Source organism: Odontesthes bonariensis, chromosome 18 (genome assembly GCF_027942865.1).
Source record: "Odontesthes bonariensis isolate fOdoBon6 chromosome 18, fOdoBon6.hap1, whole genome shotgun sequence".
In the NCBI taxonomy this organism is placed as follows: Eukaryota; Metazoa; Chordata; class Actinopteri; order Atheriniformes; family Atherinopsidae; genus Odontesthes; species Odontesthes bonariensis.
In genome coordinates this window covers 12,287,934-12,432,112 of record NC_134523.1, presented here as the reverse complement: position 1 = coordinate 12,432,112, position 144,179 = coordinate 12,287,934, and the positions used below count along the sequence as shown (strand labels likewise).

Below are 144,179 nucleotides of genomic sequence, written 5' to 3'. Positions count from 1 at the left end.
CTGCAATATCTGTCACATGTAGGTATGGTTTGGTTAAAATGAAATCGGCTCAGTTTTTCCTGTTAATGCAGCTAATTCGAGCTGGTGAAAGATCTGTCATCGTCAGCAAAAACGCCCCTGGTGCTCCCTAAGGGATAGAACACTGCTTTTCACTGCTTATTTTTTTTTAATGATTTTGAAACCCAATTGTACATACTTGGTGATTGTTTGTAGTCCTGTTTGACTTTGGGGTTTCTAACACATTGTTCGCCACATGAACTCAGAAGACGTATTTTATTCTGCTTTACCATCCATCCATCCATCCATCATCGCGGGGGCAGCAGTTTAAGCAGAGACACCCAGACGTACCTGTCCCCGGCCACTTCCTCCAGCTCTTCTGGGGGGACCCCGAGGCGTTCCCAGGCCAGCCGAGAAACATAAGCCCCTTTCACACTGACGAATAACCCGCATTTAATCCGCGAATTTAGCGTGTCCGCTGTTGCGTTCACACTGCCGACCCGGGCTGCCGCGTCAACTCGTCTCGCCTTTCGGCCCGCGTCGGACCCTAGTCTTTTTGCCGAGCCGAGTTTGGTGTGAACGCAATCGACGCGGGTTGGACGTGGGCGTGGCGTGACGTGAGGAGTTTAAAAGACAGAATGGACAGCTGATTCAGAACAACAGCGACAGGTGAGGACAAGTTTTACTCTGTTTTAGCCTACATCAAGTTCGAGACATTTTTTAATATGGCCAACTGGGGAGACAAGGAGGTCCGCGAGCTCCTCAGCCTCCGAGCAGAGGACGTTATTTACCGCCACATTTCGGGGACTATAGTGCTCTTGTATTCTCCGCATATGTTCTTCGGCGGCATCCCACGTTGTAACCATCCACACACCGTAAAATAACATCTCCATGAACTGCATATACAATTGCAAAAACGAGTCCTCAAGGTGTATTTAACCCTACCTCCGACGCATGGCTTGTGCCTACGTCATTGTACACGGCCAGCATTTTATGTGTTTCGTGTGACGCTCTGCCACTAGGCAACGCCCCCTGAACTCGGCTTCAGGCGACACGGGTCACCTAACACGCCAAGCGTTCACATTGCTCGACGCAGGTCGAAGGTGTAATTTGGACCCGCTAAGGTAGCGGGTCGCAGTGTGAAAGGGGCTATAGTCTCTCCAACGTGTCCTGGGTCTTCCCCGGGGCCTCCTCCCAGTGGGACGGGCCCGGAACACCTCACCAGGGAGGCGTCCAGGAGGCCGGTGCAGAGCCCGCATCACTGCAGATGCCGCACCAATCCGCCTGTCAATCTCCTGCTCCATTCGTCCCTCACTCGTGAACAAAACCCAGAGATACTTGAACTCCTCCACTTGGGGAAGGATCTCATTCCCGACTCGAAGCGGGTATTCCACCCTTTTCCGGCCGAGGACCATGGTCTCAGATTTGGAGATTATTCTGCTTTACTTGAAGTTTAAACCTATTACATGAACAATTCCATAATGCATTCCAGAAGATGATTAGGCCTTGGTGGCTTGCTCCCCACTGATTTGTTGCAGTCTTTACTTAATCCACACAGCAAATATCCCTCAAAATACTCCTGGCTTGGTCTCAACAAACTAAAAATCCTTAATAATTAAGGATTTTTAGTTTGTTGCAAACTTAAACCGAAAAATACATACTAAAAATAGAAAGTAAGCCGATGGTAAGGAGGTGTCAAAACATGAACTAGTCAAATCCAGTCACATCATGATGAAATTAGCCACAAATCAACTAACACAGATTGGACACCAGTTTGCATGAATGTCTGTTGGACCTTTGCCGTTCCCAGGGCATCAAATCCTTCTAAGGATTCTGATATAGGCACGGAGTGTCTCTTTGACTCTCCTACACCAATAGTCATTCTGTAGATGCAAACAGCAGATGCTCGATCATCTTTATGGAGTGTTTACAGAACTTGGAATCAAGACACCTGAGTTCAGGACCAGTTAGGGACTTCGATGTTTTCTGTTTCCTTTCCACTAGCCGTTTTAGGATTAGGTTTAGTCATCAAAACATATGGTTAGGTTTAAACAACACAGAATGTTTACATACTTCATTGGAAACAGCTTCCAGTGATTCTGCATTTCTTTTTCATTCAGCACCATGTCCTGGTTATAGTGAACTAACAAATGAAATGGACACGTTAGTCCATGATAACTCAAATTTATGAGCAAGAATTTGCTTTAATAATTTCTGAGAACCACACAATGGGATTCCTGTGGTGCTCTAATAGTTTATTTGCAAAGCTATGATCCAATTCATTCTCTGCCCATAGCTATTGTGTTGTGTAAGCAGCGGTTGAATATGAAAAGAAGCTCTGAATGAGTGTTTTCTGCTATTTATTTATTATAGTTTAACGTTAACTATTGCTAAAAAGACTGGGGAAAGACAGAAGGAGAAGGCGAATACCACCTCCTTTTTTGCCCAGTTGCAGAAAAATGCTCTTATTAATCTTGTTTGCTGTTGTTACAAAGAAAGGCAGAGTAGCATTGATGAAAAGGAATGGATTATAACATATTTCACACATGTTGAACAGTCACCAAAAAAGAAAACTTCTTAAGAGTACACGCACAATACTTCTAACATATCAGTCTGATCTGCAGTCACAGTAACACAGACTGTGGGAACATATTCACAGGCACATCCATCAATACACTATTATTTGTATAAACTTTATTCACAAACACATGGTTGCACTTGTATTTCAGGGTATCACAAAAAAGTGATAAACGACTCATTGTACTGCATAAAATGTGAATTGTTCACACTTATATAGCACTTTACTTTACTCTTTTACTGTGTTCCTTATTCACCCTTATAAGAATTTTTTATTTTTCTCACAGTCACACAGCAATTAGCATGTAGGGGTAGTGGAATGGTTCAGTTTCTTGCACAAGGACACTTTGACTCTTTGGCAGAGCTGAGGATTGAACCAATGATTTTTGGAACAGATGATGACATCTTTACCATCTGAGCCACGGCTGTCCCCAAGTATTGGACTGTGAATGCCAGGTATTCACATCCTCTATGGAAAAAGCTTTAGAACTCGCTTCTTCAATATGTGGAATCCTCTCACAGAGTATATAAGGTCATTGTCCAGGCAGTATTTCCCCGTGGACTTCGGAATCAAAATGGCTCTCCTGTGTCGCATCATCAATAAACACCCAGGGTCATGCATGTCTAAGTCTCAACATGTTGATGTTGTTGCTTTGGAGTTTGAACTCTTCTAAGGCTTCGCCATATGTTTGTCTCCAAATATTGTGGTACAAGTTGATCTTAGTTTCATCTGTTCAGTGGCTTTTGTTCCAGATGTTGCTTGACTTTGTAAGATCCTCTTTACAAAGTCTAATGTGTCTTTCCTATTCTTGAAATTTGGTTGTGGTGAACCCTTTGGCTTCTGTGAAGTATTCTCTTTATAGAAAACTTAGGTAATGATGTGTCTATCTCCTGGATGGTGTTCCTCACTTGGTTAAATCTTATGACAAAAGATTTTCTTCATCATGGAAAGGTCCCTGGGATCCCCCATGAAAGTTGTCTTATGTGTACTTTCAGATTATTCTAATCTTCCTTATCTCACCAGTTTCTTCTTCTCAGAATAGACAAAATTGTCGATTTGACCACTCCGAATCTTAAGGGTATCTCGCCAATGGATTTGGCTTGTTTTTGCGGTCTAAGTACAACTATGGCCTATTTCCCTTGCATTGAGAACTGTTCTCTCCACATATTGTGGGTTCACAGCAACAGCTTCCGAATTCGAAAAGCATGCTTTCAATCAGCTCCACTCCTTTTACCTTCTCAACAGATGAAAATGTAGGTTTTTTACTCACTTATCCAATACTTCTAGACTATTACCTAACTAACACGGTGTGAAATAATGAAATATGACTCTCATAAGAAACACAACTGAACTTTTAAGAGTTGCACAAAGTCTGTATGATTGTGACAATGTTACGGCACGAAACTGTTGGGTTTATTAGAAAAACAACAAGCAAAGTCAGGCAATAGATATGCAGTTTTGATGTTTTCCTTGATCTTTCACTGTCACCTCATGTCTTGGAGAGGCTTAGCACAGTCTGTCATAGTGCTTGTTAAACATATGTTTCAACAGATTGGGAGATGAGTTCAAGCAAAGCTATAAGGCTGCAGAATAGTCTCACGCCCTTTATGTGTACGCCAGCTTTTCTGTGAGGGCGCTGTGTGTACAACATTCTGCTGCTGTGTATCTGCAGATAAGCACCCATAAGCAGCGAGTGCTTAAAAGCCCCCCCCCACCCCTTTTTTTTTCTTTTTACAGAGGTCTTTACAATAATGCAGGGGGGTGATGATTTAACACTTTTCTTCCTTACTTTTGTGTCTGATTTCTATTTTTTCAAGTACTTATTTGTGCAAGAGTGTGTGCATGTGTGGCTCCAAACACTTTGCCAAATATAATTACGACTTCCCAGCGCTACTTCCCACTGACTGGGCTGGCTCTCCCAGCAGGAGTAGATTGGGAGAAAATAAGGGCTTATTCACTGGACTATAAAAAGAGCTGTAAACAATCCCACATTGTAGCTACTGGGAGGGAACACAGAGCTGGCAGCTTGAAGGAGACGCTCGGCTGCACTGGCTGCCTGACTGTCTGGTTCGCTCCAAGGCCGGCTACTTAACTGACTATCTGGTTAGTTGGCTTGTTGTGGAGCTAGGTTACAGTTTGGCCATCCATTGCTCTCTGCATTCTTCAGGCTGTCTGTTGAGGTGACACTGTTTGTCTCTAATCCGGTCATCATAACTATATACCTTAAAGTCTGCCGTAACGGCAGCTTTTTCAGTATACCAGTTTCCTGACAAACTGAAAATATACATAGTTTCAAATTTCTGCTTTTATCTTTAACTTTAGTTGCTCTGGGATTAGTTAGTTTAGCTACACCACAGTGACGCTGCTCCTTTTTTTGGCTAATTTAGGCCAGTTACACGCATGCAATTGTTTCTTAAAGCTATACAGAGTTCTTACTGAGTCTTAATGAATAGAAGCATTGATTTAAATGGCACTGTTACTGTGTGCTCTCATGAAATCTTATATTACATCGAGTGGGACGACAACTTAATGTATTTACGCTCGGAGAACTGAAGTTTTTTTTCATCTTATTCAGAGTAACCTTGATCAACAATACAAGAAGCAAGTTTGTCCATTGAATTTACTGAGCAAGTTTGTAACCACGGAAACTTAATTGATACATGGAAAGTCAGAAAGGGAAGATGTGAACACCCACTCAAAACACTGTGGGTGCAATATCTGAGGGGAATTTTCAGGTTATACTCACTACCAATCTTGCAAAGCTCAATTAATTAGATCATTAAGATTTGTTGTAGAAACCAGCATCTAACCTAGCTATAAATAAAGTAAATACTATAGTAAGAACAATGCAAATTCTTCACCTTTTGAAGAGGAGAACTAAGCAGTGGTTCAGCTTGAATAGCTGGTCGATAGTGGAGAAGTGGTTCTTGAAGTTAACTATCTTAAGGAAAGGCAAATGAGAATGTTCTGCTTTTGAGCACGACAGGTGCGACTGAATGTGAGCGAGCTACAATGGCACTGAGATACACATAGAACAACTAAAAGAAAAGGAAATAAAATTTCCCAGCAAGCAATAATAAAACAAAAGATACAGAATTATACAAAACTATACGATATTTCACAAAAGCCACAAAAAGAAGTGGACGTTATCAACATGATGTCATCTGCTGCTTTGAGAACTTCTGTTTTGAGATCAGCATTTGATCATCTTCCTCTGGGTGTTTTTGGATAGTGATACCTGAAACCTGAGTGAACGAAAACATCTATCTTCGTGGCCTTATATCTTTCTAACCATAAAACTACCATAAAATGACAACATATACACTGATCATAATGACACAATAACTTCCAGCGGTTATTACCATCCCGCTCAAAACCCCTTTAGAGATTTCCCTTGCTTGCTTTTCTTTTATATATATTTTGAAAAGGGGCTGATTATCCACAATCTTTTTCTGGCTACTGATGTCATTTTGGCACAAAAGGGGTCCAGAAATATAACCAGAACAGCATGTAAAGCATTATCACTTGCTCATCAACAATCAGAGTTGAGCTGAATTAATAAGCCTGTTAGGTTGTAACCATGTCCGGAACATAATTACGCAAAAAGCATTTTCCTGGTGATGGCATATGATTCCCCCTATTGGGATTCTTCTTGGACGTGTCCCATTTTTTGGCATATTAATTTTAGCAGCCATGAGAGTCTAGGCAGAGAGAGGTTTTACAATGTTACAGACACAGTTGTGCCACAATATAAATGATGTTCAAGTAAAAACGCTACCTACCTACCTTCCTGAACAGGGTCACTCTATAATTGAGCCACAGAAGTACTGTGTAGAGAAGAGAGCATCTGCTGGAAGGAGAATTGTCTCAGCAGAATCTCATCAGCCAGGCCTTTAGAACAGACCAGCTTGACCGAGCTGCTCGTCAGTAAAATGCATAAGACAGGCTGCCTGGAGTTTGCCTGACAGTATTTAAATGCCAACCCAACAGAGATGGACTTGTGGCATGACAACTTAATTATGGAGCTTCTGTAAGCAGGGGTATGGAAACCGCCTATAGCAGACAGTTTTCACCACTGACATTCTGGCTCATCGGTGAGTTTATCAAGAAATACTGCATCACCTGGGCGAAATATTTGTTCTGAAAAATATTTATTTACAGAAACGCTTTTATACTGTTTCCACGGAATCTGAGTTTGGGAAGAGTTTGCCGCATCAGCCCCATTTGGGAACCACAGAACAAGTCACGTTATAGTTGGGGACATATTCTAAACTCCTATTTTAACTGAGCGGTCGTTTTTACTTTCCAGATTCTTAGGTTGTTTCTCCTCTTGGAATTTAGCACAGACCCAATCATGAGTGCAACCATCAGCTTATTCAGATGATACTGAACAGACAAAGCACAGACCTGAGCCCTTTTTAGATGATATATATGTAACGTTAACATAAATTATCAGTATTTTCATAATAATGTTAATGAATATTTGTCATTCATATGCGCATATACAGTGTATTACATGAGGAGTAATATGAACATGTTTTTATTGTTAGAACAAATTATATTAGCATGTCAAATGCAGTACGGTTGTTAAAAACATATCGGCACTGGATGGGGTCAACTAAAAATATAATATATAAATATAATATAAGGAGAGCAGTTTGGGGAAAACTTTGATCTTTTTTACTTTCGCCTGGGGAAACTGCCTTCACCATCGTCTGACCACTGAATCTGTGAGAAGACAGGCTCCAGCTTCAGCATGACCCATGTTTTCTCTTTTAGGGGTGGACCCTGATCCAAATGATTGTAAGGGAACTATGGAGCTGGAAAGTTTGCTGTAGGATTCCTCTGAAAAGCAGATTATCCACGAAATGAACCAACGTGTGTGTCTGTCTGTTACTGTGACTGCTCACAGGTCAGACATGTGCCATGTGTTGCATAAACGTAATTAGATTTGATCTGGTAAGATGCCGTTGCAAATTGTTTCAGAAAAAAACAACGTGGTGTTCATTCAGATATGAAGCCGACACGTGTCATTGCCCAACTCAAGAGGCAGTCCGTTGGATGAATGGTACGAATGCAAAGCTTGTAGAGACTCACCCTGGAAGATTCAAAGCTGTAAGTTATGCACAGCAGTGAATTAAAGCTCTGAATACTCAGATGAATGATTCATTTCAGTTTCCAATATTTAATTGGTTGACATAAAAAAAGCATGTTTCATTTATTTGATTTAATAAGAAAATAAACATTGTTTATACAAAACGTTTAAATGTGAGCCTATTAGTGTTAATGCCGACGTTATCTAATGAACATCACTGTCTCCACCTCATAAATTTATCATATTTGGGTTATTATGATCATTTTAATTTTATATTAACCGACTCAACTGTTTTAAGCTTAATCTTTTTTTTTTTTAAATCTCATTGGTCTGTTCTTTTGTTTGTTTCTTTTTATTTTCTTGTCCTTAGAGTTTCTGATCTTTTCTATGGTTTAAGTATTTCTTAATTCTTTGATTTCCTCTGTTTTGTGTATCCTGTTATTTGGGTTTCTATGGTTGAATTATCTCTTGGTTCCTTGGTTGCTCTCTGTTCTTAGTTAGTATTTTGTTGAAACTTGTACCTTGTATTGTGTTTTAGAATTTGGTTCTGGTCATTGCCTCTGGTTATCCTCAGTTCCCCTGTTTTGTGCTCAGTTCCACTTACACACCCGTCTTCACTCAATCAGCCACAGCTGAAATTACTTTCTCATTTGTTCCCCTCAGTATATTTCCCCCTTGGTTAATCTCACTCCTTGTCAGTTCCTTGCCGTTACAATTGTCTTGGTAATTCTCTGTAGTGCTGTTTTCTTTGCTTACCAATTTTTGCCATTCTTTTTGTCTGTAAATGAGCTCAAATACCGGTCTAATGTTCTGCAATTGGGTCCCCGTCTCTCCACCACCACTGAACCCTAACAGTCACGAAAAAAGCATATATGGGAAACAAAATGTAGATTTTCTGACAATTTGTTGACCGCTAAGCAGTGCTGATTGTTCAAATAGAAATTTCTATACTGAACCTTAAAAGTCACAGTAGTGTTAGTGTGGTTGTTTTGTCTGATAGGTGCAGACATGCATGTACAAGGCACCTAAGCAATGATAAGCAGCTCGTTCAAGCAACTTGTCCATTTATGCCAAGTCCTCTCAGCTTTGGGGACATTATTCTTGGATACACACCTCTGTATGTGAGTGGGGGATATCATTTACCGTTGTACAATTCTGAGGAGCCACTTGTGCGTGAAAGGCAGATGTGTTTGTGCTGTAAACAAGAGAGGGGAGATGGAGAGTGGCGCAGAGCCATGCCAAGAATTCTTCAGCAGCTGCCAAGGGGCTGCAATGTAAAACATCACATAGAAATATACCCATGAACAATGCTCTGCATGAAAGCACAGCAATGGATGTTTATGTACTTTTTTCTTTTACCAAGGTTTTCCAATGGCACATGAATGCTAAATACACAGAAAATGTTTTTTCCTTTGATTGGCACACATGAAACCAGTATCTGAATAAGTTTATCTCCCTCCCTGGTTCCCAAACTGTTTTTTGATTAGTTTAAGTATACTGTAATTATGCTGGATAAATCCTGCTTTTATTTAACTTTCCCAAGGGACTTTACGCCAATCCTATCCTTTAAAATGCCCGAGTTTCTTCTCCACACAAAATCAATGTCCACCATAAATCAATCGAGTGCATCACCCTGACATTCGCTGTGTTCTTCTTCCTTTTTAGGTGCTTTCAGTGATGCTTTGTTTATCACAATATTTGAACAGAGTAGCTGTAGTTATTGCCCTCCACATTTGCACATATAGCTAATCACATCTCCCCTCAAGCTGTATGCATCCTTCGTGACTTATTTTATGCTAGTGTTTCCCACATTTATTTTTTTTCCTTTGGATCGCCTGTGATGCACATCGCTCCATCTGCAACGAGGGAACACATTGGCTACACCAGAAGCACAGACAAGCTCAGTTGCAGTGACATGAAATATTGCAGTATTTTCCCAATCTGTAAAAGGTTCTCTTTAGAAAGAATCAAACCAGCTGAACTTCAGCGTAAGTGCAGAGATTTTGGGAGACACAGTTCTGCTTACCGTCATGCAGTACAACACTCATTTCCATCTGGAATTCCAAGAATCTGTTTAGCCAGGATCTTGTATTGATGGTGGGAGGGAAGACTCTCAGTGGGTTTAAGGTCTGGACTCTGTGGTGGCCGCTGATATTCCATGCTCCCAGAACCACTTTCACAATTTGAGGCCAATGAATCATGGCGTTGTCAACTCGGAATACAACAATGCCATCGGGGAAGAAAAAGATCTGCTGATAGAAAAATCCTGGTCATTCAGTGTATTCAGGAAGTCAGCATACCACTTTTATTTTGGCCAGGCAGAGTATTTGTGAATGATCCCTCGGTTGTTTTCCTGGATAAAAAAAAATAAAAATCACAGACCCAGGTGATATTTTAGTAAAGCTTGGATCCATTTTCATAAGAGATAACGGTTTAAGTCCCAGATTGAATGTTTATTCATCCGAAGGGTAGCTCTATAGGGAGAGCTCATTTTGATCAAAATAAATTACTGAAAAAGCAGGCACTGACCATTTAGAAATATATTTTACTGTTTGACCATGAGCAATAGAGTCCTGGATGGCATTAGAAGATAAGAATAGGACCACATTCCCCCTCTTTGCTGATGGGATTGAGATGCCCTGGAGTAACCCAGATGAGGAGGAAATGGGGAGTAGGAAGGCTGCATTAATAATGGTCTAAAAGGCAGATTGACCGAATTACAATGATAATCTAAGAAGCTGGGCTAAGGGCTCACTGGCTTGAAGACATCAGACAAGAAAAAGTTATTGGATGAGAGCAGTGGTGTAGAAATAAAGAATGGAATTGTTTTGACGCTGTGGGAAGTCGTTAGTTATGTAGAGACATCCAGGACAAGCCCAAATTCCCTGAAAAAAAATATAAATCTTCCTTTTTGAACATGCGCTGGAGTTAAATTTAGAAATATATGTTCTGTTGTTTTAATCCTCTTCATAAACCAACAGTTTGTGATACCTAGAATTGATCCAATTTATCATACACGATCAGTTTACTATCAGTGACCAACACGGAAGACGTACTAAAGCATTGGGAGACAAGATGGGTCTCTTCAGACTAACCTTCTCTGAAATTACACGTAGTATCTGGCAGAGACATTTAGGTTGCAGGAGGCAGATTTCTCTTTTGCTTTATTCATTAATTTTTTTTAATGATTATTTGAAATGCCTATAGATTTCGATTAATAAGAGCCGGTGGTGTAGAATGTCACAGTGCAGCTCTGACAGGTAGCTGTTGTCATTGTGGAGTTTGGTTAAAAAATTTGACCCCACAAGGATTCTCAAACGGCCAGTTAATTAATCATAGGGTGGAATTTACTTTGTCTGGTGCTCTTTAATCCATGTCGGATATAAATCTTTCTAATTGAATACCTTGCCGGTCTTTTCTAAAGGCCTGTATTCTATAATAGAGATGGATAACTTGGCTCAGTAGGTGCAAACTTAATTGATAGTATCATAATAATGTTCCAGTGTATTCTTGGTGAAACGCTGACTCTAATAATGTTTATGTGTTTGTGTGTGTGTGTGCTTGTGTGGTGCTGCATGATTATGAATAAGGGTGAGAGGTCTGCATTTGTGTGCAAGGGAATGTACAAAGGGCTGGCAAAGAGGGAAGTGTGGTGTGAATGGTGATGGTGTGTTTGTGTTCTTAACCCACACAAGTGTAGGAGTGAGCACAGCGCGTGCGTGTCGTGTTAATGAGGAGACTTGCTTGCATGTGTTTGTGTGTGCGTCTCTATATGTGTATACGTGTTTGTACACACATCTCATCTGCATGGCGCCATGCCCCATCGCTTCCATTGGGGTGTGTGAGAACAAAGACTTTCCATTTCCAGCGCTGCTGTGCCTGCAGGGAAAAGCCTGATCATAATTAGCTGAATGATGAGTCTCCGCCATGCACCACACAGCAGGCCTGTGGCTGCCTCTCTGCAGCACCTCTCTCTTCCTTTCTCACTCCTCTCTCCATTTTCTCTCCACTTCTTCTTCTTCTTCTTCTTCTTCTTCTTCCTTTTCTATTTCTAGCATTTTCTTTCAATTCATTACCTTCCACATGCCTTGCATATTGCTCATCATTTATCTCCTCCCCTCCTCTCTCATTCCGTCTAACTCCCTCGCTTCCTCTTTGCCTTTATCATTCTTTGACTCACTCCATTTATTTTTCTCTCTGCTCCTCTCATACTATGGCTTTTTTTTTTAAATCTTCTGTTTCCTCTGAAGCTGTGAAAAACACAGGACAAGGTTTACCTCGAACTGTCTTGTGCAAGATCAGACTCAGACATGTACAACAGCACAGACTCAAATTTGACAAATCTGTTGCCCGCAATTTCTGGATAATCATTTGACAACCAGTGATGGTATCTTTCAGGAGTGTTATGTTCGGATTTAATGTTGCAATTATTAACTGTCGCGATATAGTGAATTATGTGGACCACAGGGTGCAAAACTCATGAACACTGGCCAAAGAACATTTTAAAAATACATTAGAAAACACAAAAACAATTTCAAAACGCAGCAACGAAACAGAAGATTCACAAAAAAAAAATAACATTTTGGAAAATAAAACTTGAATTGCTTTTTAAAAAGATCTTTTCTTGTAATGTTTTTATTTCGTGTTAAAAGGTGTTTTCTATTTTGTCTAATACTGTGGTTTAATGTTAACTTGTTTTTTTATGTCTTATTCTTTGCCTTTTTTTGTGCTGTACCATTGATTGCCATGTATCTACAGCCAAGTTTCAGGACTAAATTATAATGGTTTACAGCTTCTGTTTATTCTGTACATTATTCAACTATATGTTGTAATATTATACTGGGTATGTCCTGGAAAACACTTGGTTTCCTCAGTGACCTCATTAAAACTGGGAATTAACCCATCATGTTTTAATTCCCTTAAAATCAAGCCTCTTCATAAAAATGCAACGTGGTGCATTAAAACTTCTTTCAGATTTACCAGCCATCAGGGGAATGACTTAAGCATCAGGTGTGTCTTGTCCTTCCTTCATGACCTCTGAAAAGATTGTGTTGTTTGCAGTTGTATTTTGTATGGAATTTTGTGCATCTAGTTAGCAACTGCGTGTTAGAGTTGTTTGATATTTTGATACTCTGCTCGATCATTATTGGGACATGTTCTAAACTCCTATTTTGAGAGACAGTTGAGGTCCATTCAATAGCATGTGTGATCCTGATGACACATTTGCTAGATAGTCAGCCTTATGTGAAGATAATTCAATGAAGATGTGTATGTTTGTTTTTTTATATCCTATGATGGGGACCAAATTGTGGTCCTCACATTGATGGGAGTAATTTTTCAGGGTTAAAACTTGACTGTAGTGTTACAGTTAGAATTGTGCGTGTGTGTGTGTGTTTTGGGGACCAAAACATGGACCCCCACATGTTTAAAGGGATTTTAAGGGTCTTGCCTGTATAATTAAGGTTCGAATTAAAGTTAGTGGTTAGGTTTAGGGTACGGGGCCAGGGAATCAATAGATGATACCAATGGCAAAACACCATTTAGATGGGAAAACAAGTTTGTGTGTGCACATGCTTGTCTTTTGGGCATGCAAGCGTCATGTCACACAGGCTGGAACCTGATGGACCAACAGGACAAGACAATGTGGAGTGGCTTCTGGGCAGTTTGGCTATTGACTGCACATCTCCACACAGACACACTCCTACTCTCTACACGTCTACTCTCAGCCACTCTTCCCCAGCTCCCTCTCTCATAGCACAACAGTCCGGGCAGATGGCAGCCCCTCGGCCCACCTTGCCAGGAAAAGCATGTGAATTAAAGGTTATACCCAGCAGGTCTGAAGAGCTGCCAACATCATCGTGGAGCAGCAGAGGGGGGCCCCAGCCCACCTGCCTCCCAGGCTCTAGGACATCTGGCCGGGGTTTTGTGGAATGATGAGCGTGCTGCCGCCAACCGCTGCTGCTTCCATCACAGCCGCACCATGCTGGAAGGAGACGCCAGCGTCTGCTCAGTTTTTCAACTCACAAATGAACAAATGAGCAGGTGTCTGTCTGTCTGCTGTTCTCAGTGTGTTTGGATGAATGTCTGTATGTGTTTTTTCTTTTTCTTTTTGGGAAATAAGGAGATAGGTGCTTAAGATGGTATCTATCTGATTGGATGTGGCAGTTAGTGTGGGGAGATTATGTTGTGGACAAAAACTCAGGTACTGCTACTACTACTGAGGTACCAGTTCAGTTCTTCTTTATCTTTTGCTTTACTTTCCATTTCCTTTTTTTCTTCAGCAAAACCCTCACCAATATCTTCTTGACAAGTTCTTTTAAAAAGTTTAGTTCCTGATTGATGTACTTTTAAACTTCCTGGCCTATCAAAATCAGTGCAACTCAAATCTTGGCTGAGTTTCCTGGGGCCAGAAAGTTGTTGCCAGGTCAGTCTGACTGTAGACTGAAACAGACATGTCACCAGTGAAGGCTTAACAATACAGCCTGTCTCAAATCTGCCCCTAATTCCTTCCCAATATGTTTCCCCTTGTTTGCTTTAGCTTGGAGCGGAGTGAAACGTTAGGACCTCAAGTAGCTTCACAGATGTTGCCGCATATTTCTAGACCTGCCAGCAGTCAGAAGCTTTATCACAGAGCAAGACACATTACATCCACCCCAGGGAGTGACTGACAGCAATGATTAAAGGTGGTTTGATTGGAATATGCTTTGGATTGTGAGGTTTAAAAAATATCGACTATTGGATAACACTCAGGGCTAGCACTAATATTTGGCTTCAGATCCTTAACAATGACAGCCTGTGTATGTTTCTTGTGGTCATCTAGAACCTTTATGAATCCGCCTGCTGTCTGTTTGCAGGAGTCCTCTGAGCAATGGCCGATTCCTGCCTTCTCCAAAGGTTTTCAGTTGAATTTAGGTCACGGCCAATTGCTGGTCAGTTTAGAAGTCCAGTTCTTTCCTTTTCAACTTTTCAACCATTCTTTTAAGCTGCTGGCCGTGGGATTTTTGTTGGGTCTTGTTGTGTGACCTAAGACCTTCACCTGAAACCTCTTCTTTCACACGGTAATACTTTAGCTCTAAAATATCTTGGTAATCTTCTGGTTTTATCATTTCTTTCACACAGCAAATGCTTGTATTACCAGTGCTAAAATCTAAACAAAATGATGCACTGCATCTTTGCGCACCTATTAAAGTGTTTGTGCACATGTCTTAGTAATAGTTTTGCCTATTGTGCCTTTTACTCAGTTGTGGTGTCACCGTTCGCCTTCACCCATAGAAGCCTACCTGGTTCAGTGTCCAGGATATTTAAACACAACTCCAGATTGCCCATAGACATTTCTTTTGATGTTTTTCTTTCCACAGTCCACACCAATCTTTGCAGACTTGTGTCCTTGAGCTTCAAAGCACCAAAACCCTGATAGCATTTTAACAGTTTAATAATGGTGAAACATCTTGGCATCTTAAAGGGGTGAGACAGAGATTTCAAAATTGTGGTTATTATCTTTTCATATTTCAAAGTGTAATGTTTTGATATCAGCCGGTTTGTTTATGTTATCTGAAAACACACACACGCACACACACACACACTCATGAGTCTGCTTTTATTTTGTTTGAGAAAGTAATTTACCTTCATCTAAAGGGCGCAAATAGTTGTGGGTGTATTTTGTGTTATATTCTTTCATTTTTATCGACTTGTATTTTGCTTTCCTTACTTTGACCAAAATTCTTATCTTGAATTATAAGTTTGTATAAAGCATGTTATTTGCTGAAATTTCCTGTTCTGGTAACAACAAAAGACACCAGCAATCAGACCTTTTTTGGTGTTAAAAACAAAGACAAATGAAAGAATTATTACGAAAGTTTATTCTGAATAATAACCAAACTTAGAAACTGCCTGTTTCCTGCTTATAGGTCCTTTGAGGTAAACTATTACTTCTGACATTTTCGGTGTACTCACCTTCAATTTCACCCACAACTGAGAATGTTTAGTATGGTCACACTGTTAGCACATTTATAACCTGTGTGATCCTCTCACAGCTCTCTTGTTAGTTCACATTTGAAAATCATCGCACTCAACCCTTTAGAGGAACCAGGTTGTGTCACCTGTCCCAGAAACTTGGATATCCAACAGAAAATTTTCAGACTGCGATATCCTGACAGACATGTTGTGGTGTTGTGTGGTCCCTAGAAACGGCACATGTAACTCTGTGTGCAACCTCTCTGCTCCAGAGGTCAAAACCATCAGTAGTGTCAGAGGAAAACCAGGCACCCGCTGAAGGTGTTAATGACTGCTAGGCCACAAACCCATGTTGGATGTGTGCTCTGGCTCTTGAGGCCAACTCTCAGCAGAGAGGAACTCTTCTGAGGTTTTAGCATGTGTTTTTGTTGCCATTAATGCGTTAATGTGCCTATCTGATTTAATAGACCCAACATTTCCGTGCCCATGTTCCTTCACTCTCTCTTCTTCTCTCTAAAACTCCATTCCAACACACACATGCACACAACTCTGAGCAGCTCCTGATGTCTGGATCCTCTAAGCCCAGCGCTGGATTCCCTGTCTCCCTGCTGCCAGCTGCCAGCTCCTGACCCCCTGATACATCCTCCTCCACATGGCCCTCACAGCTGGCACTGAGCCGACACAATGTAGGCCGCTCTCTCGCCTTTGCAAACACAGACGAGCGCGCGTGCATGGGCAGACACAAATGTGTACTCGCACACACGCAGAAACGCACTCACAAGTAGAAAGAAAAAAATGTAAACAATAATTCTCATTACGGAACACACAGAGATTGGCTTTCTCTCCCACCCACAAATAGATGAATTCACATCTTAAAGCACTTAGTGCCTCTATGTCCCTTCTTTATTTGGCAGCAAAGATGCACAGGGCAGAGAGCTGCATCCTCGACACAACGCCATTGTTCCACCAACTCTGTTAAAGTACTCAACTCCTGTGTGTGCTCCCGTGTCTTGTTTTCAGATCTGTCTGCACTGTTATATGTTGCAGGACTTTGCACGATAGAATGACAAATAGTTGGACCCGAGGTTGATGGGAAAAGCATGAGAGAGTGATTTGAGGGAGATGATTGATTTTAAAGAGAAGCTGGGTTATGGAAAGTGTTTTGGGGGTATTATGTTGTCAGTAGCTTCTTGAGGTTTGTTCATCACTCTTGCAGATAATGACAGTGAAACGGAGCACCAAAAAGGGGAAAATTTAACTCATAAAATGCATGTAGCTGTTTTCGTTATTTACTCAACATAAAACAGCAGTTGCTTAGCACTTTAAATTCATTCCAAGAAGCCCTTATATCCTAACTTGGGCCAAAAAACTTGAACAACAGCAGCCGAACTGTAACACTTTTCTGCTTGGAGGAAGCACTGAATCACTTCATATATTATCTTCTGTCATACATTCCCTCAGGCCAGCTATGATACTGCCCCTGCTGTATGATACAATCTAGCCTAAGGACATTTCAGCCTGCTGGTCATGACCTCAAGTCCTGTCATTTCAGGGCAGAACTGCTACTCTTAGTACATCAAAGCTGATTTTGAAAATATGCTTATGATGTGAAACTTAAGTTTTGAATAGTTACATTTTCCAAATATTTCCCCTGTTATTCATCGATAGTCACTTTTGTTCACCAGTGTGGTCCGGTCTGTTTGTGCTTCTGTTATGGGGCTTTAAAAAAAAGGAGGAGTGTTTGGTTCTGGACAAGGGCAACCTCGGGGTGGGTTATCAGGCGTCAAACTTGTTGCATGCCTGGTGGGCGTCAATGTGGTGCCAGCGGACCACTTGATGAAAACCAGACAGTTATGATACTGAAAAGTAAAGCATGAGAGGGATGAAGGGGTGGAGAGAAAATATATACAATGCAGTGCATCAGAGATAGGAGTGTTGGCATGGATTAGAACAATGGCTCTATGAAAAGAAATATTAGAAGAATTGTGAGAAGCATTTGGAGATTTGAAGCAACAGTAGCAAAATGATGGGGCACTGATTTGAGAACAGGACACAGTATATCTTTCGTCTTACTAAGTTTGATGTCAGAGATTAAAAAAAAGGATAGTATTCCATGGTTAATTATCGTGCTTTAGAGACATCATTACATTTTTACACACAAATTTAACGGCAATAGCTGTCAAACATTGTTTTTTTTATCTCTTTCTTGTTTGAACTCCAAATGAAGAAAAACAGCTTGAGCTTTCAAAGCATTGCATGCAAATTCAGTATAATGGTTTCCCTGTTTTCCTCATCACAATCGAGTATCAGCTACAACAGAGAGACATGCAGCTATGCTTAATTGTCCAATTTGTTGCTGCAATATGCTATTTGTGGAAACAGTCTTAACGAATGGCTGTGTGTGCACGTTGATATAGTTGATTTAAATTGCATATTAACTTAAAAAAGGTGTGATTAAACTTCAGATGCACGGCTTTGTAAACTTCTGTATGTAGATTTCGTACAATGTAATGGTCAATACAGCAAAGCAGTCATTTCTTATATATACATTAATGCGCCAGAGCTCTGAGAAATTTTAGGGGAAATTAATGTAAATATGACCAAAAGGTGCATCACTCTGGCTGAGTCTGAAACAAAGGTGTGCTTCAGTCTTGTGAGCAAGGGAAAGCAGCTGCTGTGTGACAGAGTGCAGGTGTATTTAGACGGCTGCTGGCTATCAGGCTGAGAGGTGGTTCAGACACACAGCACCCACAGTTAGGCAGGGACGACAAAGTGCTGTTGATAAGGAATGGAGACACAGGATCATGCGAGGAGGGGTTGGATTCAAGCCTGCTTGGCTGTGTAAATGCTTACACACATACGCAAGAACACGAACATACTGACTACATATGTATATGCATATATATATATAGATAGATATATACATATATACCAGTGCACATATATATAACAGTACAATGCAAAATGGGATCCTTTGGATAAAAAATTAATCTCAAATTGCTGCATCTACAATTTCAAGTGTGAAAATTTGACTCTTTGGCTCAATTATAAAGTATATCCTTGACGGGGAATTGGCCAGCAGCCTTACAGACAACGTGTAATTAAATAAATATCTAATGTCTTGTGCCTTGTTGTAATATAACCGTCGCAACATGTTTAAAAAAAAGTAGCACATAATGCCAACGGGTTCTGATGCTATTGGATAAACGGAAAACATGTGCATGTCTGAAGTCAGCCGAAGAAAACTCGTAATTAACGCGCTGTGAGTTTACTGTATATTTAACTGTATATATATATATATAACTAAGTGAAGAGAATGAGCTTTTTTTTTAAAATAATTTTTCATCAGTTATAAATTGGCCACATCTGCACTGAGTGAAATAAACCACGTGTGACATCTTTAACATTAATACTCCTGGATTCATAATATTGGCTACATAAAAATAACAGTGTGATGTCATCCTGACCCATAAACAAAGCCCCTTTTCCTATGCTTGCTTAAATATTCTATGTTGAACGGCCCCTCATTCAACCACGGGTGCATCATGATGCAATCGAGTCTGTCTTGAGCTGTGGTGAGCATTCAGCCAGAGCTGCGCCTCTAGATTTTTCTCCACAAAAGAAACCAGATTCTTTGGGGAAAGAAAAGGCCTCCCACACAGAGAGATAAGAATAGAGTCAACAGTGCTCTGACTTTCCTGAGATCGCCCTATGAGCTGCTGAAGGACTGCAAGTTGGGTTTCGATTTCAGTTTCGGTTTAATTGGTTTCGGTGTGGATAGCTGGTCCTGTACAGCAAAATGAACGGGTTTTCACTTGAAACAATTTTGCCATTTGAATCAAACAATTTTGATGAGAATTTAAAATGATTAATGTATTGGCTAAATGTTTATGCTTTATGATAAGACGTCATTATCCCCTTTTGTTGAACCTTTTTTGCATTTTATCTTGTTGATGAGTTTATGCTAAGTTATTCAAATTGTGCGTGTGCTGTTTGTGTGGTTTTGAAGTTACATGGTGATCTATCTGCTCATTTATTCCTACCTTTGAAAGCGTTTCAGTAAAGACAGGCCACTCAGATCTCACCTTGATTAAAAACATATGTTTAACCATGTTAAAGAATATTTTTCTTGTTGGCAACCCAAGTAAATTAATGTGTAGGTGAATGAAACAAAAACTAAAAGTCAATATGCTCTAGAGAAACATCGTGTAAAAGTTTTACACTTTCACGCCTCAAAAAACACAGTTTGCATGTGACATCACAATAGGGAGAGTAGCCAGGGTAAAGGTTGATTATAACTACAAGAAATATGACTCTAACAGTGGTTTTGATTGGGATCAAAGATAGATTTTGCTATCTACACATGACGTAAAAGAGGACCTGTAGGGGACCTTTTGCATTATTGAGCTGAATTTCTGACAAATCAATGACCTTTGCTCCTGTGCGAACGGAATTCTGCTTAAAATATTTTTGTCACACGTCCTGTCTCCTCTGCTGCACCGATCCCACCCGAGCACAAAAGTTCTCATTTTTTTCCCTCCTGCTATGGAAACTTCGAACTTGATGTCCTGACAGGCTCAAGTTTATGCAACCTGCACAACTTTTTAACTCACAACAGCTCTGACTCACTGCCACCCACCACTGCACACTGTGCTGTGCTCTGACACATAATGACAAAAAAAGTTCTAAAAGTTCTTTTGAGAGTGCTCAAAATGTAGACTTTTCTAATCTGGATTTCTGTCTTCATGTCCTCTAACACATACTTCGCTAACGTGTGCGCATCGGTGGGATCAGTCAATGTCTGTTACAACAGTCTGATCAGGCCGACCAAAGGTTACAGTTTGACTTGAAAGATGCTGTCGAGATCAAGTAAACTATTTATGACACTATTATGTGTATATGTTGTATGTCCTCCTATTGGGCCTAGAGCCTGTAATAAAGTTTATATATATATTATAATGCTATTTTGGCAGTACTTACCAAAACAATCCACACAAGACAATTTAATGCGATGCTAACAAAATATTGCAGATAATAATTTCAAGTTTCATACAGTACTCAGAGTTTTTGTGTTAAGTTTATGACAGATTTACGACAGGACACATTGTCTCTGTTAAATTGTCATGTTGTCATAACAAATACATCTCATCACATGCATCACTTTGTGCTGAAAATGACAAAACAAACAGAGTGGCACTGCATGTCAGCAGCCATAAACACGCTGTCGCCAATGACTGTTACGAATCAAATGAAACCTCCAAGTTGCTCATTGTATCAACAGCATTCGAGCAAAAAAATGACTTCCATAAGACTCTTACACCTGCGAACAGTGATGGATCTGTTTGTGTTTGAGATCTCCTGGGTTGCATCTGACTTATTCGAGGACAAGCTGTTAGAGTACAGCTTGGTTACCTGAAGAAAAACGGTTACGGCAGAACCACATTTCACTGTGTGAAATACAACCTCCAGGAGCCTGACAGGCAAAATTTGTGAGTGTAAAAGATCCCTTGAGCATTTTAACTCTTCTTGGCACACAGGAAGTTCACCTCTCATTCTAATAGAGTGCAGATTGATGTTTTTAAAAGTACTAGGCTATATAAATATGGGAACAATAAATTTCCAAAAATGTTTTTTTTTTTAATCCAAAAAGGGGAGCCAACGAGGAAGTATTTGAGAAGCACAAAGTTTAGCCATCATTTTTCAAAGATGGGACAGTCTATGAATAAAGACTTGACAGAGTCTTCTGTCAGATCGCTAATGAAGGAATTCTTTAGAGTCGGAGTGAAACAGAGAGAAACCCGCATCACAGAAAATATGTTTTTAACCACCCAGCAAAACATGAATGATTAAGACAATCACGAAATAAATAAAATCAGGTTTCCAAATCAAATGAAGAGGAAGACTCTGATTTCCTGACCTGCTCAAATGAACCACACTTACGGAATAAACAGGGTGGAGTTGATTTTAATCACTAACACACGCCGCTGATATTGAAAGCGGTTAGTAGTGTTTAATATTCTAACCAACATTCTCATGGCATATTGTATTTCCTGGAGTGACTTCTTCCAAAATATCGATACGGTGAGAACACTCCAGCGGTGGAGGGAGACACTGTATCCAGCTGTTTCTGAAGTGTATCGACCGGTCTGTTAATCCCAGCTGTCTCCAGAGAAAGTCTGCAAAACTACCAGGTGAAAAAATAAAATGAGGTGTTATAGGTGATCCTCAAATCTCTGCACAAAATCAATCCACCATAGTTACTTTTCTAACTTGGGTGCTCACAGCACTCTTGTACAGTGCAAGCTCTTCCCGAAATCAATCCACAGTGAGGATTTAAGGCTTTAACCCTAAATACTACTCCCCTGCATCATGAAGACCAGATTTTAGACCTTCCCTAAAAGTCCAGAACAAAAAAAATCCTTGAAAAAAACGTTTATAATCCAACTCTACAATTCAGTACAACATAGTTTTCCATCTTTTGGTATGTTTTAAGCTGTTATCGCCTAACGCATATGGCATGCTGCCGCGTAATTCTGTATTTTGCTGTGCTCTGAGTTTAAACAACATAACGTGTTCAAACTCTTCTGTGACATTTTATGGAGTATGTCTACCAGAACTAAATGAGTATCTCTGTGTGTGGAGTAGAACAAAAAAAGAGACAGAGAAAGGCAAAGAAAAACTGGTTTGGGGGCGGGGAGTAAGAAGAAATATTGTCAAGATAATAGTATGGACAATGAGAATCAATGGGTAAATCCTCTGTGCGCTAGCTTCTTCAAAAAAGACAAACAGATTTATGATAGACATCAATTAAACATCTTTAAACACTAACGTTGCTCAGTGGGGAAAAAAAGACAGAGGGCAGAGATTTATTTCTTCTTGTAAAATTGTTTATCATCCTTGGGCTAACTGAACAAAGATGCTGACTCTGTGAAACAAAAAAAAATCGTGTGTGTACACTAAAGCTTTTTATGTTTGAAGCTTGGATAAAGAAAAAGCTTGTTGCGCCACAGAAAGAAATGTTGCTGAGTTTGTTTTAGTTGAACGAAAAAACGCTTAGGAGTGAAATCACAAAAACACAAAGTAGATACAGAATATAATGGTGGCTTTTCAGCTTTGGACTAAGTTACCAACAATAATAAACTAAGCCTAGGCGGCAACTTACGCTCACCGACAGGCAGGCAAATCCTGCGAATTATACATTACCAGATCAGCATGATAGGAGGATGAAAGCTGCAAAGGAGAGAATCCACTGGGCCACCAGCTGTTAATCCCAGTTGTCTCCAGTGAAAGTTTGTAAAACTACCATCTGGAAAATCCAGTCTTGGTGGTACTCTGTGGTGCTCTTCATCAGCAACACAGAATCAATCTACCAAATGTAACTCCAGTAATAGGAGTAATGCCAATTTCATTGATATGAAATGCCGTCCCATAAGAGAGTTTGTCATGGATCTGGGAATCATCTGGGATCATGGATATGGTCCACTGGGAAAAACTGCAGGACTCCAGAAATTTTTTTTAAAGCCCTCAGGTCTATGCACGACCTAATTTAAACCTGGCTCTTCACAACATTAACTGATCTCTACCTCTAATAGTTAGCTCGACTGTTCTCAAAAATGCAGCTAAGTGGCATGGCTAGCTAGTCAGCCCTGGGCTAACACACATTATGGTGTTGGGGCCGGGTGGACTCAGTCCTGCAGACTGCACCCTTTTATTTCTACAAACGCACAACATACTGTACACACCGACAGACTCAAAGAATAGCTGGCACCTCAAGAGAAGCTGTGCCATAAGTCATCCTCGGATCCATGAGAGATACCACACACACTTCTTTAAAAGGCGTGCACGCCTCTGTGTGATGACAATCTGATGTCAGTATAAAACTTTGAAGTCATCATTATTTTACAAATTAGTTGCAAACATGCTTCTGAATCCCATTTATTATAATTTTCACCAGAGAAAAACAGCAGACTTTAAATCCTGCCCTGGTTCAAGCAAAACAGATCAGAAGGTCCCCTGCTTCACAAGAAAAATAACCATTTCTGAAGTAGTTGTGGATAAAAGTCAACATTCTAATTACTTTATGGATTCAGAAAAAGAATGAAAAATTGAATAAAGTAGGATTTGATTAAATGTATGTACAGTCATCTGCAATAAATGCACTTTCAGACAGGGTCTAAATGGCAACAGCAGCCATGTTCTTACACCATTTCTTTAAAGTCATATTTTGTGTCTCGTGCAGCCTGATGCAACAGATGGCTTGCAAATGTGTTTCTTACATGAATTGTTCAAACTGTGTACAGCCATGCATTAAACGGATGTCTGATGTAAAACAAATGCATAACATAACCTTCCATCCTTTTACTACTTACCCTGGCTATACATGGGTAGCATTCCTCACGTATCAGGGCCCATGTGAGCTGTGAATCAGCCCAGCCCGCCTGCACTCCATCATGTCTTTGTCACAAGTGCAGTCGGCAGCTCCCAGCTCCTAATTTGCAGCCTGGAGTTGGTGAGCGGTGGTCTGGTTAGTGTTAAACCACTGAGTGATAAGATCCAGGTCCTCTCCTCTTTATGTCCTTGTTTTTCCATGTGAGCCAACGCTCTTTTCTTTGAGACGCAGACATGACTGTTGGCAGACACACGCAGACATCCTTGCACATGGGTGCACTTATTGATACATTCAGGCGCTGGGAAAAAGAAACTACTTTTACTGACAAACACACAGATTATGTCCAACACCCCCACCTCTTCCTTTGAGTGAAAAACAGATGTACAACTTGTGTGGAACTTGACACCCGATGTAACCCTCCATGACAGTTTGGGAACTTGACAAATGATGTGTGCATTGTGGTAAAGAATATGTCTCATGTGGTTCAAAGGTTAGACTGATTTTCAGCCAGTGAGTATTAGAGTAACTACAAGTTATTAAAAGTTGGAGTGCAGAAGTGAAAAATTTGTTAAGTGTTGATCACACTTGATCCCACTTTTAATGATTGAAAGTGCTGCAAATAACTGTGTTCTCATGTCAGTCATGTTTTCATCACTCTCTTTTTTTTAGTTATTCTTTATTACGTATTGTTACGTATGTATGTTGGCATTTTTCAATTTGGCTTTGGTTGCACATCACTGTTGCATAACTAAATGAAAAAAATAAAAAATCAAACAGACTTTTATTTAATCAGAGCAGTAAAAGCTGCATCTTAAAGTCTCCGAACAATTTGAAGAACTGCACATCCCCCAAAAGACTGTTGTAACCCTTTTGGCCTTTGATGATTGATGCCATGTTCTCATACAATGGTTTTAAATTGAACCAACTAATTGATTTACTTGTTCAAAAGGGGGAAAAGTTCAGGCTCCAAACAATCAGGTGCATATTCTCTAATCAGTTCCCAAAGGAAGGAAAGTACATCTGAGCAAAATAACACTGAGACGTAGAGAATGTTGCCTGCGGCAATCATCCCGCTTGCATAGACTGCATAATGTTATAGATCTGTTTTTGCTGGCTGTGACTGACAGCTGACCAGTGCTGTCAACAGCCTTGCAGGAGCTCACCACTCCTACAACTTTCACAGACCTATATCAATGACCTTCAGTTTAAAACGCCAGACCAAAATATCGACTGGAAACTTCTTTTTATCAGGTGTCAGTCTCAAAGTACTTCCCCTCAGAGAGCGTAATGCAGAAAGCATAACAGGTCAGACCGTTCACTGCTCCCATGAATCATTCTTTGCAAAAAGGACAATCTTTCAACCCTCATGTTGTTTCACTACAGGGCCGATGAAGCAGTGAAGAGGAAAACCTTATTTAGCTTGGCCGAGCCTCTCTCACCTCAGACATTCATGAACACCACATGCCAAAGTCTTTCATTTATACTAAATCAATGCACAACTGTTATTTTTGTCATATTCTGTAGTAGCTGTAACATAGAAGACCAAAAATATTCCAACCCCCTCTTGTAAATTTTTGCAGGATAAAGAGACTGCAGCAGAGAAACCATTCATTGTTAACAGGGAGTACCTGTCTTATCGCTGAATGAGAAATCCAGGTTCCCAGTGGAGTCTGTTTCTTCACTCTACAATGGGAGTCAAGTCAGAAGAATGAGGGTCATCAGTGTGTGTCTGGAAAATATAGAGCTCAGTACGTCTGCTTCAGTATGTTTCCAAATAATTCCATTACTGTCCACCTGCTTGTCTCTTAGCCTGCACACTTGCGTGTCACTCTTGTCCTTTGTCAATGTCCATGTCTGCCTTTTGTTCCTTTTATAAGTCTTATCCTTCCCTCTCTCTTTCACTGCTCTTTACCCTCTTCTTCTGCCTCCCTTCAACTCACTGCTCTCCCTCAGCTGAACATGTCTGTTCCCATCAATAAGTTTTCAGAGATCCCCTTTGAGGCCACAGCTTAAGTGTCTTTCACGTTGCAAAGCTTGTTGTGAAATCACATGAATGGCTTCACATTTGCTCCGAAATAACAGCAGCAACAGAAGTGCAGATTGTCGAAATATCAACCATTCAAACAGGGTTCACACAGCCAAGGCTGCCAGAGAATTTGTCTTAGTAATGAGATGGAGAGATGCCCTGCACATATCACAGCTTGGGCTTTGATTTATGCCGCTGAATGAGGTGATGCCGTAATTTGTGCACGAGGGGAAAACACACACAGCCATTTAGTGATGGGATCCAGCTCTGTTCAGTGGCACTCCCCCAGCCCATCTGGCTTCATTTACAATCCAGTTGGAGTCACACAAGAACATTATACTTGGCTGTCTTCATTTTTATTGGTCAGCTTTGATTTATGACCATCAAAGTCCAAAATAATTGGCTGACACTGGATGTCTTTTATAAGTCGTGTTCAGGGGGCAAAGCTGTGGCAGCAAAAACGCTGGAAAATGAGGGAAAACAGAAAGAATGCATGACGTGATGCCTTGAGAGGGAAAAGCAGAGTCTCCGCAGCCGAGCTTCTACTTGTGTATTTTTATAACAGGCGCCTCCTTGCCTAGCTATGTATGGTCGTGCCAAGCACTTGTGTACACAGCGTTAGCCAAGTCATGTAACTTGTAGATGAAAAACATCTTTGCTCGGTTTGGTTTAGTGACAAGAAAAAATACTGTTCTTTAACAATGCAAAAGAAAAGGAAAAATCCTGAGCCTCTTTATATTACTCATGTTATTGAAATAATTCCAAATTAAGTCTAAATAAAAATCTGAGCGTCGAACTTCTGTTATTATTTTGTTTTTGTGGGTTTTTTCGGTGAAAAAAACTACTTGGTTAGATTAAGTAACAAAACTGCCGCAGCTAGGTAATATAGGAATCAAAAACTTGGATCAGGTTCAGCAATAAAATTTGGCTAAGGGTGGCAACAACTATTGGGTCACATTTAACACTGGGTCACACTACAAGCCCATTTTCACCACACAGACAAATATTGAAGGTAACAGTCAAATGGCACAACTCTGAAGCAAATCAACAGTTTGATCAGTGACCGTTAGTTTCTATGTGTAAATACAAAAGTGATTTGTGACGGTTGCAAAGACATCCAACGGAATATCTAGCATGTTTGATATTTTAAAGGAGTTTGTCAGGGCAGTAGTGTTGCCTGGCATAACAATTCTGGGACAACTTGCCAAATGATGTGTGTACTGTGGCAATGAACGTGGCTGATATGGGTAATGACTATGGGTTAAAGAATAATGGTCAGTCTAGATTGCAGCAGTTTTTCCAGAGCCCGTCAGCTTGGAGCAACAGCAAATGAGAGCACAAGAGATGGGTACAGCCCGGAAAAGGAACATAACAAACAAATTTATGGAGAGCAAGGTGAGGAAACACCAGTTTGCTCTGAAAAACAAGCAGAATTTGACTAAATTATGTCAATTTTTTATCAAAATTATGTTCCTGCTATGCAGTGCCCTGAATAGCTTTAGAAAGGGAAGCCGTAGAGAAAAAGTCTTTCTCTTCAACAGCCAGGTAAATAAAGCTAGAACTGTGTGTGTGTGTCTGTGTGCGGCTCTTTGTTGTTGCAATGAGACAATGCAAAGTCAAGACTGCCTGGGCAGACGTTTTATCTAAAGAGGCTGCTGAAATGAAAAAGAAAGCTTTCTTTAAAAAAAAAAGTCAAAACAGAGACACATTTGTTTGAAGCCTCTTTAAACCGCGACTCGTGCCTTGAGGCAATATTCCTCCACAGTCACCAGTGCTGTGTCAGTCAACATGATAAGTTCGAAATAGCTTCTGTCATGTGACTGAAGTGACTTTCGTCCATAACACGCTGTGGGTGTTGAAGAAACTCTATATCTTATTTTTGGAAGTTCAGAATTTTTCCTTCCATAATAACTTCAATTGGATTCCTACTTGCCTCACGCTGTTCAATGTGACAATGTCATCCCTGAGCCTGAAAGTAAAGCTGGACCCTACTGCTACCCACACAGTGTCACACAATCAAACCCAACTTTAAACCCACAAGAACTTACATCAACAAATATTGAGTCATTTCACAAACTGACTTTTTGGATTTATTTTGTCTTTATTAAAAAGATTTCTCAGGCTAACATTGCAACATGAATTAGTCATGAATCACTGATGGTTCCTTACATCTTTGCATGCCTCTACAGCTGAGGTTAGGATGATTTTCAGTGGACACGCTCAACTCCTAATGTCACTTTTAAGACCTAGTTTTTATTTCTGCCATTTGATTCCGCTGAAAGAAGGTGATATATTCCAGTGATATAATGCAAAGTCAAGACAAACTGGGTGAGGGTTTAATCTACAATTCCTTTTTGTGTCTCACTAAGGAATGTGAAGCATGCATGACATGACAAAAAGGAGAAGTAATTGGGCCAGCCACACCACACAGATACAGAGGACTGTTTTTTCACTGCCGCCTCCTTTTTTTTTTTTTTTTAGCTTTTGGAAGACTGCCTAAAAATGTGCCGGTCGCAGATGTTTGGACAGAAGGTGTTTGCATGCTGTTCATGTATACGCTGCCATACGGGACACAGTATGACCACCACAATAACCAGTAACTAACACTCTCCATGTGCACAATGCCTCGCCAACTTCTACCTTCTGTTTTTGGAGTATAAGCGTACCCCCATGGATTGAGATGTACCTTGAAGCTCCTGAGTTGCCCCCAAAACACTGTTAATTATGCAATGACAGCACATGAGTTTGTGCTGGTGATTACTTTGAGAAGTAAAACAAACCATGTTTATTTTAGACCGTATCCGTGCTAGCAGCTATAAGTGTCAGGGCTAGCTTATATCACTGTGGAGCAGGGCTTGTAAAAAACTCCCTCGCATGCAAACTTATTCATCATGACATCGTAGGTTTGCTCTGCTATACTCTGCTGTAGAAAGCCACCCGGGCCATCTGTCATTACCCGTGAAGGTGAACAGACTGTGTACCTGAACCAGTTCCAAGTTTTTCATGCTGCCACTCCCAATACATATTGCAGGGGTACAGTATCACTGTCACAGCTTTCTGCTACATATTCATCAGTTTCAGCAGGTTGTCGGAATACTTTGGTCAGCATCGCTGTCTTCCCCTTAAATGACCCCAAAGACAATCCTGTGACATATGGGAATTGAAACACCCAGTTTGCTTTATTTGAAAATTGAAAAAACACGTGGTAAATGGTAAAACTATCTAACGAAGGAGCATCGTGTAAGGTAGAAGCTCTGCTTGCATAACTCTGCTCGCACGTGTCCAGTTTACAGAAGCATTTGTCGTGCATTTGAATCATCTCGGTTGCCATATGTGAAGAGAACACGACAGTTCATTCATGCTGCTCACTCGGAACCAGCTCCATGTGCTATTAATTTTTTATCTTAAGGCCACAGTCTCCTACTTGAAATCTGGTATTATTAAACCGAGACAAAAAGAGAGCTGGTTGAGTCACAAAAGTGGCACAAAGCCCATTCAATGCATACAATTCAATATGATTCATTCTGCTAAAAGTTTTTTGCTGATCTTCCTACCTATAATTTGCTCTGACTGCACTATTTCAAACAGCTAAAACACCGGGGATTTGCCAAGCCTAAAAATCTTACTCTGGACTTGCTGTAATATTAATTCCTTGCTCAGGGTGTACATTTACAGGGTAATACAACTTGACATAATTTAGGTAGATGACCTTCAATCCTTAACTTATGTCATCGATATAAGGTTTCAATGTAACCCATGGACTCCAGCTAACTAACTGCCAGCCCCAGCTTTACATAAACTGCTCAATTGAAGGATTTAGACCTTCTCTTCTAACTCTCAGATAGTAACTTAAAATGAGTAGCTTTGAATGACGTCACTTCATTACCAGCTGGACTGGCTTGCCCAAAAGTTTGAGAAGATGGAGATTTTGTGATTTTTTTTTTCCCTAAAGCTGAAAAGTGCAGGTGGTTTAAAAAAAAAGCAAAAATAAAACAAAACAAACCTGTCTGGATTCAAACAGTTCACCATAACTACTATTTCCAAGTGCAGGTGCCAGTTTATTACATCAGGAAGTCGGGTAGTGTAAAAATGCACAAAGTTAATGTCAAATCGCAGTTTTTCTAGACCCACTAACACTTACGACTCATTTTGTATCTTTTCAGGTTTTCTCCCCCATTTCTAAACATAGCCAGGCGTCAATAATGTCAGTGTCTTTGAACTCTTTTGCTTGATTTTTCCCTGTTGTGATGAGATCACATTAACAATGCTATATTTGATCTTAGAAAATTACTTTCATTCATTAATTTCATTCACAATTCAAAACTAGCAAAGCCAAAACTGAAAGTGAAAGCTAATTTGGAGCCCCTCAAGTAGCTGTAAGACCTTTTTCTCTTAAGAACATAAGAGTAACGTTGAGTCCAGCCTTGTACTTTTTCTTTATGCGAGGCTTTTTTTTTTTTTTTAAATATTTTTTGGGGCTTTTTTATGCCTTTAATGTTAGGACAGTTGGAGAGAGACAGGAAGCAGGGGGCAGAGAGATGGGGAAGACATGCAGCAAAGGGCCGTCCGGTGCGGGAGTCGAACCGGGGCCAGCTGCAGCGAGGACTAAGCCTCTGTACATGGGGCGGCTGCTTAACCCACTACGCCACCAACCGCCCCATATGTGAGGCTTTTTAACCAAGGAATGAAGTTTATTCAGTGGAGAAAAATCTCGAAATTTTCCCCCTCCAGAGACCGCACACCTATGGCTAAACTAGCTGCTACAACATAAAATAGAGCGCCAAACCTTAACACATAGCTAGGGGAATTAACTGTGCTCTCTAATGCAGTGTAATTTGGTGATAATATGTAATAACACATAATAATGTGTAATAAAGTGATTAAACCACTATGACTTCAAATCACAAAAGGCTGTTTGCTTCAGTGTTAAGGTTGAGATGATCTGAGCAATCATAAACTTGATTTAAACCTTTTTTAATGACTGAGTGCGGATCTTGTTGCTTGTGACTCAGTACATCCTGAGCTCGAAAATATTAGGCTACACAAAAAAATAGATCCAACTGCTGTAAATGAAATGAGACTCTACCGTTTTTAACTTCATTAAAGTGACTGGGATTATATCAACACCTGACATTTACCAGCATATTCCATCTCCAAAAGGCTTGCTTGCAGCTGTGCTATCCCTCATACACGTGTGAATCAAACAAATAAAGAGCAGGACCACTATTGTAATGAATAAAAAGATGATGTATAATGTCAATTTAGGTCTTTTCAAAGGCCATAGACTTCGGACAACAGAATTGCTGTACATTAATAGATTCTGTAAAATGTCCTGATGCTGACTTCTCTGTCTGGTTTGTTTCTGCTGTGATTTCTATCTTACTGCAGCAACCTAATTGTGACTGGCACTATTGGTTGAGGAAGCCAAACCTCTCAAAAGATTTCAACTAGAGTCACGTCAAAGCCAATTAACAGTAAGTTCAGGGCTCTAACAATCTAGCAGTGGAGGAAAAGGGATACTGTAATTTTCACGCCATTGTTAGTGTTCCTAAATTATGTAAAGCTATGTATAGTAATGTTAAAAATTATTTTATAATGGTATGAGGTGTACATGATTTTAGCAACCATAGACCATGGTTTGGACAAACTTTTCTGAACAATACATTTGCCATTTCATTTTCTGCCTTTCAGTTTGAGCAGAAGAAAAACAAGCGTTAGAATGGGCCACATTGCTTGTTTGTTTACCCCCACATATCTCTCATTGACATGCAAATGTTCCTCTCTACCCCCCACTCCTCAGAAAAAGAGAATGCCAGTTATTAAAATTCAGGTAATGTATTCCTGTTTCTGAATTCTATTTGAGAAACGTTATTAATTTCATATATCAAGTTTGGAGCGGCCATCTGTTCGCTGCGCACCGCTGCACCTCCCTCCATCTGCCCCTGAGTTCCCCATGCGCCATTCTGCTGCCACCAGCTCTGAGTTTTTATGCTCTCTGGCTTTTTGATTTGTCACTCATCGCCACCTTGGCCCATGTGACCACCTGAGCACACCATCTCCAGGAAGGCAGGAGCCTAGAGGGGCCATTTGGGTGGATCAGTGATGGTGACATCTCAGGTTACTCAAGACACTGCCGAGGCTTAGTAAGTGACTTTGCCCAGCTGTAGCCATGTTTTCACCTCCTGATGATGTGGAACCTGCTATACCATCTTATCTTCCTCTTATGTCTATACATATGTATAATAGGGATGCAAATGTGTAGATTTATATATATATATGTGTGTTTATTTGTAATTCTTTCATTCTGTCCTCTCCTCTTCTTCCTTTCTTTGTTTAACTCTTTTTTTCCCCTCACTGTTCTCTCCTGCAGCTACAACAACCCCCCCCCCACATAAGTGGAGGAAGCAGATTGTGCAGTCGGCACAGTGCGACGTGTCCCTGCCACAGTTAATTTAGCATCTGTGCCTTCATGAATATGAATACATTTACACGTCCAGGATATAATTAGGTGGTGGAGTGTGGAGAGGGTTCATGACACTCCAGGTGGGAGATAAAGAGAGAGACACAGAGAGAAAGAGAGAAGCAGATAAGAGATGGAAGCGGAGGAGAGGAGTTGGTTGGACTAAAACAATCTCCCAGGCACTGTGACCTCTGTCACCCAGCAAAGCACTCACATCAATCACACAAAAATGGCTGGAACTGTATGACTGAAGGGGTTAACATGCCCGGCACTGAGAATCAGAGGTAGAGGCAGGCTGCAGGGCCACTTAAGCTCAGAACAAAATGTGCAGTTGTAATGCGGGTAGATAACTGCCTGCAGTCTGTGTCATCACAAATGTATATTTATGAATATGTTAGGAGGGCTCTTATTACAGATTGTAATTTAGGTGTTTTCGGAAGAGGCTTTTTACAGTGTGTGTATCCAGGAAATGTTCAGAACAAACTTAATTTGATACTCATGTTAATAATTTCCGTATTTATCTTTTAGAGACGGCAGTGCCTCAGTCTTTCAGACTGCAACAGCAGCTATGAAATCTGAAGCCTTAGTTTGGATCAGAGGCTAGAGGCAAATTCTCCTGTTGCAACATGGCAAAACATCTAAGCGAGGGTTAGGTGGTGCCATCAACTGCATGCTGATGGAATTAAACGGTTGTTTTCTGAGGCCGTCATGGTAAAAACGAAAAAAAAGAAAAAAGAAAAAAACGTGCTGAAGCTGAAATTGTAACTTTTGATTTCGCAGTGCAGTGATCAAAGGTAGACGCAACCTTTGGGTAGTTACCAAAAAAAGGCGTTTGCTGACAAACACATTTGCAGGGTCCAGATGAGGGCTCACCCCCGGGGAAAAGAGTAGAGGTTTAGACATCAAGGAAGAGCTTGGAGGAAGAGCTACCACATCACAAAACCGCCATTACGCTTGACGCATCAGTCATTGCGCACAGAATTTTTTTACTGTTGCGTGAGGCATTCATAAACAAGATCTTGTTTCTGAGGAAAATACAACCTACCCTTCTGGAATAGCAATGGAAGAGTTCATGTGTTATTCTTCCACCATATTGCACAAGTTCATTATCTTCTCATCCAGTAGTTGCAGCAGTCTCCCTTCATGAATTCTGCACTCTTAGTCACCTCTAAAACGCCAACACAAGAATAAAACATTGCAAATGCCCCACAAAATACAAAGTTTGTGATTTATCAATCAGCAAACAATAGGCATTCGAAGGCTGGAATAGTAATGGTGGATTGCGTTTGTGAGCCCTCTGGAAACCGCTGTGTGAGATTATTTTTCATTCATTTGGATATAGTGGCTCCATTCTCCTTTGAGAACAACATGTCACCAATGTCTGTTTTTTCTTCTTTCTTTTATCAGATGAACTTTCATTCTAACCCACTGTTTTGTTAGGTTTAGCCACCAAAACCACTTGGTTAGGGTTAGAATATAATATTCTTTTAAAACCATGCATGCTGCTTGCAAGGCATCACCATGTGATTGGATGGAGGAGACATTCCACTATTTCGCCTCCTAAACATTGAGATGACGGGTTACTCTGACTGAGAAGGAATTGAGATGATACGCATCTGCGAACTTTAATTAAAAGGTGCTATTGTACCCTGGTGCCTGAGCAGAGTAGAAAAGAAGCTGCTGACAGACTCCAGCACATCCAGTTGACAGGTGTACCAACTGATTGCAAAAGGTTACAAATATTTGGGGGTGTACAACCTCACTGCCGTGGTACTAAGACATGATGACATCACTGTCAAGGACGCTAACAGCGAGCATGCACTAAGCTTAAGGAGAGTTGATCAAGGCATCTGACTTTAATGTTTCTTGCATCCTTCCTCGAAAAATGACTCCAGTAACTTCCACATTAGAGGAGACCCCAGTGCAAACACTGATCCCCTTGTAAGGATTTATATGTGCCGCAGGGATGGAGTCCTTTCTAACTCTGTCCAGCATAAAAAACAAAACACAACATGCATTGTTGAATGCATGATGTATGTAAATGTGAATGTGTGTTTATGCTGTGATTGTATACTGTTCTAATCTATTTATGTTTACTCATGTGTGGCATGTGTGTATTTTTACACAAGTTGATAATACGGATTGCTTTCTTTTTATGTGCTGCTTTATTTGTCTCTGTGAAACATGGTGAGGGAGCTCAGCTTGGCATGCAAGTCCATAAGTCATTCACACTGTGTAATGGTTTATTTGCCAAAGCGCTGTGCTATTTAGGCACCAGGGAGGCACAGTCTCCAAAATGTTTAATGTTGTGTAGTTTAGCCATATGCCACTGTTTTACAGCAAGCATAGCCTGTGTCATTACACCCCGGTGCATTGGGCGCTTTCCATGATGAGATCCATAACGAGAAATTGCTGCAAATTAAAAGCCAAACATCTTTTGGGATGTTTGTTTAACACAGGTGTTACCTTTATGTAAATATGATGGTGAGATGCTGTATATACAACTACGTTGTCGGAGGAGATGGAGATCTGTGTGGAAAGTAATGGATTTTTTTTTCTCCTTGCTGTGCTTTTGAGGAGTCGGTAAAGATGGGATAGCAACTTGGGGCTTAAAGGGATAGTTCGCCTCTTTTGACATGAAGCTGTATGACATCCCATATTAGCAACATCATTTATGAACATTGACTTACCCCCTGCTGCGTCCTGTGAGCCAAGTTCCAGCCTCGTTTTGGAGTTGACGAAGGTAGTCCGGCTAGTTGGCTGGGGACACAAAAATAAAGCGTCTTGCTTCTCAAAACAATATGCGTTCAAAAGAGTAATACATTTGCATCACAAAATCGTTGTCCAGGAAAAAGTCAGACCTCACATCGCTTGGCGCTATTTTTGCCTCCCTTGATATCAATGCGTCCAGCCACCTAGCGATAGCCGCACCTGTTACGGTGTTTACTGCTCGGAAGCAGGGGACTGCTCGGTCTGCTCTTTGGTCAGCACAGTTTACATTGGATGCATTGATATCAAGGGAGGCAAAAATAGCGCCAAGCGATGTGAGGTCTGACTTTTTCCTGGACAACGATTTTGTGATGCAAATGTATTACTCTTTTGAACGCATATTGTTTTGAGAAGCAAGACGCTTTATTTTTGTGTCCCCAGTCAACTAGCCGGACTACCTTCGTCAACTCCAAAACGAGGCTGGAATTCGGCTCACAGGACGCAGCAGGGGGTAAGTCAATGTTCATAAATGATGTTGCTAATATGGGATGTCATACAGCTTCATGTCAAAAGAGGCGAACTATCGCTTTAAAGGTGGGGTTTGAGATCTTGGAAAAATGGTTCCTGCAAGCTATATTTTTGAAAATACACAACCTTGCCTCTCCCTTCAGCCCACCTCTCGAAACCACGCCTTCAAAACACATGAACGAGTCACGAGTCTGTGAACGCGCAGGGGGGAGGGGTGAGGGGGGCTGACAGTTGATTGGCATGTCAGAATCCAATAGAAGTAATTCTCATCATTACTTCTATTGGTCAGACATTTCCTCTTGCTACACCCTCTACAATGGACTAAAATATTTCGTTTTTTTCCCAAACATTCTATTTTAGTGGGTGCAATGGGGTCGTGAGGAGGTTTTCAGACAATATGATAAAAAATGCTCCAGAAAACATCTCATACCCCACCTTTAAGAAGTCAAGTTTTGCATTCACTCGTCTCTGCTCCAACCCGACAGACATGACAAAATCACTCTTTGTAACCAGCTTTCACAGTGAGCGATTCGATGGAGGGAATGTTTCAAGATGATACTTCAATCTCCTCATTCATAAATCACTGCACCCCTCCATTATCAGAGATGTCCTTCAAAATGCAAAACAGCATTGTATTAAAGGTTAAAAGTTTGTTACAGAATCTGGAAACTGTGCCACTGTTTTCTTCACCAAATACTCACCACATGACCAAGCAAGGTAATTGATTTTGGATGCAGTCATGCAGGGGTAGTCCCAGCCACGGCAGATAAGAAAGAATTTCAAATCAAAATTATGCCTGCACTATGCATACAAATCAGATCAGGCCTAATAAAATAAAGGTATTAGCAGCAAGGAAGGGAGAGAAGTAATTAAAGCAACTCACCAGGCACCATTCTTGCTTGGAGGTTTCAGTACAAGGGGGTTGGTTATTGAACTTGTAGCTTTTTAACGAGAGGTCATCTGACTTTGATTTTATGCCCGCTTCTCAAAAAGGGCACTAAAGTTCACTGAAGTGAATCACATATTTTGTAATATTTAAGCTTTCTGTTGTTTCAGTGTATAGAACTCTTAGAATGTTACATGCAATACAGACTTGAGGTCTTCTCGGGTCAAAACTGTATCATTACCTTCAATGCAATAAGGAAAAACTTGGACCGAAAAGGAGAGATTAAAGCCAGTGTAAATGTTATCGACTCAGCTGGGTCACTCAGTGTGGAATAAAAGGTTGGGGACATCAGGGTTCAGACACAAAAATGTCATTAAATAGTCTTTAACATGTATGAGCTTTACGTGATGTAACGCTGGCATCGTTATAGGGGGATAATTACAGCAATTCAGATGCTTCTACACTGTCAAAAAAACTGCAACAATACGCAGAATAAAATTTATAACAATACCAACTATATCATTTTCCCCTCAGAGCTGCAACACCACGAATAATCAAATGTGGACAGCATCGTTGCATGTTTGTCAGCCAATCAACAACCTAATATTAAATCAACCTTATCTTTACAGGTGTTAAGTCAAATCACCTCGATGAGCTCTTGCTGCTTACTTTTTCAACATTACAGAAAATCCAAAGAGCTTTTGAGCCGATCAGTCTCTTTTTTTGGACAATGTGCATGTTTTCACATTGAATTATATGGTTTTATATATTGGGAATAAGTCTTTGTCAAAAAAAATCTCATTTGTCAACATGCATTGTCATCGTGGTGACTCACTGAAGTAGGAGACAACTACAGAACACCAAGAGGTGAAAAATAGAATAAATTACAGAATGGGTCATACAAGGGCTGGCAGTCAGTAGAGCAGACAAAATTGACAATTGATGGGCACAAATATATAAGCCATACCCAATACCAAAATTAGAAATAGATGAATAAATAAAGAAAGAAATACAAGGAGCATTACAAAACTTGGTAAGGTATCAGCAAAACCAAAAGCCAAGAAGGAGCAATGATTGGATACAGAAAAAATGGAACCTCCAGGTACATCTGGATTGCTGATAATGAACATATTAGGGCTATAGTGCAGCAAAAGGGACAAAATTAAGTTTTCTGGGAAGGTATGAGGCTAGCAGAGGCAGTACTGTACTGTACTAAGGATATGCGCTTGACCATTTCTAAAAGCAGCAGGGGCAGCGTGGTCGGATTATACCGCAGCTATTATAAGGGTTGACCCCTTCAGGAGAAATCACAAACATTTCTATCATCAAATTGTTTTGAAAAATGGCTTCAAAACTCTTTAATTTGAAGCACTGTTCTTAAATTTCACCAACCTTGCTCACTCACTGCTTCAAAACCCATCCCCCCAGCAAAGGACATTCTGTCTCATATAAACAGTTGATTGAATATATTGCATTTGTAGGAGTCATTCACTTTTGCATGAGCTCTATACATTCTCTGCAGAAAAGGATTATCCCTTTCTTATTCTCTCTCTGCACTCCTAAAGGCTTTACTATGACTGTGTCCCTGGATGCTTCTGCACTTGCCAACTTGATCTGGACCTCTCTGAGGCACTTTCATTCTCTTTTTTCTTGAGCTGCCTCTCTTTTCTCCTTCTTTCTACTTTTTGCCTTTTTTGGTCTCTGTTTTTATATTTCCCAAACCAACCGTGCAGTTCTTCTGGCATGCTGTCCCTCGGGGATAAGCAGTATTTTCTATAGAGGGACACTCACACACAGACAAAGAAAACATCCTCACCTAACCTCATTGCTTCCACACATATCAATGCATACAAAGCCTCCAAACCTCTACCCTGAACCTTCTCACAGAAAAAAACAACAGGAAAAAAGGAGTCCAGCACAGTGACATCCTCATCGTGAGTGTGTGTGTCTTTGTGAGAGAGACACGCATGTCCTTCACCCTCATCGAGTCATATACCCCTACTCTAATTTCAAATAATTAAATTCTGCTGCCTATCTTCACCTCTTCACATTTCCCCCTGAGACCACATTTGAAGCTCTGTTTAGAAAAATAATAAAAATTGCCAAATGGTTAACAAAAAAGACATGGTCAGTGTGACAAAAAACAGGAAGTCAAAACAGCTGATGTCATAATAGAAGGGCTTTTACTCCAGATTTGCTATTTTGATGACTGCGTATATTCAATGGTATGATAGCTGTAATAAGGCCTGAATTTGTAAAAAAAAAAAAAAACTTGAATAGATAGTAGCCTACTAAGTTGCCATCAGAAAAGGGAAGACACTGGATACTCACTATCATGATGGCACAAACTGGAAATACTTTTGTGTTTCTCTTTGGGACTTGTTAATCAAATTTTCCCACTGTTCACAGTGATCTGTAAATAGTATTGCCGCAACTAATTATCTGTAAAGTAGAATAACCTGTTTTACGACAATCTAAACCCAGCTCATGTTCTCTATTAGTGGGAGTTCAATCCAACTCTTGGTGAATTCTGCTTCACAATGATAGGAAGAGCCGAGATCGAAGGATGCCATTTGTTTTGTTTTCTATGACTACAGCTGCTCGATATTTAACCATATGCCGCAAGACTGTACATTTGCACTGTGTAAGTTTTTAAACGTTTAAATAGTTTTGTACAGATATATATGTTCACATTTTTCGCCAAATCTTGGAAGATGCCAAATGAAAATCCCTAGTTTTTGTATGTACAGTTGATTCACTCGGATGACCTCCAAAAGTTGTTCCTTTGTTCTGGAAGAGAGTGATGTGCCAAGTCCCCAGCTTGTGTGCCCTGCAAGTGAGCGGGAGTCTGGCAGCGATGCCAGTCCAGAGATGGGTAGGAGTTCTGCAAGCCATCTGGGAAACCTCCAGGAGGATCCTGGGAGACCATGGCTGTCGTAAGTGGGGCTTGAGACGGAAAGTGCACTATTCTCGAAAAAAAAAATTAATGGTTTAAGTGAGTGCAGGCACATCAAATACCAGGACTCAAAGTTTACAAAACCCAACACATTATAATATTTCAATAGGATTTGCATTATATAACGCTGAGAATTCAAACTGACAGTAACAGCAAAGGTTCATCCAGTTTAAAAACATATCACTGAACAAACTTGCATTCCAGATGTTCATTGACTTCCCAAAGCCATCTGATTGTGTTTGCTTCATAGCTCGTCCTTACCAAACCTTCCCTCAATAGGTTTATTACAGGAGAATGATTCAAACGATGAAAGAGAATTTTTAAGTTACCCAACTAAATACTTTTCTCTGAATGGTCAATTCAAGCTGTATGTAACACTATATTGCTTTGAAGTCTTTGAAATTTTAATGACGACCCTCATTCTTGTGTGGATCAGCGTGTGCAGACTGCACATCAATGTTTCCCACTCATAGTGAAAAGCCTCTGTGTTTAAGCCAAAAGTTTGGTTGGCCAATAATGTCTCCAAGGACACTAGCGAGTGGTGAATGTAGTGATTAATTTCTCCGTGAAGATGCAAACATTCTTTTAAAAGTCATGTTATAAGGAAACCTGTTGGATGTGTTTATTTTGCCCAAACATTTACAGATGATTTGCTTTCTTTCGCATCCATATTCAAAGGGACATAAAAAAAAAACACAAAAAAGACACTTCTGACAACACATGCACTGTCCTGGTGTGTAAAAAAAAAAAAAAGGTTTGAGGTCTGTTTGTGTGTTAAATCTTAAGAATACTCTTTCATCTCCTCCTTTCCCTCAAAGGGTATATTGATCACACAACATAGTATTCAATGTTATAACCAGTGTGATGGCAAGCCACACAGGGTAAGAGCCACACCCTACCACAATTTGGTTTCTTTAATTTACTTTGTAATTATTACTTTGAATATTCTTTAATTCTATAATGTGTTGTAGTTTGTTACTTTATTGCCTTGCAGGGTTTGTATGGAGTGCACACATATTGATACTGCAAGGTAAATTCAGGTTTATGTGGTATTAATACTTCCTTTCTTTGTTTGAGTTACCTGGGTTTGGTGTTTGGGTTCCCCTTCCTGATGGGCAAAAGGCGTGGCTACAGGCTGAGATGCATGAAGTACTGCTGAGGGCCTGATTGGACTGAACCAATGCTTCATGTCAAGTGGGGGAAACTGAAGGGGGTGTTTAGATGTATCTCAGTGTGGTTGTGTTAGTATTTATGTGGCAGCCTTTTTGTTTTCCCCTATTGTGTGTGTGAATGGTTTAGTTAGACAGTATTTAAGGGCCCCATGTGTCATTTCATTAGGTCAGTTTTTGTCTGTCTGTCTGAGTCCTGTCAGTGATGTTTTTTGACTTAGTATCTTGATTTGACCTCTTTTATTGGCATGCCGGTTCAGTTGTTTATTTTGTTAATCTTTTTTCATGTTTTGGGTAAATAAAAACCCACTTTTTGAAGTCAACACCTGTGTCCTCCCCTCTGTACTGCTTGGTATCCTGCACAACCAGACCCTACCCCATACTACCCCCTCCTCTTTGCTTAATGTAGTCAATAATCGTAATGGTGTGATCAGTGCAGCTCCCCAGTGAAATGGCTGTGCAGCTGTGACTGCTTCGTGGGACTGGTGAGTGGTTGAGGAGGGGATGGGCAAAAAACATGAGATACTGAGAAGGCATTGAAACTAGATGATGGATGGATGGATAAATGGGTGATGGATGGTCATGAAGTGAGACGTGAACATATAAACAAACATGGAAGCTTACCATTTCATTTAGAAAGCTGAAAAGTAACAGAAAGATCTCTGGTTAACAGCATAATATGTGGGGGGGTTGATGGAATTATGGGAGAGCAGAAGCAATAAGGATAGAGAGGTTGTGGAAAGGGGGGATGAAGGATTCCTAAAGCATAGCGGTATTCAGGTGCCCCAGAGGACCAGGATTAATTGCATGTGCCTCTCCGTTGTGTGGCGTTTTGTGCCGAATGGCTCCTCATAAAGCACACCCCACACATCTGGCACAAGCGTCGGGCATGGAGATCCAATTTTTTTTTTTCACTTTCTCCCCAGAGGAATGGTGTTTCCCATGTTACTGTGTATTTAGGCTACTGCCAGTGTTAGTGTAAAATTGGTGATGTTTTCAAATAAGGTAATGCAATGTTATAATGACATTTTTGGTAAGGATGTTCTCTTGTTAAGCAGATGGATGTCTGTCAATTAGGGCACTTTCGACAGACCACCCAATTCTATGTTACCCTCATGTAGACAGTATGCAATTACCTTGTTAGTCACTGATAGGATGACTGTCATATTGAATACAATTGAATAAAATTAAGCTTATGGGTTTAGCCATATCCCTAGGTCACTGAAATGATACAGTACTGTGTGTATTTGCTTCTTTACTACTGCTTTGCTTTGCAAAATTTCCCATATTATGTCTCTCAGCGAAGACTTTTCCAATCTTGAAGATGTAATGAGGCCACGAGGAAAAGAATAAATAAAAGGCGGTGACAAATCCTGGAAACCTGAATGCCCCCCTGGTCTGTAGTGTATGTGGGCAAACATTCAGACGTTTTCATGTTCACACTCTGTGAGCAGAGGGAAAACTCACAACGTCTTTGTTCTCATGGATTTGCTGAGATGTTTAAAATGAATCTTGAAAAGTATATTTCTGGCCTAAGATGCCACATTTTTAAAGGCTTTCTTTCTATAGACCTTGAGAATATGGTAAGGGTTAAATGGTAATAAGTCACGTTACAACTCAGGAAAATAGATAATTGGAGGCTCGTTGGTAAGTGCTCATGCTTGGACATCAATATACTAAAGCTGACTCCTTTGCAACTAACACAACCTGCTGATTATAAACTGAATTTGAATAAATGTTCAGCATCTGATATCTACGCTGACGATGAATAAGGATGGGTAATAAATTGAACTCATAGAGCAATGATTGTACCTGTATTCAGAGTACTAAAAGAGGAAATATACACAGAGGCAAGCTTGTATGGAGACACTGAGGGCATCAGAGGACACTGGGGAGACATCATCCCAAACAGAAAGATGGGAGTCTGCCAGTGAGGTTACACCAACCAATGAGAAAGTAGATACTGCCAGTAAAAAGGGTGATTTGTGGCTTTCTCATCCACTTTTGAGGACCATTTTACATTTGAACCAGACATGCAAGTGTCTCCATTCATACCACAGTTTAAATACATGTCAGTCTGCAATGTAGGAGAATTCCATGAATTAGAAAGGAAAATGGTAACTTTATAACTTTATGGCATGGAGAGGAACTCTTGTGCTGGGAGAAAAACATGAAAAAGCAAAACCCTAACCCTTTTCCTCCAAAAATGAATGAAAAATGTGTGGATCAGGCAAACCACGTCACGCTGTCTTGTCAAAATGGGCTACGGACATGTCCTTACAGAGCTGGATTTAATTTAGATCTCATGGACTAAATAGTGCACACACATCTGTGATCTATGAACTATGGCCCTAGGACAAGAAAAAAGCTTAATACTGTGCCTAAATGCCTGCCAGGGTGACATATGACCTCCTGCGTTCTCTGCTTTGCAAACTTACTCCTGTAGACAGTGTTAATCTCCACAAACTGAAACGCTGGCAAACCATCTGCATTTGTTTCCAAGACAATTCTCCAGGGATGTAAACAGCAACTGATACAAATATGAACCCAATCTTCCCCTAACATTAAAGATTTAATCACATTAATACACTGGATTGATTTAAATGTACCATAAACTGGTTGATGGTCCAATTCTCCAGTTAAAAGTTGGTTGACTGTAGCTCCTGCACAGTTTCAAACTGAAATTGGGTCCAAAGCATTACTTATTTCAGAGGTGCGGAGGGTGAGTGGAATTACTTGAACAATGTTTCATCTAGCCAACATATTGGATACCCAAATCAGATCTAGCGATGAAAGAGGCATATATGCCCACAACCGTTGTGTGCAAGGTAAAAAGAAATCAGAAATGTCTGATGAATGATGACACTGCTCTATCTAATCTAAAGTCTGGAAATCACTGGATTTTTAAAGGACGGGCATTGATAAGGGGAGCAAACAAAAAGTGTTCAAACAAAATTCTAAAAGGCAGTGCATACTGTGTACATTTCCATGTTATCTGACCTGTTAGTTTCCTGCATTTGCTGTAAATTGGATAAATCCCTTGAATGTAGCATATTTTTTATATGAATTATAGCTGCACATGACCCCAACTTTTAAAATCAATTTTTTTGGGTATATTGCCATGTTATTATTATTTTCTTGAGCGTGTACTTGTTTCCATTTTGGCTACAAGCTAAACCAAATGCAACTTACGGACTTGAATTCTTGTGAAACTGGCAAAATGGCAACTTGTGTAGCAGAGATTTGAGTCGGATGCTACATGAGAGGTGCTGACATGTGTGTGATTGGTGGTGAGAGGTGAGCAAAGGACTGTGTGTATGTGAATTTATCATTGTTTGTGTGTTTGTGCGTGTGTGGATAGTTCCTGAGGTTTGACAGTGTTAAAACAATTTAAAAGATTGTGGCAGGTTATGTGTGTGTAGCTGAACACCGAATGTGTGTGCCCTCACAGCCATGTGTGCGTAACCTATACGGAGGTTGGAGGCGATCAGTCTCTGGTGAATTCCTGTCAGCGCCGTAGAGCGGCAGTGTTTGACGGATCGGCCTCCCCCACACTCAGGACATTGCGTTCCTATACAGATGGCGCAATTAACAGGAGGCGAGCCAGGGAGGGAAATTTATCTTTGATCAGCACCTTGGTGCCAGATTGTCTTCTATGTTAATATGATGATAGCATCATCATACGCACGCGTGTACACACACTCTCGAGCACAGGCAGCAAAAGATGGATGTACAGAAAAAAGATGCTAGACATCAGTCAGCCCTGAGGATATAGGGTTATGTGTGCTGTCACACACACACACACACACACACAACACACTCACACATACTCGCACATGGTCTTCTTCTAATCTTTTGTTCACAGCATGGCGCTGCACTCCCCCACTGTGAGGAGAGCTGGGAAGATCTTCGAAGGTGGCGTATACAGAATGCGTTCACACATTTTGAAGTGAGTGCAATATTTGAGAGAATGTTACTAATTATAATGAATAACTGGGAAATTGACCACTACATAGCGCTGAGAAAACGTGTATATTAATGTGAAATGAATAAAGCTGCAATCAAGACAGAAGTTTGAAGAAAATTTGATTTCATACATTCTGATTCTACAAAGGCATTCTGATTTGAGAAGAATCAATCAAGAATGAGGTCTGCCATGTACATACCCTCACCCCAGCGAGATATTAGGAGTAATGGTGTGTAGGTGCAATGGCATGTGCTGTAACATCTGGGCGTTGAGCAGAGATAAAGGGAAAATGAGAGAGATGGAGGGGTATAGGGCTGTGGAGGTATAGAAGTACAGCTGATTGTGGACCTGCAAAGCCAGCCAAGGACAGAAAAAGGTGGGCTCAGGCTGGAGGTCAAATATGCAGAAAATGGTAAGAATATAACATATTTTTAATCTTGTGAGGAAAATGGTAAGATAAAGAAAGGAGATTAAAGGAAGACATACACTAGAAAATAAGCAGTAGAATAGTCAGATGGACGGCATGAGAACTAAAGACAGGAGAAAGGTCATGCAACAAACATAAAGAAGAAAAGAGGACGTAAGTCACTCTAAACAGAAGGAGAGCATATTGGTATCTCTAAAACATATCAGAACCAGGAGACAGGTTCACAGAGAAGTAGGTAGATATGCACACAGACCACATCACAAAAGAGACATACAGACATGCCGGAGAACAAAGGCTGTGTTGCTCTGCCTCGCTCCACTGCTCCCCAGTCCATCTGCTGCTTCTGCACACAGCCTCCAATCTGTTTCACACTCACTTTCAGCTCTCACCTCGCTCCATCCTTTCCTCCTTCCCTCTCTTTCACCTCACCTTTTTCTTTATGGTACCGACTTGTACCTTTTCTCTACTGTTCTGCTTTCATCTGTTGTCTATTTTAGTGTAACAATTCAAACAGGTACGACTTGGAGAAGACAATGACCATTACAAGTAATCCGTGGAGTGCATCTGTTGTTTTACAAAATCATTATCATTATTCAAAACTACTAGATCAGGCTGTATGTCTTTCAATACATCTTTGTAGAATTCGGTATCATGACTGGTATAATTTGAGATTCCTACATGATTGCTTTAAGGCAAAACTAAGTTAAGAGTTCCCTTCTAAACACAAATCTCAGCTATGATTAGTATAATGTTGAAACGCTGGCTTTCCAATAGGAGGGAGAAAACAAAACAATTTAAAGGAGCCACGAACACATCTCCTTTTCCTCCCTCATTTCTGGATCATAATCATTTTCCACCTTCTACTGCTTCTGCTAGGTTGCCAAGTAAAGGAGCACTTAGCATCAAGATGGAACCACCTGAGTGTCCGCTGTCTCAAATCAAAAAGCAACAATCCCGTATGGGAAAAGAAAAGCCCCATGCAGGACTTGAACTCACCGAGTCACCCCATATAGTCTCCTGAGTGAAAGTCCAACATCTGAACTTTGGGACCAACAAGCCCTCCACTTCTCACTGTGGGTCTCCTTGCGCTACTTCATGATAATAAAGACCTAATGAACCTGCTATAAGGTGAAGAAGAGCACCAACAGGTCATATTTATGGGAGTGAAAACAGCCATTTAACGGGCTGAGAGACCGGTGGGATTAAAAGGTCTGTCGATCCTGTGTATCCGTAATTGTTTTTGAACATGTACACGGGTGAATTAGTACTGAGATGCTTATGCATTCATTTGACCTCTTGCATCATTTACTTCCTGGTAACTCTCTAAACAGGGTCGCCCCAGCTCATAACACAGCGAATAATAAGGGGAGATTTGTTTTCATGAGCTAAGCTCCGGGAATGTTTGGACCTCCCATTAAGACTCAACAGGAGCTTGGCACAGAATCTGCACAGGTGCAGACTGAGGGAGAGATAGAGTGAATGAAAGGAGGAGGGAGAATTGGATCCTGCAAACAACACTGAACATCTGTGTCAGTGGCTGTTGCACAAATTTTTGCCAATAAAACAGAGAGCAAGGGAAAGGACAGAGTCAAACAGGGAGACGGGGAAAAGGAGTAAAGCGGGGATTCAACATCTGTCAGTGTCTGTTATGCTTTCTACTAAATTGAGCGAGAACCCAAGAAAAAAAGACGCATGAGCTTAAAATAGCAGAGAAAAATTTGGTGGCTGGCCAAACCTGGATTCCAGCTGTTTCAGAAGGAGGGCAGGCAGGGAGGAAAGAGTGGTAAGCAGATGGATGGTAGGTGGGTTGATGAGGAAAGTTGAGTTTAAAGTAATCTCGCTGGAGGTATTTACGGCACAACCGTGTAGAAGCACCCACTTCTTGCATTTTTTTCTTTTATACATAAGCTGTATGTCTGGCACCTCTGGATGTAAATGTTTTAAATTCTGTCCCATTACATTTTTGCAAAGCTGGTCCCAAACTCTACTAGATGGGTTGCATCAGTCGTAGCACAGACAGTCATTTCTCTGGTACAGACGGTGACTTCATCTACATCCTGGAGTTAACTTGATTTGTTTAACAATCAGTAGTATTTAACCGCTGTTCTTGGTTGAAAAAGAATCTGTTTCATGAGTACTGGGAGAATAACCAGTTAGTCATAGGTGGGATCAAAAATTTTGAAAGTTGCTGTGAAAGAAATATTTCAGTGTGCTGCTCAAAATTTTTTGACACTCTCTTTTGTGTGGCATTAGACATCCAGCTCCAAAGCAATCAATGTTGGCGCTGCTCTTTTTCTCGACCTTTATACATTTATTATACTGTATGTGAACATTATACAGTATTCTTTAAGGTCTTTTACTGTTGTGTTTTGTTTTTTTTGGGGGGGGGTTGCCCTCCTTCATTCTGCTGTTATACTACTTCCCTACTACTACCACTACTTTTAACTGATTTAGAGTAATGCAGTACACAATGAAATATTGTGTATTTCTTTATTACCATGGCGACACAGATTATGATGTTACCAGAAACCCAGTGAGTCCGAAAGTGACACTTGATGGGTATCCTTTGCATTCATAACCGACGCTTCTGACCAAGTGTTGGTATGATTTGGGAGAGAATGGCCAAAGAAAGGAATGACTTGATTCGGTTTTTGCATAGTGAAAAACAACCCAGTGCATCACAGGCTGATGCCAAAGGGAGTTCCTTGTTGATTTTTTAACACCTTTACAAACCTGGTTCCTTTATACCTCTGCGTTCTCACTGGCCTTGTGATGGCAATGCAAGAGTCTTTGGGAGCAGCATGGGTTCAATTGTTCTAATTTCCCTCAATGACTTCACCTGAGAAGGTATGCGTCCCTTCGTGTGAATCTTTTTTTTTTTTAACCACTTTCTAGTTTTGCTTGATAGATTCTGGAAGAGGCAGTTAAAGGGATGAAAAGTTGCTCAGGCTGAAATCAACAGGCCTTTGAAATTGGCCAAATTCACAAGAATATGGGCCGAACAGGTGGAAAGTAGTGCACTCTTACTGTGATTGCATGTGTCAGAATCAAAGATCATAGAGGCAATTTATCCGAGACGCTTTATTTTATCGTCAAAAGGCTAAAATGAAGCAGTTTACATGCCGAGTAGACTTAAAGGAAAAAAGAACAGAGTAGCCACTGCAAAGAAGACACCTATAGAAACAAACATAATAACGTAATTAAGCATCCCCAGCGACAGTATCTATAGGTTTTTATATTCACTGTAGCACACAGCACTATTTATACAACAACAAATAGAAAAAAAATCTCCGTTTCAACATTTTGTTCCAGAACTTCATGTTGCTGCATACCAGACTTATTTTCAGCAAAAGTCAAAATGTTGTCATTTGGTGTCAACATTTCTCTTCTTCCAGTACCATTCATGGACAATACCAGCAAAAATTGGACTGCCGCAATGCTGTGGATTGCACCCAATGCATAGAAAGTAGATATCACTGTGTCCTATTTAAACATGCCTTGGAATCTATCAACACTGAAAATGATGATTAATCTTTTGAAGGGGGGGATATCTATTTGTGTGTCTTTTTTAGAAAAATATAGAAATCATTTTGCTCGCACCCAGTCTGTAGCAGACCAGCCTTTGTGCTTTCACTCCTATCGAAGAGCAATGAATCAAGGAGGTCGAGGGAAACATTATTTAAAAGATTTGTTTTGTATGGAATGAAATTGTGTTTTTAATACCTTTTACAGTAGGAAAGCATGTTTACAAATCAAGTGTTACTTAGGTGTGGTGGTGCTGAGTGCCAGTGATTTCCTCATCGTGCAATGCTTGGATGGATATTTGTGTTACTGTGTCGTTTAAATGCACTCACGCATTATAGAGTGAGTCAGTGTGATTACATACACTGTTATGGGTGGGCTGTGGTTAGAGTTTGACCTGAACATTTAACTGGACCATCATCCTTGTGGCAGTGTACATGGGGAGGAGGGGTATCAGGAGTTACTGAACAAAGTCAAATCATACTGTGGCTTCTAACCTTCTGTGGGAGATCATTGTATATGCAAGTAGCGCCTAACTAACTATAAACCCAGGATTTAATTAGAGCTGAGTCACAATCTGGAAATGCTTTAAATGACCACAAGATGACATGTAGTCTTAGGCTGATTTTCAATAACATTTTTGATGCCTTCAGCCATCTGGCAAAAGAAACTGCATTGTTCGGTTCTATAGACATAAACTTAGAACAGGAATATAGTTGCACTGTAATCTCATGTTCATATAAGCAACTTGCTCAGTCATGGGGGTACTTTTTTACATGATTGCCTGTGTTTTACACCTGTTACTGGAGAATTCCACTAAGGGCACAATAGACCATCCATTTGGAGCATGTGTGAGTGCCTTGTGTGTACACATGCAGGAGTGATTCAAATCAAGAGTCATACGCAGGGGCACAAATTGTAAATGCCCCCTCCACACACCTCACCAGTTTCATGCATGGGTAATGTTCTAAAGTCAACAATATCAGGAAACACAGCTCTCTTTATATGGAGAGAATGGGGTAAGTTTATTGTATTAAATGTTGAAGAATCTAATGTTATTTTTAATGCATCTACTCCCTCATACTGCATACTTCTATCCAATGTGTCTGAACCCTTTCACAAACAGTGGTCTCAGTGCGTGCACTTTTCCAACATCTCCTAACTTCTTTTCAGACTATTAACCTGTCTGCTTTGTGCAGATTCTCTATAATTTGGCCGTCAGTTTCTAAAATTCTACTGCTGGCACATGGAAAGAAAGGGGCCCCAGCATTCATTCTGGACACCAAAAGAAAAAAGCACAAAGGCTAATGTGAGCGTGACATCCTGGGCACTGCCAGTTTGACACTGGACATATTGAGTGGATAATTGTAGATGTGATAAGAGGGGTGGGTGAGATGGAAGGGTTGCTGTTTGCTCAACAGTATGAATGTTGTTATCATAAGCCAATAAAATGGATGGTAGTTGTGTTATTTTAATGAGTACAGACTTAATGTATTGCACACATTCTAAAGTTTTCTTATCGAAGCAAAGATATAGAAAGTCAATGATAGAATGCCTTGAGAAACATTGACTTGTTATGAGTAGGACTGGTAGTTTGCACAAAAAAACCAAAACAGCCATAAATGCATTCATGCTGAAGTTACATCTGTAATCATTATCTTTTATCATTGAAAAAAGACACATTTTTATCATACAGCATAAACATGTGTGCATTACTACATAGATTAGTTAAATTTACAACATGGTGACTTTATACTAGCCCTCCCATTCAACAAATTTTCTTTAGAAAAAAACTTTAAAACATCTGTATTTTTTTTCTGATTCAGTTCTTTCTAATCTTCTGTCATTTTTCAGCGGTTTGGCTTAGATAGGTAAGAGAATAGTAATGGAATGACTTATGGACTGAAAACAGTCCCTTTTTTTTCCCATTCCTAATGTGAATCAGTTGTCCTGCTGTGGATTGATCTCCACATGAGAACAAATCTTTGGGGCAAATCCAAACTGTGTGATGTTTAGCCTGCTATCTAGTGCCTTATACCAGTTGCTGTTTTGATGTCCCTGAATATAAAACACACATTGGGCATGTTTTCTTTCACTGCTTTGGGGCATCATAAAGTGTACATAACTGGTTAGGTTACGCATAATGTTAAACAGCAGTGACCACTATCTGGAAACAAAGCCAGGGTCTTTAGACTTTTTTTTTTTTCATTATTATTGTTTTTTCATGAAGATTTATTGGGATCATCTGTTCATGTCAGCTGGCATTAATCATGTCTCATCTCCTGAAGTTGAAGCAGCTGATTATATATGTGATCTGATCTTAGGAGGTTCGTCTCAGTTTAAGTCTAAATAATGCCAGTCAATCGGGTTCAGTGTCACATATGTAAAACTATTGTTTTGGCTGAGGCTTCAGATGGCTCCTTACACAGAATCATTTTGTTAAGGACAAGCACATACAAAACATATTGTTAACTGAAAGATGAGCAAAAAAATATAAAAATGTTTTGTTTTTTTTAAACTCTACTTTCAATGAAGAAGTTATCTCAAGCTCTAGTTCAGAGGTCACCAACTGGCGGACCGCAAAGCCGTCCCATACGGACCCGGACCTAACCGGCCAAAAACAGAAGGTTATGATAAAACCTGACGGAGCGCTTCCATTTTAACCGACGCAGCTTTTGTAGTCTTTACGGTAGCAGTTTAGCTGGTGTCGAAACGCACAGACCAATCCTACGTGATACTACTCAGCCAATCAAGTCTGTGCATTACAGGCGGTAAACATTGCGAACCTACAGTGCAGACAGAAAAGAGTTTGAGTCAAGTTACACATGAAAAGACGATAGATAGCATACAGTTAGAGAAAACAAAGGGAGATATACAGACGACTGACTTGAAGAAAGTTGAGAAACAGGAGTGAGACGGACAAAGGGAGAGAAACAGGAGTGATACGGAGAAAGGGAGAGGAACGGACGACGGAGCCGGAGAAAGGTAGAAAATTAAGTAACAAATGGCGCTCTCCAAAAAAAGAAAAGTGGACAGCGAAAATAGAGCATTTAATCCGGAATGGACAGACTCGTTTCTGTTCATACTTCCCACTGGGAGCATTAAAACAGTGTGTCTCATATGTTCAGAGACTGTGGCACTTATAAAAAGTGCCAATGTGAAACGCCATTATGAGACAAAACATAAAGGTTTTGAACAAACATACCCACTCAAATCTGAAGTGAGATCACAGAAAATAAGTGGTCTCAGAGCCCAATATGACCAGTCCAGAAAGCGTTCTGTGAAGACCTGTTAGGTGTCACTCCCCTTCAGACCAGTACAAGAGGAGAAGACATCTACCTGGCCATAAAGGAGATGTTAACAAAGAGAGGAATAGAGCCAAAACAAGTGGTTTCAATAACCACAGATGGAGCCCCTGCTATGATCGAGAACATTATACTTATCCGCAGTCATACATACATGTTCAGTTCTATGTTACGTGACAATAAATATTGTCAAAAAGTTTTTGAATTGTACTGAATTCATTTGATTTAACCGTCAGGTATTGATTACATGCAGATGTTGATACAAATTCTTGGCTACTTAAATATATATCACACTAAACTTAAATATATATCACACTAAACTTAAATATATATCACACTAAACTTAAATATATATCACACTAAATAGTTAGACATTATGATCTTCCGGACCTTTGCTTCAAGAAATTTTCTCTAACTGGACCTCTTTAAATTTTAGTTGAATACCCCTGCTCTAGTTAATCAATGCAATAGCAGCACCTATGCTAAGCTTTATCGCTAGTTCACTGTAGTCGCATATAAAGAACTTACTTAATGGCCACCAGTGTCAATTATAACAAGGGTTTTCTAGAACTTACATTTGAACCTTTATGGATTGACAGGAGCAGATATGTCTCTCGTTAGCTTGTGAGTGGGTAAACAAATCCTGAGCTGATGTTGATGCCACAGTTGTTATTCATCTCTAAACAACAAACTAACAAACTTCTCTCCAAAGAGCAAACTGCATTTGTGCCTAGTTTTAAAAGTGATTTAAACTGAAATTGCCCTTTTGCACTGTGCACATTTCAGATTTCTATTTCTGTTTCATTTGTATATCGTTCACTGAACAAGATGCACAATATAATATTGTTTTGAGAAATTGGGAGGGACAGATCAAAGTTGCACAATATACACAGTTTGCATGTGAAAAAGAAAAACCTCTTCCATCAGAAACCTTATATTTTTGAGGTCAATGTGCTACCCACAGATGTGTGCAGGATTTTGTCATGTTTATTCACTGTGTTTATGTGTCTCCAAGTTTATACCAAAAAAAAATAAAACTATGTACAAATCTATATTCATTTTGAAAAAGGACTAACATTTCACTCTTTCCTTTCAGGCTAATAGGAACCACATAGTCCCTGGTGTCCACTCTCCAAAAACAAAACAGTAATGGTTGAACGTTGTGGGGGAGCTCTTTATCATTTATTTTTTGTTTCAACAGGGGAAACTGGAGCTCAGTAACCACTGTGTAGCTATGAGTCATAAAGCCTGTTTATTTAGAAACCAGAACTTGCTGCTCGACAGGCCGTCACATCTGGTGGCAATTGTGTCATTCAACCCTGTGTTCCAAATGCTGAATTTAAGTCATATGTGAGAGAGTGTGTTGTACTGTATGACTGTGTGTGTTCATGTGTATGGGTCTATGTACGTAAGGTATGTAACATGCCTTACAACATGGCTTTATTTGTGATACAAAGCATGTCGGTTCAGTCACATTTTTGGCTTATTAAATGCAGAAGACTTCAAATCCTTTAATATTGACATTGATTTCACTGAGAATGTCAGCTTGTGTTCTCTTCTGGGTCAAGCATGTTTCCGTTAAGTTTTATTACTAAACTGACTGATGACCGGATTTCAGAAGAATGGCAAATGTTATATGGTTGCTTCTTTTCTTTTGGGCTCTGACTCAACAGCTGCTTCCAACCTTCACTTAAACTGTTTTTGTCCCTTTAGAGGGAAAACATCTTGTTTCATTTTAGCCCTTCTGTTGTTAAAGGACTTGAAACACACGCTCTCTCATCTCACCACCACTCGTTCTTCCTGCCTCCCCCCCGACTCCCCTTTTCCTCACTTCAGGTCCTGTCAAACCTCTCACTGAGGGACAAATGGAAGGTGTGCAGCCCCATGGTGTGGTGTGGGCTTCTGCATGGAAGTGTGTTTCTGTGCATGCATACACCCTTGAGTGCATTCAAGTTTATTCAGTCATGCGTGTGCATGTACGTCTATGTGTCTCAGTATGTGCTCTGTTTAAACCCACGGTGTCCAAAGCCTTACAATGCTCCCTGTGTATAATTGTGATAATAGTGACCTATTACTTTCTGCCCATTGCATTTGACAGTTATGAATTGGAGACTGCCATGCAGACATGCTGATTAATGACAACCACAATTGGTACCTTTTAATTGCAAAGGATGAGAAGCCAGGCACTGTAGCGAGAAAGAGAGTCGGAGTGATGGACATCACAAACACTTTTGCACACATCTGTGATTACAGGGTTGGTGTGTGTTTCTGTCTCATCTCTCTCTTGGTACATACAGGCCATTTATAGAATGGAGTCCCTTTAATCAGCCAGTGGTACAGCTTGATGGTGCCAGCTGTTTGCCAATGATGCTAATGTCTCTGTGTGTGAATGTGCCTGTGTGCTTTCTAATGTATGTGAACCTGTGAGGGGGGTTGGGTCTGACGGGTGGTGGCATTAGTAATGTATGTGATTTAGCACACATCTGGTCATATGCACTCCACACGGGAGGGAAGGGTTATATTAGCACACAGCGCACACACTGGAGCAGATCTACACACTGCTAATTAACCTGGTGCTTCTCACAGCTGCTGGCCTCTGCTTTGCTCCTGCCAAGATGGACGTGGGTGGCTCCTCAACCTAAATCAATCTGAACTAATTGCTGGTCTGCGCTCCCCTGTGTCTTTACCTTGCTGCCTGTCAGCATCCTATCTACCTGTCTGATTTGACAAGATACTCCCACATGTTTGAGCCACTGCGATCGCTTTGGCAACCTAAAGGTCTCCGTGTTTGATTTTGCCATCATGTCAAGACATGGCACTGCAGAACTGGCCCCAAGCCGATCTAGGATTTCTTCCAGTCGTGCAGTATTTGAGTGAGGTAATGTACGGTTAAATTCATGCCTTGTTCCACTGTGACTATTTAACTTGCACTAGTAACTTTCTGTCACTTTACTACTGTGCAGAAATTTCTAACAGGAGTTCATGGTGAGGTTAAAGCCCCTTGAAATAGCACACTGATGCAGTAAAGCTATTTATTTTATTTTATTCAGGGTTAATGTCTGAAGAGAAACGAGGATTAGGACTTATATTCAAAGGAGTCTCCACTCAGTTTTTTTTTCCTTTGTTACAACTCCTCTGCTAAGCTAACTTATTCTTGTTACACTTGCCTGTGATCAATTACTCTCAATTCACCACTTACAAGCCAACTAGGAATGTTCTTGTCATCAATAAGCATGTTGCCAGGATCACTGGGCTGAGAAAAGGACCAAGAATGGAATAGATTTATATTTACTCAAGCCACTCATAGCCACCAGAACCTTAAAAGGGAATATGAGGAGAAAGTAACTGTTCTTTCTCATTTCCTCAAAAGCAGACATCTGTCTTGTTTTGGCATTTCTCCCCATGCCGACACGGGTCAAGAGTTTATGTTGTGGAAGCACGAGGGTAACAAGGATTCTTTCAAACTCAATGGTATTGTATGCATTTGACTAAAAAAGTAAATATTACAAAGAAATAACAAGAAAATGTTGCCATTGTAGGCCTGAAAGAGATGCCTGATCAAATCAGCCATCAGTAAACACATGTGTTTAATTTGTTAATGCAGTTGCACCTGAACTGTTTGATAGCTGCTCACATAATAGCTGAGGATTGTGGTGAAGATTTTTGGCGTAGAGGATGGTAGTTATTGGAATGTGTATAAAGAAGGATGGCCTCCATGGCTCCCTCCCGAAGCCCTTCTCTCTGATGTACTTTAAAGAGCTGGAGGAGGGTCACAGAGGGAATACTGAGGTGAAAAAAAAGCACAAAAGAAGGGTGGGGGTGTTGCGGGTGCTTTCACTTGAGCAGTTGAGTGAAGCTGCAAATCCATCTACTATGATTTATGAGGCTTGCGGCAATAAAAGACGCATCTGATTAATTTTTTATTAAGTGCATGATTTGTAACCACACGGTCATGCAGTTAAGGGGGAAAGTGTCAGTGTGTACATGAAAGAAGACTCATCCCATTACTCCAAAATTAATGATACTGAGCTATTTTAATAGCCAAATCTGTGCGGGTATTTTGTGTGTCTAGGACAGTAAGACAAAAATTTAAAACAAAAAACTAGAAGCTTTCTGGGAGATTTTCTTTTTTCTTTACTTTCTGTCCTTTTAAAAAATTTACCCAGCCATCTCACGATAAAGTGTGAAAAAATCCAGATATTTCGTACAACAGTTTCTGTGATGGAGATTGTTGATTGAATATGAAATCCATTAGAGAAATGAATACACTGAGGATGGATAGAAATTTGCATGTATTATCAGCACGCCTATGTGTATGCGTGAGTGTGTTCTCTCGGGTGGAAAGCATTACCATGCTGCACTTTTTCTGCCTCATAGACTCACAGCTGCTTTCTCCCATTTGCGGAGATTTGTCAAAACTGATACACAATCCTATCCATTTTGATTTTAACTCCTGGCCCAGGAAGCTTTGCAAATAAAAAAGTGGTTGAGATTACAGATGCGTACACAGGAACACATACACGCACACATGGAAGCTGTAAGAAGCACTCTTAAATGTACGAGCTCCCGCAGGAATCTGGGAATTTGGGTCTTTAGGACATATTGTGTGTGCTTGTAAACATTGCATTGCATTGAAAAAAGGACAGGGTGTTGATGAATATTATGGTGAGAAAACACACACTCACTATTCATATAAACAGTAATTTTACAATTAGCAGCCTGATGATGGAGCCAACCAGCTTGGAGTCAGGTAATGCTCTGTCTAACCACCTTCAGTCCTCCGAAGTCAAGGGGACGGGGAGCAGCAGGCTCGGGGGAGGTCATGGATGGCTATATACAGACTCTGTAGGATGGCTGGAAGGCAGAGAAAGACTGGCAGGCTTTGATGCAGACTCTGAACTGGTCCCTTGTTATCTAATAGATGGTGGCAAGAGAGAAATATAGGAGGACAAGGGGGTGAAAGAGAGGGAGGAGGGAAGAGGAGAGAAGGCCAGGGGAGTTTTTAAAGCTAATGTGCTGGTATTGAGATCAAAGAAAAGTGGAAAGAAGGAAGGGAAAGGAAAAGACAGAGAAACCTTTTGCTCACCAGACAAATTTTCTCTTGACTTTAACTCTACTAAGCAATGATACTTTAAAAAAAACTGCTTTGTGATAAATCAAGTAAGCTGACTAGTAATTCAAAAGGGTTTTCAAGATATAGATTTTGTGCTAAAAAAAACGATTTTGCAGGCAATCAAATATCCCTCAAAACATTTAATGTGGCTGTGACTTCAAACTGTGTGTGTGGGTGTGTGTTCTCCCTTAACCGGGAGCCGACATCTGTTTTGGGTGAATAAGCTGAATATGTCTTGGGTGAACTTTATGACTAACTGTCTGGCTCAAAGCACACGAGTGCTTGACTCTGTGACCGGTCCATCGGACCAGCTGAAAATATTCCATCCTAACTCAACTGTGTGTGTGGTATGTATTTGTTACATTGTACTGGCAAATGTCTGTCAACATTATTCGTGAGTGACTTGCTTTATTTACAGCAAACTACAGCATGAATAAAACTGTATTTTTTACTTCCTTTTAACAGGAATATATGTAAAGTTCTTAATACCTTTGTCCAATACGACTGTACAAAACACTACATGTGAAATGATGGAAAAGAGGGGTTGAAGTGTAGAAACTGCTAATAAAAAGAATACTTGTCCATTGGAGTAGAACTTCCTTCTCTCTTGTTTCCTCTCCTGTGCATCCATATTCAGTGGGAGTAGTGGTGGTGGGAGAAAATGTGATATCCAGATGCTAAACCCTCACTGCAGATGTGCTCGTGTACAGGCCAAGAAAGGCTAAACGGTCACACCGTGCCCACGAATGCACAAGAGCGAGAAACTAAACTCCCGCACATTACATGAACACATAACTTAAAAAAAGAAAATTGCATGCATACTCATAGACAAGACTGTCCTTGACTCCAGAACAGACCAACAACCAGACAAACACAACGACCTAAAAGCACTGCACTCCCCTGTGCATCAATGATTTTTGTATAATTACTCCCTGCTGCACTTTATTCACTTAACAGTCACCAACCCCTTACTGCTGTCTGACCAGGAAAAAAAGACACATGACACACAAACACAGGACCAGCCTAATGGTTTTCTAAATGGTTTCAAATATTAATGTCTCCTCTGCTTACCGCTTACATGCCTTGTAGGCCATTACTGTAGCAACAAGCTGCATTCAGAAGACCTTGGTTATCCCAGTCTAAGGACAATGCTTATGAAATGAGCGGCAAATGGAAGAATTGAACCACTTTCATTAAGCGCATTCCAGAAATGAAATATGACAACAAACGGGAACAGGAGTCCATTTTCAACTGAAAACAGAGGATGGATGAATAAAAAGAATTCAGGCAGTTACTGTGACCCCTTAAATATATAATTCACTACAGTTAATCCATTTGTTTAATCTAAACAAATGTATAAAAAATAAGACAATTAAAACAAATTCACAAGCTCTATAAGCTGTGCAGATGACTTAATAGTTGCTTCTGCTACAGTGTGCCGCTCATTGTGTAAACCAGAGAAAAACGAGTCTGTTGTCATGCTGAAGTTAATAGACAGGAGCAAAACATTCATTTCTATGTTAAGTTGTAAAATACTGAGAAGGGTAAGCACACTGTCACAAAGAATGAATATATATAATATGTGTGTTTATGTTAAATAGATGCTATAGTAATGTCCCCTGAGTCTGTTGGTTATTATTCTTCCTTGCTTCATCCCAGTCAATCATTATCAATCCAACTACAATACGTATGGGGGGTCGATTCGATTATAGTGACAGCTTCACTGGTGCTGCAAATTCTTGGCCTTTTTGAGAGGAGGCAGGGGAGTGAGACAGACTAGGGCAGGAAGATGTTCTGACATTAAGCTGCATGTGCATGTAGGTGAAAATGTAATAGGGTCAGGTTAGACGTGTCTACTTGGGCAGGTGTAGGTGGGGGAAATTAAACTGCTTGTGTTAGAGGGACTCGTAACTGGATTTTCCACGAGCGTGTGTGTTTTCATTTCTCTCACAGAGGCACATCAACAGATCGAGCTACTTTTGCCTACATTGTACTGTTCTTTTGTCTGAAACAGTGCTGAGGGTGCTCTCAAATTGATCAAAACCACGGGCGGAGCTATAGGCGGGGCGGGCAGGGCAACTGCCCCTGGGCCCAGGGCCCTCACCCACGTTGCGCTCACCTCGCGCCGGGCCCCCCTCTTCACAGGACGGCCCCCTCATGATAGCGATGTTCTGGAGCAGCTGAGAAGCAACCAATTGGAGAGGAGTGACTGAAGAAATACTCTCATGATATTCATTCATGTTGGCGTCAGGTTATATATAGTAGGGATTTGTACTACAGTTTTTGATGAAGGTGGGTGTTTGATAGCCTAATTTATTATGTATCACTTTTAATTGAAAAATCCCATCCATCCATCCATTATCTGCCGCATCTCCGGGGGTCGGGTCGCGGGGGCAGCAGCTTGAGCAGAGAAACCCAGACGTCCCTGTCCCCGGCCACTTCCTCCAGCTCTTCTGGGAGGACCCCGAGGCGTTCCCAGGCCAGCCGAGAAACATAGTCTCTCCAACGTGTCCTGGGTCTTCCCCGGGGCCTCCTCCCAGTGGGACGGGCCCGGAACACCTCACCGGGGAGGCGTCCAGGAGGCATCCTAACCAGATGCCCGAGCCACCTCATCTGACTCCTCTCGATGCGGAGGAGCAGCGGTTCTACTCTTCTCCCGGATGACCGAGCTTCTCACCCTATCTCTAAGGGAGAGCCCAGACACCCTGCGGAGGAAACTCATTTCGGCCGCTTGTATTCGCGATCTCGTTCTTTCGGTCCCTACCCACAGCTCGTGACCATAGGTGAGGGTAGGAACATAGATTGACCAGTAAATCGAGAGCTTCGCCTTCTGGCTCAGCTCCTTCTTCACCACGACGGGCCGGTCCAGAGCCCGCATGACTGCAGACGCCGCACCGATCCATCTGTCAATCTCCTGTTCCATTCGTCCCTTACTCGTGAACAAGACCCCGAGATACTTGAACTCCTCCAACTGGGGAAGGATCTCATTCCCGACCCGGAGAGGGCATTCCACCCTTTTCCAGCTGAGGACCATGGTCTCAGATTTGGAGGTGCTGATTCTCATTCCAGCCGCTTCACACTCGGCTGCGAACCGCTCCAGTGAGAGCTGAAGGTCACGGCCCGACGACGCCAACAGAACCGCATCGTCCGCAAAAAGCAGAGACCCGATTCTGAGGTCCCCAAAAAGGACCCCCTCAACGCCCTGGCTGCGCCTAGAAATTCTGTCCATAAAAATTATGAACAAAATCGGTGACAAAAGGCAGCCCTGACGGAGTCCAACCCTCACAGGAAACATGTCCGACTTACTGCCGGCAATGCGGACCAAACTCTGACACCGGTCATACAGAGACCGAACAGCCCATATCAAGGAGTCCGGCACTCCATACTCCCGGAGCACCCCCCACAAGAGTCCCTGAGGGACACGGTCGAACGCCTTATCCAAGTCCACAAAACACATGTAGACCGGTTGGGCGAACTCCCATGCACCCTCCAGGATCCTGCCGAGGGTATAGAGCTGGTCCACTGTTCCACGGCCAGGACGAAAACCACACTGCACCTCCTGAATCCGAGATTCGACTATCCGGCGGATCCTCCTCTCCAGTACCCCCAAATAGACCTTACCAGGGAGGCTGAGGAGTGTGATCCCCCTATAGTTGGAACACACCACCCCGATCTGCCAGTCCAGAGGCACTGCCCCCGATGTCCACGCGATGCTGCAGAGGCGTGTCAACCAAGACAGCCCTACAACATCCAGAGCCTTGAGGAACTCAGGACAGACCTCATCCACCCCCGGGGCCTTGCCACCGAGGAGTGTTTTAACCACCTCGGCAACCTCAGCCCCAGAAATGGGAGGCCCCACGTCCGAGTTCCCCAACTCTGCTTCCTCATCGGAAGGCGTGTCGGTAGGATTGAGGAGGCCCTTGAAGTATTCCCCCCACCAACTCACGATGTCCCCAGTTGAGGTCAGCAATGCCCCGCCCTCACCATACACGGTGTTGACGGTGCACCGCTTCCCCCCCCTTAGCCACCGGATGGTGGACCAGAAACTCTTCGAGGCCGTCCGGAAGTCGTTCTCCATGGCCTTCCCGAACTCCTCCCAAGCCCGAGTTTTTGCCTCAGCAACCGCCGAGGCAGCGTTCCGCTTGGTCTGTCGGTACCGATCAGCTGCTTCCAGAGTCCCACTGGCCAAAAAGGCCCGATAGGACTCCTTCTTCAGCTTGACGGCTTCCCTCACCACTGGTGTCCACCAGCGGGTTCGGGGGTTGCCGCCACGACAGGCACCGACCACCTTACGGCCACAGCTCCGGTCGGCCGCCTCAACAATGGAGGCACGGAACATGGCCCATTCGGGCTCAATGTCCCCCACCTCCCCCGGGACATGATTGAAGCTCTGCCGGAGGTGGGAGTTGAAACTCCTCCTTACAGGGGATTCCGCCAGCCGTTCCCAACAGACCCTCACAATACGTTTGGGCCTGCCAGGTCTGACCGGCTTCCTGCCCCACCAGCGGAGCCAACTCACCACCAGGTGGTGATCAGTTGACAGCTCCGCCCCTCTCTTCACCCAAGTGTCCAGGACATACGGCCGCAAGTCTGACGATACAACCACAAAGTCGATCATCGAGCTGCGGCCTAGAGTGTCCTGGTGCCAAGTGCACATATGGACACCCTTATGCCTGAACATGGTGTTCGTTATGGACAGTCCGTGACGAGCACAGAAGTCCAACAACAAAACACCACTCTGATTCAGATCGGGGGGGCCGTTCCTCCCAATTACGCCCCTTCAGGTCTCACTGTCATTGCCCACGTGAGCATTGAAGTCCCCCAGCAGGACGAGGGAGTCTCCCGGAGGAGCACTATCCAGTGCCTCCTCCAGGGACTCAAAAAAGGGTGGGTCCTCTGAACTGCTGTTCGGTGCATAAGCACAAACAACAGTCAGGACCCGTCCCCCCACCCTGAGGCGGAGGGAGGCTACCCTCTCGTCTACCGGGGTAAACCCCAATGTACAGGCGCACAGCCGGGGGGCAATAAGTATGCCCACACCTGCTCTACGCCTCTCACCGCGGGCAACTCCAGAGTGGAAGAGAGTCCAACCCCTCTCGAGGAGGCTGGTTCCGGAGCCCAAGCCATGCGTCGAGGTGAGTCCAACTATATCTAGCCGGAACCGCTCAGCCTCGCGCACCAGCTCAGGCTCCTTCCCCAGCAGAGAGGTGACGTTCCACGTCCCAAGAGCCAGCTTCAGTAGCCGAGGATCAGACCGCCAAGGTCTCTGCCTTCGGCTGCCGCCCAGCTCACACTGCACCCGACCACCATGCCCCCTTCCACGTGTGGTGAGCCCGTCAGAAGGGGGACCCGTGTAGTTTCTTTGGGCTGTGCCCGACCGAGCCCCACGGGCACAGACACGGCCACCAGGCGCTCGCCGGCGGGCCCCACCCCTGGGCCTGGCTCCAGGGGGAGGCCCCGGTGACCCGCGTCCGGGCAAGGGCACACGCTGTCCAACTGTTTTCTTCATCATAGGGGTTTTATGAGCTGTTCTTTGTCTGGTCCCTCATCTAGGATCTGTTTGCCATGGGTGACCCTACCAGGGGCTTAAAGCCCCAGACAACATAACTCCCAGACTCATTGGGGCACGCAAACCCCCCCACCACGGTAAGCTGACAGCTCTTGGGATTGAAAAATCCCGTTAATTAAATTAAATATAACAAAATTTGGTGTTTCTAAGTGAAACCAACATGTTCCTTTTTGATACGTGGATACCTATTTGAGTAATTTGGCTTTAAAAGGTGCAGTGCATGATGGGGTACGATTAGCAGAGAATGAAAACTGCGTACGTAGCCCAGAGCCCTCTACGCACAGATCTAGGTCTGTGAATCTACGTTACTACAGCTCTGACGTAGCTTACTTCCTCCTACTACTTCCCACTTCCTCCCCCCTTCCTCCCTTCCTTCTCCCCCTGTCGGGCGAGCGGGCAGTCTGAGCAGACAAAGGTAGCGAGAGGTGGTGTGTGTTGTTAGTCCAGACATTTTGTGCACAAAAGAGGAAGGCAAAGAAAAATAAAGATGAGGCAAATGCCAAACCCGGATTAATGGGGAGGGTTGGCGTCAAAAAATAGCCTTCTTTTCTCGTCACTCCATGGATGAGATGGACATGCTTTAAACATGCCGGTCGGGATGTTTTGCCCCTGGGCCCTGTCCGCAATTGTTCCGCCACTGATCAAAACCCCAGCTCATTTCTGATTTTACTTTGTACAGTTCAGCATCCATTAGGCACTTGTGTAGGATAGGTGTCACTACTGTTATTACAGCATATAACACCAGGTTAACTTGTGTTATTACAGTGACCTCCTGACTATTTCCAGGAAATGTGATTGTTGTAAGTGATTCACAAATGGTGAATGTTCTGTTAGAACATTTGTTCTTTTAATCTAACCTTTGAGAGCCTCAAGATCATTTCAAAGGAATTCACATAAATAGTAGAAACATTTTCACCCTGCCGACTCACAGTCAGTGTCTTTCATAACTCTTTAAAGTAATCTTTAGAATCGTTATGATTGTATCATCTTACTTATCACATTATAACTTACTAACTTAAGACTGTGTATTTGCACAGGGCTTTGTTCATACATATTTCGTAGTCTGATTTATAGACCAAATTTATTTCTAAAACCATGGTGCATGTGTTTCTTTTTTGCTCACTGACAATACAAAACCAGATTTCTGCTCTGCATATATATGCAAATGAATGCTGTCCACCAAAACAATTTTTTTACATCCCTGTTCTTGACACTGCTTTTGTGTTCTGCTTTTTTGTTTGTGTTTCCCGTGGCTGAAGTGTGTGGCTGAAGCTATTTACAGATCCATGCATTGAATTACAACTCTTATCATAGATAGTTTTCACCATTATTTGAAGTCTTGTAGTTACGTCCTCTGCTGCTCATCTTGCTTTGTCTCATCTTTTAGTTTAAAGCAGGTTAATGCGTCTACTGTTAACTAAAAAAACAAATCCCAGCCAAAATCAAACCTGCTTTACAAAAAAAACAAATAGCTTCTCAGACATCGTGGCTATTTCTGCGGGGAAGGAAAATGTCAGACACTTGAAAAGGTAAGAGTACGATGCAACTGAAAAACATATTCCTCAGGCTCTGTTCAACACAACTACCGATACACAATAATATGCATGTATCTTCGAACAGGAGAGGTTTTAGTTTTAAAGAAATACGTGTCTCTACCCTTGCAGAATCTGTTCTTAATTTGCAAACCTACATCTACGTCTGTCTTTTTGCTGCTTGATGATAATAGATAACTGCACACTTTTCCTTTTGTTGGTTCAGGAGTTGGAGTGCTGCCTGTTGGCTTGCATCAGTGCTCTCCTGTTTGTTTTCTCCACAGGAGAAGATGAGTCAACTGATTGAGAGTCAGACGACACGCTAGATGATGCTAAACCTTGGCTGGGGTTAGCTGTTCAATTACATATACTGAAAGAGCAGGAAAGGCAGGGGGAGTGTGTGTCTCTTTGTAAGAAAAGAAGACAACTTAAAGGGGAACTGCGGTATTTTCAACATTAAGCCTCAATTCTGAGTCCCCCCCCGCGAAAAGTTGCTTCTGTCGTGTTTTATTTGACATTTTGTACTGGGTGTTCGTTGATATTACTCCGCCACCACTAGGAAAACAGTGCGAGCATGAACGAGCTGCCAAATAAAACAAGACAGAAGCAACTTTTCGCCACGAAATTTGATATGGATTACCAGTGCACACCAGTAACCACTCCGGTGAGTTGATTATTTTGAAAACGGACGTTTATGGTGCTTTTACGGACCTTTCTAGACATGCGCATGACTTGCCATTCTGAAGCAGGTTGAGAAGAATCAAAATTAGGCAAATACCGGAGACAGCAGTAAACGTCAAAAAAGCGGTGAGGGGGGTTCTAAAACATTGCAGACGACTCAGAAAAGAGGCTTAATGTTGAAAATACCGCAGTTCCACTTTAAGGAAAATAAAGAAGTCAAAGTGATCAATTAAATTGGTGAAAATCATCTAATATGACCAACTGAAGAAGATTTACTTCTTATCATCGCCCACCTTCAGTAGTATAAGCACTGCCTAATGCCTTAATCTTGCTGCTAGCCACTGTCAACCATGGCATTGTGGAGACACACAAACACAACAAGACAGCTCTACTGCCAACACTACACACATGAACACACTCAAAACACGCCAGTATATGGGTCAGATCTAATCGCAATAATTTCATTTCCCCCCTCATCAGCTCCAAGCCAGATAGACTAAGTCCCATTCGTAACCACAGCAGCGCTACTGGAAGAAAATATGACAGATAAGAGGACTTGTAATAAGCCGGCTGTGTGGATCTGATAAATGAAGAGAGTTTTTACCAGTTAGAAGAAGAAATATATTATGGAAATGTGAAAACCCATGTGGTAGCTTGCGGATTCATAAAAATAAATGGGGAAACAAATTAACTTTGTTGATTAGTGGCAAGACAGGGGAGCCGCTTGGGAAATCTTGCATGTACGAAACGGCATCCTGATATAGAGGAGAAAGCAGGAAAAAAAAAAAGATGTGTAAGATACAGTAAATCCTCGTAGGCATCCCTTCAGAAGTTGCTCTTCTTTCAGTAATGAATCTACAGTATATCATGCTGGCCCAAATACACACTTCATGATAGAAAAAAAAGCAACCTTTTCCAGCTGTTCCTACTGTTTAAACACAGACATGCCGCACTGCCTCTGAAAGAAAAGTAACATTTGTTCCGAGCTTGGTCCTTCGCTATACTCACACTGCATAGAGATGGCGTTTTTTAAACAGAAATAGAACAAAGAATTGTGGGAGGTCGTTAATTTTAGCTGTTCCCATGGCAGGTAAGCTCCACTGGCAAGATTGATGTTTATTTGTGTGCTATTATTTCCCATCACAGCAAGTGAAATTATGTTTGACATGCTTCGCAAGGTTTAAAAGTATACATAAAAAAAGGGTTTAATAAATCTGGAGTAAATGCGGGCTTGCGAAGTGAGGAAATTGCAGCGTCAGCGATGGCTTTTAATAGGTGGATTGTTTAAACAGGTGAAGTATTGCTCTGATGGAAGGTAGAGCTGTTTGAATGTTACCTGTATTTTACGCTTTTGTACAGTCACCAAAAGTTTCTGTCATGACGGAGACTTTCTCAATATTCATTGAGTTTTCATCAAGTGTATGTCACTCTAATCGGGTCAAAGGGAAAGCGAGGGAATTTGTCAATGTGCCAGGCGCTCTCCAGGGGAAATGCTTCAGTGCATCTAAAAGAATCACTCATGCGAAAGCCAACTCATAAACAGTCACCTTGTCTGCCACCTTGTGAATCAGTCGGTCGGTTGGTCAATAAGCCATTAGGCCAATTCACCATTCAGCCTCAAACTCAGTCATCCATCAGCCCATGAATCCAAGCCTGATTGTGTTTCCTTCTCAACTAACCACCTTTTATTCTCCAAACCAACTGAGCTCAATAGACCTGTAATGATCCAGCGTCTCCTCCACTTACTAATGCTTGGTCAGATTTCTCCCCCCTATGCTTCCATTGTTCGGCCAAAATATTTTTGTTTTTCTCTATTAAATCAGTATGGGTTTTCGGATTAACATATATATCTTTTTTTTAACTTAAATGTGGTACAATTCTGCTTCTAACCCTTGAAATCGAAGTGCTTATAATATGCTTTTGAGATTTTCCCCTTACCTTCACTATTTCTTACAGGGATGGACGGCTTAATAAGACAGGAGCCAAAAGGATGCAACTCAGACATAAGGTGAGAAGAGGTGTTTCAGCAATGTACAGTATAAGACAATTAATATGCTTTTCAACATTAAACTATCCAAACTCCATCCCTAAAATAAACGCATGGCCTCTAAAGGAGCATAATATGGGCTCTTTAATGATTTAAAAGCCTTTTTACTTCCTTGTCAGGAACTTTTTATCCTTCAACATCATTGGAACAGCAGACATGTTTCTGTTTTTACACATTAAACTACACATGTTAGTTTGTTGTGTCAAATAAACTACAACTGCATCTTAATTATTTAAAGCACTTTCACAACTTTGCATATTGATTGAGAACCAAAAAATTAAAAGAAAGAAATTGTTTTTTGCCTCTTTTTTGAAAGCAAATTAGTGTGCTTTTGAGGCCAGTGAATTGGCATAATTACATGGGTTTAAATGCAAATTTACAATGTGCTTATTAATTCTATTCTGTTCATTTCAAATGACTGACTGCACTTAATTAAATCAGATTGATTAGACCTTTTCAAGACTTTCCCTTTACAACCACATAATTATGACAAATAGAGCCACTTGACACCAAATGCACAGGACCGGGCTCTCTTTTCTCTGCCATTCAGGGTCTTTCAGGTTATGCGTGGGGATCTACAGGCGGGTGACCAGAATGTCGAAATCGGTCGACACATTATCCCGAACCAATGTTTTTTACTTTTATGGTGATTTAAGGCCACTGACCTGTTGTTCTCATTTTTTATCAAAGCATTAATGAAAGTTTTACCTCTGCCCACACACAGCATCTTCACTCGAACATCTCCAGTCTCAATTCTCTTGACAGATTGTGCTTTTTCCACTTTATGAGTTTTTCATCAGCACGCCCACACGTTCTGCAGAAAACAGTGACCACACCGGTAAATGAATATTGGTTACATGATGCTGACTTTGTCTATGCGCTATTATATTGAAACCAGGATGTAAAAACAGTGACTAACTAAGGATGTTCTTCATGGTGTCGACTGCCTGGCTGGTTGTACTTGGTCTCATTTGTACTCCCTCACTCTCTCGTGGGAATGCATAATTTGTTTTCATTTTTCAGTGTCAAAACTCTTTCAGGCTTCTTGTAAATGAGGTTATTTGCCCAATATAGGTGAGCAAGTTCATGCAAGAACTGAAAAAAAAACAACACTTTTTAATATTCTTTTGTCAAAGCAATTGCTCAGCTTGAATATTAGTAATTCCAAAAACAGTAGTGACATGAAGACAAAGAGAAATAGGTTTGATAATTAAGAGGGGGGAAAAAAAACAATATGCACCAAACCCATTCAAGGAAATGTAATATTTAAAAAGCAGCACCCCAGGACCTGGCGAGTTAATGGCTGAAAGGACTCCTGCTCCTCAAGTGTTTTTCTGAGCTTTGATTGCAATTTGGAGAAGGAATTATCTCGTCGGGGTGCGTGGGTGGAGGGAGGTCGGATCTGACTGTGAAGTGCTTGTCATTACCAAGAACTCTCCATTTCTATTTTCCCTTGTTTCCTTTGTCTAACTCTTTCCCCCTCTCATCTTTGTTGAAGTATCTTGTTGTTCTGAAACTGCAGCTTGACACTGTCAAAATATCAGTGAATCATACAACACAACACACATGTTGTACTCACATATGCGATGCGTGCAAAAGTGTATCCATGCTGTGTGAAACTACTACACATTTCATCTTATGGTGAAGAAAAACTTAGACATTTGTTCATAATTTTTGCTTCAGAATGTAGAAAAACATTACAAGGACGTTAATCTGTGCATCTGCATTAACACTCATGAGCAAGTCCGTTCACCTGTCTCTCGCATCACTGATGCTTTCAATCCAGGCAGGTTCATTCTCCACATTCCTTCTCCCGTTCTCGCCTCCACTGATTCAACTGTTACTGTGTAATCACAGACTTAAATGATTCTTTTTTAAAATGCCATCGGCACAAGGGTCAGGATATTTCTCCTTAATTACTGTGCTGCATTAAAACCATAAAGCACGTCTGTTACATTTCTAATTACTTTGTTCCAATTGCTCTGACACATCCCCCCATTTACTGATGCACTTTGCAAGCTTAGGCAGGCAAGAGCAGAAAAGAAGTCGAGAAAGGTCAAAAGAGTGAGAGAACAGCAGCAACACATTCTTACTGATGAAATATTATAAATCGTTTCCACACTTAACACACATCACTTTTCCCTCAAGGCTAGGGCATTTAATATGAGGACTGCTTTCTATCTGAACCATCCAGGTTAAACACAGAATAAGGTGCCCACAAAACAACAACGGAAGATGCTAAATATACAGGTGGAAACATATGTAAATCACTGTAATCATTGTACATATAGCTGAATATGTGGCAAGACCATTTCTATGCATATTTTTGTTGTTAGTACCTATGAATTCTTCCTCTGATGTATTTCAAACTGTTATATCAGTCATTTCTCAAGATTATTTTTAGGCTTTTCTTCTTCATTTATCAGTTCAGTGAAGAATGAAAGGACAAGGGGAATTACTAAAGATTTGGTATGAATACAAATTTATAAATCCTGGTCTGTGACATGCTTGCTGCCATGCATTCTTAGCATAAAGCATAAAACACTAAAATGTGAGCATAGGTATGTGAATTAATGCTTGAAAGCAATTCTACTTCTCAGTCTAGTTACTTAGTGGGGTTTTGCAGCCTGGTGTCTTTTGCATGTGATTTAATAAAAGTAAACACAGCCGGAGGTCTTGCTGCCTTCAGATGGCTGTAGAGATTTAATTATCTGGGGGAGAAGCCGTGCACACGATATAAAGCAGCTGTGCTTATAACAGGTACTATAAGAATAACATTACAGATCAATGCACACTGCTTCAACAACATTGCTACTTCAATCTTACTTAAGTGTACATCCGTCACCATCATTGAGCTGAGTGGTTTACACACGCTGTTATTTTGCTACAGCCAACACATAATCTCTACAACTGTCTGTCTTCATTGACATTCATCATGTGTTCACTTATGCACTCCACTATTTTATTCATTTTAACAATAGTATTCAACATTATAAGTTGGATTTGACATCATCTTAATCCATACATTTTTAACCTTTGAATGAATATGACCATATCACCAAAGCATGTTATTATCATTAATTTACATTATTATTATTAATATGAAATTATGGTAGGTATATTCTTATTATCTACTATATGGTTCTGGACTGGACATTACTCAATTTATTATTAAGCAACTATCTAAATGTACGTGTCCCTTTAAATTCTACAACACAGTTTTGACACAGCCAATTTTATCTCCGAGCAGTGTTGTCTCATATAATACCCTAATCCCAGGCAGAATGATACATATTGTTTAGTTTATTGTTACATTAGCATCATGGTGCTGCAGCTGGGTTAGAGGATTAGTTCAGTGAAGAATCATACGGTTTTGATGACAATGACTCTCTGAATGAGGCAAGTGATGACGAGGATTTCATTTTTTTTTTGTGCCGCTCATGGTTCAAATAATTTAAAAGCAGAACTATAGAAAAAAGATGCCATAATTCGAGCTTGGCACAATAATCAAAATGTATCCAGTTACTGTTGTGGACTCAAGACGTCTAAACGAATTAAGGAAATTCATACAGCAACTCCAACTACCTTTACCCTGTTTGTACAATTGCACGATTACTGTAGTTTTCCATGTTAAGTTCCCACCATCCTACTGCTGAGGCCACAGATGGAGAAATATGTACCACAACTTCCAAAAGCTGATAGAGTCCAAAAGTCAAATCCAGAATCAGATCGGCTTCAGCTTAAATATCCTGGCAAAGATTCTGGAGTTGCCCTCTCTGATCATCCACACTGCACTGAAAAGAAGTAAAAGGCAATCTTTTTTTTTTGCCATGGCCTGTATGACGTAAGTTTTATCATCCTCACCAGGTCCACCAGGACAAAGGAAATGACCATCTTCATCATTTGGTAAATTAAAGGTGTTATTGTGTTGAAGTTTCAGCACGTCTTGCTTTATGACTTGACAAGCATCGCTTTTTTTGTGTCATATTTTGTCCAAAGTAATTTTAATTCAGAAAGATATACTATAAAAACAACTATTAAATTACTCTACCCAAGACATTTTCTCACCTTTTTTTGTGAGGATTTACATGTGAATGAAAACAAAGTCAGTTTACGGTTGTATAGAAATAACTGGCCTGGGCTCTCCCATTTTAAAAACGCTCTCATCACAGCCTATTTTACTTGTCACAGTGTCCATTATGGGGTATTTTCCACTGGTGTCAGAGTAGGATGGGGGAGGGCCTGGTGGCCGCGAATCCACCAGGTGGGCTCTTTGCTAAATGGCTGTTGCTCCTTTATTGTGCCTATTAAAGGCAGTGAAGTGGTGAAATTGTTGGACAACCCTTTTCCTGTGTGAACACTATTTGAACCCTTGTGGGTTTCCATTGGTGGTCTCCATTTCTCCTACTTCACCACTCTCTTTCTCCTCAAACCTCTATTATGTGCTAACAGTGAGAGCCCTGTTATATGATACATATCTCTTCAATGCTTTGCATTTTACCAATGTGTCTGACGATCCACTGCAGAGAAAACTATAGTTGGCTTATTTAGTAAAGGAAGGAACCCATCCAAAATTTTTTTGGGGATATTTGATTTATGCAAATGCACTGTTTTCAGCTTCCTCCTTCTTGGTATTTTTTGGGCTTAGCATGTTCCTTCGTCTTTGAGTTGCTACATCGGTCACTACTGCAATCTTCTGTAGTCTGGCAAACACCACAATGTCCAGTTGGCCATCACCACTTTATCGGCCTGGATCTGGAAGTCCCACAAGACCTTAGTCCTGCCATTCTCTACCACCTTTGGAGGTATCTCCCACTATGACTTTGCGACTTCCAGCCCATTTTCTACCCATAATATAATATGCTGGACTGTCTCGGAGACTTCTTTGCGCAACCTGCACATGGGTACCAGCCTCTATTGCTCTTGTGCTCAGGGCTTGTTCTGCCATGATTAGTGCCTCTGTACAGTCACACAGTCAACAACGTCTGCCAGGTGATGTTGAAACAGTAGTGGAGGATTAAGTCACATGAATTCATGAGTCCCAAGGTTGAGATTAGGAGGAGGTGTGATATATATTCCCATTGACAATGTGGGTCACATAGTGACATCGAAGAATATTGAATCATGCACATAATACACTTGTGAAAATGTTGTAATTTGGTCTCAGCCAATAAGATCTAAATTTTATTGATTTCAAATTGTTATTTTTTAAAATTCCTAATGTTCCATAACTCCTTTTTTTTTTATTGTAATTTAATTTTAAAAGAAAAATCTGGTCAGCAGGTAAATGGAACTCATACAATCTTTCTAATTTTGAAAAGATCCAGGAACTTATTTTGAAGCAAAAAAATTCAAGTAACCTGTATCAGCAGTTTGATAATCAACATTCATGCATTCCCATCACTGATTTGTGTTTCTATGTGCTATTATTCTCTTTTTGAATCGAAAAGGAAGATACATGGTCCTTCCATGTGCTATTATAGCCATAACACTGAAGCCAACAGCCATGCTACTATGGTGTACTGATTACATATTCTAATGCCATGGTTACTGTCCAAGGCCATTTACGGATATGCATATACATGCACAATATCCTCCTCATTAATATCCCACTTCCAATGATGGCTCGTACATGCTCTCACTGATGTAGAGGGAGATGAATTGTTTGAAAGGATGAAAAATAGATTAGTATGAGGTGGCAGGGTGTTTTAGAGTGTTATTGTCTGACTGTGTGTGGACATGTGTGTGCGTATCGCTGCATATTAGAAGAAGCAAAAAGAAGAAAAAAATAATCATGGTGTGTGTGTGTGTGTTTTTGTCCTTGTATCTGAATGTGACTTGGCTGTGAGTTGCTTTCAGCCTTTGATGACCTTTTCGTGTTGCTGCTGTGAGCAGAGTGACCCGGCTGTACTCATTAAAACCAATGGAACGGATCATTCCCCACTAATTGTTTTCCGCTGACAAATGGCTCCTCTGACTCCCGAAGACTGCTGCGGGGGCCCTGCCTGCCTTGAGCACACCGACTTTACTAATGAGAACCGCCGATCTGTGTGTCTGTGTGTGTGAGTGGCAGTTTTAATCGAATGCCTGTCTATGCGGCACGTGCATTTGTGTATACTGTATTTGTCGTGCCAGTCTCCCTTGCTGTGCACCGGCATGTGTAAAGTCGGAAACACTGCTACATTAGGCTCAGCATAAGCTATTAAGGCATTTTTCTCTTGTCAATCATCCTAACACCATGACATTGTTAACAATTAAAGTGTTGTATCTAACAGCTGAATAAGTCATTATTTACAACTGAACATGTTTCATACAAAGGTGTGGACGGAAGCCAAGGCTTGTTTGGGTTTTGTTCCCCAAATGTTCACTGTTGTTAAAGCATCTTTCAAGTGTCCGATTTAAGATAGTTGTTATAATCTAATGAAAAAACAGGCCAAAAAAAGAAAGATAAAAAATACTTTTCCTAAACCATCTCTCTTCTCTGTCATCCAATTGTGTGTGCATTTACTTAACAATTGTTTAATTCAAAGTCGTGCAAATATATAGAGGGTCAATTTGAACCAAAACGTTCACCAAATTATGTCAAAAGTACAGCTGGCCCAGAATGATGCACATCCATAGAACCATGTGGTTTTGTGTAACACTTCCAAAATCATCACATATCATCCCAATAAAAATAAAACCGTTTTCTTCCTTATCACTATAGTGGCTTAGCTTTGCTTAGGCTGTTTTCCAAAATGACACCTCCAAGTTTAAAAGGGATTGCCTTGCCTGGTCTCACCTGGCACCATCCAATATGCCACACACACTTCTCTTTCACTCTGTTGTCCCTCTCTCTCTGCTTCCACCTGTTCCATGGTCCACTGGGTGACTGTGAATCCTATTAGGGGACACCCCTCAGCACCCTCCCCCATCCCCTCCCCAGCCACACTACCTGGCACTAATCCATCAGATGGGTACTCAGGCTGTGCTTCACCCCACCGCCACCCATCCCTGATACCCGCCAGTGCCCAGTGCTGCAGCAGAGGCCCCAGCTGGGGGACCGCCAAAGCTTGGTCGTTATCAGATGACGGATAGCTTCATATCAGGTGTGTAATGCAAGCGAGCATTGGTGAGAGCCATCTGGCTGATGATTTGGGGGAAGTTGGAAGTCAGGTCTGCAAGTGAGGTATAGCAAGATGGGTGATGATGATGGATGGGGCCAGGAGCAACACTGCCAATCATAGCGACCTTTAGCAGTACCTGTACATACAGTGTAGGTGTTTCACAGCTACATGTAAGCAGGCAGGGTGAAAAGATAGCTGTTGAGTATGGTTACATACTTATTGTGTGGAATCTTTATTGCGTGCACTTGTTCTCGCTAACTCAGACACAGTTAAGTACCATAGAAAAATTGTGTCTCTTCTTCTAGATAATTTCTATTGTCCATGTCATGTTTTTCTTTTTCCTCCCTTTATTCTCAGGAGAATCAGAAACATCCCGATAACACTAATAGATGCGGCTGAGGATTGAACGGGAGTGGACAATCCGCTCATTCCTGTGAACAAAAAAATACAGAATCAAAAACTGCACAGCAATCGGTCAGAATATTAAAACCAGCTGTCATATAAACCTTTGTTTAAAGGCTTCGAGGATGATCTATCAGGAGGGTGACAACAAAAAGGATTAGATGCATGGATTGGATTAGATTTGATTCAAAAGCTGGACAGAAATGAAAATGCACATATTACATTTTTATAGATGCATTTCTTCTTATTGGATGAAAGCTATGAATATAGTGGGAGCTTCTGTACAATTTATGTTTATATATGTATATACCGTAAGCTGTTAATGCACTTTTTTTGTGAGTTACTGCACATATAAAAACCTAAGTGTATGCTAAGTAATCTGCCTCCTTAATATGCCCACGCTACAGGAAAATCCTCCAGAGTGCTGTTGTAAAGGTCTCATTGACTGAGTAGTCTTCCAGTTGTTAAAACATGGTCTTGCCTTAGCAAATTAATTCACTCCATCATCCCCTGTGCAAAATCAGATCTCAGCTTTCAGAGCTGTGCTTTCTTGTGCTCACTTCAAAAAAAAAAAGAAAAAATGATTTTGTGTGACTGCAGAGGAAAGCAAGATAACTTTTCTTGCATCCGGCATCTCTCTTCCTTGTCTGACAACTTTTCTTTTTTCGCTCCACGACCAGAGGGAGAATGAGGTGACGAGCAGGGGAGGAGATGGATGTGAAGACAGAAAAGCAGGGGGATGGAATATGTTTGCAGGTTCAGATCAAACACACATGTGAAACTACCGCGCCAGAGGATTATGGGAAATCCTCCAGAAGTGTGATGGCAAGCATATGTATGTGCCATTATAGGATATGATGAGCACAAAGAAAAAGCAAAGGGAATGTCCCTTTATTCTACGTTCCCAAAGGACATATCTTGGTTGTCACGTCAAAATTAAATATACTGCTTAAGATGGCAACATGGGAGTTGCATCTATATTCTACCATGGAGGTCATTATCTGCTGTGTGCTTTAAAGTTAAGTGTCTTTCAATGTTTGCATGCTGTCAGGGTATCTGGACAGCAACCTAAAAGTGGGAGACACATTCGTATTCTCAGTGAGTAAGGTGAGGCTGTCAGTTTTGGCCTGCTCGCGTCTCCTTTGCTACAGGCCAAAAGTTGGGCTGAATTTTGTAATACCCCAGTGAGTGAATAAGATCCCTCTCTCGACACTGTAAATGTATAAGATGCTGAACTGCAGCTGTCGTATTGTGCATCTCAGTCTTCTTTTTTTTTCTCTCCCCTACAATTCATTTCCATCTGGAGGGTTTAGGATTAGGTTTGAATGGCTAGATTTAAAGTAAGTCATTTTCTCCTTTAGTTGTAGAATAAACATTTGGTGTTTCATATCAAAGTATTCCATAACTTTGTGACTTGAAATTTTAATGCATTTTATTAACTACTGCATGTATGTGCAGGTTTAACTTAATATCCCAAAGAATTCATTCATAACTCGTTCAAAGTAACCAATTAACCCTGCCAGGGCATTTCAATAAAGGCCAGTGTTTTTCCCTTGACAGGCTGGCGCTCCAATCTCCATTAGTGCTCCTTTTCTTTCTTTTCTATCATGGATTCATCAAATAATCACTCCCTGGTGAATCACAAGTGGACAACTTCAAAAGTCGATGTTACCTTGGACATGACTCTAAGAAAGAATTTACTTGCTGGGGCACTTCAATTTTCTCTTGAGTAATGAGTTTTCAAAATAATTCAGTGTGCAGAGGAATTTTGCCGTTCAGAGCTGCACGAAAATGAAGGTCTTCTATCACAAAAGAATGCCTCTCCATTGGGTGATGTATGGAATTAAGTGCTCCATACAGTGCTGCTGCCCAATGACAGAGTGTTGATTCACAATCTTTGGTCACTGGATCGCATTTAATGCCTGACTTTACTACACCAAATTCCTTCAATATTTACAGTACACACACAGCAGTTCCCTTTTTAGTTGAGATTTTCTGAAGGTTTTGAACAATTGGAATATTCATACAGCATCAACCAACAATGTTCATCTGACGTGGTTTTATCATTACATACATGGAGTGTTTGGCTGCTGTTTAGCTGTAACTTATGAGCCTCCCAGAGTCAATGTTGTCAGTGACAGATAAGAGTATTGATGCAGTGAGATGAAATGTTTTTGACTGATCAATCATGTGGATGCATAATGAATAATGTTGTATTACTATTTATGATTGAATTATTGTTTAGGATTATAACGCCTGTGTAATAATCTGTTTTTGGTTTTTAACTAAAACAGTTTGACATTAAATTGGATGGCAGTTGTCATGGCAATTAAAGCTTCAAATATTTCAAACAGACCTGGTTAACAGCATAGATTGATCATTCTTATTTTTGTTTAAATCAACTATCATTTTGTTGGGGCTGCACGGTGGTGTGGTGGTTAGCACCGTCGCCTCACAGCAAGAGGATTCGTGGTTAACCGTGGTTGAATGGTTTTCTGTCAGAACTGACCAGCGATGTGTTGATCTGACTGAGAGCCTGAGGAGACAACGGACGTCTTTACACGGAAGCTGCGAACGAAGGAGACAAATGTTTGAGTATGGATGTCTGGGCTTTTTTTAATTTACGAGGTCGTGAACACTATAAGAGGGAGGCATCTATTCAAACTCTTTTCATAAACACAGTAAACACAACGCCATTTATAGAATTTTAAGTTGTTTTTTTTTATTAGCTTTTTAGCTTCAAAGACAGTCAAATATAGTCAAAATCTGTTCAACAATGACAACATTTCATATCTGGCAGTCAGTCAGGTCCTTTAAAATCACTGTGTCTGCTTTGAGAACACTTTAATTTCTAAGTTGATTTATTTTTTTATGGGTTACCTTCTAGAAATTCTCTTCCCCTCTAACCTGTCCTCTTTGTATATTTGTTTTGTACGGAAGGTGGGTACCATTTCTTTTTGGGGGGGTGGGTCTTGTGTTTTTTTGCTTATTTATAAGTTAAGTTAAGTTTCTTTCCATTTGTTTTATTTGCATCGGAACAAGATTGGACAGTGTGCTACATTGTGTTTTTTTTTTATCACTCTAATAGTACTGCAGGAAGGTGGAGTTGGATGAGGCAACTTCGCCCACTTTGGAAGCCAAGCCTACTAACCCCTAACGCCTAACCCTTCCCTTAAACCATAACCTCAACCCGTAGAATTTGTGTGGTTGGAGATGGACGATCCAGTCAGAGGTTGCGGTATCGCCCTTCGAATAATTCTCTTGTCGTCGTGGAACTTGAGCTGGCGACATATTACATGGTGGTTTTTGAGCTGAACCAGACCAGTGACTCAGGACCTCTACAACTTTGACCCAAAATGGATTCAATATTCTATTTCCTTATATATTCAAATATATTTATAGCTGCAGCTCCTCTTAACTGTGCATGTAAACGTATTCAGAAATTTAAAAGGGTCTTAGTTTGTAATGAGGATAATAGCTCAGGAGGTAAAGTGTTTGCTGTTTAATCAAAGGGTTACTGATCCCCAAATTTGTGTTCTTGACCTGTAAATAGCTTTGGTTAAAACTGCCTGCTAAATAAATTAAATGGAATGGAAAGAAAAAAAACAAGAAAAGAAATCTGCTGCATCCGTAACGCTCTTCATAACTGTCCATTTGTTATAAATAGTCAGTTCTTCGACGTACATCTTGCCTGAATTTGGACTTTTTGATGATAGCCAAATATGACATGAAGTCTATGTTTTAAAATATTTTTCTAGAAATAATAACAAGGCTATGTACATCAATGCAGCCTATTAAGGTTCAGCATTCCTTGCTCAAGGCTGACCTGTTCATGTCATTGTTTGACATAGGTCAGAAATACAACAATACTGAAGCTACTTTAATTGTTTCTCTTCCTCTAAACCTCTTGCTTTTGTCAGCAGTGGTATTGATGATGTTGATGGTTGGCAGCTTGGCCTCAAGCAATGTCGATCAAATGACAGGTAATTACAGGGATCTAAATGGCGCTTGTTTACCGTCAACTCTCAACTTATATTTGCTGCCTCTTTATGCCTTTGTCCCACTGAATTTTGTTTGTGTGTGCGTGTGTGTGTCCATGTGCGTGTGTGGGACCGTGTTACAGGTGGCCGCCCAGTAGGAGAGAAAATGCAGGAAGTCTGCTTGTCTGTGTGCACATGTATCAGACGCAGCATGTTTTTCCCTTTTAGAGGCGAGGTATCCTGTATGTGTGTGCATGTGTGTATGTATGTCGCCGATCACACTGGCCGGCTGACTTCCAGGAACCCCTGCAGCAAAAACAGGCACTGTGTGTTTCCTCCGCTCACACACCATTATCACAGGACACACGCACGCACATACACGGATCATTGCCCTATTCTCTTTTCCCTTGCAGGTTTCCTCAACGCCTATCCTTGTGCCTCCGGCTGTCAAGATGTTTCGCTGTGATTGTCATGAGAGAACTTGCTCTCTGGGAGCAAACCAGAGGAAACAAATAGGTGAGGAGTGACGGCATCCTCACAGCTCTGCTGGTGTTTCTGACCACATTAGCTTGCTCACTTTGAGTGGACACATTGCTTCTGCAACTTTCCAAACCTCTCGTGTCCTACTCAGAGGCAATTGTTTTTCCTCACTTATGCACTCACCACATTTCATCGTGTGTCATGTCTCCTTTTTCTTTTCCACTCCTCTAACCATTAAATATTCTATCCCTTTCCGTACTTAACCGTCTCTCAAATCTATTCACACAACCAGCCACCTATCTTGTAGCCCATTGCCTTTGTTAGAGATTGACAAAAGGAGCCAGACAAGAAAATATAAGTAGGGTCCAAGTGGTAGGGGTTGTATCTATCCATATTGCCTTAGAGAGCACAATTTAACCTACTGCTGAAAAACTCCAAATAAAAGGTGAGAGATGACGGAGAGAGACAGATAAGAAAGTTAGAAAAGCACAATGGCACTGTTGCAAACAATTGCCATTAATGGCATCATCTATTCCCCACAGAGACTGCACTGAGGGAACAATGAGCCTCATGTCGATGGTACACTAAAAAGTCACTGAATGTCTTACATACTGTACACAGCAGGGAAAACTATTACTTTAGCTGTGACAATGCTTCCCAAGCCAAAAACATCACATTCTTAATATTTGACAAATAAAACACTCACTGAGAGTTGGGATGTTTTTTTGTCTAATTCGATGTCATTTTGGTAAACTTAATATAGAATTAAACCTATCCAACGTGTTGCAGTTTGTTAAATCAACAGAAATGTCACGACACATCCCAACCTAAGTGAGACTTAGCTATTATTACCACAATGACTTTAATGGTCACTTTCTTTAGCCGAAAGCACAAAAAGCATGTGACCAATAAAGAGCTGATAGAAATTCGAACACAACAGAATGTTTTATGAGATGTTATGAACAGGCAATGGTGCATAACTTGTTCAACCATGCAGTTCAAGTGGACCGGTTGTTATCACTGAGTTGTAAACAGAGCTTCTGCTCTGTGCTTTCACTGACTCTGCGGGTGAGATGATTTCCAGATGGTCCGGGGAAAGTGTTTGCCTTAGGTTACTGCAGGCCAACATGCCTGTGCCTTTCTCAGCTGAGGTAAAGATAGAGATTCTATAGAAGGATGTGTATGTGTGTGTGTTTGTGTGCAGATATCACACATTCTTTCAAGTTTCTTTTTTCTTTTTGTGCAAACACCTATACACAACAGTGTAGCAGCTCCTCATAGCAATCAGCTGGTTGGTTATAGTCCATGGCTCCACAACTGAGTGGGCAAGTGTATCTCAAAGAAGGATCCAAAGGATAGTAGGGATCCCCAAGGGTGAAAAAATAATAAACTAACAACATTACGAAATAATCTAAAAAATAAAATGCTAAAAATGTAATGTCACTATGCATTTTAGTTTTTTCACACTTTCTTAAATTTTCCTGTTAAACATAAAAAAGGTCTTTCATTGTCCAATTTTCTGTGAATTTTCTGGGCCCAGGTCCAGTAATAGGACAGTTATACACACAAGAAAATGTCATACTAATGACTTTAAAGACACCAAATTGATTTGTCCATCCTAAACTGCTAAAACCTATAACTGGCTGGATTATCCAAATTTATCTACATCCAATTTGACTGGTTAGAGTTAGGGATTAGTGGGTGTGGCCTCTAAATTGATATGAGATATTGATGGTTGGATCAAACATTTGGCCAGATGGTTGAATTGGATGACGATGACGCCATGTTCCCACAGGTAGCAGCGAGAGGCTACTAATGAGTGAAACTAATGAACTGGTAAGTGAAGGGAAACTAAAACATGGCAAAACTAAAAACTAAACATGGACTAAGAACCAAAAACGTGACCTAAAACATGAAACTTAAAACATGAGTCCATGGGTGTGACAGAGCCCCCCCCCCCCCCCCCCCCTCAAGGGGTGGATCCCAGACAACCCTAAAAAGTCTGAGGGTGGGAGGGAGGGGCTCGAAGCCGGTCAGGCGTGGGACCAGAAACCTGGTGGCGTGGCAGCGGTGGCCGAACAGGCATGCGGCTGCAGCACCGGCTTCGGGCAGCAGGAGGCGGGGGTCTGGCGGACGCCCAGACCTCTGACGACGTGGCAGGAACAGGCGGTGGTCTGGCGGATGCCCAGACCTCTAACGGCATGGCAGGAACAGGCGGTGGTCTGGCGGACGCCCAGACCTCAGACGGCGTGGCAGGAACAGACGGTGGTCTGGCGGACGCCCAGACCTCAGACGACGTGGCAGCAGGAGGCGGTGGTCTGGTTGGCACCCAGACCCCCGACGACGTGGCGGCAGGAGACGGTGGTCTGGCGGACGCCTAGACTTCCGTCGGCGTGGGGGCAGGAGACGATGGTCTGGTTGGCACCCAGACCCCAGACAACGTGGCAGCAGGAGACGGTGGTCTGGCCGGCACCCAGACCTCCGACGGTGTGGCAGGAGGAGGAGCCGGGGACCGTCTGACGGTCGGCCGGACGTCCGGCGGGGGGGGAGCCCCCCCTTTAAGGGATGGATCCCAGACATCCCCAATGTCTGGGGGTGGAGGGAGGGGCTCGAAGTCTATGGGCCCGAGCCCATGGACTCGCACTATTTTTGCCTCCCTTGATATCAATGCGTTCAGCCACCTAGCGATAGCCGCACCTGTTACGGTGTTTACTGCTCGGAAGCAGGGGACTGCTCGGTCTGCACTTCGGTCTGCACAGTTTACACAGCCCGTAGTGATACGAAGATAGAGAGAAATAGCGCCAAGCGATTGTGAGGTCTGACTTTTTCTGGAGAACTTTTTTATTATACAAATGTATTACTCGTTTGAACGCATATTGTTTTGAGAAGCAAAACGCTTTATTTTCGGGACCCCAGCCAACTATCCGGACTACCTTGTCAACGCCAAAACAAGGCTGGAACTCGGCTCACAGGACACAGCAGGGGGTAAGTCAATGTTCATAAATGATATTGCTAATATGGGATGTCATACAGCTTCATGTCAAAAGAGGCGAACTATCCCTTTAAGTCACACAGGTTACAACAAAGCTACGTAGGTCTATTTCTGGAACAAACTTAAATTGTCCTCCGCTTATACTATAGTTGAATTGTGAAGGAATTTCCTCACAATAACTGTGACCAATGATACTTTATTGGAATCCAACCTGCAAGCATACATATTGTTTTAGGAAAGAAATGAAAAATAACAATCTAGTTTATGATTAACATGTGAAGATGTATTCCTTAGAATAAGAACTCAGTGGTAATCCTTCTCACATATATGAAAATGCTGCAGGATGTGAGAGGGATAACGCCACAGGTACAAAAGAAAACAGCTCGACTTGCTCTGACCCTGATTTTTCCAACCTGTTTTAGGACTCGCAGATGCTGGCTGCTGCCCAGTCGCCGCCTCCTCCTCCTCAGCTCTTCAGTCCCGCCCATCGCCACCTGGCTCTGCTGCGCACCGCCGACTGGAGGCAGAGTACAGCTACTCCTCTTCCCCACGCCAACGGAGAAGCAGAACACAAGGACCCTGAGACTGAGGGAGTGTGATTCATCCTCAATTAAAACAACAGCATTTACGGAACCGAAACCAACGTTTATGGGAATTTGGAGAAAGCACGAGGACTGGTTTAAAAACAAACAAAAAAAAAAAAGAAAGCAGGCGGGTGCCCCTGCGCAGCAGCCTACAGCATCATCTCTTTGCATCTTTTTTTATCTCTCCTCATTCTTTGCCCACTGCGCCTTGTCAAGACTTACGGCTTTCCCGTCCAGAATCTCCTCCGTGACTGGTCTCTTAGTGCGAGCCGTGAGGTGACCCTTTTTCTCTTGTCGGAGTTTGAACCCCATTTTTGAGCTGCTGGAAGTGTACCACCGCCACAGCCCCCGAGAGCTGTCTGGACTCTAGTTTTCGTCTTCCCGATATAGGCGGATCGTCGAGGGGACAGTGCGCGGAGTCAAACGGACTGGAAATTATTTATCCCTCTCACATCGACGTGCCGCATGGTGGGAATTTCTGCCTCTTTTCAGTGTAAGTGTTCCCTCGCTCGAATATGTTTTCTATTTCTCTTCTCTGGAGTTTGCCCCCTCTTGTTGGCATAATATGTGCTAAATAGTGGAAATACAAATATCTATATCTATATCTATATATACAAATAAAAATAAAAAAAACAGGAAATAGCTGCTGACCTACCAAACAAATTCATATTTGCATTTTCATTTCGTCTTCTTATATTGTAATACTAATTAGGGTTACTTTGTTGCGCTCCAAAACGCAAGAGTTGTATGTTAGACTGCCTGAATTTGGACTGCATGACAGCCAAATATTACATGAAGTCTATTTTTTTAAATATTTTTTTAGAAATAATAGCATAGGCTATTTTTCATTGCCTGAGATGAGCCTCTATTGCACAAGAGAGCCAAGGGTTTGTGTTGTGCATAACAATGTTTCTTAGGGTATGGTTACAAAATGCTTTTTTTTTTTTTGTTGTGGGGGGGAGAGAGAGGGGGTATTGTTTTAATAAATGAACAGCCCTTAAATACATATGTTAAGAAAATTGAAAAACCTAACCTATTGTTGAGGCTGGACGGCTGCGCTCCAGAAGAAGAGCCCATAACTGAAGAAGACTATACGAGCTTTCCATAATTTACAGTTTGTTTAAATATTGACACCAGCGTGCAGCTGTGTGTGTCTCCTTAAAAGGCAGATGTCAGCTGATGTGAGTTAACATCCAGGATGCACAACTGCTCGCCGGCAACAGGTAATTTAAGTTTATGGATTGACTTTTGGATTCATTTTTAGTGGAGTAGCCTCCACATCATATTAAAAAAAATTACACGCCTGAATTGGGCTCTCGCTGGAGATTTCTTGACAGAAATATTAGACGTTTTGTCAGTCCTTCCAAGATATAAGCTATAAAATGTAGCTGTTGATGTTTGGCTTTTTTTTTTTTTTTTTTTTTTTTATGGAGAATTTTTTTTTTCCCAACCCTGAAACTTTGACATTTCTCTGTCTTTCGGAGAGCCGTCCGTGGCTCTCCGCCTCTCCGCTCATCCCTGTTCGGGAGTCCTAGAAAGCATTGAGACAGATTTTGCATTTCAGAGTTTGCAGTCGCTGAAAACATCCCACCGAGCGCTGACACAACTGTCAAACGCATCTCCTCAAAGCCAAGTGAAGTTTCCATCTTCACCCGCTGCGACTTTGTCATCAAAACCGAAAAGCGCGGAGGAAAAACAAAATGAAGTGACGAAGGGTTGAAATTAGAGGCTTTGGGCTATATTTTGCTCCGGTGGGAATCTTTTGCCCCGACTGGGAAAGGAGCAGACATGCGGGTTAGGGAGGGAGGCTGCCATGGCACAACCTGCTGTCTATGCCAGACTGTTCTCACGGCTCAGATTAGAGAGGGAGAGGGAAAATATCTCCGGGAGAACCACAGGGCTTTGGACATGTTGTTTTCTTTACGCGTGCCAAATAGTAAGCAAAGCTTTTACAGGGATCCAATAGAGTGATTGTTAACGCTTCCTAAAAACACTGTCCATAACAAAGGGTTTTGTATATGAGTATTAAAAAAAAAATGTAACAAGAAAATAATTTCCTATGATAATATCTAATTCAAATCAGAAAACAAAAGTAATGAAAAAAGAAGCCTGTTTTTTTTCCCCCTTATCAATGACGATCAGTCATCATTATTCATGAGTGGTCACACTTAGCAACATTAATATTCTGCCATCATTTATTGTGTCATATGTTGTTTTGTTTTACCTCTGGGTCTTCCATAATAGTAGTGCCTTGACTAAAAGGACCATTACATGGAGTGCGTGTGCACGTGTGTGTGTGTTAACAGAGATAAAAAGAGCAAGAGACAGGGAGAAAGAGGAGTAAATGAAAGGTAAACAGACCTGGTGATGAGGGGAGAGTAAACGATAAGTGCTGTTTGCAGGTTATCACTGTGTTTGTGTGTGCACGTGTGTGCACACTGTATAAACAGGCTTGTATTAACGATGGCTGCTCTGTGGTCCAGGCTCTGCAGCATCCGCTAGAACTTCCAGGGGCCATCTGCCCAGCCACCAGCCTGCCTCACACCTGTTCTCCCTCCCTCCTCCTCCTCCCAGCTCTGAGGCTATGAGGTCAAATGCATCAGACCGCTGCTCACACACATGGACGGCCTTACAAAAATGATGGCAGCCATTTTATTCTCGCCTTCACACACAGGCAGAATTGCACACAAACACATACACACACATACATATATATGTATATATATACATAAATATGTCCATGGCTGGTAGTCTGAACAAGTATTGATGAAAAAGACTGTGTTCCCTGCATACTCACTCAATCTGGTGTGCAGATGACACACTCACAGGCATTCACTTTGGTTTGGTTATTTTCATTTCCCACACCCCCACCCCACCACCACCACTATTGGTGCTTTTTATGTCAACCACAGCTAATAGATTTCTAGTGGTTTATACTGCATCCAAACACAGCTTTCAGATCACAGCAACAAACAATGAATTACTATTATTTCTGGGTTCGGGGGGACACACACACCCACACATTTTCCCTCCAGCACAGAGTCACATTGAGGCTCCAGTGCTGTCATGCAATTACAAAGCACTTCTTTTAAGTGTGACACACAGACATTTGGATACGGTCCAGGTTTGCTATACAGTGAATAAGCTATGTTGACTCAGTTAATCTTGAAGCCTGTTTGTATTTCTGTATCAGCTGTAAGGTTTTACTGCATCACGTGTTGTTTCTATGTATGGCTTCAACAACTTGTGTGATCAGAAAACTGTATCCGTTCTTTGGTTATAGATTCTAATCAGAATCACAAGGTCTTTCATTTGTGGACTGCCTAGTACATGCCAGAGCTTATGTGTGTTCTCCAAATCTGGTGGTTGTTTGGTTATTTCATGTCTTTCTGTTATGGAAATTTACATGACTTCATCAATATGTCAGTCTGAGAGGTTTATCATTGCTTACCTCGTGGAAATTTAAGATCAGTTTACAATTATTTTTTCTTTCATCTATCTTTTTTTTTGAACAAAGCAAAAGAAAGTTATTTTACATGTGCAGCGTGCAGCTGCGGTCAGGCTGCAGCTGTTCTGCAGAGGTGTGGGGAAGAAAAGCGAGTGCAGTTCTGGCGACCCTTTTGAAAGGGAATCGGTCAGGGTTTTCCCAACATATTGGCCACATTTAACACAAGTTGCTGTTTTGAAAAAGCATGTGGACAACAATGCTGAATTCCTGAAAATGAGGAGAAATTGTTAATAAGTTTGCAACACATCCTCTCACTGAGAAACACAGGAGGAGAGCAGGGCGTGGCTGCATTGTGAGTGAGGAGAAATATTCTCACTAGCACAATCTTACAGGTTATCCAATGCAGCATCACATTATCTCGATACAAGCTGTACTGTCTGATTTTCAATTTCAATTTAAGTGCGTTTGAATTAAAAGGTGGTTATACTGCCCAGCCTTAACACAAACACTGCAATTGCATAAAAGTGTATAAGAATCAAGATTGTAGAATATTTTTAATCCATGTTGGATTTGTAGGGGGCCAATTGTCAGCTGCTGAACTGGATACTAAAACCAGTGTTCCATGAACTCCTCCAAGATGTATAGATCTGTTCTGATTATTCAGAACCGTCTGTTACAAAGTCCCAGAGTGAATTGTAAATGGAAACACAGTGTGTGTGTGTGTGTGCGTGCACACGCATACACACCCATGTCATTGTAGATCGATAAGTCCATTGATGGTTATCAGCAAGAGGGCAGTTCTCCTCACTGCTTATTGAATTTCATCACCCATGAAAGAGCGGCAGCAGTATAAAAAGGAGTTGCAGGTAGGTGTATGTGTGCCTGTGAATTCAAGAGGTCTTTATTTTATTGTGGTTGTGAGTTGGCCTTTTACGGGGAGTAATTTAATGTCAAAGTCAACAGTGAGCACTACAGACTGATTTTATCGGCCTTGTTCCTGTTTTTACTCCAGATACACAAGACTTATAGGGCATGCGAAGAAGAGGCCAGAAGGGCAGAGTCTGACAAGATGTCAAATTTCACGGAGGTTTTTATAAGTCAAGTCACTGAGGAAACAAACAATCAACCAGTCATCTGATTGGTAACAGATTGATTTCTGAACATGACTGAATACAATTTTTATCTGAACAGTGCCACAGAGACAGCTGCACGAGCAGGGCCATTAAAGACAGACAGCTGGGAGATGTAGTTTTTCAGGTGTTCAGCTAGACCACTAACCACATCTACCATGCTCAAGGCTAGATACACACTGATGGACGTGTGCAAGACAGTATAAACGCACATACTGTTTCACATTCACTGCTCACTCAGTCCTCTGTATATAGACTGGGATTGAGTCGCTAATTAACTTTACTTTCTCTCACTGTATCGCACACAAGCAGACTGTTTCTCTGACACACACACACACACCGAATCTCTCTCATAGCCTTCCTCTCACGATGTCTGTCCCCTAGCTCGCTCTCTTTCTCTCATCCACTGTTTATTTTCCTGCCTCCATCTGGAGTCGGCTGATATTGTAATCACCCTAATGCACATTGCCTTCCTCACACACACACACTTGCACACAAACACGCACCCATACAATGTGCCATCCTGACAAGCCCCTTTTCTTATTTCAGAAGATAAGCCATTGGATGTGATTGTGTGTACGTGTGTGTTTGTGTGTGTGTGTGATGTAAGTGCACACGCAGGTGTCTATACAGTACAGTATGTCTCATGAATACAAAAGGACACACAGGCACACAAGAGTGTTTCTGGCTGCACTCTGCCACAGGTAATGATATTGAATAGGCACTCCGTAGTGATGTGGAGCGATGATAATGCGGTCGAGTGAAGATGTTACTCGTTATCGCTCGCCTCCTCAATATTCACCTGTCATCCAATTTACATTTAAAGATTAGACAGAGGAAGTGGGAGAGAAATTCAGGGGCAGTAGGGCGAAAAGTGTCTCTGTTTGTGTTGCTGCATATCCCCCTGTGTGCGTTTCTGTTTGCATGCTTTTGAGAAGATTGGTTTGAAATGAAAAAGAGCACTATGTGTATATACATGCTTGAGGAAGGAGATTACTCTGCTGTCGTCTCTAATAGCTTTTGTTTTTGGGATTCAGCGGAGGTTTAAGAGGTACGAAGGTGGGAAACGCGAACACTCACACAAATGCCGCGGACACACAGGCAGGTTTGATTGATGGGAGGCGTGAGCTGTGAAAGGGTGCGATTAGGGACCTTTTTTTTTTTATTTAACAATCATTGAAGAATGGACATGCTCGCTGTGCTACCAGTCCATAAAATCTGGCCATAAAATTAATTTTTGTTCCTGTGTGTGTAAAAGTGTGCTGGAGGACACAGGCTGCCACCGAAACAAACAGCAGAAAAATTGACAAAGAGAGACACAAAGAAAGGGAAAGTAAGAAGGAAGGAGAGGTAAGGTGGGGGGAGCCTCACCTCAGTCCGTCATGCTTTGGTGGTTTTAATCACCCAGACTAAGGTTCCTTCCTCCATAAAAACTCCATATTGTTCAGGGTAGACCTGAAATAACATGTGAAAATAATTATTCTTGAATCCTTTTCCTTCTGTTTTTTTCAAAAGGGCATCAATGCAATCACTGTCGCAGCTTATCAGTTTCAATATTCGAATTCCAGCTCTGATCACTCTCAATAATTTTGATGTATGGATTTGGATGGATGGTACACGTTTGTGAAAAGGCCAGCTGCCCTGGCTAGCCTGGTAAAAAGAAGTGTGATTAAGAGCAGCAGACAGGGAGTGAGAGAAAGAGAGGAGCGTGGATCAATAGATGCAGACTGTGGACCTTCTGTTTTTTTCCCTCCTAGTATCGACATTTTCAGTCAATTACATCGAGAGAGAAGAAGAAGAAAGGAGAGATGTGAGCGGCTGTGTGTTCAAAAATGTGTGTTAAAAGATGGGGCATGTGTTTATTCAAATCATGTAAATGTCGACATGAATATCAAAAAATATAAGCAGACAAACAGCAGGCACGCATGAGACTTTACAATGTGTTTATTTGATATACATGTTGAAATCTAGTCAATAACTGCAGATCAGACACATCAACGGCTGTTTTAGGACTTCCATTCGCTACAAGCTTTTTATCTACCATCAGCAGACACAATTGAATCATTGTTTCTTCTTCTTGCTAGTTAAAATTACACCACTATAGCCAAATAATGAGGTCCTTTTCGTTTGTGCTTCAATTTGACTTGCATGATGGGTGTTGTTGGAAGAGAGGGCTTCCAGCTGTTGTCACTTAGTGTCACAGACAAACAGAGAGCTGGGACAATGGGACGACGGTCGCTTGCTCCATCTGATTGTCTTGTTGTCAAACCGACAGCAGGTGCCCCAAGATGATAAACGCCGAGTGTCAATTATTTCGAGGAAGGGCCATTTTGGAAATTGGTTCAAAGAGAAAGAAGCAGAGCGGGAGAGGGAACAGCGGGGCTGTCAAAAAGAAATGAAAGGAGCTGCTCCATTTTCTCAAAATGGGGCCAAGTAAAAGCCCCATTTTGTTTAACTTATAGTGCATCCTGTCACAACATGTACCCCGTCATTCCACTCTCCAGTCTCCTGAATCATTACAGGCCACCCTGCTAAGTGTTTGTTCACTCACAGTCCATATAGTCTTCAGCGGCATCAAAATTACAGTCCATTTTTTCAAAAACAAAATTGATATTTGATGGCATTTCAACCTTAAGAAAAAAAAAAAGACAAGATGCTCCGAACTATTTCAACAGCTGTTATTTACTTATTTTATGTCGAATTTTCTTTTTGGTCAGAAAGGGATAAAAAGCCCAGATTTTTATCTATCTATCTATCTATCTATCTATCTATCTATCTATCTATCTATCTATCTATCTATCTATCTATCTATCTATCTATCTATCTATCTATCCATCCATCCATCCATCCATCCATCTATCTATCTATCTATCTATCTATCTATCTATCTATCTATCTATCTATCTATCTATACATACATATATCTATCTATCTGTCCATCTATACATATATCTTTATATGTTACTGGTTCAGATTCATGCCCCGAGCTGCTCTTATGGATTTGCAAATGAAAGTCCTTTAATCAAAGCATCTGTTCCTTCCCTCTGCTGAATTCTAACCATATGGACATGCCTTGCTCAACTGAGCATTAGTAGCTCCACTTTTAGAAATAGCATATGTATTGTGTCTGCATTGTCTATATTGTAATGTACCTTTACATTCACTGTGCTTCATTTGGAGTTAGTCTGCATGATAGTGGATTTGTGTGGACTTGATCTCACCGCACCCTCTGAAGTTTTATGGCTCCTGCAGCGCACAGCAGTGTTTGTCTTCTCTGTGCGATAAAGCCATTTGTGGAAGAATCCAACTTTTTCCGAGAGTTAAACAGCTCCAGATTGTGGCGTAACTCTTTCGTCCTGTTAACACTGAGAGCAGGCGCAGTGCAGACGAGTGGGAGAGGCTCTCATGGAGCAATGAAAATCCATGCGAGAGAGAGAACATAAATCCATCCTTCCTTGTAAGGTCTGAAATTTTTCTGCAGATGTTTCAAGATGTTTGGCCCAAGAGATGGTAATTTCTTGCCCATCTGTCCTCTCTCCGGCCCCTATGTCTCTTTATCAACATCTGGTTTTCGGTGCAGCAGGGAAACAAGTATCCTTTATAAGCCAAGGGTTCCCAGTTCCCCCTCTGCTTGTACTATTAGCTTAACCTCAACTACTGCACTCTCTGTGTGCGCACATATTCACATATGCTAACCATTAGGAAGTCATACCATTCAGAAAATGTAATAACTTTAAGTTAGAGGCATAGATAAAGTATTTTGGCTTTTTTTCGTTCCCTTTTTCCATAACTGCAAAGAATTTGGGGTTCTGGTTTTTATGCCTCCCCTGCGACTACACAAATTACTACCTAGTTGTTAGTTTGAGGATGCTTTAGTGAGAGGAAAGTCCCCTCCCATCAAGCACTGCAGTAGAAACCCTGGGTTTCTTTCTACTACATGCCAACGAGTGAAGATGAAGATCAGCGGTTCACTTCGTCGGAATTTTATTGATGCACACAAAGATTTTGCTGCAAAGTTTAGCAGCACAAAGAAACTCTTAATCCATTCCCTCTTTGGCGGTATTAAATTGTCCACAAAATAATTCACAGCTGCGAAGGGATCATGTGTAGTGGTGCAGCTGCGACTTTATGTTTGCAAATGTAACCATCTCACACATAAGCCTGAACCATGATATATACATACACACACATTTACAGATCCACAGTTGTGCACCCACCAAATTGGTCTCTCACCATCTCCCAAACAGAAGTTGGCTATGCAAACAAAGCTTTGTAGCACCATATGGCAGGGTTGTCAATCTAGAATGAAGGCGTGCAGAGCATGCTTTGAGTGTACCATGTAAGGTGGTGCACAACGATGTGTGTTTGATGGGCTCAACAGTAATATGAGAATTGTGTGGAATGGCAGATTAACAGGCGGATACACACACACAAATCACCAATTACGCATTTTTGCTGCTGTTTCTTGTATGCCTGAACACAACATACACACCCTCTTATTCTACCACATACCCATGTCCTACTTTTTGTCATTTAATCGCTTAGCAAAAGCATGCTGAGCTGATTGCTACTGCCAATTATCCTCTAAATCAGTGTTGTTCCTGTAACACAACAGTCTTGTAGAATCGTCAAATGTATTTTACTACCACAGCATGTAACATTTTTTTTTTTAACATTTTATCAAAGAGAAAGCTTCTATGCCATATGCAACAACATTCAACTCCGATAAATAGAAAAAAGGCAGTTAAGGTTGTCATTGTCCTTAATAGGTAAAACCTGACACAGCAGAACTGGAAACTATCTGCATCACTTCCAAAGTCTCTGTATTTGGGTGGCAGCCCACTGTATTTAACTTAGAACAAGAGTCGTTGTCTATGCCATTTTGCTCAAGGCAACGAGATGCATTCAAAGAAAAACATGTACCGACTCATGACAGATGCCCCCGACTACTAAAGAGACTAATGCATTAGTCGTGCAGCGCCCCGGGCTTTGCCTTGTAGGACAACAACAAAACCAAGTCACCAGCTGATGAGGGTGGGATACACACACACACACTCTTACATGTCTGTGTTTATCCTAATCTCCCATTGATTTACCTTCATCCTATAAAAAGGATTAACACTAAATGTAGTCAGTCTGTTCTCCACCCTATAAAAGATTTATCTGTTGCCTTTGTTCTTAGAACTCCTCTATATTTCAGCTTGAAATGTTTGAATATGCTATTCATTTAAGCGGCTGTAGTTCAAATGAATGAGCATGTTCACAGTCTGTTTGATCTAGCCATCTAGATGATTAAGCCTGCATGGTGTATGGCGGCTTTTGGCCTCTGCTTGCTTGAATGTGGGTGTTGTTGTTGTTAAAGGCGGGTGGTATCGTCAGGTTGAATTGATTGCAGAGGATTAGATTGTGATTACAAAAGGAGAGACTGAGGAGAGAGAAAGGTGACAAGTGTAGCAAGGTGAAATCGGAAGAAGAGATCAGGAGAATAAGATATCAAGACAGAGGATATGGAAAATAAGGTGCAGACTAAAGTCATGGCTAGCAGAAAAGACCAAAACCATGTTCTAAATTTTTTTAAAGAAGTAAACGCTTATATGTTGATTCATTTATCAGTAGATAGTCAGGATCTGCTTTTGATTTGTCATAATTATTGTGGACCTGGCACATGACTTTAGGTACCCATGCCTGGTAAGACCAGTGGAAGCAGTCCAAAATTGCATTGTTGTGTTTCAGATTGAAAACCACATTATTACACAGGGTGAACGAGGTCTGTAAGTTTGTGGCTCTGATGTCAGCCCGTGTGCCTGTGCCAGCTGGAGAACTCAACCCTAAAAATAGAGAAGGTGGGAAACTGCGCAAAGCTAGTTCATTTCTGAGTAACTCTAAACTGCCAGAGACTGACACCAGATACCACAGAATCAAGCGGCCAAGATAGATGGAGACCGTGACAGACAACCGAAGGAGAGGCAGCGAGAAATATCTCATATATGATGCTAAAAAAACATTTTTCAGTTTCCAAGTTAGGGGGCTCGAGTAGAAGCTTCTGCTTTTTGAGATGCCTCTATTAGACAGTCGTTAACACAAAACTGCTTCTGTGGAGGAGAAAAGCAATATGAGATGGGTTTACCTTTATTTATCTAGTTCCTGTCAAAAAGTCCACACTCCACAGCTACATATGAACCAAAGTATATACTAAATATATAGCTACTCTACTGTAATAGGAAATTACAGTGCAACTGGGGATTATGAAGTTGGGAAAACTGCTGTATTCATGTGGAGGAAAGCTTGTAAAATATGATAGCCCGCTGCTAAAAGAACTTCTTGCTTTTCATATTTGACAAAGTGAAGCTGGGTTACAATGATACAGTTAGGAAAGATGTATATTTTTTCCCAGCAAATGAGAAAAGATAAATCAGCTTCTGTGTATGCACTTTGAGGGACATGGTTTGGAATTTGATGCATTTTCTTATTTAAAGTGAGTGTTTTAATTCAAACCTTGCAAATTACGTCACACAGGTAATGCCATTGACACATGAACATATAGACTCTGACGTCCCTCCATCCTCTGAAAACTATCAGTCTCTTTGTCACTCTGTACTTTGTGTGATGGCAGCTGTTATGGTGGCCTTCATAGAGAGGAAGAGTAGAGCCAGTGTTATATTCTGGCACCATGTCAGTGTGCCTTCAGGGCAAGACACATAAATAAGATAAGCTCCTGAGAAAGTCGTGTTGAACTTATGTTCAGATTTTTTGAAGTTTGAAGTTGTCACGGGACAAGCTTTTCGTTTAGTTCCTTTTTGTTGTTTGTCTTCTCACTTTCAGGTTTACTACCATTTCATTATTGACTAAGAAAAACCCCTAAGTTTGCTCTGCATGTGTATAGTTGCATGAGCATGTTGTATGTGTGTGCCTACGTGTCCTTTGACGCCATCTCCTACACATGTTGTCATGGAAACAGTAGGAACCATGTCTCTGTGTTTCACTGGAGACCCTCAAAATAGAGCGTTGTGTAGGTCTGGTCAGGAGGAGTGGGACCACATTCCGACCTCTTCCCTAACTCTCATATATTTCACTTCTTCCAGTTTGTCTCCATTCCTAACCCCCATCGTTGACTTACTGTTTGATGCTCCAGGCAGTGTCTGAGGAAGCCAGATAGGACAGTACACGTACCCAGGGCAGGAGCCAGGACAAATGGGGTCAGGACCAAGGCCACTGGTCCATCACCCTGCAGTCCTGCTTCCCTTATCAGTCTGCCTTCCATCCCACAGTCACTGTTCCAGCTTTGATTACCTGAAACAAGTAAAAACATCCTGGCTCGAGAGAGAGGACTTGTGAATGTGTCTATAATGTGTGCGTGTGCTGCTGTGTGTACTCGTGTGAAGTAGTTGGAACATGTTCTTGCATGGGAACAAGACATTTATCCAAACAGCTCAATACTCTCTTCCACACAGACACAAACACTGTCCCTTTCACACACATCCTGACACCGACAAGCCAACCATACCCACCCTCCTCTCCCTTGCTGCCTGGGTTCCCATCCTCTGGGCTCCCAACCCCACCCCACCCCTCAGGTTCCTTCTGGTTCCTGACCAGCAGGGCTATCTCGGGATGGCCGGCGGTTCCTCTCATTCTGCTGGCCCATTGTATGCTGAGTTGGGCTGGGCTCTGGGCCCCGGGGGCCGGGAGGGGAGCCAGGAATGGCCTGGTTCCTGTTGCTGGACTAGTTAAAGGAACTGTGGCACCATTTCCATTAGTCCTGCATAACTGCTGTGAAACGGATTTTAGGACTATTTTTGCGGGAAATGTAAGCTGCTTCCTTTGTTTTGGGAGAACTGTGGCTTTGATAAGCGGATATTTGGGTCATTTAATTGAATGCTAAGAGTGTTAAAATAACTTAATAACATATATTTTTCCAGAACTGTTGCAGGAGAAATGTGTATTTAACATGTACAAATGAATGACTTTCCTCTGGGTCGAGATTTAGAAGCAGGACTGTTTACATATAATTCTAAGTAATGCATATATTGAAAAGGTTTTGCCTCTGTCAACACATTGTCATGTCATTTTAAACAAATCAAAGTACCAGCTTTGTCTTAGAAATAATTCTTTCTATTTTACTCACATAAGAATTGCAATTTTTATTCTGATTCCAATACTCTTAATCACTAGCCAAGACACAATGTCCATCTTAAAGGAAGATGATGCTTCTTAAATTAGTTTTAAAAAATTTCTTCATGTCCCAACATTCCTTTAAAAGAAAAAAAAACTTGCATCAACTTAATTGTCAATGAGGTAAGAAGCTGTTAACAGAGGACAATTTAACATGTGCTTCAAAGAGACCACGCAGGTTTGGAGAAACACACACATCATTCATGGCACATGCACAGCCATGGCCATCATGCCTGGTGGCAGCTCAGTCCATGAGCAGTCCACTCTGTGGCTGTCTTGCTGTGGAGTGCTACACTAGCTAGTGCACTTGGTTAATTATGACTGCCAAGCCAGGCTGTCACAATGATTCACTATGGAAAGTGAAAGAGGGGGAGGAAGAGGGGAAGGAGAGAGTTGGCATGTGTACAGATGCATCGCTAGCGCCACCTACTGATGCAGAAGAAGCTTAGTAGCAAATCCTTGTCAGCAGAGGACTTGATTTTGATATATTGGATGCACATTTTTCTTGTTCTCATCTGTTGTTTTTAAATGACTCCTCTGCTGTCCTCCCCTCTTTCCAGCTTATGTATTTCTTCTGAGTCTTTCAACACCCTGGCACTCCCCCTTGCCGTCCCCTTGTTTTTTATTTTCTTCTGCCTGTCATTGCATCTCCTCCCAGTGTCAGTCGGGGTTTCTTGTGTAATGTTGGGAAAAATCAAGCGCTCCATTCATGTCATGTCATTTGTGTTTCCGAGAGCCGTAAATGTGCATGCGCTTCTTTCCTCTCTTCTGTCTCCTCTCCACTTTGTTATAACAAAATCAATCAGACTCTAACTGGTCTGGGTCACTCAGTGCTGGATAAATAGACGATGGCTGTGTGTAAGGACTTACAGTACTGGCAGAGGTTGCCCAAGCTGGGATGAAATGGTGTTGTCTCACATTGTTTTCAAATGCTTACTGTTAAAAGGGTTATTGGAGAGTTTACTGTTTTCAGTGCTCCAGAAATCAAGCATCTGTCAAATACATTAGATTATGTATTAGTTATTCATGTGAGACGACAGTGCTTTGGAAGCTGGGATTGGAGGAATTCAGCTCACTCACCCACGTGCATACGCACACACACCAAAAGGCCGGCACACATGCATGCACCCACAGCAAAAAAGTAATTTGTTCTACCTCATTAGCATGTATTGTGGGGAGCGGGCACAACACACTGAAAGGTGAAATGGGTCCGCCATGAATAGCACACCAGTCAGGAGAAAGAAGGAGAGGAAAAGGGGAACTTGGGGGGGGGGGGGTCCAGATGGCTGGGGATCTGCTGCACACAGAGGGAGTCTTGTTTTGTTTTTCCTTTTTAACTCTGCTGATTGCACCTTTTTGACTGCGCTCATTTTTGCTGGCTGTCTTTCTGCAGTTCCTTCTCCCTTTTCTCACTCCCATCAACGCACACAAAGGCTAGGCCCATGTGTATCCTGCCTTCCTTCCTCCAGTGTTGCTGTTCACTTGCGGCCACTGTGCACACACAGTCACACACTCGTTTATAGACTCTCAGAGATAATGTGTGACCAGGAGGCTGAGTGCAGTTGAATGCAGCCCAATGGAGCGGCTGGCATGGCCCACTGTGCTTCTAGGCAAACTGGTCACCTTCTTTACTCCTTCTCTCTTTCAGTCACCTCTTCCCTGTCATTTTACCCTCGTTTTTTTTACTCCTCTTCAATCCTTCTCCTCTTTTATATTGCTCATTTACTAAGATGACCCATTGTTGCAGATGCATCTACCACCATACAGCACGAGACATTCTGTAAAGCTTCCGTACAACCCCCTCATTTATTTTGATGACTGGACTTGGACTATGCTTGACATGGAGCACTGAGACTGTTTCTGGTGAGTTGCATCAGACTGCACTAAAGCCGAGGCCATCTTTTGTAGGTCGCAGGGAGGGAAAGTAGTGACGTTTGCCCTGATGTTCCCTTTCCATTTCTCTCAGAGTAATGTAGCGCCGCCAGAATATCTGCTCATTTATCTTCCATCTGTTTGTGTGTGTGTCTGTGTATCAGTGTGCCAGTCTGTCACTGACTGTCGCTTTCTGTCATCTGTCTTTTCTTGATCCCCATCCCTCCCCATCCCTCCCTCTCTCCATCTCTCTTCTCTACACTTTTGCCTCTTTGCCTGCATCTCTCTCAGACTATGTCTTCTCAGAGTCTCTAGAATCACTAATGGTCTCCACTGGGGTGTAAACTCTGTGAGGTTTTGTGTAATTTGCATATTGTGCAGAGACACTCACACATACTCATAGACGGTACACAAGTATGAAATAGAGATAGACATGTCTGGTCGTGTGCAGTGATGTGGTGTACTGCCATGTCCAATTGTAACCCTGTATTTCCTCGCATCTCCTTGCTTTTGGCATAGCGCTAGTTCTTACATCCCTTCACCCTTTTTTTTCTCTCACACATCACTCTGTGACCAGAGGATGCCCCATGGGTCTGTGTGTGGGGGGGGTGTTTCATTTCATCACCCTTGCTATTCAAGTGCACCTCATTGACTCATCATTGAGTTGGCCTCTAAAGACCCTTTGAGTTTACCAAGTCCTCCACAAAAGAGTCCCTCCCATTCTTTTTTTATGGACCCCCACCCCCCCAACATGCACTCACTGCATGATGCACACATGGTGGCTCCTTCCCAAACGACACTGCCTTGGCACTGCATTGAAATCCTCTTAGCAAAACGTTTTCTTCTCATCAGCATTATGTGACTGTTCAGTCTGTTAATGTGCCTGTATGAAGACAGTCGTTGATTTGTCTGTTCGGATTTTGAGCATATATATTAACCCGCATATGTGAGATTTTTATAGCCTGCATAGAAGGGGGTTAGTAAAGAAGAAAAAAGGAGAGAGATACGTGTGTGTTGCGTTGCAAGCTTTCGCAAAGCCACCGTGTTGCACCTTCTTGACAAGCTGACTTATTTAAATCCTGAATAAAGTAAGCCCCTTGATGCTTATTCACAGCGAGAGAGAGAGAGAGTGTGTAACGACTAACATTCACTACAGTTGCAAATGTGGTTATTTGCAATGCTCGTGCCTCCAGTGTATTTGTCCCCTTTTACAAAAGTGTTCAAATGGCAGGGAACACCATTGTAATAACCTGGCAGAATTACAGGTATTACAAAATGTAGACCAATGCAAACAATCATTCACTATTTGGCTGTGCAGCTTTGCAGAGCTTTTGTTGCTGCCTGTTGGATTATGTATTTTGGCAAGCCTCTCCATAGAGTATTTGTTTGGTTGCCTGCGTCTGTTGCTGTTATTGCGTGTTTTTGTTGTGAATTAGATCGTGCAAGTGGGACCGATTCCAGACAATCTGGGGCAGAGGAGTGAGAATAAATTGTTTTAAAAAGAGGCTTAAAGATCCCGCAACAGTGTGCTTTTACTCATATGAGGTGATTTCATTTGTTCTACCTGAAAGCCATTAATTCCTTATAATGTAGAAGGCACTGCCACGCTGACAGATGAAGCTGCTTGACTGGCATGGGCTCATTCTGAGCAGCAAGGCAAGTTTCCTGGAACCACTGCTGAACATAATCAATAATAGATCTCTGATTACAATAACTGAAGAGTGGGATATGAAACTAAGCTCCCAACTGTTTACTGAATTAAATAAATCCATTGTATCAATATCTGCTAATGAGACAAAATAGGGGTGTTAAAATAGAGTCTACATTTATGTGAATGTGAGTCATTTTAAGGGCACAAGTCTCAGGGGACCTTGTAAAGTTATGGCTGTTGTTTATCAGCACACACACACTTTCAAACGCACACATTCCCTCCCTTATCTGTCTTTTTGTATTTCTTATCCTTTCCTCCCCCTCCTCCATTGCTGTCTTTTTAAGAGGCACACCGGGGAACATGAGGCTTGTTGTCTTGCAGTAATGTTAAGATGCTTTGTCTCGTATCCTTACTGTTGGGAGCTCACAAACACACGCACAGACGTACTCCGAGGGGGATGTAAATGCAGTTAAAAGGCGGATCAGGGGAATTTTGGTGCCTTTTTTCTTTTGTCCTTTACACTCCTGAACCTGTGATATGAGATTGTGTGAATGTGGGTGCCTGTGTGGGTTTGCAGATGCCTGCAAGCTGACAGGGAGTGAAAGCCCAGACATATGTTAATCAGATGTTGTGATGATGGCAGAGCAGAAGGAGAGAGCGTGTGAGAGCACTGGAGGGAGGAATGAGGAGTGAAAAGGAAAAGATTTTTTTACAGATGGGGCGAGAGAGGAGAGAGAAGTGAGAGGCCTAGTGCGGGATAGAGGAGAAATGAGGACTAGAACGTAGGAAAGGGCTGGAAGCACTGCTTGGATTCAATTTAGAACTTAAAAAAACAAATGAGCAAATCGATCAATCAATTAGTTAAACTGGACTTTGAAGTTAGATAGTTAATAGCCATATACTCGTGTGTTTTTTTTAAATCAGATTTTAGTATTATATAACTACTCTGAACCATCATCTGATATCTGCCATAAACATCAAATAAATAAACCCAACAATAGGCTGAACAGTAATTCAGCATTGCAGCAGCTGAAATCATCATTTCTTGACAGTGACAGATAAAATGACTATGACTGTGTCTCAAATCATGTACTTCTTCACTTACACTATCTATTTTGAGTGCTTAAGTGTGCTCACGCTGACAGATACAACCACACGCAATGCATTAGGTTCTCTGTGTGTTTGGTGTTAAACTGCTGGCTTCACTGCAGTATTAGATGTGTTGTCAGGGGCTTGAAAATGTGACAGCCTGCGTGACAATCAAGGTTAAATGTTGCTATCGTCTTTTCCGGCAAGTGTGAACTTGGCATCTTCGACTTGGGAAAACTCTAAACTGTCAAATGCACTCCACAGTTAATACAGTTTCATACATGCACATGCAGAAATGGGGGGGGGGGACTCGAAATGAGACACAACCTACGCATTGTAACAGAGATGTCAACCACTGATGAACCCGTAAAGGATTGTTTCAACTCCAGAGTATCCCTCAATGCATTTTTCCATGCTATGTTAGGCTTCACAACCTACAATTTCATTATTGAAGCTCAGCCTCATAAAACTACTGTACCTGGAACTATCTGGTTTCTATTTGTAAGGCGTTTGTAGTAAAAAAAAGATATATTGTCAATAGAGGTGGGAATCATTTGAATTTGAAATTTTTTTCAATTTCTTTTCAGTTTAGAAAACAATTCTGATTCTTCCCATTAATTCCAATGCTAATGTTTGCATATATAATCTCAAAAGATTAGTTTTTTAATTGAGAAGAAACATCCTCAAATGAAGCATTTGTTGTAACAACACGCTGATGCATAGTGGAATCATGAAGGCTGATCCAACATTTGCACGATTTGCATCTGCGTCTTGGCTCTTATTTCTTTTATCCAGATTTTTGCTTTGCTAAACAAGCAGCCAAAAAACCCTGGCTACACAAGAAGGTTTTCAGCGATTGCTGGTAAACACGGCAGACCATTGAGCTGCCATGGAGCAGAGACGAGCAGAGAGTGCTGTAGAGTTGAGATTGTACTTTCCTCCGACAAGTGAACACAATTCACAAATTCTAAGTTCTGAAATGCTCCAGAGATATCATGGGGTTTTTCCACGTTAGAACGAAACTGTCCCTAACATTCGCTCCACTTGTCGAGATTTTGCATCCAGCCCCGGGTAAAATCTCCCGAACATCAGCTGGTGAGACCAAACCTAAAGAGCGTCATCTGCAATTTTGTAAGATGTTTAACAGAAAAAAACAGCGATTTTCCACGGCCTAATTTCTGCGTCAAGTTCTACCTTGTGTGCGATTCAGATAGCCGTTCCCCTAGGAGGGTGCATCTCCAGCAGAAAGTCTCCTCCTGTGATCCACATTTTATTCTGGAAACGTCCAGTGTACATGTGTGAAAAGTTTATATAAAAAACTCAACTCTCATAGTTATAAGCTAAAATCCTTCGAGTTGTTGTTTTTCATTGTATTCCAACTTAACATTAGACACACTGAAGACTAAAAGTATCATAAATATGTTGGCATGTGGTTGTTTTTCTCAGAAGACTGCTGTGTTTAAATTCCTGTTGTGGATTTTTGTACATCATGTTTGTAAGATTGCAGTTAAACATAATGTGAGTTGGCTGTTACTTTGGCCAGGTCTCTCTTGTTAAAGTGATTTTGTGTTGCAGTGGGACTTCCAAAAATCAAGGGGAGTTGAGGAGATTGGAATGTGTTGTTTTGGCTTGTATTTTCCATATTGCCACGTAAAATGGTAATACACTTAATTTCAGTAATATTGAACCATAACCTGTTGTGTACAAACACAGATATGCAAGTGAAACTGAGAAGCTGGGGGAACAGCTGGGGAAAACAAGAAATAGAAAGAAATTATTAGAGAGAGGCGGAAACAAAGAGGGAGAGGAGGCGAGATGTGGGCCATTTCCACTCAAGAAAGTTCAGCGGGGGTCCCAGAAGCAGCAGACGGCTGCTCCAAAAGGATTTTCCTTGTTTGTAATGAGGCTACTTTTTGCAGAGCAGGTCTTTTGGGGGGGGGGGGTTGGATGGAGAGAAGGACAGGGAGGCGAATGGAGATAGAGAAGTAGTGAAATAGTTGGAAGTTGTATGAGGGGAGCACGAGGAGGAGGGAGGCAGTCGAGGGAAACAATATGAACAGGATTGGAAAAGTATTCAGCCATAGATCTTTTGACTGGTGTTATGCAGTTGCCAGAGGGAAGAAGGGAGTAGAAGAGGAAAGAAGATGGGAGAAACAGTTATTGCAGGCAGAGTCGGTCAATTAGAGGGAAAGAAATGTATGGAACACAGAGAGGGAGGAGAGGGGGGATTTGTGATTCAAGATATTACGGCTATTCCTGAGTTGAGGAGGAAAATAATATCTATGCTGCATTCCAAAATTCAAGTTGTTAAACTGCTTTAATACATGTGAAAGATATGAAGATAAACAGAACAACATCTGGAAAAGTATTGTGGGTTTTTTTTAAACTATGTTCATTAAATGATCTAGTTGCCTAAGGCACATATGAACCTATCCAGCAGAGTGAAAGCACAAGCTACATGCAGGGTACTTGTGTTCTTCCTTGGCCTTCATTTTCAAACAGTGGATCAGAGGGTTTAAATGAGAAACATATGAGAGAGAACTTCACCCAAGGAAAAACTCTGTAAAGACAGTGACCTGTTTTAGCTTTTCTTTGATGTGAATTCCACAGTTCTGCAATCATGTTACCTTCCTACTTCTCTTCTCCTTTCTTATTTTTCCTCTCTTGTCCCTTTTATTATCGTGAATTTAAAGGGCTCTCGTCACTATTTTTTTTCCTACATTGACTTTCACTCTTTTGTTCGTTTTCATTCTACCTCCTCTGAAGAGGAACACTGTGTAATAAGATTGAGATGGATTTTTTTCTCCCCACTACCTTACATTCACAATCTTTTTTTCGCTCTCTTTTCACCATTTTCTGGCTTTACAAGTCCTATGAGATGTGTGTCGTTGGCTTTTTTTGTATCATGTGCAAATAATCAAACCTTTATTTACTTCATACAGATGTTTCAGTGCCAGTAAGGGCACTTCTTAACTCATCTCATCTTCACATTTGATAGGGATGACTGGGAAAAACTAGGTTTATAGAGGGACTGTGGACACTGTCTTGTTTAGTTCCGTGTAACCTGGAAATAAATATAACACGTCTTTATCCAATATGCCACGATATAAAGACATATATGCTAAGCCTCAGTCCACAGATGTTCTTGACGTAACGCTGGAATCTGAGGCTTTGAAATTCATTCGATCAGATGACACACGATGTGACAATGTGAGTAAACTAGGAAAAGGACAGAGCGTTTATGAGAGAGAAAACAAGGGCAGAGAATGAAGCAGAGGGAGAAGTCAGAGGCATCGCGCAGATGGTGAGCTGTCAGTGGCCGGCTGTGTGTGTGCATGTGGTGTGCGTGTGTGTGTGTGTGTGTGTGTGTGCATTGCTCATACCATACATATTTGTGGATGCTACATGAATGTGGACTTCATGTCTGCCCTTGCTTTCTTGTGTGCATCCATGCATGCATGTGTGTCTGTGCCCTCTGAGCTGAGGAGAGGCGCTGTATGCGCGCAGAGCTGTTCTGCCCAGATGGCACTGGCAAACAGACACTGCAAGGCTGGTAGAGTTGGCTCGGCTACCCAGTGCACAGTTGGCACTACCAGCCACCATGTTTCCCCCATGTACCGGGGCGAGAATACCTGCTGCCAGCCTCCTGAGCTCATTGACTGTCTGTCTCGCTACTGACTTACTTACTCCGCTGGTAAACTTTCTCTGTTTGTGAGGGCCCTTTGACCTTGCACCAAGATGAAACTTTCTATTTTCAAAAATTCATTGTTCTGGAGCAGCACTTTGCGAGTAAACAGATGCTACTGCTCGAAAAGAAACATACTCAAGGCACCAAGCATCATCAAATTGCCTGTCACAAGAATTCACATCACATCTTACGCTTTTTAAATGGTTTCAGTTGTACACAGCTGCTTCTTAATTAATTTGGTTGCTTCTATTGTTCTGGCAAGAGCTTTCATTTCACTGTCAAATAACTAAACAGCGATGTGTCTTAACACGCTGCTAAGATCATGCTGATCTATAGGCCTTTGCTGGCAGTTTGCCAGCTCTCAAGGCTTTCCAGCTGAACGGCTTGATGTTTTCACTCTGTGCACGGAGTCAACAAGCTGAAACATACACCACTGAATGACTATCAAGACAAAAGGTCTGCATGAGTGTGAGTGCTTGTTTGTGTCTGTGCAGCAGATGCACAGGAATGCATGAGTCCGCCTGTGTGTGGGCTTTGGTGATGGAGCAGTTGTGGTGGACTTTATATCTCACATGCTGCATTCAGGAAGTGTAAACTAACCATAGATGCATGTGTCTCTATGCGGGGGTACTTTTGTAACAGAAATCCTCTTTGGGTATGTGAGTCTATAAGTGTGTGTGTGTGTGTGTGTGTGTGTGCCTCTGAGAAAGCAGCTGTGCAAGCAGCAGCGTGTGCCAGGTCGGGAACACTTAAGCAGAACCAAGACACTATGTCTGTGTGTGTGTTTGTGTCTGCATGTGTGTCTCTATTCTGGAGCATATGTGTGCGCGCGTATCAGAGCATGCATGTGTTTGTGTTCCTGTGTGTATGGAGGAGGGCCGGGAGTGGTGAATTTGGCCACCCATCTGTGCTAGGCTATTTCGCTACTGTTTCTGCGGGCACCCACAAACACACACACAGACACACACACATCGTCACGCTCACACAGGCAGAGCACTGTGCCAGGCAAGCTGTTCACTAGCTGGCGCTGGCAACGCTCCAGAGAGAGTGGTGGCATCCATCTGTAGCACCGGAGAGCGCTCGTGTGCGGATGTGTATCTGAGTCTGTGTGCGTTTGTGTTTATGCTGCACAAAAACAAAACAATGGATCTGTGATGATGCTATTAGTAGTATCAGTAGTGGGTGTGAGGACAGAGTTCAGAGTTGTGATGTTTGAAAAGCTGCTGTTGTTTGATGGATGGTGGGAGATGGATGTTGGGAGGACAGTGATCTGAAGTGCCTCCTGGAGAACAAAGACTACAACATGCTATGATACCACCCACTTTTTTTTTGATCGTCATCGTCGTAGATATGCAACCGTTGCATTTAACAAAGGTGAGATATTCTGTTTTTTTCTGTACGTCTGTCATTCATACATAGTTGAAATACTGGATATTCATCCAGCCAGGGTTTCGAATTCTTTTTTTTTTTTACCTTTTTTTACCATCACATCCGACGCAGCATGCCAAAAAATTCAAACCGCAGTCTTCTTGACAAATATTTGTGCACATTCTCGCAAAACAGTCAACTGCAGAAGTATCGCAGGCATTCAATGTAGGCTTACTCCAGCGCAAAATAACACGGTGCAGAAGAATATTTTTCATGTTCATTTTGATATTTCCAGACAGCAGATGTTTCTCTAGTTTGACATAAATATGATCGCAATACACAGCAAAGACATCCAAACATACAGTACTGGATTCTTGATTTCAAGATTATTTACTTCTTTTAAACGTGCGAGCTATGTTGCTCATTACAGCTCGGTACAGGTGTCGGATCCAGGAATTTCTGTTATTATTTTGTTGCGTTTATGCATTTAAAAATGTCTTCATCACACCTCAGCCAGTAAAAAATACCAACATATAGCTCCCCCTGATTTCAATGAGCACATTTAGCCCAACACGTTGCTTTAGAAGTTTGGAAGTTTCATCAGAAAAACATAGAATCAGAGAAGCCGTCCCGTTATGGTGGGACTTTTGTCACGTGATTCCATATGCGTTGTGTCAGGCACCTGTTTGTTTGATACTAAGAAACGCGAGTGTGGATGACGAAGCCAAAAAGGACTAAACTTCTGCTTTGGTGCCAACCAGAAAACCAAACTAAAGTGCTAACACACCCTAAGAGAGGGGTGCCTCGGAGCCATGAGCAAAAGTTGCTTGTTTTGGACAGAAGTTCAACTAAGGGGCAGCAAAAAAGACATAAATACTTTTTGTTAGTTTGTTTTGTTTCTAACTTTGAATCTTGCAAAGGTGCCCAAGTAGAGTCCAAACAACATTCAAATAAAAATATACTACATACAAATAATATTGCTAACAGTCCAGTGTTTGATTAAACAATATTTCTGCGTCCTGATTTGGCCCTTTTTTTTTTTGCATTGTTGCTGATTTTATTAAAAGGTTTTAGATGTTAACAGGTTTGAAAACAGGTACAGTTTTGTATGTCACTATTGTTATTGTCTTTATACGGTTTGTGTTTCTATCATTCTAGGTGTTTACATTGTTTACCTTCTTTCTTCTTGTCTGTAAGTGGACTCAGACGACAGGGGGGTGAGACAGTGAAAGGAGGAATTATGAGGGGAAAGAGCCGAGGAGAAAGCATATAATGTTTAGATGAAAGGAGACAAGATGCATCACTGACCTGGGATGGGTCATGGTGGTACCGTGAGTGTGTTTGAGTGCAAAGGCCATTCCTCTGCTGCCTGTGCCTCCGGCCATACTCTCCTCTCAGCCACTCAGAGCCATTAGCCAACCACTGTCACTTTGCCTTACGCAAAGACTCACACACACACACACACACACACACACACACACACACACACACACACACACACACACACACACACACACACACTATAGAAGGCTGGATGTGCATAGATCCAAGGTCTCACCAACCACAGCTCTGACTCTCTGCTTACCAGATGTGACTAAGACCTTGTTTTTAAACATCATCTCCTGCAGGGCAAAGGAGAGGGCAGTGGGGGAGAAGAAGAGAGAGTGTAAAACGACCAGGGAGTAGCGTTTTTTTCGGAGAAGGGGGGTAAAGGGGAGAGGTTTTTTTCTCTGTTTTACAAATCTGGTTCTACTTAACAGGGCCCTGGAACACATTTCATAAATTGCAGACATATTTTTTCAGAGCGGTTTTGGGGAAGACAGTTAACCGGCAGTAATTTCCAACACATGGCAGCCGTCATGTGATATTTTCAAAACACCAGGCCGAAGAGTTTGTTCCCTCCTTTGCTGCCGCCCCAGGAACCCTCCCTCTCTTACTGTTAGCCTCTGCTCTCTTCTTTTTCTGTGCTTGTCCTCTGCCTCTCACATTTGATTTTCCCATCTGTCTTTCATCGGCACTTAACGTTATCTCTTGATTTCAAACTCTTCCTTCAGCATCCTCACTTCCCTTGTCCCTGCTCTTCTCAAGCTCTGTTTTCCACATCTGTTTCAAACCTTCTCATCACTGTCTGGTTTCCTATGCTTCACACACAAGATCTGCACTCCCAGTTAGCCTACAACCATCAATCCTTCCATCAAGCCTTCCTTTCCCTCTGTGCCTCCTGCTCTCTCCAAATAGAAGAAAGCATTTATATAAAACACTGTCTGTTACAAACTGATTTCGCTCCTGCAGACGGGTGCAATTCTTCTACCGCGGACACACACATACAAAGTGGGTTCCAATGGGGCTTGTGACCACATAAGAGCAAAGTATTCAAACTGAGTCTCGTCAGTGAATCTCATTGTAGTCTTAGAGACTGAGTGGATGTACCAGCAATTTTTAATTGCATTTATGTTGCAAAGCAAAGACCTATATAGAGACAGAAATTCATTCCCATAATGAGGTTGTTGTCCCAACCGGTAGCGTTGCTATTGATACTCCAGCAGTATTAATGCTCAGCCAGACAGGTATGATTTACTACACCAAAAATGTGAACTAAGGTAAAATAACGACTGTGTGAGAAGCTTAAGAAAATAAAGCCATGTGTCATCGGCATCAGGATGTGTGATGAGAGTTTTGTGTGAGCCCTCTGCTGGCGTAGAGTCTCGACTGGGAAAATACCCAGACCCGTTTGGGCTGGCTTTGCTTTGTGTCAGCATGGTATTAGAAATGAACTAATCTGTGCAAAGAAAGCCAAAAATGGCTCCAAGGCTTATATCTGCTATATATCTGCCCACTTTCCCGAACAGCTACAGTATTATTATATCATTAGCTTCTATACATATTGAGCCCTGCTTGGCTCTGGAAAACATTCCACTATGCCTATAACATTGGTAAATCTCGCTGCCTCATTCTTTGCCACACTTCACCTCCTGTTTCCTTTACCTCCCCCTGACCCTTTTCTTCCCCTTCCTTCACTGTTTTTCTGTAACTGTATTTTCTGTAACCCGCTCCTTTTGTCTGCCTTTTCTTTTACAAGACCCTATAGTTCAATTTTGAGTGGCAACAATATGTGGCAGGAGAGTGTTCGATTTGAGAGGATGCGTAACGGGCGCTGTGAATCATTTTTATTGTTGCTTAAACACTACCTTCCTCTCTTTCTGCAAGAGAGACTTTATTTCCACAGATGGATAAAACAGACATTACAATAAATCTATTTTTTAACAGTTTTTTTTTTTTTTAAAACATGGTGGGCTTTTAATGTTATACGCCACATATGTTTCAGTGTCCAATGTGTGTGTGTGTGCGAATGTGTTTGCAGCATGTGTTTAGTTTGTGTATTTTTGTGCTTGTGTGCATTAGTGCCTGCGTGTGTGCGTCAACGTTTGCGTGCTTGAACAGATGGTGTTAAGACCTTTGTGTGCGACTGAGAAATCTCCTTATGTTACGCTGAGAGAGAAATGCAGATATGATGGGACATGCAGAGGACTGTCAGCATTGATCAGCAGCAGATCTGTTCGGATTGTACCATGACTCTTTCAAAATCTGTCTCTGTGTCATGCAGACAAAAAAACTGGCAAAGTATAAGACAAAATTAAGTATGTATGTATGAAAAACACAAATTTTGCATACTGCAATCTGTCATGCAGTCTTTTCCATTGAATTATTGTATTATATTTGAGTTGCTACACAGCATTGTGTCGTCTGAAATAAGAGAAATATGCGATTAACGTTCTCCTCACTCATGATACCAAAAAAAACATTTAACCTAAAGTCAAAGTTTCTCTCAATAAAAATCTTCAGTCTTGCAAGTGATTCATAATTAATACAAAATATACATTACCATATTGAGTCAGTGTCAGGCCCCAATATAAGATGGACAAAGTGGACCTGCTCATCTCAATGCATAATGATGCTTAGCTTGCTATTATCGCTTCAGTGTTTACTTTGCGCTATTTGCTAAGTTATTTGTATATCCACAGTTACCATTACCCAGCATTCCATACTGGTGATTCCTTGATCTTCAAATAATCCATTAAACTATAATTCAAACTTTATTAAAAAAATTAACATAAAGGCATGTCAGTAAATTATGTCCAATGAATAACATCAGGTACAAGGCTTCCCATTTAAGCCTAGTTACAAATGTATTTTGCTCCTGGCCCATTGAAAAAAGAGTGAAATAAGGGCAACAAACATTAAACTCTGTATTGGTGCAAACAGGCTCATAAGAGCAGGCCCTACTTTACTTGTATATATAGTATTTACACCTGTGGTTACTAAGCACAAGATAATTAGCATCCATTTACAGTTTTTTTCAATCGCTAACAAGCGCTTACCCATACTTCGGATACTTTTTCTAAACTCTTAACACAATTAGCACAGCATGGGTATTTTGTGGCCATACCATTCACACATTTCATGTCATTTCACACAATATCCAGTCAAACACATTTCCTTAACAGACAAGCTATACCCCCCAACAAAATTATGGATTGTTTTTGCATTATTTAAGAATGTTAACACACAACATCCCACAATAGCAAAAACAATATTCCAAACCTTAGATACAGTATAAAAACCTCTGCTTCTGTAGTGATATCAGTTCAAAAACAATATATCTCAGCTGATAATAAACAAACAACTGAATAATTATTTCTATTCCCACTTGACATGTCAATAAGGTCATACAGTAATGCATATGTTGATTTATTTTATTTATTTATTTATTTATTTTGGTGCATTTTTTTTCTTTGACCCGGTGGTTGGGGACTGCTGCTCTAAAGAATACAACGTCTTCCTTCCTCTGGGGGAAGAGGAAAGCTCCTCAATAATGATCAAGAGCTTGCCATTGTAGAAATGGTTGTTACAAATAATGCAATAAAACTACATGAAGTTCAAACTAGAATTGTGGAGGACCATGAGATATTTGACAATATCGATAGCATCAGCCTCACAACCATTACTCGGACATTGTCCAAACAGAGTGCGGATGAAGCAGCTCTACACTGTTCCCTTTGAGAGGAACAGTGAGAGAGTCAAGGCGCTACGACGACAATATATCCAGGTATAGTACTGTATATTCAATTCAATGTCCAGTTCTATAAGCTTTGCACTTTGCAAATAGGTAACCTACACAGTAATAGGTTACAGTACAGTATGGTATACAGTTATGAGATTTACATAAACTTTGTTTCAGAGAGTTATGGAATTGGAGGCCAACCAGGCCCCTCATGAATTCATATACATAGATGAGGCAGGATTCAATCTGGCCAAAAGACGTGGACGAAATGTAATTGGAAAAAGGGCCACAGTTGATGTGCCCGGTCAGAGAGGGGCAAACATTACCATGTGTGTAGCAATTGCAAATGCAGGATTAGTCCTTCACAGAAGCCAGGTTGGACCCTACAATACCGAGCGCCTCCTTGCTTTCCTCAATGATCTCCACTAGCACCTGGTTCCAGAGCAGGATCAGCAGGGTGAAAACATGAGGACCTTTGTAATCACCTGGGACAATGTGGCTTTCCATCATTCGCAAGCAATAACTACATGGTTTGAAGTCCACCCAAGACTGGTACGTCTCTTCCTTCCACCCTATTCACCTTTCCTCAACCCCATAGAGGAGTTCTTTTCTGCATGGAGGTGGAAGGTTTATGACCATCAGCCACATGACCAGATGTCCCTCCTTGAAGCCATGGATGCTGGCTGCAGGGACATCACAGTTGATGATTGCCAAGGGTGGATCCAACATACCAAGCGGTTTTATCCCAGGTGCCTCGCCTTGGATAATATCAGATGCGATGTTGATGAAAACATGTGGCCTAACCCTGAAGATCACAGAGATCAGTAATCAGTAATTTTGTGCTTTTTTTTTAGTTCCCCCCCTTTTTATCTGGGCTTTTTGCTGTTGTTTTTTTGTTCAGAATGCTCTTGTGTATTTCATGGATTTTTTGTTCACTGTAAATTAACTGTTTTCTGTTCTATCATATTGTAAACAGCATTTCTACTGTACCTCCTGTAGTAAACAGTAAAGGAAAAAAAATACTTATTTGCTTTTTACTGGAATGCCTTTGAATGTGAACATTACATGTGGACATTCAGTTCCCAACCAAGAAATTTTGTGAAAAAACGGTGGATTTCATGTTTTGCATGCAAATACCTGTAAAACTGAAACATAAAAGTCTATGCAGTTTTTGTAATGTCAACAATAGCCAGTATTTTGAAACCTGGTGTATTTTGATTGACTGCATGTACCTTGTGAAGTGTAAACAAGTGTTATTCTTTGACAGAATAATTTCATTTTGAGTCAGATTTCCAGTGTTTTGGTAAAAAATGTGTGCAGAGAAAGATGTGTTCTATTTTGAAATGAAGAGTTATTATATATTTAACAAAATGTGTTTTTGAGAAGAAAATTATCCATTTGGCCAATTGTGTTTTGTAGGTGTGAGTCTGTGTTAAGAGTTTAGAAAAAGTATCTGAAGTATGGGTAAGCGCTTGTTAGCATTTCAGAGGGAAGAAGTACAGCCCACTCGCAAGAAAACGTGTAACGGGCGTTTTTTCCCACATTTAAAAAAATGTGATACTATCAAAGTAATTTTTTATTTTATTGCCTATTGTTTTGTATAGCTAATGAGGCATTAAGGCAGTGTGCTGTGATCCTGGAGCCTTGCATCTACCAATTTTTAAGCTTGACCGTGTGTTTTTATGCTTAACCCTAACCACTTCTTTATTAATATTTACATCTCACCACATATTTCTATGCATAATCCCGACCAACTGTGACTGACAACAAAATCCAAAAGCTAAAAGTTCTTAGATTTACAACTTAATGGTGTAACAACACCATCACCATTCTTTATAAGCGCTTTTAAACATGCAATACTTGTGGAATCTTACGTTTGTGACGACTTCATGTAATGCCAAATGAGCATGTTATAATTTGCAAAAGAAAGCATAGGAGTTCAATGCTTTGGGAGCGTTGACATTTTTTTTGGCAAATATATTGCAACAGGTAATTATTCTATAGCCCAGGAAATGCACAACAGTTTTACATTTTTTGAGCCTTATGTTAAATTCTGTACCTGCTATATTTTGCATTGGGGACCAACACGGCAATTACACATTCTAGTTATGAACATGAACGTTTGATTTATAAGAATAGTTAAACAAACATGTAAAGTAATGATATGATGAAATTACGATGCCTGATCCTGACTGCTAATATAGTATGCTAATTTCTCTGCAAATAGAAAGTACCGTGTGGCCAGCGTCTCTGCATCATTCACTGCAATGTGACTGAGAGACTAAATGAAACAGCAGCCATGAATTACCTTTAGGGAACAAAGTATGATCACCAATGCTTGTTCACAGATGGGAGGTGCGAATATACAAAGGAAAGAGAGGAGAGAAAGGAAGGAGAGAGAAGGAAAAGAGGAGCAGGAATGAGATGGTGAGAAGGAGTGAGAGAAGGGAAGAGCACTGATGCTTGTACTTCTCCCCTCTGCATCCCGCATCTGCTGGGGAGGGGAATAAATTTAAAGAGGATGGCAATTAGATGTGTGTGTACGTGTGTGTGTGTGTGTGTGTGTGTGTGTGTGTGTGTGTGTGTGTGCGTGAGAGAGAAAGAAAGTTATGTTGTTTTGCATGCAATGTGCATCTTTGCAGCTGTGTGTCTGTGTGTGTTTGTGTGGGCTTGCGGTAGGGCGTTGCATCCATACATCTTCTTGACAAGCGGGTGGAGTTTGACGGGACATGCTCTGCATACTGTTCCATCTGGCTGTGTGTGTATGCGTGTGTGTGTGTGTGTGTGTGTGTGTGTGTGGCATTCCTCTTGCATACAGATATATTTTTCTTCACTCTGTGTGGACTCGGTCTGAATCTCAATCATCCACCTGTCCCTCAGCGGTGCTCTTTAACACACCTGCCCTTTCACTCTCTCAACTGTTATCTGTCTCTTGTGTCCGTCCACGGTCCCTCTCTCCACATCTGCACCCGGCACACAGGGCAGTCGCCACGAGCCACTATCACATCATCTCAGTATCGCTTTGTCTCTTCCATTACCTACTCCATCTCTTCGCACATTATTGCGTTCTGTGTGTTTGTAGGTATAACACACCCAGAGGCTCCATTCTGCACAGACACTGGCATGTTGTGGACATTAGTGCTCAATTTACAGTCTCCCTGCAGCTTCAGCGCCTCACGGTTTTCACTTCACCACCTACATATCATCGTGTGCACAAAAGGTGTTTGTTGCCTGTGTGTTTATGGCACAAGTAGGGTGTATATGCATTTTCCATTTAACTTCATAATGATGGTATCTCTTGTCTGACTAATACAATCTTGAACTCGAATAGGCGCCAGCACATCGTAAATAGTTTGTCACAGCCGCCAGCTCTCAAAAATTCACCCAGCAAGACTGCAATTCATTGCCATTCTTTTGAAGAATGGCATTTGTCTATGTGAGTACTCTCAAGTGGCGCCACCTTTATCAGATAATTTTGTGGGTCTTCAGTGGTTTGACACCAGAGCTCACATACACATATGCAAACACACACATGTACAGGTAATTTTGGCTCATGAAGTGAAGCTCATGTAATGGAGTTTGTTTGACTCCATCTCCTCATGATAGACTTTGAAGTCATTGTAGCCTCGACGAGTGATCTAAAATATCAAAGTTAGGCAACGTTGTCCTCATTTCATAATGTGATTTGAATACAAAATGACCTCCTGGCTGGGTGTGTGATGATGAAATGTATAAGGGTTTGGCATAATGTTGCATTCTTGCTTTGAGCAGTGGGTTAGAAAAGTCCTCTCTGTGACACAGTGAACCGTTTCTCAGGGACCACGCTCCTCCTAGATATCGTTCGTTGCAACAACCTTGTTTTAGGCAAGTGATGTAACTTGCATGTAACCTTAGAAAAGGCATGTATCTCAAGTCAGCGGGGGGATAAAATCTTCTTTCTTTGAGCTCGGCTGAAAGAGAGTGCGAGCAACGGGGAGGAAGGCGAAGAAAGGGAGACATAGAAGAAAGAGGGAGAGATTTTGCAAACAGTGAGGATCACGTAATCATGGACTTTACAAATGGATGATGTAAGTGTGAAGACATACTTTTGAGTGGCAGGTAGTTGTCCAGGGTTCTGCCAGGGTTTCTTGAATTGATTAAAGAGGCAACATAACGGAGTGAGTCCACTTTTGCTTTGTTAACATTACAGAGAGTCTTTGTGAGCGTCTTTGGAGAGATTCAAGACAGGTTAGCATTATTCAGATTCCTATGTTGTATTCTCAGCTGTTAACAGACAATACAGTAAAGCCCAAGATACCAGTGCGGTTGCTGGGAAGCTTTCTAGTAGGTCAAAGGATTAATTGAATAGATGTCTATCATCTGCCAAAGCATGACAGTGTAAACAGGCACTGTTTGGCCTTAAAGGGTCACAGGCAAAATGTTTCTAAAGCTACGTAGTCAAAGCAAACACCAGTTATTTCCTTGTGGAATCTTGTGACTAATTCAGATATCAGTGTAATTACCTTTGACATATTCAATATGATAGCTGCGTAACAATATTCACTGACGTAACACCACAGCTCATGTATTCTCATGGGTTCCAAGCTAGCTCTTCTACAAGTATTTGTGCTAAGAGCTTCTTTATGATGGTATAGATAAAAACATGCATGAAGTGGCTACTGTTAGACATTAATCACTGTCATCCACAGGCATGATCAATAGGTTTGGCACCTCTGCTTGCACAGAGTGAAACAACACACGTTGAAGAGGCTCTTCTGTTCCCTCATATCTAATTGCTTCCTCTTCAGCAACTGTTCTCATCCTCTTCAATCCATTAACGGCTGGACGACAGCACTTCTGAGAAGTCATAATGTGAGTTGGGTAAAAGTCACAGCACTCATCACCCCCTTTTCCATTAAGGCTCCACACATCAATACCCGTCCAGTTCTGGAGTACGATTGACTGGCCGCAGATCTGCTGCTTCCCTTATGATTTTATGCGGGCAGGACCGTAACAGGGATAATAAATGGACAATAGATGTGCATACAACCATTAACTTTTAACAGATGTATTAGACTGGAGAATATGCCCTACATTTCAAGGTTGTTTAAGGGTGCTTTTTTAACTGAATTATGCATGAGGAAGCAAGCAATTGATGTCTTTCAGCTGTGTTCTATTGCTATAATAAAATGAGAGCTTTTCTGATTGTTTGTCTTGCTCATATGTTTTTTAGCTTAAGATGTAAATCCCATATTTACTCATGAAAATGGGTAGCAAACAGACGCACGCTGTGAGTTGTTTCAATCATATGCCTGAGTTGTAAGATGTATTTTTATTTTTTTCCAAAACAAAGTCATTGTAGAGGGAGACTTGCTATTGATTCAAGAGGCATAGCAGTTGAAGAGCAAATGGATGGATACAGCCCTTGCTGGTTAGTTTGAAGCCATTGATTTTATTGTGCCTATATGCTGTGTAGCACTCTAAATCAAATAAGAAGCAGAGACGATGCTGTGTATAAGTCACACACGAGTACGTGTGAGGGTTTGTGTGTGCAAGATCGTGTTTTTTTCTGGATGCATGTGCGCATGGGTTTCAGACTAATTCATTCTTTATCCTTCATTCTTTTCTTTTTTTTTTTTTCATCTTCACCTGAGGGACTGCAGATGAGTTTCAAATGCTTTCAGGGTTTGTTTCTCTCATCTTCATCTAATCATAATTCTGACCCAGGTGTTAGTCCCCAATTACAAGCCTGTAACCAAACCCATCTTTTCATACGACTGCAGGGCCTGCATTTCCAAGCAGGAGTTCAGGTGGATTTTAAGGCCAGACATTGTGCTCTTTTTTAAAAGTATTTTTTGACTGATGCACAGCACTCCATGTGTGTTTATATAGACTGGTGTAAAACAATGCCAGTTCACAGAATGATCTGAGGTGGGGACGTCCTGAGATCTGATTTCAAATGTTATTGTGGTGTATCATATTGTTTTGTCTGTTCGTTTTTTCAATCTAGTCACAAACATTAAAGTCATTTCACAAGGATTTAAATCCTAATTGTATGTCCTTCTATCTACCAAGTATAGATCATGTGAGCTGGACCAGAAATAACCACCTAATTAGAAAAGGCAATATACACATCTATGGAAAGCTTGAGCTCAAAGATCCATTGAAACCAAATAAGCGCAACCATGTTTGAAATTGTGACTTTACTCCATTTGATTTAGGCTTGTTGAGTAGAAACACCATGAGATCTATGTGTTTGACTGGAAAATGATAAATTACCATGGCTTCTGTCACCCGGCCATCTTTGAAAACTGACCTTGTATTTTCACAGATTATATTATAGGCACACAGGATATGATAGCTGGCAGACAGAGCTAAGACTATGTTTCCACAAGCTATTCTGCTATGTCCTGAGTTTATAGAATAAATAGTCCAGACTTTTTCATGGTGCTGAAACTAGAGTGTTAAACCTTTCAGTCTGACCAGGTTGGCAGGAACAGAGAAAGGTTCACTGTGTTGGGTGTGTGAGGAAAAAGGTAGAGAGAGAAAGACAAGGTTTGGATAGTCAAACCTTTCTGTTTGCCCGCTTTTCATTTTGACTTCTCTTTTACCTCCTGTTCTATGCTTTCTGAATTACATCTCTTCACTAATCTCTAATCTTTATCCATTCACTCTGCTGTCTGTATTTCATCCTTTTTCCCCCCAAATTCCATCCCTAATCTCCTTTGCCAAACTAAAACCACGCATAAGTTAATGATAAACCTAACATCCAGTAAATCTTTTTAACGGGGGTAACTGAAAAGCACGGGAACATGTGATGTCCCAGTTAGCCTATCAGATTTTAGGTTCTACTTTTCAGTTGTGGTCTGCATCCCCCAGATCACTATAAAAGCCACCCAGTCTAGAATAAGTGCCAGTATACTCTGAGCTAGAGTGGGACAGCCGTTCATAGTTAAAAGAAGGAATTTGTCTGTGGAAGAGATTTGATGTTCGTTTACCTCTGTTTTCTGGCAATATGGATTGGCAAATTTTTTTTTCCATTTCCGTTTTTCATCACTTACACACCACAAAACAATACACTGACTGCACCGACAATACACCAGCGTCTCAGGCTGCCAGTGTCACTACATTTATTTTAATTGTTTTTGCATGATGGCGTACACCAATCCTCCAGCAGCAGCTCACAGGTCTTTGTTGCCTCCTGCTTATCTTAAAGCTGCTTTAAAAAATGATTTCTCAGTGACGGTACAGTAACGATGATAAGCCTTTAAAGCCCATAGAAGCTAATCATTACAGTTCTAGTGTATGCTGCCAGTGATGATGCACTGGAGTGTAGTTGGTTTGGATTTACTTTGCATAGAAGTTGATTGTTTCACACAGTTACATCATACTCCCTCTGCGGTCTTCTCAAAGGGTTAACATCTACTTTAAAATAAACAAGACTGTGTTAAATGGGATTCGGAGTTATGGAACGCCATATAGCGTTTCAGTGACATCTCCATCTCTTACTTGCCTGTCTGCAAAAGCCAAGTTAGCTTGACTAAAATTCTTAGTCACGGTGCACCTAGACTGCTGCAGCAAGGCAGTGTGATAAGGCTTAGCTTACCGGCTTAGGCGATCCTGTCTCTTTCATTTTACCTAAACTCTCAGCATGCCAAACAATCAAATACTTAAACGTAGGTTTTCTGTGCTTTACAGATTTGAATAGGCAAAAAAAATAAAGAAAAAAGTTAAAGAAAAAGAATACAAGATATAAATTATAATCAAACGCATATGCATCAGGCATAAAATGCTCACACTCGTAAACGCACTCAAGGGTCCTGGAAAAAATGAACTACAGGGCCAGCAGTGTCTGTGGAACATGCCTCTTCACCACCCTGATTACAGAATGCCTGTACCCTCACAGTGCATGTGTTGCACATGCATCCACGCCATGATTACACCAAAGTTTCCATTGTCACACACTGAACATATGTTTGCCTTGCAGCTCCTCCTTTCCCTCCTGTATCTCCTTTGTCCTTTCTCCCACCACCCTTCTTCCTCTGTGTTCAATTTTTTTTATAATATCCTTTTTACAATGTGTCCCATTATGTGATAATGGTGTGTTGACTCAGTGATAGACTTGTTACCGCTTTTGCCGAGAGAAGTTCTGTATCTCCTCTTGCACAATAAGGACTCTGCCCTTGTGCCACTGCAGGACTCTGATAATGCCTTGTTGTTGTTCCCGTATTTTTGATATGGTTGGTTATCTGCTGAGCACAAAGCAACTGAATTAGGTGAAAATAGGCCTATCGTCAGAGAAAATGTTTTGATAACATTTTTTATCTTGGAAATGTCTTCCTGTTGAACAGATGTGAATATAGTATCCAGAGATACAAGCATTAAGGTGTGAGAGCGACTGTGTGTATTAGTTTGACTGTAATGAGCGCTGGAGTCATTAAGTCTGGTGGCCATGTGGCTGTTCAGGGCAGCACAGATGGTTGTGGAACGAAACCAAGATTCGCTGCAGATTTACCATCCTGTGTCAGGTATCTGCTTGTGTCTGTGTACATGCAGTGTCACCGGGGCACAACAACAGGCATGCGCTACATGCACATGTTCTGGTGAGCCAACTATTTTCAGATCTAGTCTGCCCCGTTGCACTCTATCTCATCAAATTACAACTTGCAGTTTTTGGTGGCAAACACATGCAGAATGACTTTTCTTAAGCCCTGTTATTAAAATATTTGCCTTGTCTTCTTTGTGTTTCTTCAGATCGCACTGGGAAGCGCTCCACCATGCCCGACTCACCTGCGGACGTCAAGACACAGTCCAGGTTGACCCCCCCTACCATGCCACCCCCGCCCAGTACACAAGGAGCCCCCCGAAACAGCTCCTACACGCCCACAACATGTGAGTAAAGTAGGACTTTTGCTTGCCACCAGAGATGCACACAAACTACGACTGCTTATAACCAGGAGAAGTCAACAGTTGGTAGAAGTTTCTAATGCTGGAGAAAAGTCGAAGAAAGGCACAGTAGTATTTTCTTGGCAGTAATTAAAGGCCTTTCCAATGCATACTTGCTGCAGTAATTGCTGTGTGCCAAAGTGGATGAAAGAATGTAAATGACACTTGTGGAGCACATCCTGTGCCAGAGTTGATTTATTTTTCTCACAGTTTTGATAAAAGTGATGTGGATCCTCATCAAAGAGTAATGGGTTACACTTTTGATTGCACGCCATCAAGTTTAATGAAATTTGGTCAGATGCTCAAAAAATAGACCAGCAATCTTTGGTATTTTATCAAACAAATATATGTGATGATTATGTGCTACACCTTGATATGATCATTTGTTTTAACTGGGTCAAATGGATGTTGAGACGCGCAATGACCGGTCCAGATTGAATCGTTTCTTCGTAATGTGTCGACTTTAAGAAGCAAAACGACAGCAGGCCCCATGTTCACCCACATAGAAATATTGCAGTGTGGCCTAGAGCTTTCAAAAGTGAAGGATTAAGTGTGAGCAAATAACCCTAAACCAGTCTTAAAGTAATGGCTAGACAGCAGTAAATCAGACAACAGGGGTATAATTTTACCCCAGGCCCAGAAGGAAAATATACACGACAACTCAAGCTAAAGGAGAGCAGATCCATGTGAGCTCACACTGTCACAATATGTAAATAATTAAACAAAAACTAAAGGAGGAGCATCAGCATCACAAGACCCTCTTAACAAGTTGCATTGAGCCTTTCCAAATTGCAAACAACTCCCCCAACAAGTTCATTAACGCCCTTGCTTACACACTGTTTGAGCTTTGCCATGATGCGCACGTTGCTTGTGATGAGCAAATTACACCCTAGTATTCTCTAAGAAGTAGATACTTAACCACTCGCATGAAGAGCACTAGAATCAAGGAAATCAGAGGCCCTGTGGCTCAGAATATTCAGAGCACTCAAGTCTGTCTTAGCGGTGCATTATTTTGTTCTTTTTCAGCTGCATACTCTCCCTTTTTTTCATCTCTGGTACTTACTTTCTCCCTTTGTATCTGTCTTCCTCTTTCTGCTGCAAACGCTCGCACTCCACAATTAACGTCTGGGCTTCCGTGCAATGAGGGAGGAAAGGCCCAGCTCTCTCATTACGCATGCCAAAGGTTTTAACAAAGCAGTATGCTTTGATTTCCATCCGACGTAATTGTTACCAGATGCAGTTTGAGTATCTCGTCTCTCTCCCCTCTTTACAGTGGCGGCTTTGGACGGCGGCCAGAGGGGGAGTGAGTGGATCGCTAGTCAAAACCTAATCTCATTAAAGAGAGAGCTTTATACCGCCTTGTATCTCTTTGTACACTAACTCCCACAACACACATAGTGACACACTGATCGTGTGCTCTTGCACGATGGGGGTCCCACTGTCCCTCCTTGTTTGGACTGTAGAGGAGATGGGGAAAGGCGATGGAGGTGGAGGGAAGCAACGTGTCTCCAAACGTAAAAATGTGTTTTTTTATGAGAGGATGCCGCAAGGGTTCAAACGAGGCGCAACAATTGGAAACAAATGTGGAGGATGGCGAATGTTTTCAGGGGGAATGTGGATAATTTCAAATCAGCTCTTAAGTCTCAATGAAGCCGATCTATGTTGCTCCTTTTGTTGGTGTTTGTAAAAGGCGCTCTCCGGGATTTTAGGTTATCTTATGAGTGATTTCCTTCAGCAGAAAATAGAATATACACAATAACTAAAATATGTTAAAAAAAATACATTATTCTTCTTGTCATTGTTTCACACACAGTAACCAATGGAACTAGCCACTCCCCAACAGCCCTTAATGGCGCTCCATCTCCTCCCAATGGCTACAGCAACGGTCCGAGCTCGTCCTCCTCATCGTCTTTAGCCAATCAGCAGCTGCCGCCGGCCTGTGGCGCCCGACAGCTCAGCAAGCTCAAACGCTTCCTTACAACTCTTCAGCAGTTTGGAAACGACATCTCACCTGAAATTGGCGAGCGAGTCCGCACATTAGTGCTGGGGCTGGTGGTAAGTAGCTGCTGTATATATATAAGTTGTAAACGTGTCAAAGGGCTCCCAGAATACCTCTATTAGCAAGATATCTGAGAATAATTCATCTAATATGTTGAGCATTCCCAAAGGACCATTTAGAAGGAGTGGAGCGGAGGAGTGAAGATTCAATGATGTAATTTTACTTGTCAGTCACAGAAGAGACTGCTGCAATTACTTTGATGTTTTCATGGCTGGAAGTGAAAGGGGATATTTGTTCAGGCTTTTTTTTTTAGACCTTAACCTTTAAGGAAACTGTAAATTCTCTCCAAAATTCTGTTATTGTCTTCCTTCTCGAGTATTTAATAAAGTGTAACCTTTAAGTACGTTTTGAGATAGTTTGTGTAGGTATTTCCCATTCATGCTAGCTTGTCCGTACGCTGCATTTCAGAAGGAAATGTTGCCATTTTTATGCTCTACTACATTTATTGAACAGCTTGAGTACCTAGCTACTTTTAAAACGTGGATAATACGAAGAAGAGTGTAGTTTGGACCACATCTCAGATGTCTAAAAGTTGTTCTACCGTAAAGGGATTTTTTCTTATCTTAACCTGATTTTTTGGGACAGAATGTGTAACAACCTCGTACTTTTTAAACTTAAAAGGCCTAAAAATTGTAAAATTACTATGCCCCTTCCAGAGATGTGCCCTACGATGCAATATCATCACTTTGCCATTCAATGTTCAACATTTACGCTCAACGCCTCACTGTATACATCATCATGTCCACTGTTCAGGCCTCACTTATACACTGAAAGAAGGAATGAATTGCAGAGGGTACTATGTCACAAACTTCCATGCAAGGCGGCACAATTTCGACTCCCATCCTGCACAATATTCTACACATTCCTTTTATTTAGTTGACTAATTTCCTCTCATTCACAAACGTTTAAGTTTTGGGTTAGGAGTTAAATATACATGATTAGGATTGGAAAAATATACATCGTTACAACTTGGGCATTTTACCATTCGTGGATCGCGATAGCGTTAGTGCGTTAGCTTCATGAACAGTATGTTTATGCTGGAGCCCTTAAATTGTTAAATCGCATCTAAATCTTTTAGGTGCAATTTTTTCTACTGCAGAAATTTCCACATTCCCGATGCAGCTCAACTTAAGCTGCAAACATGAAAATACATTTATTAAATTTCATTTATTCATTCGACAAGACAGATGTGTTCTCCAGATTGGCTGACATGGTTATGCCAAGGCTATAGCTGAAAAAATACATGTGTAAAATGCATGTGCAAACCTGAAGATTTAGCACACATCTGTGTGATCAGAGAGAATTTGAGCCTAATGAGCAGCGGGGATACAGAAATAGTGACTGAATGTTGTGTAGAAGGGAGGAGGAGGAGGCTGAAAAGATGGAGGGAGGTTTTTTTTCTTTTAATTAGTCACACAGAGCATAACCTGCTTTTGGCTTCACTATGTTTATGTTTCTCATCGTCTGCATACGCACATGTCTCTCCTGTGTCCTTTTGGCTTGCACACCTCCCCACCATATCTCTCTGCTTCTCCCCCTCTTCCCCTCCACTCCCACCATCTCTCCGTCCCTCCTTCTGCCTTTTTGAAAAGAGTGACACTGTTAATTAGCTAGTTGTGTGGAGGGGAGAGGGAGCCAGGGAGACTCAGGAGGTTTCACTAGCTGTCAAGAACAGCCCCGACACAATCTGGGCGAACAGATGTAAGACTGAGTGTAACAAAATTCAGGTCTGGGAAATAACGCGGAGAGTGCGGGGAGGAAATAATAAGAATAGTATCTGCTGCTTTTTTTACGTCCTCTGTCTCGCTCGATCCCCCCCGTTTGTCTGTTATGTTTTCCTCTTTCATGTGCATGCTCAGCTCTTTGAAATGACGGAGGGGGGTAACATGCAGAGCACAAATGCCAGCCATGTACATATACAACAGAGAGGGTGAGCATCCAAATAGTAGCAATGGAAATGAAGAGAAGGCAATTAAGACAGAAATAAATTGTATCCTTTGGGAGATTAGGAGACTCTATTTCAGTTAAATAATCTCGACAAATCCTGATCTTCACAAGATCCTGTTCAAAACTACAAGATATATGCTGCTTTGTGGAAAAAAAAAAGAAAACATGCATTAGGGAATGTGGTACACACATATTAACTCGCAGTTATCTTTCAGACATAGAATATGTACATTTTAACAGGGCCTTGCTGGTGTGAAAACAGACTGAAAAGCCAACCAACTTGACTCAGCAATGTAAATCAATAAAAACAAGATTCTGCACCCAGTTTAATTATCATGTAACTTCATAAGACTTCATAAGAGAATTACAGCTCACTTCATGTCCTCTATGCTACTTATAGTGAATGAATAACGAATCAACTTGTAAAAATAATGACTTTTTTTGTGGCGTGCAGAGGAGTCCTTAGTAGTTCTTAGAGTGTAGTCTTAGAGGCTCTAAGAGAATAAAGTCATAAATGATCTGTCTTTATTCAATTCACTTATTCTCAAGTGCAACTTGTTAGAGCTTTATACATTCAAAAACTTAAAATGATCATTTGTTGCCTTTTTTTTAACACGATAAGACTGCATGAGTGTTAGTTTTGCTAATTGAAGGAGATGGGTCTGCTTTTTTTTTTTTTCGTAAGGCTCTTTTCACTGTGGCCTGCCACATATGGTTCCTATTACAAAAGCCTAAACACTCACTCCAGGCCAGGATATAGCTTAGCTTCCAATAAGTAATATTATCACTTAATGCCTTCCACATGGATTCATGTGTTTTCTCTCTGTCTCTCTCTTCTCCTCCAGAATTCCACGCTAACCATCGAAGAATTTCACTCCAAGCTCCAAGAAGCCACCAACTTCCCCCTGCGACCTTTTGTCATACCCTTTCTGAAGGTAGATATTTAAATACAATTACAACATGCGGGTTGCCTGCCTGTACGTCTGATCAGCCAAATCTGGAAAGCATTTAGTCAGCCCGGATCCAGATGTGCATACTTATGTTCATGATATTCATCCTCATTTTATCCCTTTTTTTTTAACCTTTTAATCTCTTTTACATTTATCCATAATTTGCTGATTTCTTGCCTCTGTGTTTTTTGATTTGGTAAAAAATACTTTTTTACCAAAAAAAATACTTTTTTTACCAAATGTCTCTTTTTTTGCTGTCCTCCAATTTTGCACAAGTCACTTGAGTAACAAAGCCAGTATCACTCTGTGATTGCTAACAGCTGTGCCCGAATTATATTATTGTCTGTGCAACATTTCAACAGAAACAAATCTGTTATTTTAAAGAAAAGAAATCAATCACGACAACTGTGGTTTCATATGCTCCTCTCCGGCCTGGTTCTCCTCTTCCTCTCATGCTTGTTTTGTCATTGATTCTTTATCCCCACCAAGCCACAATTTCAGCAAGGACATCCCATTTTCAGCCATTAGAGCGTTGCATTACTCGGGGGAGGGGCACTCTCCTAAGCATCCAGCCATGACCTTGCTTCAGCTCATTTGTCATCAGTCGCCTTGTTTCAGTCATGACAGCGTTCCCCTCATCTACTATCTCTATTCCAGTCTGGCACCTAAAAAAATGAAGACAGATGATAATACTTGTGTTTGTACCTACAAATGGAACAGCGGCCATTTGTTTGTCAGAACAACTTTTGTTGGATGTCAGTAGTTTGCATTGCTGGAGGGGAGACGGATGGAAGTGCTATGATTTATTTTTGGTAGTCAAAGATGACAAATGGGACAGACTGGTGTTCAGATCATGTTATGGGGTTTAGGTGGATCTAAAATCAATACCTTGAGTGGTAAGAGATAGAGTGCAGGGGCCAGTGTAACATTTAACAAAGAGCTCATTTATTTCTTTTACTCACCTCTGCCAAGGCTGCTTTGCTTTCTTACTTTGTCAGACATCCCAAGTTCCAAAAACTCATTTCAGGGAGATGCTTATCGAACCCCCGCCCCATACAGACACACTTAAGGCCAGCAACTTTTCACCAACTGTTTATTCACTAACGGTAATTAATATTATATAATAATTAGGCCTATCATTTCTACATATTTTCTTTAATTAATTTACGCTTAATTTATTTTGCCTATTTATCAACATATTAAATTGGGGATTTTTTAAAAGGCTTAGACAGGCTGGATATAGATAGTTAGATACTGTAGCTGGCTAGTTAGATATAGGCCTACACAATTTAGTAACTAAATGTGTATTGATACTTTAAATAAGTCTTTGATACGTTTTGCTTTATTTTATAACAGCATTTAACCTACAGAAATAAAATGCAGATGATGGCGCGTTCAACTTAGCCTACCTCCACATGTTTTTACAGTCATTAAGTCCGACTCCGCAGTGGGCAATACTGAAGTCACTGCTGCATACAGTGCACCTCGTCACGGTGTCATCATTCTTCACCTTCACTAGACATGGATATACTTTAGTATATTCTGCTGTAAAATGAGTCTTATATTTTCGTTTTTTACTCGAGGATTCACCCTCTGCCATTTGGCAGGATGTACAGTTTTGAGGGGTAACTTAGGTGACTGTCAGAGAGTAAATGGAAGCCCTCCCACACCGAACGTTATTGGCTTATTTTGCTGACTAAACCAATCAGCGCGCCCTCTGACAAGCAGTCGACTTGAACGTTTGTCGAACAGAGCATCGCTTTGGACAAATACGCACAGGTTTCACAAGCAACCTCTCCCCACACCCCTCTCTCTCTCGTGCCCGCGCAGTCGAAACGCGTGCACGAGTTATTGTGTCGCCTGCACGCTCTCACTCGCATTGAAAAAAAAAAAAAAAACACTCCCTCGCATAGTCTAAAATCCGGGATATTTTATCCGACTCGCGGGCATCCATGATTAACTATCAATATCAGGGAGACTCCCGGAACTTCCAGGAGACTTGGGATGTCTGCTTTGTTTACTTGCCTTTTACTGTGTTTTACCTCAGTCCCATTCTTTATCTGTTCATCTACCTTTTCTTTATCTATAGGTGTCCAAGTGACAGACAGGTGGATGCTATTTAAAAGAACACAATATATCACTGTCTGTGCGCTCGCATATGTCTGCATCTGCAGATGCGTGCATGTGTAAACTGACATTCACAAGCCTATATTATCGTCTAAGATCTGGCATAGTTACGGGCATCAGAAATGGGTCCCACCAGAGCTGCCTTCACTTGCTATTAAAGCTACATGCCGAGACTTTGTGTCCTCCATCTTTCCTTCCCTGCATCACCTACTTATCCTTAACTTTTCTTCGTCTTTCGATTTGGCCGTCACTCGCCTTCTCATTTTATCCGTCTGTCTCTGTCTTTGTGTTGTTACATTATAGTCCTCAGTCCCTCCATCCATCCTCCAGCTCCCTTTTCCATTTCTCGCCAGATGGTTAGTGTATCACTGGGATGGCTGTGGAATCAAAGATGCAACTCTCTTTTTTTTCCTCCGTCGCTCCTTCTCTGCCTCTCTCTCCCCAGTCTAATTTTAGTGTCTTCCCACTGCGGAGCCTTTAATGCCAGCTACCATATGGTAGCAGAGAGCAGTTGGAGGTGTGGGGAAGCTTTTATAGGTGCGTTGAAGCACAGCTGCAACAATGCACGTCAGGGCTCAAGGTTTCTCATTACACTTATGTTTTACCAAGTCAATCCCACCAGCCCTCATACCCCCATTTCAAAACCACTGGACTCCTTTTCCCTTTTCTTAATGCTTCACCACAAATTGGTTCGGAGTCAGTCTTTACTGGAAGGAGGCAATCACAAACCACACAATGCATGTGATGTGATGTGCTGGCTGTACGCCCGCCTCGCAGTTCTTGCAACAGTGTTCCTCTGTGTCCAGGGCGAAGTTGTGCTTTTGCTGTCAAAGTGCTTCGCTATTTCTGTGTCAAGCTTATGTGGAAGCTGGGTGGCGAGACAGAGGAGTAAACATATTTGGTGGTGACTATGAGTCGTGAGAGTAAATAGTTAAAATAAAAGAATTAAGACATTCGAAGACCAAGTCACTATTCTCCTCCGTTGGTAAATTACACAGAAACAGAAAGTTGATGAAGCGCAGCATAGCCTCCCTTTGGCGTATTCTGAATAGTTTTTGGCACCATTTGACAAAATGAGAAAATGAGTATTTGAACAATAAATCATCCTGAGCAGATTTTAGCTGCGGCTGCTGAGCACTACACGAACATCTCTCTCTTCTTTTTATAAGGTGCAAGTGCAGATGTTGGGTAACTGCACAGAAGCAAATCACTGCACTTCATCATATGAAAAATGAATCACTCTCTAAGTTGGTCCACGTTTCTTGACTCAGTCTTTTTGTTAATGCCTCCCACATCGCACAGGCAATTAGGATGACCTCTAATTAATAAAAATATGAGTTCAGCAGGGTCAAAGCAATCTATTCCGGGCTCCTTTTTTTCAGAGGGTAATTATGATCATAAACCATTAACGGACCATTAACCCAGGCAGGTAAAGCGAAGGCTAGCGCATGGCATTTCTTTTACCGCAACCAATTACTGGAGGGAGATTTTCAAATGATTAAAGCATTAATATAAGTAAACAATTCATGGCTGGGTTCTGCATTCTCTATTTTGTCTCTGAGGAGGACGAGAGTAAATGGTCATAGAAGCAGAAGCAAAGCAGCATTAAAGTTTATGGTATGGAGATTATAAACTGGGGAAAAAAGAAAAAACAGGAGACTTTAGAGACAGATTATGGTTTTGAGGACAGAACAAAGATTAACGGACCTGAAATTTGCAAAGATGGCCCCTCCAAAGGCTCATGTGATGTACTTCGCTAAAATAGCCTTCACTTTTAGTCTGAGCTTGTCTGACGCAACACTGTCATCTTCTTGCTCCGAAATGCACCCCATCACATGTCTTTGAAGTCGATGCTCACATACCTGCATGTCGCTGTAACTCAACATAAGAAGGCAGACCCCCTTGTTGCAGGTGTGTCAAAGAGAATGAAAATAGCCGCTCTTCTGTTAAAAATGCATAAGGCATGGAGAAACCTTATGGGTGTTAATGCACTGGGTCACAGGGAGAAGTGGTGGGTTGGTAGCAATGCAAAGCAAAGAGGGGTGACAGGAAACAGAAGAAACGGGTCTCCTGTTACTTCAAATCAGTGTGTTTAAATTCAGATCACATCACAACAAAATAAAGCAGGAGTATATTATACTTTAATTAAAGCCACAAGCACAACTAGTATATTCCAACAGCATATTGGATCTTCCATAACAGACTACAATTGCCTCAGCTACAGTTATTGCAAGACCAAAGATTAATTGCTATATTATCATTTCAAGATGTAAGATTTTTTCAAAACTGCCAAGCTCAGAATCTGACAAATTGGTGTCACTTTTTCCCAAATTAGCCACAAAATTATAGACAAAATCTTTAAAAGATGTTAGCTAGTGAAACGGCATGATAATTCAGTGATGTTTTTTTCCCCGTAGGCCAACCTGCCACTCCTCCAGAGGGAGCTGCTGCACTGTGCTCGGCTAGCCAAGCAGAACCCGGCTCAGTACCTGGCCCAGCATGAGCAGCTACTCCTGGACACCAGCACCACGTCCCCTGTGGACTCCTCCGAACTCCTGCTGGACGTCAATGAGAACGGCAAGAGAAGGACACCAGACAGGTGGGAGAACCGCAAATTCAGAACTTCACTCTGGGTTATTTGGTTTTTGATGAATCTTAATTTGATTCAGAATTGTTGCGCAATTACGGACAGGTCAGAATGTAGAGTTTCCAAATTGACCTTCTTTACATGTAAAGTCGCTGTATCTTTTTCAGATTTTTTATTTTTTGAGCTCATGCATAAATCCCTTTGAGTCTGCCTGCATCACCATGAACTGGTGCATTACTCCTCAGACATGAGCTGAGCCAATACAAGGCAATAGTGTGAGGCGTAAATTTATGTACGGGAAGTGTCTGTCAGTGCACCACCGGGCCTTGTGATGTGCTCTGTTGAACTTCTCGGCTCCTGGCTCCTGCTCTTAATGGGCCAGAACTGAGAAGTGGAAGAGATGGAAAAAGTAGACCCACACAAACACTTTCATATAACAGGGAAAGAAAAAATAAGGAAGAGAACAGCTGTGAGTTTATATGAATCCTTTTTTATATCAGTCAGAACATTTATGTCCACGCATGCTTGGTTGTGTAAGTACAGAGTGTATGTGTCTCTCTCGGGATCGGATCACCTACCTCTCCAGATTTTGATAATGACTCGATGTTCCCTGCACTAAAGGTACTAATCAGTAAGACGTTGAGGAACACTCGCCATTGTAAAACCTTCATTCCCCCCTCCAGCAGTTTCCTCCAAAGCAGGGAAACGAGAAACAAGCACTAAATGCATCCAGACCGATCATGTGTGTGTCTGCATGCAGCTGCGAACAGTTCATTTCAGGCAACAGAACTACAAACTGAATAAATCGCATCAAGCAACATTTATGGAGAATTTTACTTAGATTAGCTTGGATTAATATCAGAGCCTATACTAGTACACACACCCAGCATGCATTCTTCCATTTATGTTATGTTGTGCATTTTTGTATGTGCTACAGGTACAATGTAAGCATTGTCTTTTGAGATAAAGTCCCACTGGTCTAGGTTTTTTTTTTTTTTTAGTACAGGCAGGGGAAAGGAAAATTTACATTATTTGTACATTCATTTGCTGAGGGCCAAAAATGCTGAATGCGATATTAATAATTCTCACCTCTCTGTTCCCCCAACTGTATGATAGGCAGACTTTTTCTGTAATACCTGCATATTTGCAGGCCGTGGTGCATTGGGGAATGGGCTTAGGGGAAAAGGTGTGTGTGTGAGAGGGAAAATATGTAGTGAGTAAAAAAGAAAGTAGCCACCCGTATTCAGTGAGAAAATACAGTCTCCGAGTGTGAATATATGTGTGTCTATGGTTCTCTATCATGTGTGAAAGTGTGAGTCTGCTTCATGTATGTGAATCTGTGCGTCGGTGTGAGTGTGTGTGCGTGTGTGTGTGTGTGTGTGTGTGCCCAGGGAGATAGGCTTAGCTGATAACACATACAGATGAGGTTCCAGCATCAATATGGCTGGCTAAGCACCTCTTGTTTCTGCTTACCTCTGCTCTGTATTCCTACTTATTACAGTCTGTGTCAGAGTATTGGAATTTGAACAGGAATCCTTAATTACAGGCAACAATACACTGTCAATGCAACCTAATTAATAAAACAGTTTGTTGAAAACTAAACCACATATATCAGGTGTAGTGTGCATACAAGGGAAAGAAAGGAAAAAAAAAACACTGTTTAGTGTGTACCCAGAATATTCCCATACAAGGCAATATTTAAGAAATAGCTGATAATGCACAGTTACTGGTACATTTGCTGTAACTGCTTGCATAGTAAATTCTTTTACTTAATTTAGCATATTTTGAAAAAATTCCATCAGGGATATTCAATGTTTATGTTAAAAGTTTTTTTTCTGTGAATAATTGACTGAACAGAAGTTGATCTGATCTCCGTGGTGATCACTTTGAACACCAACAATCTTTACCAGGGCCTCAGACTTTATTTAGCTTGTTAGTCTTTGACTTGTTCGGAGCCTTTGTAAGAAAATCTAACAGATAAAACATCAATGAATTTGAATATTTTGACTTCTCAAAACTGGTCTCATTGATAGGGAACCATGCGCACCCTCTAAACCCTTACCGTACCTATGGAAACTATTTCGATGCCCACAATTTTATACGAGGACAGAGAAGTATTTTCCAGTTGGCTGTTTTCTCAGTTTGTAATGTGATGAACAGCTGACAGTTAACATGAGCAGTAAATTTCAACTTGTTGTTCGAAAGACCAATAAAACTTTCAGAGAGAACATCTCACTAGAAAAGGCAAATCTACAAAAGCCTTGCCTGCAGATATTTATTTTGATGCCGATATCTCAAGATTAAAAAACGGATTGTTCTTAGGGGAGCCCCCATGTTTAAAATATATACCGTGTACATAGACCATTTAGTGGTGCAGATGACCCTCAATAATGACCCTCAACTCACACATGCAAAGTCAAAATAAACTACCTTAAGAGGGGCAAGCAACTGGTATTCCCATGAGCCCCAGGGGTCATAGCCCCCCAACCTAAACATCATCAAAAATCTGTGGACAGACCTCAAAGAGCAGTACATGAAACACATCCCAAGAATGTCACAGAACTAGAAATCTTTTGCAGAAAGAAAGAGTGAAAATCCCACAAACAAGAGCCAAGGGACTCTAAGCTGCTACAAAAAGCTGTTTACAAGCTGTGATACTTGACAAAGGGAGTGTTACTAAGTAATGGCCATGCAGGGAACCAAGACTTGTTTTTTCAGACCCATTCATTTTTCCATTTTGAAACTGTAAAAGCCTGAAAAACCTATCCTACATAAAACATGAAACAAATGTACAATCTGCAAGCCTTTTAGATATATGGCCATCATTTTTAGCAGTTCACAGAAACAGAGTTGTTGATGGCCAAACTTTTCCATGTCACTGAACACTGTATTTTACAGAGTCCAATATCTGAAAAGCTTGGTGTCTACAGTAAGTGCAGAGGTCCACATAGAAGGTTATGGCATTCAATTTGCATCTTTATTCTTCAATGTGAACACAGTAAATAGATGAAAGTATTGAAATGTCATAGTATTGGTATGTGCATGTGGATTGCAATGTGCAGTATGCATCGGTTAACTGTGTGCGCACACGTCAGTGCTTTGCTGTGGTGACTGTGAATGTGTGGGGCTGTGTACACTCCGCTGCCTGTAGATATAAACATTGTTGCAGCAGCAAGGCCAGGGAGGCAAGAGTGGGAGGGGGAGGATGGATGAGTCGAGGGAGACAGAGAGATGGACGGATGGAAGAAAATAGCATATGGAGAGCTGTGGATGAGCATTAGGAGCCCATAAAAACAGCTCATTAAGAAGTTCAATCTGTTCATCGGAGAGAGAGATGGGAAAGAAGAGGAGTGAGACAGAGGGGGAGAGAGGAAACAGGGGGACTGCAGATAGCGGGGGAGGTTGGCACTTTTTAACTGTGAACTGGCAAAGCTGAGAACACACACACACTTACTGCAGAAATACAGACACACATGTGCAAGCATGCACACACACAAACACACCTGGCCGTATTAATCTTCGGAAGCAGGCGAACAAAAATCCACCTGATTCCCTGGAAAATACTTGTGTGAGCATGCATGCATTTGTGTGAGCGTGCACAGTCGAGCTTTAACTGTGTATGCATGAATGGGTCTGTTTTAGAAAAGAAATTTCAGATAATTCTGTAAAAAACAGCCTTTCATGTCAATTACTTTATCTGGTAGGAGGTTGGACTCAAACCACAGACAACAGCACAAGAGTATGGACCACTTGTTTCACTCTTGTATGAAATAACTGTAACATGAAAATGTTGTACCAGTAATTTTTAGGAAATAGATGTGATATAAACATAATTTGCACCTGCATCATGTGCTCGGCTCTCTTTTATTTCCTTTTTCTCCCCCAAGAAATCTTATGTTATCTCAATGGCTATCACTCTAGCAAGAATATGTTGAAGACTGATAACAGCAGCAAATATTTTAGCCATAATTGGTCTCAGGTTCTGTCTTAAAATCAGTTTGGCTTTTTACTTGGAACAAGAATTTTTTGCCAGTAGAAAAAATAATAATTGCCTACATTTTCCCAACACAGTGTTACCTGGACTCAAAACTCATCTTTCTGTGTCTCCACTCAGAACCAAAGAGAACGGCTTTGAGCGAGATGGTGCCTTGCACCCCGACGTACACCCCAGCAAACGCCCCTGCACCATAAGCCCCGCCCAGCGTTTCAGCCCATCCAATGGCCTCTCCTATCAGCCTAACGGCCTGCCCCACCCAGGCCCACTCCCTCCGCAGCACTACAGGCTAGACGACATGGCCATCGCCCATCACTACCGTGATAACTACAGACACCCCGCTTCTAATCATCGGGAGATCCGGGAGAGACCCAGGCCCATTGGTGAGGATATTGTGCAACATGAGTGTTTTGGCCTCTGAAAAACATGAGGATGACTTTATATTAAAGTAAAAACAACATACATAATTTCATGTACAGGGTTGGTCGAACATAGATACAGACATAGATAAGCCATAGTTTTTTTTTAAGACACTGTTCTGTGGACAGAGGAAACCAAAGTGAGGCTATTTGGGAATGCAGTGCTTCAGTTTTATATAGGATAGTAAATGAGGCCCATATGGAAAAGAATATCCTACATCAAGTCTAAATCTGTGGATGTTCCATTCTGCTGTGAGACTGCCTCGCTGTATCTTATACTAACTCTATTGTTTGCGTCAAAGGAATGTTGAAATCAGAAGATTACCAAGACTTTTTCTAAGCAAATGTTTAAACCAGTGTCAGAAAACTGGTTTGAGGTGATGATCTCTCAGTCAAAAGAAAAGCGACACAAAACACATTTCAGCAGCAGCAAAAAAAAAAAAACGGCTGAACTAAATCTCATTGAAAAATATTTTGAAAGAGCTGAAATGTGTCATTGAAAAGGGATTCCTCAAAACCGAAAACAGATGGAATGCATAACAGCGGAAGAGTGGCAGAAGCCAGTAACAGACAGGGCCAAGAAGCTTCTAGATGGCTACAAGAAACATTTCAAGTATGTGATTGTTGCCAGAAGTGTGATGTCAAAGAACAGAGCTGTAATTTATCTCCTTCTTTTTTTAACCACTGAGATGTCTATTATAAGCTTAATTATTACCCATCCCTGTCCCTTTCAGCTTTGAGGATGCTCGCTGGAGAGCAAAAAGTAATGCTCCAACCTCTGATAGAAGTAGAGTGGTACTATGTATGAGCTCACCATAGATTTTGACACATTTTAGAGAAGTGTCAGATACATTTTCCTGAATAGGCCAAGTCGTAATGAAGCTGTAATGAAGATTTTGGCTGTGTTCTAAATATAGGAGACATTTACCATGTCTCACCCTGTGATGGATGTTTACTGGACTAAAAGTTCTGTAATTTGCCCTCGGGAGAGAGAAATGGATACTGCGGCGAAGATGGCGGGAGTAAAGTAGGGGAGAAAGAAATGGATGGAGAGAGGGTGTTAAACATGGAACAAATGGAGGAGAGTGGAAAGAGAAAAGAAGGGAGTGATGGAGTAATAGTATATTTATACATCCAGTGTCATCCTGACTTTATCTTTGTCTTTTTTTTTCTCCATCTCTCCATTCGTTTCTGTGTCCATGTTTCATGTACTATAGGTATGCATGCAGGGACCAGGCAGGAGGAGGTGATTGACCACAGGCTGACAGACAGAGAATGGGCTGAGGAGTGGAAGCACCTTGACCATGTAAGAAAAGTAATAACATTTTTTATTACTATACTCTTCTCTCTCTGTAAGTAACAGGTTATAGAAGTTATTATGTTATATTAAATGGTATGACACATAGCGAAGTATGGTCATAATATATTTTAGATTCCGTTGTTATGGACTGCTTTATTTGTAAAAGCTTTTTTAAATCATGTAAAGATGTGGCACACCTTGAAAAAAATAAATAAATAACTGCACTACAGCCGTTTTAGATCACTTCTTGACACCGTTTTTTTATTATTCAAAAATGTATATGTTTATTAAAAAGAAAGGTATGATATTATGTATATGTCAAAACTAACAATCAGACTTTTTATTCTTAATAGTTTGCAGACATGCATAACATGTGCTTGCATGGTCGTTTGTTCCCTCGTGCCGTGTAAACTGAGAACTGAGAGTTGGCCGACTGCATGTGTGGTCCCACTGAGGCTGCTGTTCATAACTTTATCCAAGTTCAAACTTCTTAAATTATTATTACTTTTCATGGCACATTTGTGATGCCGTTTCACCTTGTTGTTGCTATGCAGTGATAATTTAATCGATCAGAGACATAATGTGAACACAAATTTGATACCGAAATGAAGCGATGAAGCAAGATGTTAGCTGGTGAGGTGTGATCTGACAAACGTTTCAGCATTGAAAATTTGCCTCTGGAATATGCACCTATAATTCCACAACCACACTCTGCAATAACATCCAAAAATAGCATGGCAGATGTTAGCTTTAATGTTCCGCTCTCCACTATTGCATCCTTGCTGAATTTGAATCAACCCATCCGTCCTTTCTACGCGTAAACTCAGCGTGATGTCTGCCTCTTGTCCCGCCCAGCTGCTGAACTGTATCATGGACATGGTGGAGAAGACGAGGCGCTCACTGACGGTGCTGCGGCGGTGCCAGGAGGCCGACCGCGAGGAGCTCAACTACTGGATTAGACGATACAGCGATGCCGAAGAGCTAAAGAAGGGTGCAGCAAGTGGGCAGTCAAGGCAGCAGAGCCCCGCGGCACAGGAAAACGCAACATCAGGTGGGAGATCACATGTATCACACGCATGCTTTAGAGAGCAAAGGTGCCTAAAAAAAGAATAAGTTTAAAAGTTGAATAGAGTATTTTTAACTTTATCGTAGGTTTCTACTGAATCCAAAATCAGCAGCATGTAATTGTTTGAAACTTTCATTTTCTCTTTTTCCACTTCTTGCCACAGTTTAAAGGAGGTGGGAAGTGTGGTTTGGTCTTGCAAACTCAGTCACTTAAATTTCAAGTTTTAAAGCCCACCAGTTAAGTAGCCCAAATCCGAGAGCTTTGCTATTAATCATCCTTTAGCGTTACCATTTTTATTCATACAAGCTCTCCAGGTTTAATTTCTAGACTTCATTTTCTTCAGTTTGCCTGATAACACCAGCCATATGACATAACTCCCTATTTTGTCATATTATACTGATGATTCTTTCTGTAACCATTAAAGCCATTTTCCAAAATATAGTTTATTATCCATGACAAATGATGGATGGTTAGCCTCAAGCCCTGGAAGAACTACCAGAGAAACCAAAAGGTTCTATATCACGTTGATTTGTTCAACAATATTTCCAGTAACCTGTGTCGTGCAAAACGATGGCTGATCTCTTGTTACCATCTGTGTGTGTTTGTGTGTTCCCACAGAAATTCACAGGGAGCTGCTGCACAGGCCCGGGTCCGGCTACGTCCCCGAGGAGATCTGGAAGAAAGCTGGTGAGCAGCCGCTCCACAGTCTCAATCATCACATGCTCATCTCTCAGCAGTTTATAGGACTTTTTTTGCTTTGTAGAAATCAAGACCATCTGTGTCACCCAGATAACTCATGAGAGGAGCTCCTTCGATTCATGAGCCCTGTTAAACTTGCATAAACAGGCAGGCAAATCTTTGGAAAACATGTATATCCGATAGAGTTACAGCTTACTGACTTTCACCACCACACTCCAAATACGATGTCCGCGATTTTATTACATCAGTCAAATAAGGAACATGAGTAGCTTTTAAAGCTGGTTGTCATTCTGCTGTTATAAGTACAGCTGCAAGACATCGTTTTGACTTTGGCATTTTAGTTTTTCCTTTAATGCGAGACATTTGAGGTACTGTACTTTCATTTATTACACCATTTAAGAACTAGTCTTGAAACGTATCTATATCTTTAACGATGGCTTTAAAAGCAGCAGTGGTTATTACATTTTTAACACAATCAAACAGCAGCCTCAAACTTATTAGAGTTCTAAAAAACTACAAAGAATTAGCTCTGAGAGTTCAGTTTCCTAAGGAGTCCCTTTCGTATTCACCATCAGTGATAGAATATACCTGCCTTTTAAACCTGCTGGAGAAAAGAAATTGTCCCTTTGCTTGACCAAGCATGATGTATGAGATACTCAGAACAAGTAATATGCATTTAAATTGAATTGAGTATCACCATCGGGACTCTGCCTACTCTCCAGTACTCTCCTTCTCCTCACCAGCTTTGATTGATCTTCCATCTCAGGCATTTGGTGTGTAATCACAATTCCATGCACAAGGCATATATATCAAGGCTCCAGGGCAATTTCCATGACTTCAGTCAGCATAGTCGGTTAAAGACAAAACCGGCCTGGTTTAAACATTTTTGCTCAGTCACAGCGGAGAGAAAGTATCTCCGTCTTAATAAAAGCACACATTCTGTCTGATACTGAAAGCAGATTTTGCGTGTGTAATAGAGGTGTAATGTGTACAAATCAAGCCAGGTGGTGGCATATTATCAGACATAAAGCTGTATTTATTTCTGCTATTTTGCATTCTCCCTGCCTGCTTCTCAGTATTATCCTTTCCTTTTCAGTCGCTGAGGAGAGGCTGATTTAAATGTGACCCAGGGAAGATTGCAAAATAGGATTTTTTAACACAATGGAGTGCAGCCGTGAATACATCTGTTTGAAACGGGCAAAATGTTTACAGTTGGTGATAAATATTCAAGCACCTTGCACAGTGTCCTACCGCTTTCCCGCTTCCTCTCACCACATGGGCCTCTGGGATCACAATGGAAACGCATAATTTAAATGTAAATTGGCTGATTTGCATACGCAATTAGTCAAGTTACAGGCTTGATGGGAGCAAACAAAAAGCCCTCCTTTCGCTTTGACGTTCACTCAGAATTCCACTGCTTAATATCCATACACAAGGTCATTTATTCCACAAAAGTATGAAATAACACATTGCTGCAGCTTAAAAGCACAGTTTATGAGTGATAACCTGCAAGTAATTTGGCTTATGCTGTTTCCTTCAAGAAATCTTTTTGCCCCATTGAAACATCACATTCTCAACCACAGAACTGACGAATCATCTTTCAGGAAATCATTATTGCTATTAGATGCAGGTACACTGCCCATTATTCAGATGTCTTAGACATGTGAAAACATTGTCATAATCTCCAGAACTGTAAAAAATATCAGATTTTGTTTCACTAGGGTGGTCTGCGTCTTTGTTCGATATTGAGCAGAAGAAACATTTTTAGCGTTAATCTTGTTGAAAGGCACAAGTTCACAGTAATTTCTTTTTTTGCTTTTGAATACAGTTAAATGAGCCCAGTGTATCCATAAGCCCGCTAAATATGAGAGATAAGAATCCAGTAATATATTCATAGATCACAAAGTGTGTCTCTAAACAAGCCACTCAGGTTTGCCGCACTTTGTGATGTCATAAGAATGTAAGCGCTGCCTCCAATTGGTGATCAAGTCGCATCTGTATAAGCTCTATTTTTCCCAGTGGCTGCTCATCTATATTACGGCAGCTCCACTGGAAAAATAATTAAAGACAATGAAACCACCCATCTTAAACAAAGCTAAAGTAAGAGTGTAAAAGGAGTTCAATATGTACAGGTTCAGATGTTGTAACATTTATGTCCCAAACAAAAGGAAAAACTCATCAGGGACACTTCAAATTTAGAAGTGCATTCAATAAGAAAAATGAAAAGTCCCAACGACAGGTTGACATAATGCATACTACATTGCAGGTACGGCAGGCCTGACCTCCTCTGTCTCCACACTCTTTCCAGAGGAGGCCGTGAATGAAGTGAAGCGGCAGGCTATGTCAGAGCTGCAGAAAGCCGTGTCTGAGGCTGAGCGTAAGGCTCATGAAATGATCAGCAGTGAGCGGGCCAAGATGGAGCGCACAGTAGCTGAGGCCAAGCGTCAAGCAGCTGAGGATGCGCTCTCCATAATCAACCAACAGGAAGACTCCAGCGAGGTGAGAACATTAGCGCACATCATCATAACTGTCAGTGTCATCGCCTGGCTTGGTAGTTATGGCATCGCGGTTTGCTTCATTGTCATATCTTCTTTACTCTTGACATCAGCTGTTCTAGTAACTCCCAAAGACACAGCTGAGAGCATCCATGTCTTTTTTCAAAGAAGATTATCTTGTATTTCATTCCTACCATGCATCAACTTTATGTGAAAGTCTGTCAATTATTCACAGCTTAATACTGTTGCAGAGGAGAGTGGAAAGTAGATCAAAATAAAGCAAAAGCATCACTTCCCACCTTTCTCTTTGTTCCTAACGCAGCTGTCAGAATGTTAAAAAGGCTGTTATCAATTGAGCAGAGAGGAAATTAGAAAAGGAACTCTCATTTGCTAATGACCAATGGAAACCTTGATGTTTCATCAGCTAAGTGTGAGGGAAATATGTCTCACAGCTGACATTAATTGCAGGAGTAACGTTTGCATCCCAGAGAAGAACCTGCAGAGGCTGTTTATAACTTTGTTCTCCTGTTTCCTGTCATATTTTCCTTGTGATGTCCCCGCTATATAAGAAGCCCAAAGTGTAATAAGATCCGTGGTATGGTATAAGCTCAAGGGCTGAATATAAAAGCAGCGGCATGTTTCCTTACGCGACCTGTACACACTGTATTGTTCAGTTCTCTGTTTCTCTGATTTGTAAAACAAAATCAGAAATGGCCTCTCTGTGCTGTAAAATAATATAAACAAGGGCTACCAGTCACACCACAGTTCTATCGGTGAACAACGTTGATCACAACTGAATAATTATCTGTCTGACTGTGAATTCTTCAACTCTGTCTTTCATTGCATATGTTTAATTGCACATTTTTGTCTCTGTCTGTCTGATCAGAGCTGCTGGAACTGCGGTCGAAAGGCCAGCGAGACATGCAGTGGCTGCAACACAGCGCGTTACTGTGGCTCCTTCTGCCAGCATAAGGACTGGGAGAAACACCACCATGTCTGCGGTCAGACCATCCAGGCCCAGCAGCAGCAGTCTAGCCAGCAGCAGGGAGGCGTCCCGGGGTCAGAGACCCCTGCTCCCATCAGCTCCTCTGCCTGCACCCCAAGTAGTGGGACAGGGAGTCCAGCTGCAACCCCACCTGCTGCTACCCCACGTTCATCTACCCCCAGCACCCCGTCCTCCTCTGCCCTTGATGGCACACCGCGCTAAGAGAGTTTGGAGGCGAAAGCTTCCTGAGTGTTGTGGCCAATCCTCGAACCCACAACTGTCTACATTGCCTTGCAAAGATGCTACAATAACTAACAGGAAGAGACGGCAATGCTTCTGTCTGTGTTGCAGCGTAGTCAAAGAAGGAAGAAGACGAGGTCCATAATCAGGTCATATTGACTTGCCATGACTTTAAAGAAACACAAAGATATTCTTTGTTTTGAATGAATGAATTTAAATATTAACATCCTTTTATGGTTACACTTTCACTATTGTTGTTGTCCGTTTGTCGTTGTATCTGTTCTTGATGATATTGTTGTCATTGTAGCTTATCTTATTTTCTTCTGTAAATATGAAGACTCAGAGCAGACATAGCCGTGAACTCAAGAGAAATATGTCTAACCTTCCCTTTTTAAATGTTTTTATTTTCGACTCTTGAATTAAAGCTTATTTCCCTCCTGTTCCTTGGACAAAAGCCGAGTCAACCTCAGACATTTTACCAAACAACATACCAAGGTAACGTAATGACGGAACTCATCAATACTCATTGCAAGAGATTAGATTTAAATAACCTAAACAGCACAAAGACAGATAAATAAACAAGTTTCCTGCCTGCAGAAGGGAAGAGGGATGGACGGAATCTCTGGCCCACAGACCGCCATGAAATGGACAGATGCGCACCAGATTGCAATCAGAGCCAGCTGTTCAACTAATGTTATTTCCCTCTCACTTGTAATGGTATCCAGGTCAGTGGGCTGGGAGATACAAATCCGCCCCCCTGAAGGATGTGAAAGGAAGAATTCTTGGACAAGATACAAAACTTTGCCCACGGCACACATGATTGACTGATTACAGTTCGCACATGCATGCTCAGTGGGTCACAAAAGCTCTCAAACAAACAGGAAGCAAGGTCATCATCCTGCCAGTGAGACTGTCAAATCACCTGGAAAGCAGCCGCTGGGCTGCTCAAGAGCTTAGGAACCTACGGTGTGGAGGCCCCCCTTCTCTTTCATCTTTGAAAAACATTTTCATCTTTCTTCAGGTTCTTATTTGTTTTCTGTAGATGTCACGGTGTTTAAGACTTCTGTCCTGTGGTGTCACCAATGGTTATTTATTGTATATGTGTTGGACAATGGTGACAATGCATAGTACTTCAACCGGTCACAACTGAAAGTCCTTCATAACTCTCTCTCTCTCTCTCTCTCTCCCTGGCTGGTGCAAAAAGAGATTAAAAAAAAAAGAGAGAAGGGTTATCTTTTTTTTCCAAGCTGCTTTTCTATTCTGTGTGTAAGTGGTAGATTCCTTGTAGTTCTATAAGTTTTATTCCTCCCCGTCCTCAAGAAAAGACACAAGCTATATCTCAGAGCTGCTACTTGAGTCCGACCCAGATCTTTTCTGAGAACTAGCATGTTGCGCGGAATGCTAACCTAAATGTTTTGTACAAGGGACATACATAAATGTATTTGCACTGTCACAGAGGTTATTTTGGCATGCTTCTTTTCATCATATTTGTGTTGTCTGTATAGAGCCATAATTCATCAACCATTTTCTATGTAGTATTAACATTGTCAGTTTTTGCATTCTTTTGAGGGATGACATTGGAAAAACATAGACGCACCGATTTCATGTTGTTTCAGTTTTTTTTCTACTCAACATGCGAAGAAAAGCAGCCATAAAGTCATGTTTTTGTTTGAATAGTTACAGACAGTGCATGCACATTACTGAACGTTTGTCAAATATTTGTTATTTTTTAGAAAAACTGCAAAAAAAACAACCAAAAAAATGTTTAAAAGAAACACGAAAAAAAAAAAATTCTAACAAAGTAATTTTCCAAATGCAAAGGTGTAGACTCCGATTGACAGCTTTAACACTGCAAAGCACCAGGTAACACACACAGTATTAATACACGCGGTAAGCATGAAAACACCGAAAACAGCCAAAGACTGATACCAAGGACCAAAATCCCGATTTAAACAATTTCTGGGGAAAATAAAAAAAAAGGTTTGTCTGCTCAAATAGTTTGTCATTTATTTCTGCAGGTTTTTGTTCAAACACACAAGCTAATTTATTTCGATCATTTGTGGAAATCGGAAAGTGCTCATTTCGCGTTGTTAAATGAGAAGATGTCAGTTTGACGTGAGGACCATTAACAGCAGTGATACTTTTGAACTGGAGCAATAACAACTTTCGATGTGACGTTTGACATGATATTTAGTGATCTTGTTTGTGCACTTTCACATTACACGGATGTCAGATTGAGTGTCCGATTCAGCTTTGAACCAGTTAAGTTTTAGATCCGCGGTGAATGTGAGACAGGGCTTTCGAAATAGTGCTTTTTTTTTGTTTTGTTTGCTTTTCTTTTCATTTGAAAAAGAAAAACTGAAAAAAAATGTATGGGACAGGTAATCAGTTGTAGCTTTGTTGTAAACCTTCATTGTAAATCAAACCAACCTTTCACGTGCAGTAAGAGAGCGCTTATCCTGACACACACGAAGGCTCCTCACCCCATACACCTTGGTGCTACACAGAATCACGTTTCAAAAAATTCAGACCTCAAGGAACACGGGGAGGCCCACAAAAGTTTAGGGCAGTTGGTTCCCTCTAGCCTTCATCATCTCTCCCCTCTTCTCTAAACGACAAAAAAAAAAACACACACACACACACACACACCTGCATTCTTGACTTTAAAGGGTTAAACAATCCAAAAAGGTGTCTAACACCCTACTTGCAACTTCTCAGAAGCTGTGAAGAGACAGCCAAGCTGTTTTAACACTAGTGTGTTTAGAAGTAAACAACAAATAACTTGTTCATTATAATCAGGGCAAAATCTGGGTTTTCAAGACAAACACTATCGGTCAATGGCTCTTTGAAAAGCTCCCTTTTTCCCCCCCTCTTCCTTCCTCTATGTGTGTTTTGCTACAAATTCCTCGGTGGCAAACAAGTCTCACTCTACCTCTTACAGCACGATAAGAGCATCAGTCGTAGCGCTGATACTGGTCTAGTCGAAACCAAATGGGCACAAGAGAACAGGAAAATAAAAGAAATAAAAATAAAAAACCCAAAGTCGAAGCTCATACAGCTGCAAAACCATATCACTACTTGGTAACAATGCAGACCTCATAAGTAAAAGAAACATAAATGAACAGTAATGAGAAAAAAAAATTAAAAAGAATGTTTTTGTTATGTTCCTTTATGCCTGTGGCGTTTCTAGAGTACATCAAGAGTTTGAATTGTTTTACCAGATCTAAAAAAAAGTTGTGCTAATTTTTAAGTAAAGTGTCGTGGATTCCTATTTCAATGACACGAGCAAAGGTCACAGATAAGAAGTGTTTTTCTTGCTTTTTCTTTCTCCGCTTTTCTCTCCTCTTCTCTGTTGTGAAGACACGCTGATGTGCTTGTTGACCTGTCAGCTGGGGGATACACAAAAGGCGAAGCTTGTATAAAAATAATTTTAAAAAAGAATAAAAAAATTTAACATAAAAATCAAGGCTGTGAATTTAGGCATGCCTGTTTTTGACAAAAGGGGAAATCTTCTTTAAATGTCCTGCTTATTAAGAAAACATTGGGAGAATTGTAGGGGCCAAGAGTGAACAGCGTAGCATTAATCACAGGGAATGAGTTGAACTTCTGGGGTGGGTGGGGTTTTCTTTTCTCTTGAGAAAAATTATTGTGAAAAAAAAGCTCAAATAATTTGAAGTTGTTGTGCAATACTTAATTGAGACATGAAAACCACAGGTTAGTGGTAGGCTGATGCTAAGTGGTCGTTACATCACTTAGTGTCAGTGAATTCTAGAGAGCTTTCCAGTCTACTATGTCAGAACTGTGGTTTCCTGTTGACTTTATTTCTTTTTGTTTCATCTTTTTGTTTCTTTTTCTTTTCTTTTCTTTCTTCTTTTTGGGCTGTAAACTATGATCTGTCAGTCTGTGAAACTTTGCAGTATAATTCTGGTATTGTTGTTCTCTTTACTGTGTAATAAATATGTTAATTCTTGCCCAGAGACTTGAGACTTGCTATACTTTGATTGCAACAGAAGATTAGCATTAGCACTGATAAGGATTAGCACAGTCAAAGTTCATCTTGGATTTAAGACCTTTTACTCACATAGAGCTGGCAATGCAAACTTGAAGTTTTGGGTTGCATGAAGTAGGCACTTAAAGGCGGGGTAGGGGATCTTTTTCTGGAACATTTTTTTACATATTGCTTGAAATACTCTTCACACCCCCATTGCAACCAATTAATTAAAAGTTTTGACACAAATATTAAAAGTTTTAGTGGCCTCTAGAACGTACAATCTAGGAAAAACAGTATCCAATCATTGTGAACGGACCGTTCACAATGATTGGATTCTGATGCCGTCTATCAAACTGCAATCTGCTCCTCCCTCCCCCTCCCCCTCCTTCCCCCTCCTTCCCCCTGTGCGCGTACCCTGCTCCGTGAATGAAGCTTGGCAGGAAGCTAAACTAGAGCCAGCTTGGC

At 41.3% G+C, this 144,179-nt stretch overlaps 1 protein-coding gene across 6 annotated transcripts; it reads left to right on the top strand.

Annotated features, from left to right (window-relative positions):
• Window positions 1–82,377: 82,377 nt before the first annotated feature.
• runx1t1 (RUNX1 partner transcriptional co-repressor 1) lies at window positions 82,378–143,700 on the top strand. 6 transcript variants are annotated; one of them, XM_075449324.1, is made up of 13 exons: window positions 82,378–82,946; window positions 114,718–114,781; window positions 115,263–115,340; window positions 118,664–118,801; window positions 120,669–120,910; window positions 123,707–123,796; window positions 128,356–128,537; window positions 132,640–132,902; window positions 134,156–134,253; window positions 135,094–135,289; window positions 135,923–135,991; window positions 138,270–138,502; window positions 139,385–143,700. In XM_075449324.1, exons 3-13 carry the CDS (start codon window positions 115,322–115,324, stop codon window positions 139,703–139,705), a joined length of 1,851 nt encoding a protein of 616 aa, XP_075305439.1. In that variant the 5' UTR covers window positions 82,378–82,946; window positions 114,718–114,781; window positions 115,263–115,321; the 3' UTR covers window positions 139,706–143,700. The 6 variants fall into 6 exon arrangements, with proteins under 6 accessions (XP_075305439.1, XP_075305442.1, XP_075305441.1 ...); XM_075449327.1 differs by lacking the exon at window positions 115,263–115,340; XM_075449326.1 differs by lacking the exons at window positions 114,718–114,781; window positions 115,263–115,340 and having other exon boundaries at window positions 134,156–134,244; window positions 138,312–138,502.
• The last annotated feature ends 479 nt before the right edge of the window (window positions 143,701–144,179 follow it).

Coding starts and splice junctions, on each gene's coding strand:
- runx1t1 (XM_075449322.1), top strand. CDS start 82,919: ATGGTGGGAATTTCTGCCTCTTTTCAGT. Junction 82,947..118,663: donor AATTTCTGCCTCTTTTCAGT/GTAAGTGTTCCC, acceptor GTGTTTCTTCAG/ATCGCACTGGGAAGCGCTCC. Junction 128,538..132,639: donor AAGAGAAGGACACCAGACAG/GTGGGAGAACCG, acceptor GTCTCCACTCAG/AACCAAAGAGAACGGCTTTG.